The 144179-nt window shown below is 37.3% G+C and overlaps 4 protein-coding genes and 1 long non-coding RNA gene across 7 annotated transcripts; 2 read left to right on the top strand and 3 right to left on the bottom strand.

The window, feature by feature from the left end:
* Positions 1–29046: 29046 nt before the first annotated feature.
* LOC131951312 (uncharacterized) lies at positions 29047–43002 on the bottom strand. Of its 2 annotated transcripts, none has more exons than XM_059313667.1 (9): positions 42918–43002; positions 37767–37875; positions 37279–37403; positions 34819–34945; positions 32848–32975; positions 32416–32578; positions 30460–30572; positions 29864–29978; positions 29047–29325 (listed from the first exon to the last, which is right to left on the bottom strand). In XM_059313667.1, the coding sequence occupies exons 1-9, from the start codon at positions 42937–42939 to the stop codon at positions 29199–29201; spliced, it is 1029 nt and encodes a 342-aa protein (XP_059169650.1). In that variant the 5' UTR covers positions 42940–43002; the 3' UTR covers positions 29047–29198. The 2 variants fall into 2 exon arrangements, with proteins under 2 accessions (XP_059169650.1, XP_059169649.1); XM_059313666.1 differs by lacking the exon at positions 42918–43002 and adding an exon at positions 38443–38764.
* Positions 43003–46169: 3167 nt separating this feature from the next.
* LOC131951319 (uncharacterized) lies at positions 46170–61598 on the bottom strand. Its single transcript, XM_059313673.1, has 8 exons — positions 61448–61598; positions 51852–54870; positions 49814–50455; positions 49348–49533; positions 48870–49175; positions 48085–48320; positions 47450–47661; positions 46170–46943 (listed from the first exon to the last, which is right to left on the bottom strand). Exons 1-8 carry the CDS (start codon positions 61466–61468, stop codon positions 46787–46789), a joined length of 4779 nt encoding a protein of 1592 aa, XP_059169656.1. The 5' UTR covers positions 61469–61598; the 3' UTR covers positions 46170–46786.
* A 5351-nt stretch (positions 61599–66949) lies between these two features.
* On the top strand, positions 66950–91387 carry LOC131951321 (mucin-2-like). The gene is made up of 7 exons (XM_059313675.1): positions 66950–67196; positions 69818–70034; positions 83066–83187; positions 83864–83921; positions 84445–84578; positions 86257–88200; positions 90948–91387. Exons 2-7 carry the CDS (start codon positions 69963–69965, stop codon positions 91069–91071), a joined length of 2454 nt encoding a protein of 817 aa, XP_059169658.1. The 5' UTR covers positions 66950–67196; positions 69818–69962; the 3' UTR covers positions 91072–91387.
* A 4408-nt stretch (positions 91388–95795) lies between these two features.
* LOC131951313 (chitin synthase chs-1) lies at positions 95796–138591 on the bottom strand. Its single transcript, XM_059313668.1, has 24 exons — positions 138518–138591; positions 134797–136701; positions 123911–124101; positions 121300–121477; positions 119734–119871; positions 119261–119389; positions 118681–118838; positions 115332–115503; positions 115054–115208; positions 114500–114653; positions 113540–113703; positions 112861–113118; positions 112382–112461; positions 111742–111847; positions 109467–109620; positions 108291–108485; positions 106660–106807; positions 103678–103878; positions 102023–102249; positions 101054–101221; positions 99602–100516; positions 98626–98729; positions 97853–98027; positions 95796–97267 (listed from the first exon to the last, which is right to left on the bottom strand). The coding sequence occupies exons 2-24, from the start codon at positions 136699–136701 to the stop codon at positions 96974–96976; spliced, it is 6369 nt and encodes a 2122-aa protein (XP_059169651.1). The 5' UTR covers positions 138518–138591; the 3' UTR covers positions 95796–96973.
* Positions 125058–127607, top strand: LOC131951316 (uncharacterized). Of its 2 annotated transcripts, XR_009388412.1 has the most exons (5): positions 125058–125266; positions 125818–125961; positions 126431–126543; positions 126831–126888; positions 127127–127607. It is a non-coding gene; the product is annotated as an uncharacterized LOC131951316 (long non-coding RNA). The 2 variants fall into 2 exon arrangements; XR_009388411.1 differs by lacking the exon at positions 125058–125266 and having other exon boundaries at positions 125482–125961; positions 127127–127605.
* Positions 138592–144179: the final 5588 nt, after the last annotated feature.

Genomic DNA, 144179 nt, shown 5'->3' with positions numbered 1-144179 from the left:
GGTTGTTCGTGGTGTGTCAAGAGACGCGATGTAAAGAAAAAAATTCGATTCTGTTGACATTGATTTCCGTCGATTCAAATATGTCAGGAATTTAACTTTCCTGACAGAGCCAGAAGTTGTCGGCCCTTTCCGGGATGTGGACTATTGCTTTCGGCACTTTCCGATGCGTTTTCTATGGGAAGTTTCCGTTTTAAACATAAATTTATACTTCTCTAAGCCTTTTTATTTTTATTTATTTTTGTTGTAATTTACAAATTTAGTATATAGATTTATAATTTGTTACCGATTCACCAAACTAATCAAGGGGGAAAAATCTTTGTCCAGAACAATTAAGAAGGCAGATTCGTATCAAAATGTCTCCACTTGAAAGAATGAATTGCCTTTGATGACAAACACCAACCCTAGACACAGATCGTGATGAGGGATATCCTTCCCCTTCCGGGTTTGTGCATCGTGCACACACAAAAAAATCACAAGCGTGATAATCCCATCAATTGATACACGAAATATGTTCTATTTCCTTGCCTATTGTTCTGAGAGGGGAGGGGGTTGTAACAAGACTTGACCTGTTTGGTCTGGCTATTATAGAAGTCGGTGATTTTTTTCCATTTGTGTTTTTTTTTAAATATATAGACAAACCAAGGTGTTAAAGATAAAGATCTAAAATACTGATATATATATATATATATATATATATATATATATATATATATATATATATATATATATATATATATATATATATATATATGTGTGTGTGTGTGTGTGTGTGTGTGTGTGTGTGTGTGCGTGTGTGAGTGTGATTTTGTATAAGAATAATAATGAGTGTTTAAATTATATCGAGTTCTTTTGAGTACCAGAAATATAAAATACAACGTATGACAAGCATAAGTACATTAAAAACTTCGAATACATTTATTATTTTTTTTTAACAAAATTTTATTGGCAAGAAAAACGACTGGTTAAAATGACAAGAACGATATGCAGGCAACTGATAATACTGATCAAAGTTGGCATGATATGAACATTTTGATTGGTCTTCAACAACAACAAGCACCTGGCAAGTCAGTCTCTATAAATAGGTTTTAGTAAAATAAAAAGATTACATCCTATGTCAGATAGTTCTTAGCAAAAATAAATTTATTCCCCAAAGGTTTTATTTCAAGTAAACTTAGCAAACACATTTTGAAATTTGGAATTTTGAAGAAAACGAATTCCTGTTTGAATGTACAAGTTAAATTTTCATAATAAATCTAGAATAACTTTGATTGTCTTATAATACAAGTATACAAAAAATATGACTTAACTAACAATACAAGCAAAAAGCAAGATGTACAGAAACAACACAATGTGCTATCGTATAATACATTATGACAGTAAAATGGTTAATGTAATTTTGTTAAATCTTACAAAAATATAACTTATTCTTTTTGGCTAATATAGCCTGTAATGGAGCATGGTGTGGCTAATATAGCCTGTAATGGAGCATGGTGTGGCTAATATAGCCTGTAATGGAGCATGGTGTGGCTAATATAGCCAGTCAGTAAGTAGCGAGTGGCTAATATAGCCTTACTTAAATGTGTACCATCATTTATTAGTCTCTTTCGGAATATCAGATCGTTTGGATTAAAAAAAAACAAAACTAGAATCGTTCAGAGAGAAACTAAACATGAACAGGTACAAAACAAAACATTTGGCAGCATATTTACAGATCTGATTTCAAAATGATTTCTATAGTAAAGGGAAAAAAATGATTTCGTTGTATCGTGTGTGAATTTTTTAAAAATGATAATTTTTCAAAAATCTAAACTAAGCAATGTACAAAATTTTATAAAAACTTTACAAAAAAAAATTTAAAATAAATAAATAAAATGCTGCAAATACTTCTGAGCCATAACTTGGCGCTTTATAACATATGTAGACCAACCCAACAGGTCGGCACTCAAATAAATAAAATACCAGATGACTGGTTAAAAATAAAAATAAATAAATAAAATCTAAGCATATGAAATACAATTTTAACAAGGTGCTAATATCAGTAAAGTATTCTTTTAAAAAGGACAAATATAGAGAGATCTTTTGTCTGAATAAAATAAATGTAATTGGATTGCTTTCTATAATATGTAATTTTTAAATGCATAAACATGTACATCAGATCTTGCAAGTTAAATATATATATATATATATTTCTTATTACATTGAGATAGATTCTGATAATGGCGAGCCAAAGCTGAACACATTGTTTTAAATTAATCAATAAAAACTATTTTCTACTGGTTATGAAATACAGGGTAAGTAAATGTTAAAAAAAAACAAATTTGATTGAATGATTAGAAGTTGTGGCATAAATCCTAGTTCACATATTTACAGTAAATACATACATATGTACCATTAGAAAGAAAACTATTTAAGAACAAAATGTTTCTAAAGACTCAGTTCTGGTCACATGATCGGGATAATAAATGTTTGGTTTTCAAGTCCTCAAATTATAAAAATAATCAATTTAAAAAGAATTAGATTTCAAACCTATTTCTGAATTGTAATAGGTTTAAATAGCATTGAACTTTTAAAGTTCTCAAAATAATTTTAAGTTTTCTTTTAAATGAGAATTAGAATTTTAAAAAAGTGGTTTCTTATAAGATCAAACTTTGGTTATGTAGTTTCAAGAAAATGTATGGGGTTTACGGTAGGAATCATCCTAAGAAGTTTTAAGGTGCTGAAAACAGCAACATGCCATGGGCATTGCTTAAACATAAATATACAACATTTTAAAATAAATTAGTAGTCAAAAAATCTTAATAATAAATTAGAAGGATAACAGAACATTATAATAAATTAATAGATCAACAAAAAAATTAAATAAATTAGCATGTGAATTTACAGCAGATGACAAAATATAATGGTATTTAGGTGTGTGTGTGTTGGGGGGCGGTGATTTGATAAGGGGAGACAAACAGCTCTAAGGAAGACAACTCTCGCTTACATGGCCTCATTGAACTTGACGAAGATCAAGGCCTGGGACTGGGCCATGGACTTGCTCTGGGCCGTCATAGCCAGGTCACGCTTGTACCGCCTCTTGTCGTCCGTGAAGCTCTGGATCTTGACGGGCACCACGCTGGAGTCCACAAACTGGGTCATGGTGCCGTTGACGGCGCGGAGCAGCATGTCCGTCTTGCAGAGCAGGGTGCGCTGTTCGTGCAGGATGGACTGGATCTCCGTGGAGTAGCGGCCGCTGTCGTAGGCGAGCTGTTCGTTTAAGGCCATGGTCTGGTACATGATGTGGATGGAGGTGGCGTTGTATTGTTGCTTCAACAACTTAGCCATCTGAAGACAGAAATAGAAATCTCATCAAAACAAGAAGGAAATATCGCATTGATCATTTGTTTCATAATCGGATCGTTCACATTTTTTTTTCTTTCGCTTTTACGAAGATCTTTATTCGAAACTTTAGTTCTTAATTTTAAAAATATGTGTTTTAAATAATCAAAACTAAGCTTATAATTTATATTTAAAGGCAGCAGTATTTTTTTTAACTAAATCAGTAAATTTTTTACCATACCATTGATGAGCAAGCAGTTTTTTTTTTACATTTTTTTTTAAATAAAATAAATGTTAATTGTGTAAAAAACAATTATCAGTTTTAATTTAAACGTGCAGATTGTTTTATAATTGTAAAATAAATTATTTAACGAAGATGAAAATAGTGCTTGTGCTTTCAATTAAATTTCCATTTTTTAAATTTACCTTTGATGTGCATATTTTAAATAAAATCATAAGACAATTCAAACAAAATAAGCAAACGTGGGATCTTAAAATAAAAATAAAACATCCAATCACATAAGCTGGGTGTAAAAACAAAAGAAGGAAAAAAATAAGCAAGCAATTTTGTGTCAATCCATACACCAAATCTCTGTGGAAAAAAACATTGGATTGAGCAAGCAATTTTTGTTGAAATTCCTGCACCAATTAATTAAGCTGTAAAATAAAACTGCAGGGTGGGTGACCATGCGAAAAACTGAGAAATTTTGCAGGAAATTTGCTGCGGTTTTTTGGCGTGAAAATACCTAGATCGAGCGGAGGATATTTTCAATAATCTCGTTCAGGGTTCCCATGTAAGTCTTCATCACTGAAGCAACAACCAACTCTTCTAGCATGGCCGTCCATTCATCCAGCTCATCATCCGATACGTCGTTCTCGCTTCCGATTATCTCAAGCCTAAGGCTAGCAGCGGTGGCTAGAAGGGTACTTGTATCTATGCTAGCCGCAGGACCGGCCTGTGAGGAGCTTGTACTGAGGCTAGCGGCAGTACCGGCCTGCGAGTAGCTCGTACTGAGGCTAGCGGCAGTACCGGCCTGCGAGTAGCTCGTACTGGGGCTAGCGGCAGTACCGGGGCTAGTACTGGGGCTAGCGGCAGTGCTGGCCTGCGAGGAACTCCTCTCCAACGCTAACCGGAGCATGTTGGTCTTGCAGTTGGTGACCAGCATCTCGTGCTGGAGACGGCTGACGTCTTGCTGCATGCTGGGCAGGACGTTGTTGGTGATGATGTGGCGCTGTACGCGGCCGTACAGTACGGAAATGTTGTACTCACTGATACGCAGCGATCTGATAAGCGTCTGCTATATCGTCATGGTCCAGTGGAGAATAAGGCATGAGTTTATATACACGTACACGTAAACTTACACAACTTACAGTAGAATTTATGGATTAGTAAAGAACAAAAACAAACGTACAAACGTTGTTAGAAATTTAAGATAGTACTAATATAGAAAGAAATATCACATATTTTCTAGTATGGAGATGCATCTGTAATAAGTGCCAGTTAGGTTTAAAGTTAGGGTTAGTTCTAGAGTTAGGGGATGTACCTAGGTGAAGTGTAAGGCTTGAGTTAGCAAACAGCGATACCAATTAGTAGCGTAGAAATTGTTTGGCGTTTGTTTGGCGTTTCACAGAAAAGAAAGATATTTTAAAAGTATGTATAGAGGAAGAGAAACTGCATTGTAATATATTAGCCTCTGTTAATAAATATTCTAGTTTATATGTTAATGTATAAGCAAATCTAGAGCACAAAAGATTAGAGCACACTAATTGTTAAAAAAAATTCATTAATTTCTTTATGAATGACAAAACTAGCCAATCACTACAGAGAGACTAGCTACAAGCCACACTTCTAAACCAATGAGGCTGAAACAAACTATTACTTACATTGGCCTGTGTAAAATTGACGGCCTCGATGCTGGATGGTAACCCAGGCAGGGGGTAGATTGGTCCGCTGAAGTCCAGATACTCTTGGTCAGTCAACAGACGGTCAGTTTTCTGGTGAAATCAATGTTCGCACATTATAGTTACATATAACACCAGTTTAGTACATTTGTTTTCTTACATATTACACAGAGTTAGTCATTTAATCTGTTACAAAAATAATCACAAGACTGTCTACATTTCCACCAGGAGGTTGAGCGGCCGAATGGTAGAGTGCGCGACTACTAATCAGAACGTCTTGAGTTCGGTTACTCCATTGAGACCAAATAACGTCCCTGTAACCTCACAGTATTGTTGGGTGACTGACTTGAATGCAGGAAAGTAAACATGGCTGACCACATTATCCCTCGATTTTTAAAAAGTCTCAAATAGATGATCTCTTCGTCAACTACCTATTGGACCGTCTGAATTAATACTTCACTTGTTAGTACTGACACTCCACTTGAAGTGCGATTAGTGACATGGATTAGTGGACAGAAAATTACTCTGCTAGTTGGCGTTTTTATAAGAAATGCTTGGGCCTTACACATAACTCTCATTATGACTTGATTTATATAGATAACGGAGCTTAGATTTAACATAAACTCCCACAATGTCTAAAAAATAGTCTAGCGTTCGCAGGTGTAAGTTACATTTATAAAATAGACTAAGTTTTACAACAAAAACTAAAATATCAATAAAAATGTTACAAGACTAATGTTCAACAATATGAAACTTACACGTTTGAAAACTTTAAAACACTAACGTTCACGAAAATAAAACAACTTGCAATTTAAAAAACCGTTCAAGACTAACTACCCCGAAAAAAAAAAAACTTACAATTTTGTCCATGAAAGCCTGGCTAGAGGCAGCAGCTGCGTTAGCCTGTGTGTTAGCCGAGATCAGGAGGTCCCTGATGGGCGGGAGTTCGATCACCGCCGTGGGGTTGAACTGGCAGGGGTTGTCTATGGTCGGGGTGGGGTACCCGCTGACTCTGGGCGACCCCAGAGCAATCAGCACAGCGATGACGACAGATAGGGTGGAAACTGAGGACACACAAACAGACCGTGTCAACACACTGGAGAGCCATGTAATCTATGAATATAGGTCAGTGATTGCAGGAACCGAGAGTTCTCGGCCCTTGTAACAGACAGCACTTGACATAATTTCAAGGGTTAAATATAGCTGACATTTCCTGTATTGGTTTACGTCTATTTTATTAAAGGGAGATAACATGTCCGTTTCTTTAATCGCTTTGAATATTTTTTTATTACATGAAAATAAAGCAAGTACGTTTTATAATTCTGTGTTTTAGAAAGCAAAATTAGTAGCTTTTAATTTATTGTGTAGTCCTTTTACTTGTAGGTTATTTACAACAATTAAAACAAACTAAAGAATTGAATTTTTTAGTGTATGTTACACAACATATTTTTTTCATCGGTAATTTTAAAAAAAAAAAATTAATATATAATTAACGTATTAAAATTTAAAAGGTATTGTAGATTTCATCAAAATAAAATTTGTAAAACAAGTAATCCAAAGGAATAAGAATAAAAATTGTAAAAAAAAAATAATAATATAACTTTGCTAACCTAGGGAATGCATTATGTGTATAATTGCAGTCAAATATTGAAGGAATATTGAAGGATAAATCACAGAACGCAGTCAGTGGTGTTGAGTGTTGTTTAGAGCGATAATGATTGAATGGTTTCACCTGCCCTTTGATTTATAGTACCCATGGGTCTAATTAAAGTAACAGAATAAGTGCAGGGGATGGCCCTTGCTGCAGCGTTGGCTAACAACTTACCGCAACCGGGATTTTTTAGCTGGCCCGATGGTCACAGCGAGGGAGACTAATCTATTTTTGGCTCCACGCGAGGGTTACTAGGGGTTTCCCGGACGTCCTTTAAACTTTGGTTGTGTGGAAGGTTCATTCTTTTTTTCACAATTTTTAAAATTATTTTCAATTTGTGTGAATGTGAGGTTCATTTATCGAGCGTTATTTTTTTGGTAGTGGCGTTAATTTTGACGTAGTGGGTGCTGTAGTTTAACGCTCAGGACTTGGGTTTATGTTTAGGTTTATGTTTATTGGTAGCGTTGAGGGTTGGGTTTTGAACACAGATTAGAGTTTTGCTTAGAGCTTTAGTGTATGGCGTTAGGTTTAGAGTTAGTGTATCGCGACATAACTAAGGGTTTGTGCTGTATCATGGATTAGTGCTAGACTCAGATTCTTGGGTTTGTGCTAGGGTTGGGGTTAAGTTTGTTGTTAAAGCTTTTGTTTGTGTGGTGTATACTTGTATATATGTATTGGTTATGCTTTTATATATGTTTGGGTTATACTTAAATAATTGTGGTCGCTATACTTTTATATATTTGTGGATTTTACATTTATATATATGTTGATTTTACTGTTATATTTGTGTTGGTTATACTTTTATACTTGTGTGTGTTTTACTTTTTAAGAAACAATCTCCACGAATAATAAAATTAAGTGTACATACAGAATTGAGTATGGATAACACACCCACGGTAAGACCCCCTCGCCAATCCTCGCGACATACCCCGCACCTTATCATATTGTTGAATTGAACCTCACCATACGCGGATATGAAATGACGTCCATGCTACTTTTAATCAACTGGTTACGGTCGGGTCACGTGGGTATTATTAAGTTAGGACCAAAATAACTGTTTGAATGAAATGCATTTAGAAAGAATATGAAATGAGGGCAGCATAACCTTTTTTTGTTTTTATCAGATATTTTGATTTCCTCTTTTTGTCGGCTTTTTTTTTAAATATATAATATATATGGTGGTGTTAATAGGAAGCTCATTACATTGAAAATATATACTCGAAATAAGTATATTGTTCGGTAATGCAACGCAAAACAATATTTTTAATTAAATTTTTAACCCCACCTACTCACCCGGGGTCCACCCCACCCACCCGGGGTCCACCCCACTCCACCCCTTAAATACGCCTCTGCACCATAGATCACCAAACCAGCGCCACCAAACCTCAGTGCTAGTCCTACCATTTAGTTTAATGTCCTGGTAAAGCTAGGTTTTAGACCAACAGAATTCTCACGACAGATCTAAGTTCTACGGTCATGAGCTCCGACATTATGTAACCTGCTACAGCAAGATGTGTGCTAGAAGACACCATTGCATGCAGGATTTCGTGGAAATGTTATTGCTTAACACTTCCATGCAAGCCGACATTGTTTTCACCGTAGTTTAAATCCACGGGTTATAACTATCATAAAGGTTAGAATAACGACTCGAGTTAGAAGTATTAGGTTTAAAGATATTGCCAGACTCGCGAAGAAATAAAGTTATAAAATTCAGACAACGTTTGAAGTGCGATACACTCTCTGTCCACGTCAACATAAACGTGATTCACGCACTTTAGCGACAGCAGCCGAAAGAATCTCTAGAACTGGGTTAGCTATAATCGTATGTGACGTGTTCTAAGAAAAAAATGTTTTTTCACCATCAGGTTAAGCCGCGATCGGTTTCGTTAGACATGGGAACTACCGTGACCTCATTTAGGAAACTCTCTGGAATGCCAGGAGAGCCGGGGGGTATCCCGACCCGGGTTGACCTCGTTACGTAAAGCGAGATCTTATGTCACTTGGTTTCGGTATCGTCTTCTTGTTCTTGACCTAAATTGTAAATTAGGTCTAGGTCTAGATGGGACACTATTTATTGAAACAATCGCTTCGATTTTTTTTTATACTCTATGATATTTTTTTTTAAAAATGTACAAATTTGACACTGCATGTTTCGAAAGGGACTTGCGTTTATTGTATGCTGTAGACAAATGCAATGGGATTCACCTGTTACTTGTAATAAAGGTAGAATCGCGTAACTAGGTCAAGAGGTTTCCCCAATATTGAGATACATTCAAGAAAATAACTTTATCAAAACAAGATAACAGTAGTTGACAAATCAAGCTCTTGTTTCTTATCGGTAGTTTCATTGCCATATATGGTATAAATTATTTTATATTAAAAATAGGATTTTTTAAAATTTAAGATTCTTTACTTTGTTGTATAGGAACAAACTTTAAGCTCACTGACAAGCTGAAATGTAGATGATGTGTAGGGTGGAATTGGGTACGAAAGGAGGGTCAAATAATTACTAAACGATCGTACAATTTAATAGATCATGTCAAAATACATGTTAGCCCTAACCCAACACAATTAATTAAATTGATTTTAAAAATTAATGCAATGGATTTAAACATTATTTAAATAAATGTATGGTTTTTAACATTATTTGAATTAATTTAATTGCTTCAAATATTATTTGAATTAATTAACTGATTTAAAAATTATTTGCGAGGTCCAATTTGTTTCTTAAGAAATGGTAATTATAGATAAATTTATGCAAATGCAAACGATTTTTCACTTTAAATTTTTACTTTTAATGTATTCAACCCAAATAATTTATAATTATAATTAGCGCTGAAACAGAGGAAGTTTATGAAAACATGCGTGCTTTGACTTACGATTCATTTCTCTGTCCTACTGGTAGCTTTAAAAGATACTCTCCTTATTTTCTTGAATCTTGAGGACTTAAATTTTACGTTATTGTACAAGCGCTTTTTTTTAACTGAGTTGTACAAAACAACAATGAGCGTTTATAAGATTTTGTAAGATATTTGTATTTCTACTTCGGGTTTGAAACCTTTAGGTTTTCTGGTTTGAGTGAAGAGTATTTGGGGGCTTATATACCATTATAGGGACATTAACATGCAAGGGTGGTCGAAAATAGAACTCAAATTTTCGGACAAGTTCCGGTCGTATAGAACTCAGTTTCGCTCTCGTCAAATTTTTTTTTTCTTTATGCATAGGCTAGATTGGCAGAGGAAGGTGTGCTTGCTGGTTTTTCTTAGAATAGGGAATTCCCTGTGTTGAGGCGTGGAACAGAACATTTGCCTGACTATTGTTGTGTATTTTTTTTTCATTACGGTTATGGCCCTTTGAATTGACGAATTTAAAAGGTTTCATTGCACCAGCTGGATAGATTTAATTAGTTGACAAAACATGTTAGGGGAATATTTATGATTTGAAAGTGTTAGGGAAATGTAAAATTTACTCAATAATTAGTTTTAAAAAAAAGAAGAAATCCCCAGTGTAACTAGCTTAGTAACTAATCTCATAGGATTTAAAAAGGATGGTCGGAACCCGGGGAGGTCTCCAAAAGGAGGGGTGGGAGGGGGGTGGATTATAAAAAAAAATGTTATCCACTTTTGGGTGTTTACAGAAATCTACGACAAAATATATCACATAAATCATCCAGCATACAAGCTTCAAAATAGAACATCTAGCTTCAATTATCCAATATGCGAGATTGCAGAGCACTAGGCAACAAAACGTGTAAATAAATGACCAAATGTTTATGTTTTGTTAATCAACACAGAGTACTGTTTGTTATAGCCTGTATGTCTACACCCAGTGGATCATGTCTTTTTATTATTTTAGTAGGTCTTTGCCTATTAGACATAGTCCTTTTCTTAGATTACTAGGTCTTTGCCTATTAGACATGGTCCTTTTCTTAGATTATTAGGTCTTTGCCTATTGAACATGATCCTTTTCTTAGATTACTAGATCTTTCCCTATTAGACATGGTCCTTTTCATAGATTACTAGGTCTTTGCCAATTGGGCATGTAGCTTTTCAGTAGGTCTTTGTCCTTTTGACATCTAACTTTTCTTAGATTAGTAGGTCTTTGTCCTTTTGACATCTAACTTTTCTTAGATTAGTAGGTCTTTGCCCATAAGGACATGTGGGCGCGTATTTGTTTGACTATTGTGTTTAGTTATATATTGAGAAGAGGATATTATTCACTAATATGTATATATACATATATATACATATATATATATATATATATATATATATATATATATATATATATATATATATATATATATATATATATATAAACGTCAATAAATTTGAGTATAATGGTTCCAGTGTCAGTTGTGGTTTAAGTTAATGACGTCAGTGTCGTAGTTTATTTTTAACAACAAGTTAAATTAACGAAACCTCTACCATTTTCATCCCGCGTGCGTGCGCGTGTGTTTTGAGTACGCGTGTGTGTGTGCGTGTGTGCGTGTGTGCGTGAGTGCGTGTGTGCGTGTGTGTGTGCGGGGCTGCCCTTCCAGTTTTTTATCTCATGTTTTTATGTTTATTTACTTGTGTAGCCTCGGTCTCGCTTGCAGCGTGTGACGTCATGTTAGCTCACCAACATGTTCATACGTTTAGTTATTTGTTTAATGCCTGTAATGTTCCACGGAAAATAAAAATTAGACTATCATTTTCGAAAGCGCAGTCTAACGTTTTGTTTTTAAATGAAATACTTTTTTTAATTTCGTATATTCTTTCAAAACAATAGCAACATTATTTTGGAATACAATGATTTTAAGACAGACATTGTGTGTCAATGGTATTACAATACAACTGTTACATAATGTACATATAGGTTAAACTTCGTAGAATAATCTACTTTTATTAGAAAATATTATATTAAAAAATATTTTTAAAATAAAAAGTAAAACAGTATCATCCATATTATAAAAGTAGCATAAGACATCTGTATAGAAAAAGAAATCTACAGAGCATTATTTAAAAACTGTTTCGAACATACATGGTAATATATTCAAAGATTAGAACTACATTATAGACGTACATAGATATGACACATCGAGTTCATTATGTCACATGTCACATCGAGAAACGTGTGACAGGTGTAGCTAGGGGTAAACTGGCTGTGCCCAAGAGGCCCGGGTAATTCTTAAAGGGGCTCCGATTTCTTGATTAAAATTGGCATTGCGTTTTGTTTTTCTTCAATAAAACCTGAATTTTACGCCTTGATATAAAGGAATGGAAATGGTAAAATAGAGAAATGCCAACAAATTATTGTTTTAAAATCAAAACATTAATCAGATTATTACAGCAAGTTTTCCGTTGGCCCATTGAGATTTTTTCTGGGGGCCCACCGGAATTTTACCGGGTAGACTATCGGGCCTGTTCACCCTTGGGTATGACACACCGAGTAAAGTATGACAGTTATGCTGATGTACCACAGGGACGGGTCGAAACTGAAAGACACCGTCAGCGAAGTCTTCATCTCGGCCCCCCACCTGTCTATACCCACAGACCGTGTGACGTCACGGAGCCCTTAGATCCAGCAGGTGAGATAGCACAACAGCCACTCAAGTCGTTGTTTCACAGTCGAGACCGGTGCCATATCTGTGGATGTGATGAGGACTTAACAAAAGGTCAAAGTTCAAGCCTCAAGTTAATGGACTTGTAATCTGGCTAATCATAAAAAAACTAAGAGATCATGGTGGGACGCTAGATGAGCTGTCATAACCAGCATCTTGTTGGCCATATATATATATATATATATATATATATATATATATATATATATATATATATATATATATATATATATATATATATATATATATGTGTGTGTGTGTGTGTGTGTGTGTGTATATAACATATGTGTAGTCTATATATACATATAACATAAATACAACACATATAGGATATTATATATATATATAATATATATATATATATATAATATACACATAACTATTTTTAATTTTTTAATACAAATATGTATACATACATACATATATATATATATATATATATATATATATATATATATATATATATATATATATATATATATATATATATATATATATATATATATATGTGTGTGTGTTTGTGTGTATGTATCATGCATCTACATATTTAACTAATAACTTGTTAAGGTTTACATGACAGTTCGACCAGTACAGTCACATGACCAGATCTATTGACTGCATCACACCAGGAAATAAATTTTTCAACATTGTTGATGCCTGTTTAAAGTGAAGGTCATCCAGTGACCTTGAACAATAATGTCATTATTTTCCTAACCAATTAATTGACAAGATGTGAATTTTCCTCCTCCTACCCCTTGTATTACAAGTTCCCCCTCCCCACCCCCTTCGTTCGATAAATCCCCTCCCACCACCCACCTCTAATCATGCAATAAAGTAATTAATTTAAATTAGGGGAAATTAATTTTGAAGTACTTCTCACTATCAGTGAATAGATAAAACTTAAAAAGTTAAGTATCGTGAAGCTAAAACTGTTCACGTCTGAGAGGTAGAGGTCGTGTCCACACAAGTTTGGTACCAACTCATCATGAATCATTTTCGACTTTTGAACTAAAATCCATTTTCAAAAATAATTAGCAGTAGTTTTCTTTATTTTTTTCCAGTGATAAATTTAAAATAATGTTCTTTTCTTAACTTCTTTAAAAATATTTTAGTGAATTCTTAGTTAGCTAAACGTAAGTCAGTCACGTGATTTGAAGTTTAGACCTATATGGCTTGTAGTCTTCAAGAGATGAGTCAACAATTGTTGGGGTTAAGGTTTGACTTTGGGTTAGATTTTTATTAGCGCTTGACTTGAGTCGGCTTTCAGATATCTTATTTTTATTACCAAAGTGTCAATGGATTAGGGTTCGATTAATTGTTAGGATTAAAGCAAACAAGTATTAGGAGATTTAAGTGGGTTCAAATTTGACTACAAATAAGAGGAAACAAGAACAATAGTTTTAACCAAAGCACACGAATATCTGTGATTTCAGCTTTTTTTTAAAATTCAAAATCATATTAAAATATATAAAAAAATAAATCAATAAGTCATATTGAGTAAACCCCTCCCCCACTCCCTCACTACTCATCCCTCGTCCCAAATTAAAAAAAAAAAAACAGTTCCACAGACTGGAAATCTCGTCTGCTCCAGGCGTCACCTTCCTACTGTCGAGTGCCATCCCTTCCTGCACGCGCGCGACACGTTCAATATACAGCCGGCTCACGAAGTCTCGACTCATTGATTTGTTAATAACCTATGGCGGTCCAGCCTTAATCAGAACAGCTGGCACTGAGTTTTTCTTCCTGTTCCAGTAAAAAAAAAATTAAAAATCTCATTTTGGGGCCAGGAAGATTACAAACTGAAGTAATCGTAAATTCTGGAAATAAAATTCTAACAAAATATTTAACCAATCATAGAAGAAAATAAAATGGGTGTGGCTTGATAACATCAACTGAGGTTCGGGTAAATTTGTTGAAATATTGTGTTGAGTTGACATGGAAGTTGCACTCAGAAAAATACATTTATTTCTTTATTTCTTCCAGGTTTTTTTTATTTGAAATTTTAAAATATTATCTCTATGACAAGTATGGATGACAAGAGGTGTAGTTTGTTCGCGGTATCAGAAAATTAACATCATTGCAATTTTTAAAACTTTCGTCTTCAAAACAAAATGTGTTGTAGAGGAGTGGTTCTTATCGTGGGTTCGATCGAACCCCCAGGGGTGCGGTGAGTCATTCTCAAGGTTCGGGGGAGGTCAAGACACACATCTGACCCAAACAATTTACTGTCAGATTTTGTCAGTGCGGAAAATAGAATGAAACTTAAAGAAACCCAGCTGGGAGAGAGAAATGCTCAATTCCTAACCGTGTTATATCTGTAATTGCTAATGGGCAATATCTTAATTAGATTGGAAGTTTAGGTTACAAGGTGGAAACTTCGGGCTAGGTCTGGATTAGGTTTAGCCTGTCGCCCCCCCCCCCCCCCCCCGGGGACAGTCCAACCAACACACACTAGTTAACGCAAGGACTGTCCCCGGTAGTGTTCCACCCTCTTCCAGGAACACCCTCGAGATCATCCTCGATAGAGCTCAGGGTATTCCAGATGTTTGAGGTATCTTGTGTAAAGTGCTACTTCCTGGGATGTCGAGCAGCCCACTCACCGTATCTATACAGATATTTCTCCATCTGATCATTGGTTGGCTAGAACACAATTCAACCGGTCCATTCACCGTATCTATACAGATATTTCTCCATCCTTCGTATCTATACAGATAGTTCTCCATCCACCATATCTATATAGATATTTCCCCATCTCATCATTGGTTGGTTAGAACACAATGTAACCAGTCCATCCACAATATCTATACATATTTTTCTCCATCTGATCATTGGTTGGTCGAACACTGCTTGACTCGAGCTAAACTCAAACAGACGCCCAAACAAGGGGAGAACACCCAATGATCAACAAACCAGTTGCCATAGGCGACCGGGAAAAGTTATCAACATTTAAGCTCAATCTGTTTGGTTACGTGTTTATTAACCCAAGCAGGTGAAGCTTGTCGTAATCCGACTAACCGCGGTTTAAAGTTAACCTTATTTCTAACCAATCCATGCTGCGTTTACTGTACACGTCAGAAAAATCATGGTCCCAAAACCATCAAGAATTTTGTTTTTGTTTAATGACATCAGATAAGGGCTCGCTTGCTAGCGTCGTAGGTTGCCATGGTAACGTCTTGTACGGAGGGGTATGGCTTTCACCTGTATGCACGCTATGAGTTTGTTGAAAGCAAATATTTTCAATTTAGGACACTATTAAAATAGTTTGAATTTAGAAGACTATTGAAATATTTTAAATTTAGAAACCAAAGTTTGATAGTTGAAATTTGGAAAACTGTATTTAAAAAGTTTGAATTTAGAGGACTTTGCAATAGTTTAAATTTAGAAAACAGTATTTGATTCGTTTAAATTTTAGGAGACTGTATAAAAATAGTTTAAATTTAGTAGACATTTGATGACTATTAAAAAAAGATAACCCAAAAAATGCATTCCAATTTTAATTTTTAAGACGTTTGAAATATGTTGACTATTAAATTAGTATAGATTTGAAGACTGTTTTTTTTTCCCGATTCACATTTTTTTAAAAGTACCAAAGCTGACCAGCCCTGTGGAGTTTCTTCAAAGTTGGTGAGTGCACTATGTGCACTTAACCAGTGCATAAACGTTTCTTCGGTGTGCACCTAATCAGTACAGGGGTGTTACTTCACAGTTGGGGAAGTGACCTAATCCGGACAGGGGTGTTACTTCACAGCTGGGGAAGTGACCTAATCCGGAAAGGGGTGTTACTTCACAGTTGGGAAAGTGACCTAATCCGGAAAGGGGTGTTACTTCACCGTTGGGGAAGTGACCTAATCCGGACAGGGGTGTTACTTCACAGTTGGGAAAGTGACCTAATTCGGACAGGGGTGTTACTTCACAGTTGGGGAAGTGACCTAATCCGGAAAGGGGTGTTACTTCACAGTTGGGAAAGTGACCTAATTCGGACAGGGGTGTTACTTCACAGTTGGGGAAGTGATCTAATCCGGACAGGGGTGTTATTTCACCGTTGGGGAGTGCACCTAATCAAGCCAGGGGTGTTATTTCACCGTTGGGGAGTGCACCTAATCAAGCCAGGGGTGTTACTTCACAGTTGGGGAAGTGACCTAATCCGGACAGGGGTGTTACTTCACCGTTGGGGAGTGCACCTAATCAAGACAGGGAAGTTTCTTACGGATAGAATTTTTCTAAAGTTTGTTTTGCTAAAGGCGTCGAAACTCAGAAAGGCTATGTTCAACACTCCCTACAGAAAGTAAGATACTAAAATTTGCCTTTTAAAATCACTTAGCTATTTTTTTCGCTGATGAAAGTTTTTAGTAAGGTGGAGGGTGACCAATTGATTAAAACAGGAAGTAGCAATAAGCCAAGCCTGTAATGTTCTGTCAAAACCTGGTTAAGTAGTTTAGTTCCGTTTTAAACCAAGCGATCCATTAGACAGAGTAGAGTTCATGTTTCTTGACTTCGGCATATGAATGGATAGTAAAATCAGCGCTATGCCCAGCCGCCTTTACCTGCTTCAACTAAGTCAGGTACCCATTAGAGCTGGGTGGACTCTAGGACGTTCTACAGCCACAAGTCCTAACTGAGATCCCAACTCGAGAACTTCGGGCTAGCAGCCAAATGACCTGTTCATGTGCTCACTCTAAATTATAAAACATTTATTTTTAGAGAATATATCGTCGAAAAAAAAACGAATAAAAATTGATAGTGGGGAAAGTACAATGCTTGGAGCTTTTGGTTATACCGCTGACCACTTTATAAGCACGTACGTATTTCTGGTGCTTAAACTTGTTAACATTCATTTCAAAGGTCAGGTATATCGCAAATTATTTTTAATCTCAGCAAAAAATACAACAACACGACACGACACGCAACCACCAATACCACACACTACTACCACATAAAACCCCAATACCACACACCACCCTCACACAAAATACCAATACCTCACACTGCTACCACACAAAACACCAATACCACACACAACGCCCACACAAAACACCAGTAACACACACCACCGCCATAAAAAACACCAATGCCTCACACTACTAACACAAAACACCAATACCTCACACCACTATACCACAATTACATCAACCCACCACGTCCAAGCTACAACAAAAACCAACAGGGAAATACCTGGCTACTCCTAATTAACCTAACTAGCACTATCCCACTTCGTTAATGACCTGCATGAATGTCAAGGAACCCCGGAAGTGACCTCCAGTACCACTTGCCTTTTTACTGGTGCCATTCAGCCATATTTTATTTGTAATTTATTCAAATGTTGCCGAGTTTTAAACAATACACACGGAACAAACACTTGTGTGAACGCTATATGGTTAATGGACTTAATGACAGCTCTTCACATTGAAATAAGACTCGTCTGTCATTCACGCGGTATGTGCTACAATAATGTATTGATCTCCTACTGAATCGATCAATTGTTCACATTGACGCTGTGTTTTCTATAGAACCCAGTCTAGAGGTGTCAAAAGGGAAAGTTTGATGAATTCCACATTTAATGCCATTCTAGTGCCAGATCTCAGACAGCAGAGTTTGTTTAGACAAAAGTTTATTATTTATTACAAAGTGTGCAGTGGAATAAAAAGTCATTCAAATGGTGGTTTTTTGGGGGATTAGACGCAGGATTTTATGAGGGGTTGGGGCGATGGGACAATGGGGTGCGGGGGTGGGGGCTGGTCTGATGTTGAGAAAAAAACTCCCCTAAATTTATTTGCTTTCAAACACAAATTTATAGTGTAAGTTAAAATCGCCATGCAGATCTGTTTGTTAAAAAATCGCTTCTTTTTAAGATCAAAGCTCCTTGGGTGTTCTGTTAGAAAAATGTCATGAAATAATATTTTCTAACGTAATAAAACTTATTGAATAAGTTACATTTTAATTAGGTACATTATAGTAAAGTAATTACAGTAAACATGAGTAAATTTATTATTTTATTTTGCGGCATAAAATACAGGTCTATTTGAAGGAGAACGGACTAGCCAATGCAATATTTGAAATCTGACGTATACAGAGAGAAACAGAAGCAATATCTTGTAGCTTAACATTAGGGTTTGGGACGGCGTGGTCAAATAGTAGAGCATACGACTGCCAACACGAAAGTCTCGAGTTCGAATCCCGGTTTAGTTTAAGTGGAACGCCCCTGCTCGGATTACACCGAACTCTGATGCACCAGGCAGCTGGGCATATTGCTGACTACAGTATCCTTTTCTACACCGAGGTCACAAAACATGTGAACTCTACTTCACCTGCCTCGTGGACCGTTAGTTTCGGGAAAGGTACTTTTTAACATTAGGGCACATATTTATGCATCTGTATTGGTGAGAAATTAAATCCAGAGGTGTGTAATTGAAAGTAATGTTACTGGTATTGTATAGAGGTGTCCAGACTACATCTAGAGGTGGGTAATTAAATGTGGTTTTGTGGTAAGTATATTGTCCAGAATATATCTAGAGGTAGGTAATTAAAAGTGGTTTTACTGGTATTGTATAGAGGCGTCCAGACTACATCTAGAGGTGGGTAATTAAAAGTGGTATTACTGGTATTGTATAGAGGCGTCCAGACTACATCTACAGGTAGGTAATTAAAAAGTGGTTTTTGGAACTGTACAGAGGGGATCAGCGAAAAATTACATATTTATTTACACAGGTGTTTCTTACACGCAGGTATTCACTGTGTGTAAACTAGAAATGAAGTTTGCATTTAATGCATTTTTTATTTCACACTTTTGATCACGTGGAACAAAGGGAAGTGTTCTTGGGGATTCCCCTCAGGTAGTATTGGACACAAGTGAATATTTCAATGGTGAAATACTTTCGTTCAAACATTTTTTGTTTGTTTTATGTTTGGTTTTTACTTGTTGGGGATTGCCGGGGTATTTGAATAGTAATAAAAGTGGAAGATTAGCAATCAGGTATGGGTGGAGCGGCCACGACATTCTTTATTATGTATGAATGTATGTATGAATGTATATATATATATATATATATATATATATATATATATATATATATATATATATATGATGTCAAATGAATAGTAAATTAAAGAAAAACTATCCAAAATGTTTTCTTTGAATATTTGTTAAAAATACAAAGCACCTTTTTCTTTTTCTTATACGGAATATAAGGGAAGTTTTGAAATCGTGTTAATAATTGACATTTTACACATTTCTAGGTAGATTGCTAAACCGAAAGTCTCGAGTTCGAATCCGGGTTTAAATCAGTTAAACGTTCCTGAGTCAGCTCAGCTGCGATGGGTACCTAACTCACGTTAAGAAAAGTAAGAAGGGCTATGGACAAAACTATCCCCACAAACAGAAACAGGTCAACTCTGCTTTACTTGCCCAATAGACTGGAGGTTCCGGAATGGAATTTTTTTTTTAAGTAGGAGAAACATTTTTACACTCTTCCCTGTATGTCTTGGTGTGTTAGTGTGGGTGTGGGTGTTTATTGTAAACACGATAACCTGAGAACCATTTCAGTTAGGTACTTAATATTAAGTCATATACATAGGTTTCCGGTCACCGGAAAGTATTTTTTTACAAATGAATAGACTATAACTTACAGTAAAAGATCAACATGCAATATTGTTTTTAATAAAACTGTATTTCATTATTATTATTATTATTATTATTATTATTATTATTATTATTATTATTATTATTATTATTATTATTGTTATTATTATTATTATTATTATTATTATTGTTGTTGTTGTTGTAATTATTATCATATCATTTTTTTTTTAATTAATATTTCTAAATCCATTATTTGCGGGTTTTTTTTTCGGCGTCACAGTTTAATCATCTTAAATCGTGGCTACTTAAGTATTTGTTTACTCTAATCATTAATGAACAAGGTTCACCGAATTCAAATTTCTGTGATAGATTTTAAAGTGTTTATCTTGTGACGCTGATAGATTAGTCATTAATTTAAGGTTCGGTCGGTGTGTGTGTGGTTTCGGAAGATTAATTGGGATATACCTCTGAATTTTAAAAAAATATATTTTAAAATTTGAAATGCAATTTATTTTTTTTTTAAAAAAAGACAAAAGTGGGCCTAATGGTGAAATTCGTCAAACGCGAATATAGCTGGGGTTAATTGAGTTAGGGGTTCATGGTGGGGGTTAATGTGTGTGGGTATATGTGTGGGGGTAAATGTGTGGGGGTAAATGTGTGGGGGTAAGAAGGTGAAGTAGGTGTGGGTGGTGGGAGGGGGGATTCCCATCACGTGATCTCTTTTTAAAAATACGACATCGTGACGTCATACCTAGTCTATTTTGATCGCTAGAGGCTTTAAAGTGTTGTATTAGTTGGCAGAGTAACAGAAACTGTGAGGTAAGCTAATACTCATTCGGTGTTTCTTTCAAACTTTTTTCCGGGTGGGGGGGGTGAGCGGACACTTGTAAAAGTATATATTTTCTATATAAATTCTATTTCGTTGGGGGGGGGGGGGTTGACGTTTTACGGAGGCGCTGGCGAATAGATGCCTGAAAGAAGCTCTGTACTTATTAACTAAGGATCCATTAGATAACTTTTGAAACTGGCTACTGAGGTGTAACCGCTAATGAAAGCTGGAGAGCTGAATCGTACTTTGACTATTGGCAACTGTCTGAAAACGTCGTATAAACTATACCTTAGCTGTTGTATGTTAAATTTCAAGCTAAAAGTAAATGTGTCTGTTTCTTCTACACGGGTTGCATGTATTTAAACAAATCGACTTGAGATGATAGGACAGGATTATCTAACTTGATGATCTGACAGGATTATCTAACTTGATGATCTGACAGGATTATCTAACTTGATGATCTGACAGGATTATCTAACTTGATGATCTGACAGGATTATCTAACTTGACTATCTGACAGGATTATCTAACTTGATGATCTGCCCGGATTATCTTGGTGGTATGGCTAATCACACCCTACACTTGAATATGACCCTTAACCTCTCACCTACCTCTCCCTTTATGGGCTAAACAAAGCGGAACGAAGCATGGGTCACGGTTCACAGGCTTGACACCTAAGCATTACCCAAGCCCTAACGCTGAGAACTATCCTAATCCTAACCCCTAACAATGATAACTATCCTAACCCTAACACAGCGTTTACATGTATACTATACATCAGGGGGGTAGCGAGGGGGGGGGGGGGCGGGGGGGGCGGACCGCACCGGGTGACACCATTTAGGGGGGTGACACCAAGGCAAAAAAATAGCAAAATATATAGAGAAAAACTTGAGGGGGGGGGGTGCAAATCAAAAGTTTGAGGGGGGGTGCAAATCGAAAACTTGAAAGTTTGTCCCCGGGAAGGGTCGCTACGCCTCTGGGGGGTGACACCATTAAGTGCCGCACCGGGTGACACCCGACCTCGCTACGCCACTGCTATACATGTCTAAAAATAACTCGCAGCCAATAAGTATACATAATCCGTGGGGACATCGTTTTCATAAAATAATTTTTGCGATCCTTTCCCCCAGTATAACATTAAATTGTTGCGGGTTTTTTTTATATATGTACAGTATACTTGTCGCGAGTGTAAACGCGGTGTAACGCTTAAACCTAACCCAAACTTTAGCCTTGATCATTATCTTAACCCTAATACTTAAACAACCCATAAATCTGAAGAAAGAAAATCTCGAGACTATCAGCTATTTAACACGAACCAACTTAACATAAAAACTTCAAGACTATCAGCCGGAACACTCCATAGAACGTTCGGGTATTTCCGTAACTTAACATAAACATGACTTACCCCCCATCTCCTTCCCTTATCCCTACTACTAAAAGCATCTAAATTTATTGTTGACTAAACCATTTGTTATTTAAACATTGTTTTCGTTTGAGCGAAAGTGTCTTAAAATATTTGACACTTCACTCTGCTGCACCTAAGCGATCGATTTTGGGGTTTGATTACTATGATCAATACAATTGAACGTACACCCTGGGTTTTCCTGTGGCAGTTAAGATTAGAAACCGCCTCACTGTATTGGTATGTTAAGATCCTGAACACACATATCCGTATACATTGGGTTAAGGAAACATTGTCAAAAACTGGTTCTGTAAGCTTCAGGGAGTCGTTCAGTTTCCATTGATATGTAATGCATGCACATTTTTAATAACATGTTTACCCATCCGTGTGGCTGATCATGCCGACTTTAGAATCACATTCTCTACCACAGTAATTCATTCAGTTGAACATGAGGCCATTAGCCCATTTGCCAATGTGCCCACTCGGCCAGTTTCCCAGTTTCCACGTTGCCCATTAGCCCAGTAAACCATTAGTCCAGTTGCCCGTTTTCCAAGTTGCCCATTTTTCCAGTTGCGAGATTTCCCAGTTGCTCATTTGCCCTGTTGCCCATTATCCCATTCGTCCAGTTAACCATTTGTCCAGTTGCCCGATAGCGAAATTATCCAGTTGCCCATTCGACTATTCACCCATTCGACCTGTTGCCCATTAGTCCTATCCTTAATAATTTATCCTGAAGCTTTTTTTCCTCCTTCAGCCCAAAAGCTCGCCTCATACCAAATTAGAACAATAACACATTGTATGTAAACTATACTGACAAAAACAGGACAATCGTGGAGGACTGTCAAACAAAATTACCAGAGACCGGCACAATTGGAAACAGCTTTCTGTGGCGGCCCCATGTGTCTTGGGCACAAAAGGAAAAATGATGCTGTAAAATATACAAAGCCTACCGATAAGGTAAAAAAAATGATGCTGTAAAATATACAAAGCCTACCGATAAGGTAAAAAAAAATGATGCTGTAAAATATACAAAGCCTACCGATAAAGTAAAAAAAAATGATGCTGTAAAATATACAAAGCCTACCGATAAAGTAAAAAAATGATGCTGTAAAATATACAAAGCCTACCGATAAAGTAAAAAAAATGATGCTGTAAAATATACAAAGCCTACCGATAAAGTAAAAAAAAATGATGCTGTAAAATATACAAAGCCTACCGATAAAGTAAAAAAAAATGATGCTGTAAAATATACAAAGCCTACCGATAAAGTAAAAAAAATGATGCTGTAAAATATACAAAGCCTACCGATAAAGTAAAAAAAAATGATGCTGTAAAATATACAAAGCCTACCGATAAGGTAAAAAAAAAATGATGCTGTAAAATATACAAAGCCTACCGATAAAGTAAAAAAAAAAGTAATTGTCTACATCCATTTTAAAAACAACATATTCAAAAAGTGTATTTAGTACCATGTCTGGTCAAAGTGAGCATAGTTTAGGTTTAAAACACACATGGGTTAGGTTTAGAGAGCATTTTATTTAAGATGAGATTTAATTCGATAGGTCAACATTGGAGTGAGATGGTGCAAGTTAAGAAAATACATTTGCGAAGTGTAACATCATCGTTTATCGTTAACATCATCTGTTAAGCTATCGTGTTGTGTTTAAAAAAAGGAACACTGATCGCAATAATAAAACCTTTAATGCAATCGGAATTCAAATTAAAACAAAACGATGTCCCAAAATTTAACCCAAGGCAATACCCGCCTACACCATGTTTCTAGGAACTACATGGACAAAGTTTCCATGTTACAAATCTTTCTTTCGTTCTAACTCCCACGCATGCTGTTTCCCAGCGTTTACGTTCATTCATAAACTCTTTGTAGAGTTACGTACAGAGCTAAGTTGTATTTTCTTTCCTGTTTCTCTGGCGGGGGTGTTAATGGATGGGGGGGGGGGGGGGGTGTTAATGGATGGGGGGGGGTCGAGGAGGTAAGTAGTGTAAGGACCGTTTTTTTTGTTTATTTATAGCTGTTGAGGGGGTGGTGGTGGTGGTGGAGGGGTGGACAAGAATACGGTTAGGTTGAGATATGTGAAGAGGGTATACACAGGAGTTATAAACAATGAAGAAAACGAGCTCGTGCATGAATGAGAATGGTAACACTGCACATGTGTGTGTTTGTGTGCGTTGTGTGTATGTGTGTATATGTGTGTGCGTGTGTGTATGTGTGTAAGCATGCGTATGTGCGTGTATGTGTGTATGTGTGTGTATTTGTGTGCGTGTGTGTATTCGTATGTTTGTGTGTGTGCTTGTGTGTATTTGTGTGTTTGCGTGTATGCGTGTGAATGTTTGCGTGTGTGTATTTGTGTGTGTGTGTCTGCGTGTGTGTGTGTGTGTGTGTAAGCATGCGTATGTGCGTGTATGTGTGTATGTGTGTGTATTTGTGTGCGTGTGTGTATTCGTATGTTTGTGTGTGTGCTTGTGTGTATTTGTGTGTTTGCGTGTATGCGTGTGAATGTTTGCGTGTGTGTATTTGTGTGTGTGTGTCTGCGTGTGTGTGTGTGTGTGCGTGTGTGTGTAATGTATGAAGATATTCGTACAGACCCATCTATAAAAAAAACTTTGGCCCACTTGTAGCTTTATGATCATGTAGGTTCCATTTGTGTGCCTCGGATTGCTAACTTCAGCGGTCGTCCCTGGCTTGCCAGTGTTGCAATGTGCCGGTCTGGCGGTGTCTGGTTCTTTATCTCCACACAGAAATAGTTACCAGAGTGGTATGCAGAATCCACCTCTACACATAAATAGTTACCAAAGTGGTATGCAGAATCCACCTCTACACATAAATAGTTACCAAAGTGGTAGGCAGAATCCACCTCTACACATAAATAGTTACCAAAGTGGTAGGCAGAATCCACCTCTACACATAAATAGTTACCAAAGTGGTAGGCAGAATCCACCTCCACACATAAAAAGTTACCAAAGTGGTAGGCAGAATCCATCTCCACACTTAAATAGTTACCAAAGTGGTAGGCAGAATCCACCTCCACACTTAAATAGTTACCAAAGTGGTAGGCAGAATCCACCTCCACACTTAAATAGTTACCAAAGTGGTAGGCAGAATCCACCTCCACACATAAAAAGTTACCAAAGTGGTAGGCAGAATCCATCTCCACACTTAAATAGTTACCAAAGTGGTAGGCAGAATCCACCTCCACACTTAAATAGTTACCAAAGTGGTAGGCAGAATCCATCTCCACACTTAAATAGTTACCAAAGTGGTAGGCAGAATCCACCTCCACACTTAAATAGTTACCAAAGTGGTAGGCAGAATCCATCTCCACACTTAAATAGTTACCAAAGTGGTAGGCAGAATCCACCTCCACACATAAATAGTTACCAAAGTGGTAGGCAGAATCCACCTCCACACTTAAATAGTTACCAAAGTGGTAGGCAGAATCCATCTCCACACTTAAATAGTTACCAAAGTGGTAGGCAGAATCTACCTCCACACATAAATAGTTACCAAAGTGGTAGGCAGAATCCATCTCCACACTTAAATAGTTACCAAAGTGGTAGGCAGAATCCACCTCCACACATAAATAGTTACCAAAGTGGTAGGCAGAATCCACCTCCACACTTAAATAGTTACCAAAGTGGTAGGCAGAATCCACCTCCACACATAAAAAGTTACCAAAGTGGTAGGCAGAATCCACCTCTACACTTAAAAGGTTACCAAAGTGGTAGGCAGAATCCACCTCCACACATAAAAAGTTACCAAAGTGGTAGGCAGAATCCACCTCCACACTTAAATAGTTACCAAAGTGGTAGGCAGAATCCACCTCCACACATAAATAGTTACCAAAGTGGTAGGCAGAATCAATCTCCACACATAAATAGTTACCAAAGTGGTAGGCAGAATCCTTAGTCCCTCAGGATCTGTCTATACTTCTGTTCTTATAATAGAATATAGTATATATATATAGTAGAAAACACTTTAATGTATTGTAAAATAGGCTAACCAGTAAATTTAACATTAAATTTAACATTAATTTTAATATTTCACCTTACTATATTTTGAAAATTCGAAAAATTTTTTATTTCTAAAGTGTTTTCTGTTACAAAAATTAGCCAGCTGTCTCTATTAGATATAGTAAAAGAAGGTTCAATGATTTTATGACCAGTATGTATGTTAGTGTTTGAACATTGAAACCTCCATACAATTTGTTTAAAGATGGCCGCCGTTACCATGACCACCATACTTTCAGAAGATGCATGCAAATAATTTCCTATAATTTCCACATCGATAAAACATTAAAAATATGAGGCTTATTATTAAGAAGTTTTTGTTTTTTAGCCTACCCCCTTAATTACTTTAACAAATACACTTTTTGTCGTCCTTTTTTAAAAAGGCAAATATTTGCTACTGACATAGAACGTCTTGGGACCCATATTAAACACAGCATAGGCCTTACCAAGAGATCATCCATAACTAACCCCCCCCCCCCTCAAAATTGCAGTTGAATTTTTCTTAAAATACGATATTTTTTCCAAAATCTTGTCTGAACTGTGAGTATTTTAATCAATTCCTATTACGATTCATTGAAACGGTTTTCTAAAACTCGAAATAACGGCTAAAATTCGTTTTCTAACATTGCTTTTTTATAACACAAAAGTGTGACGTCACACCATCTGAACCTCCTCCCCCCTCATCACACACCGTTACAAAATTACCGACCCCCCTCCCCCTTGGAGTGTGACGTCATTTACGTATGACCCCCAAGTCTAAATCTGGTCTCGACAACCCCTATTTAATTCCTGTTTTAGGTTGGTTCCACTTGTTTACAATCTAGCCACATAGTTCTATAAATAAAGTGCGCATATAGGCTTTTGTATATTAGGATATTTTTTTTTATTCCAACGTCCATTGTTTAAAAAAAAAAATTCTTCAACATGAAATGAATAGTTACTAATATCAAATGATTTATGAATAATTTTGAATTTTTTTTTTTTTTTTGTACAGGTTGTCGTAGTTTCTGTTTCACATTTCAAGGAGTAGAACAATAAATTAACTCTCACCACTTAATTCTTATCAAGTGGAAACAACTTCACGAGACGCCAAATAAGGGGAGACAATAACAACGCTTGTAGTCAATAGTACTTGGTACACAAACTCACCACGGCGTCAACCAAATGACGTCAAAGCGATGTTTTCCTGCAGGATGTGACGTAGTCGAGGAGGGTGTGAATGAAATCGAAAGGACAACAAAACACTTGACGTGTAAGACAAAATTGGTACGAATCGTGTGTGTGTAGGATTTATTTAATCACCAGTCTACAATATTAACAGATCGATGGAAATTAGTAGCCGAATTCATTGTTCATATATATATATATATATATATATATATATATATATATATATATATATATATATTGGACCAGTGACCCTATAATTTTGACAAATTCACCCACTGCCCTTCCATTAACCCCAGAATGTGCAACAGAAATCGGGAATTCCCTCACCTCCATGTTTATAGGCAAGTGTAGATCTGTTATATTTATTGTATGGCCATTCACGTAAGGGGGGAAGCCGTATACTATGGCTTGCCTCAAGAATTTGGGTCAAGTTCAGGTCATGCAGGTAAATTATTACTTGCTGTCAGATCAGATTCAAGATCAAGGAGAGATTCCCATGGCTCATAAATAGTTCAGCAATATTTCAGTTCTAAATAGACATAGACAGGCATAGACATAGACTTGGACTTGGACATGGACATGGACATGGACATGGACATGGACGTGGACGTGGGCGTAGGCACGGGCACGGGCACTTGCACGGACACGGACACAGGCACAGACACAGGTACAGGTACAGGTACAGGTACAGGTACAGGTACAGGTACAGGTACAGGTACAGGTACAGACACAGACACAGACACAGACACAGACACAGACACAGACACAGACACAGACACAGACACAGACACAGACACAGACACAGGCACAGGCACAGGCACAGGCACAGACACAGGTACAGGTACAGGTACAGGTACAGGTACAGGTACAGGTACAGGTACAGACACAGACACAGACACAGACACAGACACAGACACAGACACAGACACAGACACAGACACAGACACAGACACAGACACAGACACAGATACAGACACAGACACAGACACAGACACAGACACAGACACAGACACAGACACAGACACAGACACAGACACAGACACAGACACAGACACAGACACAGACACAGACACAGACATAGACATAGACATAGACATAGACATAGACATAGACATAGACATAGACATAGACATAGACATAGACATAGACATAGACATAGACATAGAAGTAAAGTATGTTAATTAGTGTTGACTTTGATAGGAAGTTAAAACAATAAGTTGAATAGAGGCACGCTCTTGACCACAGCCTTCAGACGGACGTATAGGAAGGCAAGAGTCAAGTAGTCAACACTTAATCGTTAATTAGACATGATTGGAGGAGTAGGATAAAACAACGGTTCCGGGCAGCTAAGTGAGGGAATGGAATGTGCAGTAATTGACAGCGTGGAATGACGGACATTGGGCTTGACTAATTAATAAATTACAAATTGCTAATTATCAAACTGGGCAACGTTCGATCAATCTCAAAGTGGCAAATCAGCACTCAAAAATGATAAATTCAAGTTTTATTTAAAAGCAATTAAGTAGAACATATCTGTTTATAAAATCATAAAGTCTTCAAAGTGGTGTTTTTATTCTTTAATTCACAAAGATATTGAATAATAGCTTGCAACACTTCTTTCATCTATTATCTTCTTTCTTTTGTTTTTGTTTTACTACGAAATGTGAAACTAAAACAATTTGTTTTTTAAAGAGTATTATTCAATTGTGACCAGTGGTCAGTTTATCTACAGTTGTTTTTAAAGACAGAGGTTAGCATGACCAAAGCCTCGTCCACTCGTTGACCGTCAGACAGTGTTGAACACTTGGACTGTGTTGACGTCATACATTTCCTGACGTCACTCAGCTTCCTAGGAGACGGTCAAAAAATGTTCACGTTAAAAAATAAAACTTCTTCGCAATTGAATTTGTTTTGTTAAGGTAATTTTTGTTAGTCTTTTATGTTTGTAATGCGGAATTTCAGTCTATAAATAGATTAACAGGTCCATGGGTTTCATGAAGGAGAGTTCACCTGTTTGTGTAATCTATTATTAGGGTTAGTGCGGTCAGCTTTATGGCAAGCTTTCTTAACTTTCCTTAAAGAAAGTCAGGTAGTCACCAGAGCTGGGTGGACTCATGATCACACCCCATCCCCATCACAACTCTACTCCCACCATAGCAATCTACCCTCGCACCCCCCACATTCACACCACCCCCTAACCCCCCCCCCCCCCCCAGCATCACTCCCCCACCATCCACACCTCACCCCCGCCCTCACCCACACCATCACACCTCTCTCACCCCCCACCATCACACATCCCTCCTCCCCCCCTACCTTCACACCCCACCCTCACCCCCTCCAACATCACACCCCACCCTATGAGATCACGCTAAGAAAAATCCGTGTACCTGCAGTAGGTAGATTGGTCAGGCAGGTCCTCAATAGCTTCAAGGTCCTTCAGACAGAAGCTGACGACATCGTCCTGACCATCCTCTACAGTAGCTGGGCACTTCAGGGAGATGCCTGTAGATCAATACAAGGGAAACATTCACCTTTAGGTTGATATAAGTGAAACATTTACCTTTTCATTGACATCAGTGAAACAATCAATTTTACATCGACATAGGTGAAACATTCACCTTAACATCGATATAAGTGAAACATTCGCCTTTACATCGATATAAGGGAAAAATTTACTCATTGGTATAGTTCACAGAAAAAAAAATCTATTTCATTTGCCTACATTCTGGTTCACAGTTGGGGGGGGGGGGGGGACGTTGATGTAATGTCATTTTACCCGCCCCTTGGGTACACTGTCACAAAATGTCACCCCCCCCCACCCCCTAAAAATATACGTCATCTTTCAACCTGTCCCAGACAGGTCATTTGTATACGACCCAAAAAACTGAAGGAATTTCAGAATCGACATGGACTCGCTATAGTACCGCTATTGACAGGACTACCAGCTAGATGCAGTACCGCTATTGACAGGAAAACCTCTTACATAATTTGTCAAACGTTTTCTTGGCATCACTGGTAGCCTTCGTGTATTTGGCTTTAGCACTTGGGCAGTTCTTCTGGACTTTGGCCATACATTGCAGATACAGCTTTTGTGATCTGACAGATAGAATAGATTCAGATGTAACATATCTGACAGATAGAATAGATTCAGATGTAACATATCTGACAGATAGAATAGATTCAGATGTAACAGACAGATAGAATAGATTCAGATGTAACATATCTGACAGATAGAATAGATTCAGATGTCATATATCTGACAGATAGAATAGATTCAGATGTCATATATCTGACAGATAGAATAGATTCAGATGTAACATATCTGACAGATAGAATAGATTCAGATGTAATATATTTGACCGATAGAATAGATTCAGATGTAACAGACAGATAGAATAGATTCAGATGTAACATATCTGACAGATAGAATAGATTCAGATGTACCATATCTGACAGATAGAATAGATTCAGATGTAACAGACAGATAGAATAGATTCAGATGTAACATATCTGACAGATAGAATAGATTCAGATGTAATATATCTGACAGATAGAATAGATTCAGATGTAACAGACAGATAGAATAGATTCAGATGTAACATATCTGACAGATAGAATAGATTCAGATGTAACATATCTGACAGATAGAATAGATTCAGATGTAACAGACAGATAGAATAGATTCAGATGTAACATATTTGACAGATAGAATAGATTCAGATGTAACATATCTGACAGATAGAATAGATTCAGATGTAACATATCTGACCGATAGAATAGATTCAGATGTAATATATCTGACAGATAGAATAGATTCAGATGTAACATATCTGACAGATAGAATAGATTCAGATGTACCATATCTGACAGATAGGATAGATTCAGATGTAACATATCTGACGGACAGAATAGATTCATATGTAACATATCTGACAGATAGAATAGAATCAGATGTAACATATTTGACAGATAGAATAGATTCAGATGTAACATATGTGACAGATAGAATAGATTCAGATGTAACAGACGGATAGAATAGATTCAGATGTAACATATCTGACAGATAGAATAGATTCAGATGTAACATATCTGACAGATAGAATAGATTCAGATGTAACATATCTGACAGATAGAATAGATTCAGATGTAACATATCTGACAGATAGAATAGATTCAGATGTAACATATTTGACACATAGAATAGATTCAGATGTAACATATCTGACAGATAGAATAGATTCAGATGTAACATATTTGACAGATAGAATAGATTCAGATGTAACATCTCTGACAGATAGAATAGATTCAGATGTAACATATCTGATAGATAGAATAGATTCAGATGTAACATACCTGACAGATAGAATAGATTCAGATGTAACATCTCTGACAGATAGAATAGATTCAGATGTAACAGACAGATAGAATAGATTCAGATGTAACATATTTGACAGATAGAATAGATTCAGATGTAATATATCTGACAGACAGAATAGATTCAGATGTAACAGACAGATAGAATAGATTCAGATGTAACATATCAGAACGTTAGCGTAGATTCAAATGTAACTAGTATCTATGCATGAAACGTAGCATAAAACTTGAAAGAAAATCAGAACTAAAACAGTACCAAAACACAAGTTACAATTTAAAAAGAAAATTTGAAATAACGTTTGAAATCAACCAGAACACTAAACTTGGCATAAAATTTGATTAAAAACATTAACAAAAAAAAGACGTGACATTTAACGTAACAAAACAAATTAACATAAAATGGACACATAATTTCGAGCCGTTCATTACACAACCTCACTTCTGGAAAAATTCAATTAAAAATTAGGCTGTTTGTAGTTGCAACGGGTGGGGGACGGGACGGCGGGGGTGGGATACACGGACAAGAGGTGACAAATGGATATGCTGATTTAACAAGGATTAGAACCTGCATCCTGAGACAGCAGCGACTTCCGGCGGCTGCTCTAAGTGGGCATTGCATTTGTTGACCTGAGACTGGACCTTTAGGTCAGTGCAGGCCCGAGGGTTGACAGGTTTTTCTGCAGGTTTACCTGCCGTGGCGCGGGGGTCGTCGCCCTGCATGTCCTCACCTGCATGGAGCACACACGGTTACTATGGCAACGTCAGGAATCAAATACAGGAAAAAATAGTTTTATTTTCAGAAGCTTTATTTTTGAAACGATTAGAAATATTATAATAAATATTATTTAAGATAAAAAAGAATATTATATATATATATATATATATATATATATATATATATATATATATATATATATATATATATATATATATATATATATATATATATATATATATATATATATATATATGTAAGTGTGTAGAGATTTTTGCTTACAAAGCGTTTTAATGACCATCTCTGTGTTGTACATGACCTGTGGAATGTTGTGGTTCAAGAACTCCTTGTTGTTTTGTTGGCAGACTTTAGTGGCTCCCTGCAGACATTTCAAATACTTGCTGTTCAGTCTGTTTAGAGAGGCAATACATTAGTTTGATCATACTGTACCGTAGTTGAAAAAATACTAATAAAGTTGTGAATCATTGGAAATAAATAAAATAAGTTATTGATCGTTGTCAATTTGTCGTGACTATTTTAATTAATAAAAAGTGGGTTTGTTTTTAATCTATCATAGAAAGTGAAGGTTTTTTAAAAAATAAATCCCATCGTAAAGTTGATTTGAAAACTTACTGACTATTTACTGACACACCTTATTGACAAACTTACTGACATAACTGACACAACTTACTGACAAAGTTACTGACAAAGTTACTGACAAAGTTACTGACAAACGCACTGACAAAATTACTGACACAAGTGACAAACGTACTGACAACTTACTGACAAACTTACTTACAACTTACTGATACAACTAACTGACTCAACTTACTGACACTATTGACACAACTTACTGACACTACTGACACAACTGACACAACTTACTGACACTACTGACTGACACTACTGACACAACTTACTGACACTACTGACACAACTTACTGACACTACTGACACAACTGACACAACTTACTGACACTACTGACTGACACTACTGACACAACTTACTGACACTACTGACACAACTTACTGACACTACTGACACTACTGACACAACTTACTGACACTACTGACACAACTTACTGACACTACTGACACAACTTACTGACACTACTGACACTACTGACACAACTTACTGACACTACTGACTGACACTACTGACACAACTTACTGACACTACTGACACAACTTACTGACACTACTGACACAACTTACTGACACTACTGACACAACTTACTGACACTACTGACTGACACTACTGACACAACTTACTGACACTACTGACACAACTTACTGACACTACTGACACTACTGACACAACTTACTGACACTACTGACACAACTTACTGACACTACTGACACTACTGACACAACTTACTGACACAACTGACACAACTTACTGACACTACTGACTGACACTACTGACACAACTTACTGACACTACTGACACAACTTACTGACACAACTGACACAACTTACTGACACTACTGACACAACTTACTGAAAGTACTGACACAACTTACTGACACTACTGACACAACTTACTGACACTACTGACACAACTTACTGAAAGTACTGACACAACTTACTGACACTACTGACACAACTTACTGACACTACTGACACAACTTACTGACACTACTGACACAACTTACTGACACTACTGACACAACTTACTGACACAACTTACTGACACTACTGACACAACTTACTGACACTACTGACACAACTTACTGACACTACTGACACAACTTACTGACACTACTGACACAACTTACTGAAAGTACTGACACAACTTACTGACACTACTGACACAACTTACTGACACTACTGACACAACTTACTGACACTACTGACACAACTTACTGACACTACTGACACAACTTACTGAAAGTACTGACACAACTTACTGACACTACTGACACAACTTACTGACACTACTGACACAACTTACTGACACAACTTACTGACACTACTGACACAACTTACTGACACTACTGACACAACTTACTGACACTACTGACACAACTTACTGACACTACTGACTCAACTTACTGACACTACTGACACAACTTACTGACACTACTGACACAACTTACTGACACTACTGACACAACTTACTGACACAACTTACTGACACTACTGACACAATTTACTGACACTACTGACACAACTTACTGACACTACTGACACAACTTAATGACACTACTGGCACAACTTACTGACACTACTGACACCACTGACACAACTTACTGACACATCTTGTCCCTGGGTGTCTCTGACTGCACCAGGTTAATAAAACTCAAACAATGGCGAACTAGACGGGCGACAACTTCTGTCGAACAATTCGTGTTTAAATTCAATCCCTTCAAGTCTGAGCCTAAAATACAAGACCTTGTTCAGACATTTTCTTAAGTCCAACTTTTTAAACATCCCATATTTGTCATCAAATATTAAAGCTCATGTGAGTTTTGAACAATCGCGGTAGAGTGGTAGAGCACACATTGCTAAGCCGGAAGTCTTGAGTTCGGTTCCCGAGTTTGTACTTGGTAATTTGAAGCTGTAACGAGTACTTGACTGTCACCACAGAAAATCATTGCGACCTAGTACAATGCTGGTCCCACCACACTGTGTTGAGGTCTAAGACAAAACTGTAGCTCGCTGTCAGAGGTTGTCCATGAATGACGCTTTTGAATAAGTTTTGTAAAATAGTAACACAATTTATCAGAGAATCTACTTAATACCTGGCTATGCTAAAATGATCAAAGTGTTTTAACGATGTTTTCTGCTAAATAACATAAGTAGAAAAATTACACATTAATTAATATTATTGTGTTTTTAATTCCATCTAAAGGGAAAAAACTTAATATTTTCGGGAAAAAAACTTAACTTGTTTATATCCCCTTAAGAAAAGAAAAATCCTCTGAGTTATCCTAATGTATCAACTCGCTCTGCAATTTCGTGACATTTGGCAATTCTGAGAGGGTTAGAGTAAAGTAAAAGTAAAGTTTCCCTTTCAAACCTGACGGTCAATCGGGGCAGGTGAAGTAGAGTTCACTTGTTTCTGTGACCTCGGCATATGAAGAGATAGTGTGGTCAGCACTATGCCCAACCGCCTTTACTTTCCCTAACGTGAGTTAGGTACCCATCAGAGTTGGGTGGACTCAGGGACGGTTTCGAACTTGAGACTTACGGGTTAGCAGTCCAGCTCTCTACCGCTAGACCACTCCGTCCCACGGAAGGTTTAGAGGCTGATCAAAAAAGCTTAACGTGATTCACGGACGACCACATACCGTGAAAGGCACGTTCTTAGATCTGACTAGTACTATGTAAACATATCGACTTTTAAGTTTATTAAAATATTGCTCAACTGTTGCATTATTGTTTTTTAAATTTTGGTATCCAAAAATCATGGACAAATAAAAAGTACCCTTTCAGGCCAGATTGTTAGCTAGGCCGATGAAGTAGAGTTCATGTGCTTCACTGACCTCCGAATGTGATCAGCACACTATGTATAAACTGAGGTCAGCAGTGTGCCCGGCCGCCTTTACAACCCCCCTCCCCCGGCATAAGGCATGTACTCATCAGAGTTGGACGGACTATGGTACGTCTACAGACTCTAGGTTGTATCCGAACTCGAGACTTTTGGATTAGATATCGTGGACTCCATCGCTCGATTAAAACTGTTTAATTACCGTGGCATTCTTCAACCAGAGCAGTGGCGTAGCGAGGGGGGGGGGGGGGGGCGGGCGGGGGGGCGGACCGCACCGGGTGACACCATTTAGGGGGTGCCACAACGGCAAAAAATAGCAAAATATATACAGAAAAATGATAATTTCACTTAATTAAATTACTAATTAGAGTGAATTAAATAGTCTTTTAAGAACAAAGTGGACAAATCCCTACACGTGTGTGTGTTTGGGGGGGGGGGGGGGGTTGACACCATGACGTAAACCTGCTAATGATAAAGAAAACATGCAACATCCAGCTGAATTTATAACCGAAAATAGATGCAAATCGTTAGTATTATCTGAGCACAGTTTAAAGCAATCACCGTGACGACCGGGGTGGGGGAGCTACATCAACTCAACTTTGCAATATATATATGCCTGAGGAAAACGGTTTGGTTGTGAATCGTAATAAGCTATATGTTAATCCATGTATGGGGGGGGGGTAAAAAAGTTAAATACATCCAGCAGTAAACAAATATTTGAATACATATACACATGCGTATACACATACATACAAGCAGGGGCGTAGCGAGGGGGGGGGCGGGGGGGTGCGGAGCGCACCGGGTGACACCATTTAGGGGGGTGACACCAAGGCAAAAAATAGCAAAATATATAGAGAAAAACTTGAGGGGGGGTGCAAATCGAAAGTTTGAGGGGGGGGGGGGGGTGCAAATCGAAAACATGAAAGTTTGTCCCCGAGAAGTGTCGCAACGCCTCTGGGGGTGACACCATTAAGTGCCGCACCGGGTGACACCCGACCTCGCTACGCCACTGCATACAAGTGTATATAGAATATATATATATATATATATATATATATATATATATATATATATATATATATATATATATATATATATATATATATATATTTGCATACATTTTTTTACGGGGGGGTGACACCATCAGGTGCCGCACCGTGTGACACCCAACCTCGCTAAGCCACTGAACCAGTGCACCAAATTTCGTTGTGACTACTCACAATATTTGTTGAAGACCACCCGTGTGTTGTCCACTGCTTCTAGAAAAATATCGTCTCCAAATCGTGGGAGTTTCGGGCAGGTGATTTTTGTGTCTTGGAAACAGTTGAGGTAGCTGGACAGTCCACTTGAAGGAGACAGGTAAAGTACGTCATCAGAATTTGTGTAAACAAAAGTCACCATCTCAGACACCGGAAATATCAGTTGATATAATAAATGACAGTTTATGAAGAGAAAAATAATTATTTAAAAACTAAGTTTTTTTGTACAATCCTTTAGTCCTATATCAGGAGGCCAATCGCTTCAAAAGGATCCTCTTCAAAAAATAAAAACTAATGTATATTTGACGGGGTTTGTTGACAACTCTATATCATTGAAGCAAAGTTGCTTTTTGTAGTAAACATTTTAGAACTATAGTACCCTACAAGGATGAACTGGAAAAATATGAAATGATGATCTACCTGCACAGATTCTCCAGGTGGTGACTTACCTGCAGAGATGCTCTATATCATCACCTGATGCCAAATACACCTGTTCAATGCTAGATGAGCAGCCATTAAAGACTTCCTCTTGTTCTTTGCAAAATGTCTTCAAGTCAGCTGAACAAAAACAAAAAAAAAAAACATTAAAGTCAACACAATACACATGTTAAAGTCATATCTTAACCAATACGTGTATATATATATATATATATATATATATATATATATATATATATATATATATATATATATATATATATATATATATATATATATATATATATATATATATATATATATTTATATTTATATATATATTATAACAGACAATCAAATGAAAGAAAAAAAAAGATAGACCCTTCAATAAAGCAGTTGGTTCTAAATAATTCATTAATTAACTGGGCTACATATTGTTTTTTTTGTTGCGAACAGTAATACAGTTTGGTATTAAAATGCTAGTTAAAATATATCTTAAAACTGTGAAATTGAACCGGTTTGTTTTCCCAAGCACTGGTCTCCTGTCCATTTAATTTAAAATATCTTTTCAATGGGCAGGGTGGATTAAATACTATTAAATACATTTGATGAATTTTTTTTTTAAACGTGCTGTTAATGTGAAATCAATGTAAGGGAAGGAACTACAGTAACACAGTCATTTGAACACTAAAGAGTTACGTGCCTTACCAGATACTTCAAGAAAGATCAAAGCACACATTAAAATCCATATGCGATACATCTTGCAGATAGCTTAATGGGCTGCTACAGTGCGTGCATCCACTACTTCATGGAACAGCTAGAGTCAAACGTACTGTGCTTTTTGAGAAAGTAGAGTCTAATTTTTACAATCTAATTTCTAAGGTTAAATGTGTGTTTCGTTATAATCTAAATTGTCCTACTTTAATGATTTTTACAGTTTACTGTTTACGGTTAAATGTGTTAAGTCCGTGTGTAAAATGTCATGAGTCAACCGGGTAGCGTACCCTTCGTGACACGACACACTTCGTGACACGACACACTACGTCACCCCTGCCGGTGGTAGCACTGTGGTCTGACATTTACCAGGAAATTATCTCCCTTCTCCGCACTAATCATTAATTCCAGCGACCAGCCGAGCTATATAGAGCCTGGCATTAAAACATGTGCTTGATAACTGGCAAAAACTGGTCTGGAATTCGGGCAGTATCAAACACGACCTAGATACAAATTTTAAAATACAGGATACGCGAAGGACAACTCTAAGGAACACGGTAAAGGGAGATAACTAAAACAAAGACTATGGAGCCGAAAGGTAACTGAAATCTTAAAGCTGGGAAGTTCCGTAGATATGTACTACCACATTAGAGCTTTGATTAGATGGATAGGTAAAAACGTGTTGGCAAAATTCTATAAAATTTGAAGGAAGGTGGGAAGGCGCCGATATTATTTGGGGAAGCACAAAAGTTTACCAAGGAGACGTTGTAGTTTATTGGCGAAACGCTACAACTTATTAGATGAAGTTCTAAGATCCATTGGAGGGGGAGGGGCAAAGTGTGATTCGTTTTACTAGGGAGGTACAGAGACAAAATGCTTTGCATCCGCTGCTCTAGACCAATTACACTGGTGGACGTCAAATGTCAGACCACATTCAAAGTCTTAAGTTATGTTTTATCATGTTAAGCTAAAACTCTAACCTCGACTATATTAAAATTTACGCAGGAATAATTTTTTTAATTGTTATTTTTAAAATGCAATAACTGTGATGCTAGTTAAAATATGTTTTTTAAATAAAGGGAAGTAATTCTATTTTTGAAAAAATATGGGACAGAACTCGATTAAAAGTCATAAATATTTCATATATTTATTTTGTAGCTAATTTACGTAAATATTAGTATTTTAACTCAATTTTAATACAATCAAATTGTGTTTTTAAAATTGCAATGAAATAAAAAGACACTCAGTAAAGAAAATATTATTTTAAATTTAACATTTTGTACATTATTGTATAAAAGAAAACGTTAAACTTTTACAAACTTTTTTTTATTACATATAATGAAGTGGATTGAGACGTTGATGGAATACAACGGACGCAGAAGCCGCGTTGATTTAAGCATTATTTGACCCCATTCGACGGGCATAATTCCAAACCATAGAAATACCTTAGTAATTACTTTCCTGTACATTTTTTTTCTCTGTTAAGTGTGAGTTCCCAGTCTATGTCTTGGCTCTGCTTGAAAATTTCTTTTCACTCGATGTCCGTGTATTTTGTGAAAAAATATCCGACTTTATTCCTAACTAGCCGTCCCGGCCAGGCCCTGCTCTGGCTTCTGTGAAAAACCCTTCTGTTAAAGACCACTACCTGTGTGCTTAGTAATCATCATAAACCCGGCATTGCCCACCCAAACCACAACCAAACAAAACAACAAAACGCAAACATAACGCTAACACAATTACAAATACAAACGAAAACAAAAACCTAACAACAAACCCAACCACAACCACAAACACCAATACAAACACAAAGAAAAAACAAACAAAAAAGCAAACGAAAACAAACACCTAACAACAAACCCAACCACAAACACCAATACCAACAAAAAAAAAAAACAACGAAAAAGCAAACGAAAACAAACCAAATCCAAACGCAAAACCAACCAAAAACACAAATACAAACCCAAACAAAAAAACACAAACAAAAATGAAAAAAGAAAGAACAAAAACGAACCAAATCAAAACGCAACCACTAACGCAAACCCACCTAAACACAAAGAAAACACTAACGCGAACATAAACGCCCGGGGCGGAATCACCTGTTTTAGCTTAATGAACGACTATAGTACCCCAACTTATTCATAGTCTTTTGCACTCACTTAAACGAACGCGCCTGTTTCAATTTAATGAACAATTTTAATACTCCAAGCTTATCCGTAAAATACCTACAACATTTGCACTTGATCAATCCCCGCTAATTATGTAATTATTTTTTTTTCCCAACACCAAAAACAAAGTAATAAAAAGTAAATGCAATGGTTTTATAAAGGGAAGTAATTGTGTTTTCCTAATTTATCAAAGGGAAGTAAGTGCTATAGGACTAAATAAAGACATAGTTAGAATTGTTGTAAAAGATGATATTTTTTTAAAACTTGTGTTTAATGAACATGCCGACAATTATTACTATAATTTGAAAAATGAAAATTATTTCCCAACACTTTCAATAGTAATTTTTAACTCATAAATTTAGACAAATGCGCACGATGATTTTCTAACACTTAAATCCATCCAAGACCAACGACAAACATATGCGTTACATACAGAACTGAGCTTTATATATTAGATTTGCCATATAGTCGATCTATAAATAGCCGTTGCTACTAGTCTGTTTTCGTCTTTTCTTTGTCTAGTCGTGTTAATTAAATTAAGTGTGATTGCTTTATTTGTTGTAGCTGTTTGATTGGTGGTGTTTAATATTTTCGCAAGTGTTTGGTTTGCTTTCTGTACTAATATACAATCTAAATAAATGTGTTTCTCAGTTTCTTGTATATTTTGTTTACACGTTTGACATGTTATTTTAACATTTTGATTTGACTTTGTATTTCGTGAAACTGGAGTTGTATTAAAAATCAGTCTGTAAGCTACTTCCCTTTCCTTTGGTGTAATGCGTTTATTATGTAGGTTTCTAAATGTATCTTTAATGTCTATTATATTGTGTTCCCTGGCCCAACTAATTCTCGTGTATAAGGGTGTCGCTTGTTGTTTGATTAGGATGTCGTATATTTTTTTTTGTGTCTTCCCCAATAATGCTTTTGTTTCCTTTGAATGTTGCTAGCGTTTCTTTATAAAAGCTGCCTATGTCATTTCCCCCATAGTGTGGTGTTATGATGTTTAATTTTAAAATACTCTTTATGTTTAATCCAGGTGTTTTAATCGGAAGGTGTTTATTTTAGTTTGAATGTCATGTAGCCCTATACCTCCATTTAATTTATTTTGTATTAAGGTTTTGTGGCTAATGTTTCTAATCGTGTTTTTGAAAATGAACTCTCTAATGTGCTTGTTTGTTTTTTTAATAAATGAGTTGGGTATTGTAGAGTTCGTCGCTACGAAAATTATTTTTGGAATGATATATCTGCTAACTAATGCAGCTCTGGCCAAAATGGTTGTATTGCAGTATTGGTATTTTTCCAGATTGTTATTTATTTTATTTTTCAGTGTGGTCCAAGCTTCTTGGTCGTTTATTATGGGATCGCTGGTATAGGTTATTCCATAAATTCTGAGTTTGTCAGTTATTGTTATGTCTATGTGATAGTTATCTTTACCTTTCCATTTACCTATACCCATTACTTTTGATTTTTCTGCGTTTATTTTTCCCCCGCTTCCTTTCCCAAAGTTGTTGAATTTTTCTATTACAGTCTGTATTGCTTTTTCTGTTTGTACTAAGAAAGTAGTGTCGTCTGCGTATGCAAGTATTTTCTTGCCTACCGTGTTTGGAATGTACAGTCCTTTAATCGAGTTGTCCTGTCTAATGTTTTCTAGTAGGGGTTTTAAACTGAGGATGTATAGTAGGGGAGATAAAGGACAACCTTGTCTAACTGATTTCTGTATGTGAAAAGCGCTTGTAACACTGTTGTATATTAATAAATGACTATGTGCATTGTTATATATTATTTTTAAACTTTTCTTCAATATGTATACAATCTTATGGAATCAATTTTTTTTTTTTTTTTTTTTTTTGACCTCAGAAAGGGTGCGTACTTTGAAGGGGAGCCTTCTCCGAAACGCTTGTTTTTATTTTACTTTTTTGGTTTTCATCACAGGCCAAACCCCTCACCCGTCGCAACGGATAGTCTCTGATACGGACAAGACATGAAAGAAAGGGAACAAACTCATATGTACAGAGGCGAGATAAAAGGGTAATTATATACACTTTATATATATATATATATATATATATATATATATATATATATATATATATATATATATATATATATATATATATATATATATATATATATATATATATATATATATATATATATATATATATATATATACATGTTTGTTTGTTTTTTTTTTTTGTTTTTTTTTTTTTTCAAAATAATATCATACATATGTACAGTGATAAATACATGTGCCCTGAAAAAGAAAATGATTAGTGCCTATTTTACTTTTATGTACATACTTACAACCTGAATCCGTACTAATCATTAATTCCAGCGACCAGCCGAGCTATATAGAGCCTGGCATTAAAACATGTGCTTGATAACTGGCAAAAACTGGTCTGGAATTCGGGCAGTATCAAACACGACCTAGATACAAATTTTAAAATACAGGATACGCGAAGGACAACTCTAAGGAACACGGTAAAGGGAGATAACTAAAACAAAGACTATGGAGCCGAAAGGTAATTGAAATCTCAAAGCTGGGAAGTTCCGTAGATATGTACTATCATATAATAGCTTTGATTAGATGGATAGGTAAAAGCGTGTTGGCAAAATTCTATAAAATTTGAAGGAAGGTGGGAAGGCGCCGATATTAGTTGGGGAAGCACCAAAGTTTATCAAGGAGACGTTGTAGTTTATTGGCGAAACGCTACAACTTATTAGATGAAGTTCTAAGATCCATTGGAGGGGGAGGGGCAAAGTGTGATTCGTTTTACTAGGGAGGTACAGAGACAAAATGCTTTGCATCCGCTGCTCTAGACCAATTACACTGGTGGACATCATATGTCAGACCACATTCAACCTCTTAATTTATGTTTTATCATAATAAGCTAAAACTCTAACCACGACTATGATATTAAAATTTACGCTGGAATAATTTTTTTTAATTGTTATTTATTAAAATGAAATAACGGTGATGCTATTTAAAAAAATGTTTTTTAATAAAGGGAAGTAATTCTATTTTTGAAAAAATATGGGACAGAACTCTATTACAAGTTATAAATACTTTATATATTTATTTGTAGCTAATTTACTTCAATAATATTACTTTAAACCTAATTTTAATAAAACAAAATTATGTGTTTATAATTGCAATGAAACAAAAAGATACTCAGTAAAGAAAATATTATTTAAAATTTAATATCTTGTACATTATTGTATAAAAGAAAACGCTACAATTATACAAACTTTTTTTATTATATATAATGTTAGGTTTATGATACAACAACAAAATTTCGCGTTCATTTATACTTTATGAATTATTTGACCCCATTTGATGGGCAATAAAAAAAATAAAAGGTTGGCATATTTCCAAACCAAGTAAGAGGCATACGACAAAAGGGATTCAGAAACCAAAGACAAAAGTTATTAAATAATGCATTGAGTTCAGAAAAGATAGCTTGATAATAATAATATATAACAAAATTAATTTTTAAATTATACTTGAAAAATATTATAATTACGAAGTAATTTTTAAAGGATAATTAATAGACCCTAGATTTATTATCAAAGTTTTAAAAATACTAATTCTGTACAGTTATTTGTTAAATATATTTATTAACTAACTTAACATGCAGCTGTCTCACAAGTTTGCATATAAATAATAATATCCTTTTTAAATAATTTGAAAGCCCATCCTTATAGGCATGGGTTCCACTTATGTTTGCTACAAGATGCTGTCAATTGATAACCTTATGTGTGTGGCCGAATATATTTAAATAATTAAATTAAAATATTTCAAGAAATTATTATAGGGGGATGTAAATAAAAAATAAAATTTTCATTAAAAGCTGATAATAATTAAAACACACAAATGAGGAAATCAATCATAAGCTTTATAGCTGAGCCTTTAAAGTTAAAGTGTTTGGTGTTTTAAGGCTTTAAGGAATACTTTTCAATATAGTTCAGCAACAAATGTGTTTACTCAGTGGCGTAGCGAGGTCGCGTGTCACCCGGTGCGCCACTTAATGGTGTCACCCCCCAGAGGTGTAGCGACCCCCCCCCCCCCACAAACTTTTGATTTGCACCTCTTAAAACACTATTTAACACTCGAATTAATCACTTAATTAAGTGGAATTATCATTTTTCTCTATATATTTTGCTATTTTTTTGCCTTGGTGTCACCCCCCTAAATGGTGTCACCCGGTGCGGTCTGCACCCCCTACCCCCCCCCCTTCCTACGCCTCTGTGTTTACTATTGTAAACAAAAACAATTAGGTTTCTTTTTTAATATAGGAATTATAATAATAGAAATATTTAATTTACAATTTAAAGATTATTGGATAATGTAGAATGCAATGTTTTCCCTGTCTATTCAGTATCATGATCAATCTTAGTAATTCAATTAACACATCAAAAAGCATAGGGCTGATGATATAGCTCACCAGATTATCTATAGATTATCTATGCCTTCAAATTAATTATCTTTCCTGGGATGAAGCCTGCCATCATCAATCACTTCACTCAATTATTCTCTAGATATCTAGAAGCATCAGTGGATATTAAATTTTCAACATTAAAGATGTTTTATTTATTATTCATCCATCAATGCCCTTGTGGTGAATCTTTTAACATATTGAGCCAAAATTAAAGTTGTCCTAAAAAAATGTCCTAACCCAGGAAATACTTTGAGGGCTTGAAAGTCAAATAGCATTACAATGTTCCAAATGTGACTATGAAATTATTTTTAAAATTTCTAAAGAGAAAGTAAATCTGTGATCTCATATTGTCACAGTTTAGCTTCAGGCAGGTGCCATCAAGGAGAAAGGAAGAGGCTTTTGGACAGAGGGAAATTTGAACAACCTGGTGAATGTTGTTATTCTCAGCACTTCAGTTGATTAACACATACATTCAGCACATCAGCTAAACAACACATACATTCAGTACATAAGCTAAACAACACATACATTCAGCACATCAGCTAAACAACACATACATTCAGCACATCAGCTGAACAACACATACATTCAGCACATAAGCTAAACAACACATACATTCAGCACATCAGCTCAACAGCACATACATTCAGCACATCAGTTGAGTAGCACATACATTCAGCACATCAGCTAAACAACACATACATTCAGTACATAAGCTAAACAACACATACATTCAGCAGATCAGCTGGACAATACATACATTCAGCTAATCAGTTGAACAAAACATACATTTTTCCTAGATATGGATGGTATACATATTACAAGTAGTAGCTGTAAAAGAAACTTAAACCACTTAAGCTGACATGTTGTTTCTTCCATCTTAATTTCTTTTTCATTTTTCTATAGAAATCTTGTATACTTTTATAGATTTGTTTCGACATGTTTTAGTTTCTATTACTTTTTGTGTGGTATTTTCTAAAATTAGCATTGGAAGCGTTTTTAGACCTATTAACATGTGTTAATTACAATTTAGTATTTTTATCACTTGGGATGAAAAGTTTGGTCTTATCCTTTATAAAATATAACAAAATATAACAAAACAAACTGTAGATTAAAACAGTGACTCATACTTTATTTCAAGTCACAAGATAGAAAGAAGAGCTACAATAATAAATGAAAATATAACTTTTAAAAATGTTCACAAAAGACACTAAGTTTGGTTTAAAAGAGGGTTTTATGAAAAACAAACAGGTAAGGAGAATAATGTACTAATATAGATAATCAATCCCTTAAATAATGCAAAGTTCAAGACCAGTTAGAAATGCAGCAAAATGTGCTGCACAAATAAAACAAAAAGCATTAAAAATGTACAAAAATCTTAGAAAATTTTAAATAAGAGATTTGAAATGAATAAATACAATTTGATTTGAAAATAATTAATCATTTGCCAATCCCATATTTCAATATATTTTAAATAGCATTCAATTTCAAAGTTAGTAATATATTATTTTTATTAATTTAATCTTTTTTTTAATATATATATGTATAAATACAAAGGATACTAAAAATTCTATTTCATGTAGCAATTTTTAATATTATTCTTTTATACATTTCTTAACATATCTTTTGATCATAATAATTTAAAATTTGTAAAAATTAAATAAATAACTGAGCCCTGTATTGTAAGAAAAACAGCAGTAGTCATATAGAGCAGGATAGGCTTACTTGATTGAGTTAAACACTATCAGTAAATCTCTGGTTTGTTTTAAGACTATTAGAAAATGTATCTATGTCCTGTCTCTCATCTGCAGACATGCTGTCTGTAGTAACTCCTTTGTTAGATAACTCTTGGTTGACTCGTTCCAAGTATGTGGGATCTGGATAGCCATATCTGAGGAATTTAAAAACATTAACTTTATTTTTTACATAAAAATTAATCTAAAGTCGCAAAAAAAAATTTCCCCTTGAATAACTGTCATTGAGATACTAGTTAAAAAATGTATTTTTTTTCAAATGTTGCTTTACTACTCACATTTTTTATATTTAAAAAAAAACATTGAGCTTAATAGCAGTGAATACAATATTCAAAGATTAGTTAGAAAATTATGCGATGTTATTTATTTCTTTGACAATTTTTATTTCTTTGATAATATTTTTAATTGTGCAACCTCATTTCTTGAGGAAAAATGCATAAAATAATTTAACGTATTATTAAGGGAAGAAACAGTTTTGTGTCAATAGGGCTGGTAAGTAGGTCACCAATCAGTTCTACTGCTCAGTAAAACCTGCATGAGCCATAGAACTGGTTGGTGACCTACTTACCAGCCCTATAGTCATGAATCTTATTGATGAATGAAACTTTAGTACATAATGTTTATGATCCAATGTAATACGTACGTTCCTGCCACCGGACTTGTTTTGTGATGGATGTCATTCCATGTGATCATATCATCTTTGTTCATCATCAAGGATTTGCCAATAGTAAAGGTCAAGCGTCTTTTAAATGCAAGCCGCAATAACAACAATGTCTCGAAGCCCTCTTCGGTTGAAGGGATGTAAGCTGTTCTTGTTGTGCCGATGTATAGCTTTCCTGGATGAGGGTGGTGGGCCTTGATTTGATCAAAGTAATAGTAAGCTTTAATCTATATGCCATTGTGTAGATTTGTAATTAAGTTAATTATAATTAATTACATTAATATCCAACACTATTTATTATTATTATATACTTATCAAGTTCCCTATCTCCCTATCCATATAATGTATAGGATCAATAGTAGTGAACTGGAGGGGGGGGGGGGGGGGGGTTAATGTCACACTTCCCAAAAGACTCTTTCAGAAAATTCTAATGAAAAAGGTATCTAAAACAGAAAACTATTCCAGGATATTTTTAGTATAGTTTTGATGTTAACGGTTAAGTGGATAAGTTTCTGTGGAATATGCTTACATTTCTTTTTTATCTAAAATAAGACAAATGTAAATGGACTAAAACATACTTGTGGTAAAAAGAATATCAAATAACATAAAAAGGCTACCTTTTGAAAGCCAGGTGGGAAACGATATGTAATTTTCCAATATTTATCTCCTTCACATAAATCCACATCCATATTGCCATCTGGCTGGACGCCAGTTAGTATTTCCAAGGATTTTCGACAAAAGGGACATAACTGTACTTTAGTCTTACATGATGAACAAATCCTGGCTTTACAGCATGGCAAAATGATGGAAGTGTCTTTCTCATAACAAATTACACAGGCATTGTCCAGCCCAGCTAATAACACAGAAGGAAAGAGAAGGTTTATTATTCTAGATATGTTATAAGATATCACACACTTATGTCAGTTAGGGTTCTAAATGAAGTTGTTTAGAATAACTTTAAAAGGTTTTCATTTCATTAGAATTTTTATTGTAGGAAGAGGTGTTTGGAACATGGTGATGTTAAGATAAGTTTTGGCATTTGTTCTTGATGTGTAAGACTAGGGAGTGGATGGGGGAGTGTGTGTGTGTGGGGGGGGGCGGATTTTAATCTGCCACATTATATAAGGGTAATAGTAATACTAAAATGTATGACCTACATTTTGGCTTTTCTGCCAGGAATTTCCTAATTTTTCAGCAGATAACAATGACTTGGGTAAAAAAAATTATTTAAACATGGGTAGAAAATTAATATTAATAGATGGCTGTATGCAGTTTAATCTTATGAAAAAATGAACAATGTAGACCCAAATTAAAAGATGTATATGTTACAATAATAAAATGTATATTATTTTAAAATGCACTATAAATAACCAAATTCTTAGATTTGTACTGTATAACAAACCTGAATCTTTCAGTTCTTTCTCTTGTTCATCTTTTTCATTTTTTTGACCATTCTTGACTGGGGGGATTTTTTTCTCTTCTCTGTCTTTATCTTTTCTATTTTTTTCAGACGAACTTGTTCCAACTAGGCGGCTTAAGTGGTCGTAAAGGGAAGATAAATACCATGCCCTTGGTGGGGAATCCCCACCACAGGCGCCCTGTATACCACCCAGACTCTCAGGAAATGTGGCTGATAAAAGGTTTCCAGAAGAATTAAGTAGCTCGTCTAAATATCCAGCTTCATCTTGCGGCAAATAATCTTGGAGACCTTTTATGAATAAAAAATATGATATGGTCACTATACAAAAAAAGGAAAGGATAATTTAAAACTAAAGTTAATATGTAAAGTCACTGAAAAAGATATAAAAAAAATTTCTTGCAGGTTTACAAAAACATTCCCAGACAAAATAGAATCTAACATTCTGATCAATGAATGATACCTCTATCAACTTTTCTTTCAATCCTATGTGAATCAAATTCTTTGGTCAAACTTGTGGCGGTCATCTCATTAGCAGCCACCAGTGCAGTCTTCAGCGAGGAATCATGGTCAAAATCCATCTCCTCAACAAACTCAACGACAAGATGGACAAACCTTTCCAATAATGACTGCTTGATCAGTGTTTTCTCTAAGGGAAATTAAAAAGATGAAAATACATTAAGTTATTGTAAGAAAAAAAAAATTATAAAGAAAACCTTGTTGAGCCATACAGTAATGTACTAAGTGATTTTGTGCTCAAGTATCAATGACTGTTAGGTTAGGGCTAATAATACCAGTAAAATAAATAAGTAATTCCAATCATCAGATAGATAATGACAGAACTAACATACACAAAGAGAGATGTAAATTATAATGAAGTTTGGTCAATGAATGATCATAATGAAGTAATCTAAGAGAGTTAATCTTACCCAAATAAAATAACTTGGATGTAAAAGTTAAACTCCTTATTCCAGCGCTATTAAACTGATCCGTTGCCAATTTTAAATTTTCAAAGCAGACATCAATGTCTCTCAAACTTTGAGGCTGTGGTGACACAACACAGAGAGTGCCCATTTCAGACCCGCCTGGTCTGTTTAATTTAACAAATTTCAAACGGTCTTTTATCTTGGGTAAGTGTTTCACGTCCCTGACTTGTTCCTTAGCCTTGAAACCTGGTCTATTACTCAATGCATCAAACACGTCACCAAAGACTACAGTCATTTCTGAACTTAAACTCAATGCTGGGTCTGTTGTTACTACCAGACTTATATCCCCGACAATAAATTCAACATTTTTAAAACCATTTGCACCTTGAGATGTAACAGATTTTGATACTTTCTTTAAATGTTTTCTGGAAAATTCCAAATCCATCTGTACCAGCCTCCTGTCAGGAGGTTGGTGCCAGTGTTTGAGGAAATATTCTTGCGTTGTGTTCACCATGTTGGTATCCACATCAACAAATTGAACTTTTTTGACCGGCTGAAGGTTGAGTTCATGGATAAAATAATCGTAGTGTTTTACCGCCTCCATATAGCACTGGGCACATTTTTCTTCATGAGTTTTAAACACAGCTGGAAAAGATTGAAAGAATGAAGAAGAGACTTAGAAAATGTATATTAGGTAATTAAAAAAAAAAATTTTGTTAAAGTTTCATGAAACAATCAATTAAAAGCTTCGAACTTGTCCTCAGAAAAAATGAAGAGACGGCTAAAAATAGTAATCCAATAGGGACTAAAACATAAATTGTTCTTACATGAGGTCTATTTTTAAGCTTGTCATATTTTTGGGGAATAAATACCAATTTTCTAAAAAAAATTGTGCTAAAATGTTTTTGGTAAAAAAAAACTCATTTATTCAGATATATAGGGCCTACATGGATTATGTAACAAGCATGGGTATAGTCACTGTAGGTGTATGTCCAGTGTTTACTTCAACAGCCCATACACATATCTGCATGCTATAGAAGGTTTGGATTAAGGTCTGTGTATGTAGTATAAATAACACCTCGAGTATACCTTTAACATATATGACATGTCAAATTGTGATTAGGTCGATTAAATGAAGTTCTGTACTAGATAAAGAGACGGACTGACAGAACTGTAGGCTATTGAATTACCTGCACTAGGCTATTGAATTACCTGCACTTGGCCATTGAATTACCTGCACTTGGCTATTGAATTACCTGCACTAGGCTATTGAATTACCTGCACTAGGCTATTGAATTACCTGCACTTGGCTATTGAATTACCTGCAATAGGCTATTGAATTACCTGCACTAGGCTACTGAATTACCTGCACTAGGCTATTTAATTACCTGCACTAGGCTACTGAATTACCTGCACTAGGCTAATTGAATTACCTGCACTAGGCTACTGAATTACCTGCACTAGACTACTGAATTATAGGCTATTGAATTGCCTGCACTAGGCTGTTGAATTACCTGCACTAGACTATTGAATTACCTGCACTAGGTTATTGAATTACCTGCACTAGACTATTGAATTACCTGCACTAGGCTATTGAATTACCTGCACTTGGCTATTGAATTACCTGCACTAGACTATTGAATTACCTGCACTAGGTTATTGAATTACCTGCACTAGACTATTGAATTACCTGCACTAGGCTATTGAATTACCTGCACTTGGCTATTGAATTACCTGCACTAGGCTATTGAATTACCTGCACTTGGCTATTGAATTACCTGCACTAGGCTTAGAATAACCTGCACTAGGCTATTGAATTACCTGCACTAGGCTATTGAATTACCTGCACTAGGCTATTGAATTACCTGCACTAGGCTATTGAATTACCTGCACTAGGCTATAGAATAACCTGCACTTGGCTATTGAATAACCTGCACTAGGGTATTGAATTAACTGCACTAGGCTATTGAATTACCTGCACTAGGCTATTGAATTACCTGCACTTGGCTATTGAATTACCTGCACTAGGCTATTGAATTACCTGCACTGACTGACGGTAAAGCAATGGAAGACATCCCAAGTCTGGAAGCTTCCACCAGGCACCTGAGCACCGTCTGCCTTAGGTCGGTCACACACTTGACCTTGTCGACGTACATCTTGTACACCGGTGCCACGGCATGTATGACCTTTGACACCTGGAGTCTCCCTGCACCGGAAACAAACACATCAGTGACGTCAAGCTGGCCGTGTTGACCAATGAACGTGTCGCACTCTTGAGTCATATCCGGACCGGCCGCTGCTGCTATAGCCTTAGCCACGCCTCCATGATGTTTTAATTTGGTGTTGGCGGCACTTACTATAACATCTACCGACATCTGGGTGATATCTGCATTAGCTACATACACTGAAAGACTTGGATTGTTATGGCCCATATAAACCTTAGGTTGATCTCTAAAGCTACGTGAACTTTGAAAATCTGATAGACTATGCCCGGCAATGGCGTGTTCATGAAACACTTGTAAGCTGCCGTAAGGATCACCTTGGCGAGAACCATGCTCTGCTGTGTTAGAATTGTCTAGGGAGAAGAAATGTCTGTCGTCTGCTGCGTGTTTGACCAAACGTGTAGCAGACGGCTCTATGTTACTGGTTCCCATCTGTTGACTGTCACTGGTCTTGTCCGGAAACTCACATTTTGATAGAATTTTTCTTTTGGCTTCCAGAACTTTCTCGGCGGGTCCCATAAGTACTACGTCATTCACAAAAACCTTCACCTTGACCTTGTCACTTGGGGATCTCACAAACTCCTCCAGCATCTCTTCAAGATCGCCCTGGCTGAGTCCCGTGACTGGAACTCGAATAACTTTAAACCTCGCAAGTTTTTCTGCCAGTTCTGCATCCGTTTTTTCCTTCAAATTGAGATCGACAGCTTGTGAAGTTAAACGTGATGAGAATTCGGTGTTCTTAAAGTAGTACTTTGCTGCGTTGAATTCGTCTTTTTTTAAAACAATTGTTTTTTCTTCCAAATCTGTGCTGTCGCCATCACTAGACGAATCATCGTCGGAGTCAGTCAGTATTTCAGTTAAATTCTGCTGTGATGTTTCAGGCAGTTTTTCAGTTAAATTCTGTTGAGATGTTTCAGGCAGTCTTTCAGTTAAATTCTGCTGGGTTGTGTTCCCTTCAATGTCTACCTCACCTCCAACATTGTTTGCTTCTAAACGTGCAATTGTTTTGTTATCTTGTATATTATCTTTCTTGTCCTTCACCATTGTACAATTTGCCTTGTCTCTCGTAACGTCCCAGTTTTCCTCCAACACTTTAGTTTTGTCCGTGTGTTCGCCATCAGTTTCTGTTTCCTTCATACCAGCCAAAGTCGAGGATTTTGTGCCCTCTTCATCACTCAAAGTATTGTAAGGTTCGACAACTTCTTTACGAAAAGTTGCCTTAGTTATTTCCCCTCCATTTTCTTCTTCCGTTGTATTATCACTGACAAATCCTCTATGGTCCCCATTCTGCTCTGGGGGTAGATTTTCATCGCCGTTGTCATCGCTTTCAGAGTCATGGAGGCCGTTGGAGTGTATTGTATCCAATGTGTGTTCGCCGTTGTCATCGCTTTCAGAGTCATGAAGGCCGTTGGAGTGTATTGTATCCAATGTGTGTTCGCCGTTGTCATCGCTTTCAGAGTCATGAAGGCCGTTGGAGTGTATTGTATCCAATGTGTGTTCGCCGTTGTCATCGCTTTCAGAGTCATGAAGGCCGTTGGAGTGTATTGTATCCAATGTGTGTTCGCCGTTGTCATCGCTTTCAGAGTCATGAAGGCCGTTGGAGTGTATTGTATCCAATGTGTGTGTTTGTGCACCCTGTTCCTCAGAATATCCAAACCCTTTAGACCTGCCTGCCCCTGGTCCCGTATGTTTCATCTCTCCCCTACTTGACCTACTGTGTGTGTCTAAACTGGCTTGCCTCTTCTCAACCCCGCCTACAAATGCATCTCTTCCAGTTGGTATCTTGTCTCTGTCTTCATCAACCTCATCGCTTGCTCCTTCACTGACGACGGTGCTAGTGCCTGGGTTTAACGCTAAAATTCTTTGTTCTTCAGGCTCATTGTCAGGATCAGAGAAACAATCTGTATTCGAAGTACCAACGGCAACTGACGTTTCTAAATCGCTGTTTGTTTTCGAGTTGTTTCCTGGATCATTGTGTGTACCTGACTGATGTTCCTCTGAGTGGCAGATAGGTGTGTTGTCATGCAAGCTTTCAATGCCACCAGCTACCCCAGTGGGAGACTGTTGCTTGTTGACGCTCACCAAGCTATTCTCATGTCCTGTTGAAGTCCGAATTCTTTTCTCTTGTGTTTTGTTTTGTATGCTATTGCCGGAAGTTCTGTTTGTATTTTTGTGAATCCCAAATTCGTCACGTGACTTGTCAATAAAAGATGTGACGTCATGGAAGTCGAGTGTGCCTTTGATACCAGAAGGGCGAGAATGATTATCTACGTCACTGTTTAACATGCTAGCTTCAGCCAGACTTAGCAGACATGGCTGTGTTGATGTGTCTCGTCTTTGAGAGACCACAGATCTCCTATCTGACGATGCGTCTCTTCCGTGTGAAACAATAGACCTCCTATCTGACGATGTGTCTCGTCCGTGTAAAACAATAGACCTCCTATCTGACGATGTGTCTCGTCCATGTGAAACAATAGACCTCCTATCTGACGATGTGTCTCGTCCGTGTGAAACAATAGACCTCCTATCTGACGATGTGTCTCGTCCATGTGAAACAATAGACCTCCTATCTGACGATGTGTCTCGTCCGTGTGAAACAATAGACCTCCTATCTGACGATGTGTCTCGACTCTCTGAGACCACAGATCTCGCGTTATCCGAAGACTGGAACCGGTCTTTTAGCAGCTTGGCAATCGAGAGGATATCGTTGTATGAGACGTGTTCTTTTTCTACGACCAGCCTCGGCTCTACCTCAACAATCTTAAACTTCATGTCCGTCACACGTTTACACAGAGCCATATCCACGTCCGTGTTCAGCACTAGTGTGGCTCTCTCTATCTGTAACAAGATGGTGGCATATAGTCAAATATTTTACCTAAACTTTCATGTGGCACACAGTCAAATATTTTACTTAAACTTTTATGTGGCATACAGTCAAATATTTTACTTAAACTTTTATGTGGCACACAAATATTTTACCTAAACTTTCACGTGGCACACAGTCAAATATTTTACCTAAACTTTCATGTGGCACACAGTCAAATATTTTACCTAAACTTTCACGTGGCACACGGTCAAATATTTTACCTAAACTTTCACGTGGCACACGGTCAAATATTTTACCTATACTTTCATGTGGCACACAGTCAAATATTTTACCTAAACTTTCACGTGGCACACAGTCAAATATTTTACCTAAACTTTCACGTGGCATACGATAACTACAAATAAAGGTAACAGAATTGCGTTGCGTAATGCTTTAAAATTTCCCTAATTAGTTAATTTAATGAGCTCAATGTCTAGACCATGTAACTATCAGACGTCAATAATGTTATCTCTTTTTGACACCACTTCCCAATCCGCCACTGCCAATAAGCTAAATAAACCAAGGTTCGGTGTTAAATAGAGGTCGATTGGCTATCTATACCAACACACATGAGGGTCTACACGTTTTAAAAGTTTCTCTGATATTCGATAAAACAATCCGTCTAGCTATAATTTTTACTTTATAAAAACACAAGAAAAACCCGAGCTCATAAAAATCTATTCACTTTGTTGACCTCATAGAATAGCTTACACGAATAATCTCAAAATGTCGAATCGTAAACAATTGTCCTTGGGAGAAACTTGTCTGAGTGGAATGTATTGAATGTATTCTTTAAGTGTTAACCAGAGGCGTCGCGAGGGGGGGGGGAATACATATCTCCCCGGGCGCCGACCTTAGGGGGGGGGGCACCAAATTGAAAGTTTGAGGGGGGGGGGTGCAAATCGAAAGTTTGAAAGTTTGAGGGGGGGGGGGGGGGGCAAATCGAAAGTTTGTCCCCGGGCGCCGGGAAGGGTCGCTACGCATCTGGTGTTAACACTCACTTTCAGTACAAGTATTCGTCTACTATACTATAAAGTATGATGTTACCAATAATCAGCTGATATTTAATAAAGTAAAGTAAAGTATGGGGCAAGTGAAGTAGAGTTCACTTGTTTCTGTGACCTCGGCATATGAAGAGATAGTGTGGTCAGCACCCATCAGAGTTGGGTGGACTCAGGGACGGTCTACTGACTTCAACTCGGATTCGAACTCGAAAATATTCTACCGCCCCCCCCCCCCCCCGAACGAAATGAAATTTATATAATTTATATAGAGAATATATACTTTTAACAGTGTCCCAGTGTCCCCCCCCCCCCCCGAAGAAAGTCTACTGCCCCCCCCCCCCCGAAAATTTCAAGTGCCCCCCCTCCCCCCCCGGAGAAAAAAAAGTCTGGAAGAAACTGGTCCAGCTCTCTACCGCTAAATCACGAAACCACTCCGTCCCCAGCTGATATTTAACTAGATCAAATTATGAAAACAAAATAGATCTAGTAGGCGTATAACTTTTTATTATTCTATTTGGTAATCTACCGTTTTAGGTACGTAAAATCGCCCGCGACTAGTAATGTGAAAAACAGGTGACTCCTTAAAATTGAACAATCATTTCAAATTTTTAGGAGGATTTCATGTTTTGAAAAATACAAAAATGTTTCCTTGTTTCATTATGTACCTGTTTTTTAAAAATTGAATTAAAACTTTTCAGCAATAAATTAAGACTAGCGATGTTTCCAACAGATGCAACCATGCTCATTTATTGTAGCAGCCATCTTCTTTATTATTTTTTACGAGCCGGCCCGCAGCGTATCATACGCCGCTATTTAGTTGTTTTATTTTCTACTTTTCAGTAATTCATAATTTGTAAATTCGGCAGTACCAATGCTGCCACTGAAAATATTTGCTTTAAAACACTAACCCCCCCCCCCCCCCACTTTCCCCTAACCCCGACCCTCCCCCCCCCCCCCCTCCCCCGTGAAAGCAACCTCCTCTTAGTTATTTCTCTTAGTTACCTCCTGTAAGTTTAAAATCGAACTAAATTATCTGCCCCTAATAGTAACCCGGCTGTACGGCTCTTCGATTTGTAAACATTTAGCTTTGTAAAAATTTAGAGTGAACACCGCTCACCAGACAATGTTGGGGTGGGGTGGGGGGTGGTAGTGATAGTGATAGAGAGAAAGAGAGGGGACTGCAAGGAGGCACTTGCAGCTTGTTTTCTAACTGATCCCAGAAGAGAATCTATATAAGCGGGTTGTGTCTGTCCTTCCTTCCTTCCTTCCGTCCGTCCGTCCGTCCGTCATCGCTATAGATTTTGGGACTATAAAAGTAAACTACGCACCATGCTGTGCTTTTCAGTGCACCGCAGTGTCTTATTATAAGTGTTAGAGTAGGGTTTGTTTATATAGCGGCATAGAGCTATTTTATAAACGACACTGTGTTTACTTTTTTGCATAACGTTATGAAAATATTAAATATTCGCACATTGCTAAAACATATTAAAAAGATCAATGTCAAATATCATTTTAGTTTATATTCCTAGAAAAAATGGATACATTTCCATAAAAGTAGGTCGAAAAAACTAATTAATTCAACTTTTTTTTGTGGTAATTTTTTTCAAGGGAGGTAATTTGAAAATATATTTATCTCAATAATTTAAGTTAATCTTTTTTGTATTACTACCGCATTGATTAGTATATGTTAATGTTCATAATTAAAAGAGAAAAATGTTAAGATTATTTATATTATTTATTATTTTTTTCTAATTAGTCTATGATTTCTCTAAAATCACTATCTTTTTGCTTTTGTTTTTCGGTGTTATGAAAACAGATGGTGAAATTAGACTTTTTGAGAATAATGGAAAGGCTCTCTCTGAGCGCGGACGTATGGGAAAATGTTTTTTTTTAAATATTCAACTCACTCTCAATAAATTAAGTTAATTTTTTTTATTACTTCCACATTGATTATTATATGTTAAGTAAAATAGAAAAAATGTTAAGATTATTTACATTATTTTCTAATTAGACTATGATCTCTCAAAATCACTATTTTTTTGTTTTTGTTTTTCGGTGTTAACAGATGGTGAAAATTTAGAATTATAGTATAGAGAATGCTGGAAAGGCTCTCTCTGGGCGCGGATGCCTAAGAAAAGCGTGTTGTTCGTTGGTGATTCTATTGTTGTGGTTGTGTTGTGGTTGTGTTGTGTTGTGGTTGTGTTGTGGTTGTGTTGTGGTTGTGGTTGTGTTGTGGTTGTGTTGTGGTTGTGTTGTGTTGTGGTTGTATTGTGGTTGTGTTGTGGTTGTGTTGTGTTGTGGTTGTGTTGTGGTTGTGTTGTGTTGTGGTTATGTTGTGGTTGTGTTGTGGTTGTGTTGTGGTTGTGTTTGTGGTTGTGTTGTGTTGTGGTTATGTTGTGGTTGTGTTGTCGTTGTGGTTGTGGTTGTGTTGTGGTTGTGTTGTGTTGTGATTGTGTTTTGTTTGTGTTTGTGTTATGTTTTTGTTTGTTTTGTTGTGTTGTGTTGTGGTTGTGTTGTGGTTGTGTTTTGTTTGTGTTTGTGTTATGTTTTTGTTTGTTTTGTTCTGTTCCAAAGTTGGTACATTTAAAAAAGATTTACCGTGGCGGAGCACGGGATGCAGCTAGTCTATAATATAAGCGGGCAGAGCGTGTCCTTCCTTCCTTCCTTCCGTCCGTCATCGCTATAGATTTTGGGACTATAAAAGTAAACTGCGCACCACGCTGTGCTTTTCAGTGCACCGCAGTGTCTTATTATAAGTATTAGAGTAGGGTTTGTTTATATAGCGGCATAGAGCTATTTTATAATTGCCACGGTTTTTACTCTTTCGCATAACGTCAAGAAAATATTAAATACACGCAAACTGCTAAAACGTATTAAAAAGATTAATGTCAAATATCATTTTAGTTTATATTCCTAGAAAAAATGGATACATTTCCATAAAAGTAGGTCGAAAAGGCTAATTAATTCCACTTTTTTTTTTGTGGTAATTGTTTCAAGGGAGGTAATTTAAAAATATATTTAACTCAACAATAATTTAAGTTAATCTTTTTTTTATTACTACCGCATTGATTAGTCTATGTTAAGGTTCATAATTAAAAGAGAAAAATGTTAAGATTATTTATATTATTTTCTAATTAGTCTATGATTTCTCAAAATCACTATTTTTTGTTTTTGTTTTTTGGTGCTAACAGATGGTGAAGTTTTATAATTATAATATAGAGAATGGTGGAAAGACTCTCTCTGGGCGCGGACGCCTGGGAAAAGCGTGATTTTCGGTGGTAATTCTAATTACATTGCCAATGTGTTTTCTTAGAACCATAAAAGTAAACACCACTTGCCGTACATTCATTTGCATCGCATTGTTTTATTGTAAGTTATGGAGTAGGATCTATTTATGTGACTTAAATTTTTAATGTTGGAAAGGGTCTCTTTGGGCGCGGACGCCTAAAAAGCGTGTTGTTTGGTGGTGATTCTAATGTTGTGGTTGTGTTGTTTTTTTTTTTTGGTTGTGTTGTGGTTGTGTTGTGGTTGTATTGTGGTTGTTTTTTGGTTGTGTTGTGGTTGTGTTGTGGCTGTGTTGTGGTTGTGTTTTTGTTGTGGTTGTGTTTTTGTTGTGGTTGTGTTGTAGTTGTGTTGTGTTGTGTTGTGTTTGTGTTGTGGTTGTGTTGTGGTTGTGTTGTGGTTGTGTTGTGTTTGTGGTTGTGTTTTTTGTGTTTGTGTTGTTTTTGTTTGGTTTGTTCTGTTCCAAAGTTGGTACATTTAAAAAAGATTTACCGTGGCGGAGCACGGGATGCAGCTAGTCTATAATATAAGCGGGCTGTGTCTGTCCTTCCTTCCTTCCGTCCGTCCGTCCGTCCGTCATCGCTATAGATTTTGGGACTATAAAAGTAAACTACGCACCATGCTGTGCTTTTCAGTGCACCGCAGTGTCTTATTATAAGTGTTAGAGTAGGGTTTGTTTATATAGCGGCATAGAGCTATTTTATAAATGACACTGTGTTTACTTTTTTGCATAACGTTATGAAAATATTAAATATTCACACATTGCTAAAACATATTAAAAAGATCAATGTCAAATATCATTTTAGTTTATATTCCTAGAAAAAATGGATACATTTCCATAAAAGTAGGTCGAAAAAACTAATTAATTCAACTTTTTTTTGTGGTAATTTTTTTCAAGGGAGGTAATTTGAAAATATATTTATCTCAACAATAATTTAAGTTAATCTTTTTTGTATTACTACCGCATTGATTAGTATATGTTAATGTTCATAATTAAAAGAGAAAAATGTTAAGATTATTTATATTATTTATTATTTTTTTCTAATTAGTCTATGATTTCTCTAAAATCACTATCTTTTTGCTTTTGTTTTTCGGTGTTATGAAAACAGATGGTGAAATTAGACTTTTTGAGAATAATGGAAAGGCTCTCTCTAAGCGCGGACGTATGGGAAAATGTTTTTTTTTTAAATATTCAACTCACTCTCAATAAATTAAGTTAATTTTTTTTATTACTTCCACATTGATTATTATATGTTAAGTAAAATAGAAAAAATGTTAAGATTATTTACATTATTTTCTAATTAGACTATGATCTCTCAAAATCACTATTTTTTTGTTTTTGTTTTTCGGTGTTAACAGATGGTGAAAATTTAGAATTATAGTATAGAGAATGCTGGAAAGGCTCTCTCTGGGCGCGGATGCCTAAGAAAAGCGTGTTGTTCGTTGGTGATTCTATTGTTGTGGTTGTGTTGTGGTTGTGTTGTGTTGTGGTTGTGTTGTGGTTGTGTTGTGGTTGTGGTTGTGTTGTGGTTGTGTTGTGGTTGTGTTGTGTTGTGGTTGTATTGTGGTTGTGTTGTGGTTGTGTTGTGTTGTGGTTGTGTTGTGGTTGTGTTGTGTTGTGGTTATGTTGTGGTTGTGTTGTGGTTGTGTTGTGGTTGTGGTTGTGTTGTGTTGTGGTTATGTTGTGGTTGTGTTGTCGTTGTGGTTGTGGTTGTGTTGTGGTTGTGGTTGTGGTTGTGATTGTGTTTTGTTTGTGTTTGTGTTATGTTTTTGTTTGTTTTGTTGTGTTGTGTTGTGGTTGTGTTGTGTTGTGGTTGTGTTTTGTTTGTGTTTGTGTTATGTTTTTGTTTGTTTTGTTCTGTTCCAAAGTTGGTACATTTAAAAAAGATTTACCGTGGCGGAGCACGGGATGCAGCTAGTTATATATATAGAAGATTGTAAACTTATAGCGCAAGATTCAGGGGAAGCCACTCTAACTTACAGATGGCCGCTTTTTATATAGCAAATCCTGCTCGCAAACACTGCAGTTTAAAGTTAATTTCTGGCCTATATTGATATATTTAGCCATTGATTTAAGTTTATTATTCATTTATCTATAATATTTGACACAAATATATCACAATACACTTCTATTAACGCCTTGACAATAAGGTAACTTTTTCGTACATTACTAGCCGCGGACGATTTTACGTACCTAAAACGATAGATTACCTTATGTATTTATAACAGTGAGAGTGGTTGGGAAGAAATGAAATCTGCTTACTATTGGTGGGTGTGTGTCCATTGTTCAACGCCTTGTTGCCACTCGTTGTTACCATTTAGGCATTAAATTATTACTGCAGTAATATTAAGCTAACAACTGATTTTACAAAATTAACCATCTTTGAGTTGATACATATAGGCTACTACCTAAAACTATGCAGAGTAGATCTAGGTCTAAAAGAGAAAACGATATGACTTTCCAGAAAAACAAATGTTTTTGGAAAATCGGAAAAATCCTTTCTTATATTACTTATGTGTTATACATATTGATAATATGCATTTAATATGGACGTTTCTATGACATTGTTATTGTTACAATTGTGGAAAAAGTTGTTTAGTTTACAAATGTATAAACATGTAGATTCTAGGTTCCAAAAAATAACAAACACATAATAATATTTCTTAAAACAATTTATCCAGCAAAGTATTAATAACATATTTGATCGGGATTTCCCAAAAATGTAAATGTTGATGAAAACATTAAAAATATCGACTTCCGTCTTTCTGTTAAAGACTGTTTAACGAAATAATATAAAATCTCGATATATTTATACATTTTGCTGTTAGATTACAATGTTATTTACATTCAACGTACGCAAAAGAAAATTGAATTTTCACATCTTGGAATCTACGCGCATTGAATTGTACCTCTATTCTACCGTGCGCGAACGATGAAGAAAAGAGTGTTACGAGTCAATAACCAAATGTAGCCTTAAGATTTATAAAAATGCTGCTTACTACTAGAACAAGGAAAAATTATACTTTTAAAACTTTTCTTGCCATAAAAATTAAATTTAAAATATAGTGTATGTAACACTGCTTAAAACAAAACTAGCGTTCATTGTATAGGCCTATATTTTAAAACGCGTGTCAAAGTGGAGTGGGGGAACGGATGAGGTGGCTCAAATTTAAATTTTTGTGTATACATTCTTCTATATATTTTTTCTTTGTGGACGTATTTTAATGCATGAATGACCATGGTCAATTGGTTTAATTTTTGTACAATTTTAAAGGTTTTAATCAAGGGAAGCTATTCCGGTTTCTCCTATCAGATGTAATAATTTTTGGGTTATGTCCCATAGACCACAATTTTCGTTACGTTAGAATTAGAAGCATGATGTGACTTCAAACATTAAGAATAACTATTTTGTGTTGCAGTGATTATTACCACCTCTACACCTAGACCATCTACATCCCCTCTATAATGACACCTACCCCAACACCCTCTTCACCCCCCTCCTGCACACGCCCAATCCACACTTTTCCACACACTTCCCTCACGCAAAATTTCGCCACACTCCCTGCAAGTTGCTACTATGTCAAGCACTTTGACTCTTGAAAAAAATAATTAAATAATTAATAATCAAGCTTCCAATCAACGTCATTTAAGTATTGATGTTAAAACAAATTTATTGTTAGCATTGATTGATAAATATTTCTCGAGTAGACTAGATGTACTTAAGTCGTATGACGTCAGTGAGGCCACCCAGCGCTTATGGGTACCTATCACGGGTTAGGAAAATAATGGCGGCTGGACATGGAACTGGCCGCAGGATCTCATAACTAAATTACTTTATAGGCCTTCGGTACATGCGAACTGTAGATATAATGTAAGGTCATGGTAACCGTTCTAGATGTGAATGTTAAGGACATTGACTGTGTCAATACATCTTGCTGGCATATTAAGTCAATAAGGAGATAAAAAAAATCTGGGAAAATTTTGGATACACTTTATGACGCAGTTTGTAGGGAGTGTGTGCATGTGTGTGTGTCTGTCTGTCTGTGTGTGTGTATCTGTATGTCTGTGTGTCTGTGTATGTGTGTCTGTATGTCTGTCTGTCTGTGTGTGTATGTCTGTGTGTATGTGTGTGTGTGTGCGTGCGTGTCTGTGTGTGTGCGCCTGTATGTCTGTGTATCTGTCTGTCTGTGTGTCTGCCTGTGTGTCTGGCTGTCTGTCTGTCTGTCTGTCTGTCTTTCTGTCTTTCTGTCTTTCTGTCTTTCTGTCTTTCTGTCTTTCTGTCTTTCTGTCTTTCTGTCTTTCTGTCTTTCTGTCTTTCTGTCTTTCTGTCTTTCTGTCTTTCTGTCTTTCTGTCTTTCTGTCTTTCTGCCTCCTTGCCTGCATGCCTGTCTGCCTGCCTGCCTGCCAAGTAAAACGGTCCAAGTGAAACGGTCCAAGTAAAACTGTCCAGGTAAAACAAGTTTTTAAGTAGTTCAAGTGGTACGACAGGAAGTTGGAACAGTTTACCTGGAAAATATGACGTTAGTTTGTTTGATGTGGTGCTACTATTGGTTCATGCGGGAATCATTCGATGTAAAAACATTTTTAAAAACTGTTATAAAATTAAACATTTAACCAACCCATAACTAAAGCTTTCTATTTTAAAACTGTACTCTACCGGTTTTCAATACCCCTTAATCAAACAGGTATACCCCCCCCCCTCTTTATCTCACCTTTAAGTCATAAAGACACCTGTCCCTGATCTCTTAAGTGCAGGTTCTCCATTTCCCCCCCCCCCACTTAAGTATGTTTTATTTGATGTACCTTATGTTACATTCAGGGCCTTACCAGATTTTGTTTCGGTTAAGTTTCTAGCACACATGTGATGTAACGTTAGCCAACTGGTTGGGAGTGACATCAGTTGTAGTTATAGATACATCAGTTGTAGTGATAGATACATCAGTTGTAGTGTTAGACTGAGACATCAGTTGTAGTGTTAGACTGAGACATCAGTTGTAGTGTTAGACGCCTGACTGAAGTCAACTTTTAATCGTATGACTGATACATCAACCAATTGATACGATGTATTTATTTTATGACTGACACCAAACCTACATGACTGACACCAAACCTATATGACTGACACCAAACCTATATGACTGACACCAAACCTATATGACTGACACCAAACCAACATGACTGACGTAGAGACGGAGAGGTTGTGTAAGTAAGCGTGTGATCGCTTACTCCAGTAACCCGCCTATGAGTGTAAACCAAAGCATCAAACAACTGCTGCCTTGTTGACAAAGGCTGTGGAAGCAAAGCTAGAAAGAAAAGCTGGATGAGCCGCTGAAATCTGCTTAGATCTATATGGCGCATAACAAGATGAATCGTGATGTAAAATTGTGTTGGGAGAAACCCCTTACAACATTACAATTGATATCGAATAAGAAGAATGACTGGCGTCAAATGTTAACTTTATAATTGGTGTCAAATGTTAACGCTATGACTGACCCCCAAATATTAACTTTACGCTTGACGTCAAATTTTAACTTTTTGACTAACTATAAAGTTAACGTTATGCCTGATTTCAAATAATAATCTTTATGATTAACGACAAATACTAACTTTATGGCTGACGTCAAATGCTAACAGGCAGATTCGTGATGTCGTGTGCATTTACCCACATCCGTGTACACAGCTGGTACACCAAAGTGTACAAAACCGTACATCATCAAACTCTTCCTTCTTATCTCCCATACCGAGTATTTTTTTCTGTATCGATTACTTTGTTGTTAATGCCTGTACGAATCTTTTGTTTATAATGTCTTCTTTCGATTACTTTATTTTTAAATTTGTTGTTTTATTTTAATATTTTAATATTTTCGCTTTGTCCTGAATCGATCTGTATCAATTACTTTCAAATTAATTATCTGTATCGATTTCATCGAATTAATGCCACAGAGGCGTAGCGACCCTTCCCGGCGCCCGGGGACATACTTTCAATTTGGCGCCCCCCTTGGGAGCAAATTTTCGATTTGCACCCCCCCCCCTCGAACTTTTCATTTGCACCCCCCCCCTCAAACTTTCGATTTGCACCCCCCCCTCGAACTTTTCATTTGCACCCCCCCCCTCAAACTTTCAATTTGGCGCCCCCCCTAAGGTCGGCGCCCGGGGACATATGTCCCCCCAGCCCCCCCCCCCCCTCGCTACGCCTCTGTAATGCCATGTACCGATTAGTTTTCAATCATTTACATTCCAACGAATTGTCAACGAGAAATACGTAGGTCTCTACGTGTAATTTGGCTGAGTTATTTTAAGACTCGAATCACTAAGTCAATACTTGGTCATATTTCTGACATGACTCAAGAATTTCGTGTGGAAAAGTCTTGGTTACATTTTTCCTGATACACGGGACATGACGTTTGTTGTAGTCTAAGGATTGGCAAACTTTTGGATGGGTAACATCCGTTTTACCAACTTTGTGTATGTTATACATAAGGAGTCACGGGGAAAACGGACGTTAGTACTGACTCAGAACTCTTCCTCTTCTTCTTCCTCGTCCTTAGTTGTATTTGGGACGTGATTTCCTGCTACACAATTGAGTGTAACACGCAAACTTGTTATGCAACATATAGGCCGTTGACTCCTATTTCAGCTTGCATTTCTTTTTGTATTTTACTTCCAAAGCCTTTACCCCCCCCCCCCCCAAGAACAAACTACAAGGCAGCAGTTGTTTGGTTTCGGAGCTATTTTTGCTAGATGGGTTGCTGTGCCCAGTTATTTCTGCTAGATGAGTTTCTGTCGCGTTATCGAACCTTTTGTATCCGGGTACTAAGGGTGGTTTGTTTCAGACATTTTTCTCCAGGGGTGGGGGGGTGGGGCGACAGAGATTCTTGAAAGCTACGAGGGAGAGGAGAGGGCACTGGATATATATATATATATATATATATATATATATATATATATATATATATATATATATATATATATATATATATATATATATAAATTTTGAGGTTGCTGTTTAGTCCGGGGGGGGGGTCGGTGGAATGTCTATCGTTACTGCCTTCTCCCCACCCCGATTGGGTGCCTGAAAGAAACACATTAGTACCTACAGGTATGTGTAATGACAGGCATAGATACTTACAGGTATTTTTAATGATAGGTAAATGTGCTTATAGGTTTTTATTTGTAATGACAGGTATTGGTGTTTACAGGTATGCGTAATGACAGGTATTGGTGCTTAAGGTATTTTAAATTACATGTATAGGTACTTACAAGTACCGAAACCGCCATATATGTGTAGGCCTACTAACAGGTATTAGAACTGACAGGCTACAGCAGATAGTTGTGTAAACGGGCAGGACATTGGAAAATGTAGCTTTGGCATCAGGCATTGTTTCAATTATTTAATGGAGTTCATCCCAGGGTCATGATTTGTCATAGAATATTAACTGCCGATAAGTAGGTCAGTATTTCCGTGTGTAAAACGAGGCCCCCTCGTGATGTGACGCAAACAATAGAAGCTCCCAGAATGCTGAGCGTGGGATCATATCGAAGGGTGGCTGTTCAAACAGACAGCCATTCAAAGGATGCAGACGACGGTGAAATCCTTCTGTTCAAACATCGATGCTGTATTCGTCAGGCTAGTCGGAAAATGGCGGGAATTCCCAACCAGGTAGCTGTCGTCTGCTTTCATTGGCCAGGTGAAACAGCGGTTTGTGGGGGAGGGTGAAGCTGTTGTGACGGTGGGCAGACGGCTAGTTTTGTCCAGGTGGGGTGACGTGGTGTCTGACCTGGTACATAATTTTAAAGGTGACATGGGTCAGTGGCTCTCGTGAAATTATGGGATATGTGATAACACATTTGTAGCAGACGACATATATATTTTAACAAGATCGCTGTTTTGTTGTGTTAATTTTTAGCTTAGCTAAGAAAAAAAGATTAGTCAAGATTTTCAATTTTCGGAAGTTGGGATTTTTTCATCGTCAAAAATATCAACAAAGTGATAATACTTCGATTTTATGAGGTGAATACTTTTATTTTCAAATTATATTCATTAGCAAGAATTATTTATAACTTCAGTATTTTTTTTCTAACAACTTACTACAGTTTGAATATTAAAAGCCTTAACATATAAATAGTGGTCTTGTTATGTATTATAATTTCTTTAAGCCTCTTTAAAACACCAAATGCATGTTTAATAAATACCAATAGTTTTCACTATAGCTATTCTGATCTGTTTTTCAACGTGTAATAAATATTAGGCTAAAGACATCTTAACTTTCCAAAATTAGTATTCCTTATACTGAATAATGTAATCCTAAAACTATTAATAAATAGATAGATAATAGCCGTTTATAAAATGTGAATATATGTATTCCTTACATTGATAGAAATTAACCATTTTAAATTCTCTTTACAATCTTTATAAAATTAAAGTGATTGAGAAAATTAAGGGTCAACTTTAAAAATTCTTACCATACTGTCTCAAGCAACTTGCCACGGCCGTCCATCCATTACTTAAAGTTTTACCCAAATACGTAACCCAGATACTACCTTACCACACACTAACCTTAACCTGATGTTACATACTTTTACTAGAAGTACTTAATAAATTGTGTAAGGTTTTTAACCTCAGAAGTGTGAAAATATTTTAATAACCGCATAGATCGAAATAAATAAACGCTAAACTCGCAAATATGTGGGTTTTTTGTTTAACTAGACTTCACAAACGCAGTTAATGGACATACAATACTTTTCCCCTTTTAAACTAATTGGAGATCTAGTTTCTCAAGGGTACAGTCTATTAATGACGAATTAATTCAAAATAACGATGGATCTTACATAATATAGAAAAAGGTTTTTTTAAATATTGACGACCTCCCTCACCAAGCAGTAGGAAGAACAGATAGTTCTATCAATGATGGTGGCGATAAACAGTATCTCTCAGCAACGAAAGTAATATTTAAATGCATATTTGAAACCAGAGGTACTGAGCCCCACCAGTTGAATATTCGCATTCACCGATCCCTTCTGTATAGTTCAATCGTGAATCATATGAGTCGGGTGTTTGTCTTGATCTCAGCCGAACCCCTGAGACTGGGTCACCGAACCCCTAGAGTTCGGTCGAACCCTGGTTAAGAACCACTGTTTTAAAAGGTTGTCCTTAGTCACAGCTCATCAGAAGTTCAATAAACATATTTCAACCTATCAGTTAATTAAGAAACTCAAAATGTTTTTAAATCAAGTTTCTTTAAAAGTTAACTCGCAAGAAACGAGAAAGGAACAAAAAGAAGACTATAAATTGGAAATTTTAAAAGTTCAAAATTGAAGAGATATATCGATTGCTGTTTGATATTAATAGTTATAGAACATCTTCATCCATGTTTAGTCTTGTTCTTTTATCAGTCTTTAATTTATTAATTCTAAAAAAATTATCAATCCCTTATAAATAAAGCGTGTATATTTTAAGACATCCACCTTACAAAACGTCTATTTGAGTACCATTGATTTATATATTGTTGCAGCATTATTTAATACTGTAAAATTAACCTTTCCACCCAACTGTACTTATTCCCCCCCACCCCATGTCCATCCCGAACCTCACACTCCCGTGTTATCGACCACGCCCTGATTCTGCCCGCCCCTCGCCCCACACACCGGGGCCCTTCTCCAACCCCGACTAGTCGGCAAACTGAGCCTTTGTTTATCTTCCTTTGCTGCAGCACATCTAAAGTAATCTCCCCTTCTATACCCTCAAACATGACATGCACACGTCAACTTCACCCCATACAGACAGAAACTTTCAGATATCGTTTCCTCTCACTTCTTCCTTTATGATATGTTCCTGTATCAACTCTTCCTGTATATGTCCGACTTTCTTATAGTACATTTTCATGTATATGTCCGTCTTTTCTATATCATCTGTTCCTGTATACGTCCGTCTTTCCTATATTACCCTTTCTGTATCAAGGGGTCACCTCTCCCCCTCCCCTCCGTCACACACCGTCACAAAAAGCCAGCCATCCCCCTAAAATGACGTCACACGTCAGCCTACACCCCCCCCCCTCCAAAAAAATTGCAGTTGAATTGTTCTTAAAACATCGATATTTTTTTCCAAAATTGTGTCTGAACTATGTCTACACAGAATGTTTTAATCAATTCCTATTACAATTTATTAAAACAGTTTTCTAAAACGCGAAATAACGGCTAAAATTCGTTTTCTAAAATTGCTTTCTTATAATGCAAAAGTCTAACGTCACACCATCTGAACACCCCCCTCCCCCTCATCACACATCGTCACAAAATTACGGACACCCCCCCCCCCCCTACGAGTGTGACGTCATTTATGGACGACCCCAAACTGTTCCTATATATGTCCGTCGTTTCTGTATCGTCTTTCCTTTAAGGCCTTTTGATGTATTACTATCTGCCTTTTGTTTTATCATGTTCAGTAAAAAAGTTATTTAAAATCTACCCAATCTATTCCGTCTATTACTTCCCTATTTGTGACATCTGTTCATCCATTGTGTACCCCAGTTTTTATCAAACCTCAAGTTCCAATAATTTACTGAACATTAAAGTTATTTCATTTAATACGCGATTGCTCTACTAAAATACCACCTTTTTAATTCCTTTTTCCCCCAGAAGTATCCGGATACGATGATACGGATTCTAGGGTTAACTGGGAGATGACATGCGCAGACGCCCTCTTGGAGCAAGTGATAAAACGTCACTTCCTGTTGTTCTCGCTCTACTTGTTTGCACCACGTGATTTAAAAAGAGCCAATCCATGGCCAGCTACGCCTGGAGCGTATTGTTATTGTTGCCTTTTGTTTTAATAGCAGAACTGATACCACGTGTGGTAAGTACTGTTTCATTTACCAGAAGTACTGTTTCATCTACCAAAAGTACTGTTTCATTTACCAAAAGTACTGTTTCATCTACCAAAAGTACTGTTTCATCTACCAAAAGTACTGTTTCATTTACCAAAAGTACTGTTTCATTTACCAAAAGTACTGTTTCATCTACTACAAGTACTGTTTCATCTACTATAAGTACTGTTTCATCTACCACAAGTAATGTTTCATCTACCACAAGTAATGTTTCATCTACCACAAGTACTGTTTCATCTACCACAAGTACTGTTTCATCTACCGTTAGTATTGTTCATCTACCATAAGTACTGTTCCATCTACCACAAGTACTGTTTCATCTACTATAAGTACTGTTTCATCTACCACAAGTAATGTTTCATCTGTTAGTACTGTTTCATCTACCACAAGTATTGTTTCATCTACCACAAGTACTGTTTTATCTACCATAAGCAATGTTTCATCTACCACAAGTAATGTTTCATCTACCGTTAGTACTGTTTTATCTACCATAAGTACTGTTTCATCTACCACAAGTAATGTTTCATCTACCGTTAGTACTGTTTTATCTACCATAAGTACTGTTTCATCTACCACAAGTAATGTTTCATCTACCGTTAGTACTGTTGTATCTACCATAAGCAATGTTTCATCTACCACAAGTACTGTTTCATCTACCACAAGTACTGTTTCATCTACCGTTAGTACTGTTTTATCTACCATAGTACTGTTTAATCTATTGTGTCTTCCTCCCCAAATGCTGAATATCTATAAGCACATAGTTCTGTAGATATCTATGTTGCTCTCTGTAGAGAAATGACTTAGTCCATCTCCCATATATTACAAAACCAGGCTTTCTATAGAGTGCTTAGCCAAAGTATACAATCGCTGGCGTTTTCAGGCAAAGCATTAAATATCGAAGTTGTTATATACTTTCGTAGACATTATATAAAATGTCTAGGCATTATATAGAACTGCACGAGCTGCTCAGGTAAAATATGAAGTGCCCATATTGTAAAAGTCTTTATAACAAATAGTCCAAAAACTTAACCCTAAAGCTAACCTTAACCTATCAATGGTGGTTGAATGCTCTGGCGAGAAACGTATTCCACGCTCTGTCTGTTTGTTTTGGGCATTCTATATGCTGACTAGGTATTGTATGAAATACTGATGTATTTTATACTTCGACGACCCATTTAAAAATAAGTCACTATACACATTTCCTAGGTATTCTATAGAATGGCGGATTTTAGACTTTTCCGGTAACACACACACACACACACACACACACACACACACATATATATATATGTATATATATATATATATATATATATATATATATATATATATATATATATATATATATATATATATATATATATATATATATATATATATATATGTATGTATATATATATACCGCCTTTCCTAAGTCAAATAAAATCACCTTCAGCTGTACCTTTAAAAATAGTATTATTTATTAAAAGACATTAACCAATTATATATTCTTTATTGATAGACATTAACCAATAAGAATGTAAAAGCATAGCTAGTTAGGGAGGCTCTATGTATAATTAACCTCATTACCCTAAAAAATTTCCATGTAAAAAAAATGTGTATCAACGTGAATCTCTGCCTAGCCGCACCAGCTAGACAGCTACCAACCCGATAGGTCAGGTCACCCAAATGGCGGCCCAGAATTCCATAGCTCTGGTGCTATTCAGCGGCTGTTTGCTGAAGAAATCGTCACGCAAACACCCACCACCCAAGTACAATGTTTGAACGCATGTCAACTCTATTGGACGTCTTGCGCGGGGAGTGGAGTGTATTCGGGGTCAGTGTGACCGCACGGGACCCACCCTACGGGCGCTGTGGGCCCCTGCACTTTTCGAGGTGGGTTAAGGGTGGGGGTCACTGGACATGCATCACCCCCACTCTCCAGCTTTGAATTACTCAAGAAATATTGGGGGTGGAGGAGTATTTAGAACTTATAAACTAATTTTCCCTTATGAAAATATTAGATTATTTAACTATACCATGTACTTTTAATAATGAGTATCAACTTTTTATGCGAGCCACATTCAATATATAATATCACCTGATCCAATATACTTTTATAGTTGGTCTATTTGAAACAAGGCCTCAAAAAATATAATTCGAAGAAAAAAAAACAACTGAAAATTGTTCTAATTCTATAATTTTTCAAGCTTTTTAAACCATTTTCTCCATTTACAAAAGAAATATCTTAAGTTTTGTATTTAAAAGTGTCGCGTAGAAAATGTGAACAATAGAAATAATGTTTTCTGGTTCGATGGTGAAACATTCAGACTCGGCCATAAATACATAGGTTTTTTTTTTAGGTCTTTTCGCTAACAACTCTAATTCGACCTAATATTTAATCCTACTTTTCAACATTATCGACGTCTATAACTTAATCCTAACCTAACACTAATTATAAAATAAGTATGCGGGGGGTATTCGATAATTTTCTCAACTAATATGTTCAAGTTCTTTCAGAGAAGCGAGTATAAAAATAGCAAAATTTGCAGTATTTTAAAGTTGCGCAATACGCCACTATATCAATAAGCTTTTGTCATTCAATAACGAACCCCTTAAGCCTACCTGTAGTTCAATCCCCTAAAAACGAAAAGGGTCATTCTAGCAAACACCAGTTGTTAAATTTCGCAGGTTGAAATTTCATTGTTTAACTACTACAAAAGAATTGAGCCTAGTTAAAACAAAATGTATATTTTAAAAAATAGAATTAGCCTGTGGGTGTTTACTATTCGTGTCCATGACGTATTTGGATATTTGTTGAAAGTTTTGAAACGACAAAACTCCACAGCGCTTAAATTGTAGCTAATTTTAGTTGTATGTACGGTCGGTAAATATGTGAAGTTTAGCAGGGAATTCCATCTGGTTCATAGGATTGTAGACACTGATGCCCAGTTGGGAGTAGTCGCCCCTGGTGTGGTGGGTATGGGCATCTCTCATGTGTGTTAAACGTGCTAATAGACGGGTGATGTTCCGTGTATGCGGAGGGCGGGGCGGTGGTCACGTGGTGACCGTACAAGTACAGCTTACATTGGGGGAGAGGGTGGATATATATTTTAGAAGCTAAGTTTGATGAGGTAGTTCTGTGATTCGATCCTAGGCCCCAATAAGTGATGACATAACATTGTTAAGTGGTCATCATTGGAAGTGGAATCGGACAGTATAGATGTAAAACTAAGTTGTTATAGGAGAGGGGTTGCTGGGTATTATGATGGGGTGGTTGACTGATATGATGGGGTGGTTGGGTGTAATGATGGCTGGGTTTTATGATGGAATGGTTGGGTTTTATGATAGGCCATGCTGATATGGCTGAGATTTATAATGAGATGGCTGAGTGACTACTATTGAGTGATGTAATAGCTGCATTTTAGCTGATGTAGCGGCAGCTCTGGTATACACTGGCGTGGATACCATAGAGACCATAATTCTTAATATATTTTTTTTAACTTTTGACGTAAACAGCTCCCACATTGTCAGCCCCCCTCCCCCTTTACTTTCACTCAAAGTTCGACATTACTGGTTCTATAGTGTAGTGTTGGAGGCATCGAGTTCTTCCTACTGCTCCGGGATATTCTCCAGTACCGAAATTTGCATTGAACAAAACACCAGCCCCCAAATATTGAATGTAACACGTGATCGCGTGCTGACTGCTGACGTCACTGACCCACATGCCGAGCAGTAAAAAAAACAAGTTGAAACTGTGTTGAACAAGCGTTGACCAGCCGTGGTCAGCTGTGAGCAAACACGCAGGGGTCAGTAGCACCGACCCCATCAAAGGGCCCCTGGTCGTGGTGGTCGCCCGAGTCAACAGGGCGGGAACCAGAAAACGTTTGTCTGCTAATGTCGTAAAACAGGGGAGCTAACTGTCACTTTTCAGACAGGGTTACGTTCCTTGAGTACATTGTTGTTGTCGCAAATGCTGGGGTCAAAAGGTCAGGTATAGAGTTCACCAGTACGGGTCATTGAAAGGGGTCAGTTTTTTTTTATATGCACCAGTATAAGAAGTTTAGCAACCAAAATATGCATTTTGTTTTTTTACAATTCGGGTAAAATGTTTTTAGATATCAGTGATTTGGAATTTGTAAAAATACACAAACACATTTTTGTAAAGATATTTAGCCGCTCTACTAGTACTATAGTACTAGTCATACCGTGTTCTTTCTCTTTTTAAAATACTCACTTTTTACAAGCTATTACTTAACTTGCTTCCTCGCCATTGGTCTAAAAGGGCGAGCAAAATTTTACCACTTCTATGGCACGTGGATCAAGACCCCATGACAATGAAATCCGACATCAAATTTGACTGAATTTCCTGCCTAGTTAATTTTTAAAGAATTAATTAAAATTTCATATACAAAGTACTATTTACCGCGCTATTACACGCACATTTTTTATGTTTATTTGGTGCACAATAGTTTTTAGTCATGCAACTCTATTGTATTAAAAATTTTAAAGTACCGAAAAAGTAGTGCATAAAAACGTTTTAATAACAAGATTTTATGTAACTGTGACCTACTTAGGTCGAGTCATTTTTATTTTGACATTGTATAATTCCTTATATGGAATGATGGTGTAACACCTGGGGTTTTTCCACTGACTTATTAAGGTGTTTGAGACATAGAAATTTTCCATTAAAATCTGATTGAATGATTCTGATCAGATGATTATCCCAACCAATGGCGACATGAGTTGAGGATAACCTCCCCTGTCACAGAAGTCTTTAATTGCACTGCACACTCGCAACACGAGGCAGTTTATCTTGACCTGGCAGTCTACGAGGCAGTTTTACCTTGATCAGGCAGCCGTCCATATTGTCCGGCTATAGACTCTGACCATTTGAACGTGAGAGTACTTAAGACCTGTGTGTGCCTTGCTTTCTTCAGTTGATTTAGTCTTCGAGTTTAATATTACTTGTCGCTAAGTAAGTCTTGAAGCTACAGCAGTGTTGTGTGGCCTGTGGCTATTTTTAGACAGTGTAGAAATCTGTGATAGTGATTTTTCCTACATTTTGTAAGTTGGATTTTGATATTTTATACATTAAATATTTTAACTAGTTTAACCTTGTGTTCGGCCACATCTGTGTTCGCTGATTAAAAGGTCGTATGTAGATTGGATGAGTGTTAATTACAATAGTATCACTAGCTTCCCTAGACATTGAATTCGAGCCCTAGTGGTCGTTGTGTTAAGTGTTCATCCACTTAGGCCGTAAGGTATTTGCATATGACCCCGAAAAAAGAATCCGGGGACGTTCTCCTTCTATTTGGCTGATAGATAGGTTAACGTTACAAAGTGGGAGCTCGCCGAGATTTAATCTGTCGTTCCAGTTGTTGGTTATATCAGTTGAATACTAAGGTTAGTTGGATTTAGTTGTTTTTATATCCAGTAGCGCAGTGTTCTTACAACGCGCGCTCAGGCTAGAGTATCTAGGTCAAATAAGCAGACGTGTCACGTCCTACATTTAGAGGTCAAGTACACGGCCCAACGCTGTGTATTAATTTAAAGGATCTAGGCTTGTTGTGATTTTCAAGTTAGTGTTATGGAGTCTTTTTTGGCTAATCCTACTGTTGAAGATGTAGAAAAGTTGAGCAGAAAAGTTTTGGTTAGTGTTGTTAAGGAATTGAAATTGGATTATTCTGTTACGCAGAAGTCAGAGGTGTTAAGAGATAAAATTGTTGTTCATTTCATTAATGAAGGAGTATTTGATGAAAGTTTGTTGGCTGGTGTGTTGCTCCGCGAGGAGAAAACTCTAGAGAAGGTAGAATTAGAAGCTAGAATTGCTTTAGAGAAGGAGAAAGTTGCTCTAGAGAGACAGGAGTTAGAGGCCAAAATTGCTTTAGATAAGAGGAGGTTGGAATTAGAGTTTGGTCAAGTTAGTGATGTCACTTCTCCGGTAGATCCAAAAAAGTTGTCGGTAGGGCAAGTGATTGCCAAATTTGGGAAATTAGTTCCTAAATTTGATGAAACAGATTTGGTCGTTTTCTTTAACTCATTTGAGAGTTTAGCGAAGACCTGTGAATGGCCCGAAACTTCCATTACTGCTTTATTGAGCTCGGTCCTTACTGGGAAAGCTGCAAAAACATACCAGGCACTCTCTCACGACGTTCAAAATAACTATAGTTTGGTCAAGACTGCCATTTTAAAGGCCTACGCACTGACGCCCGAGGCCTATCGGACAAAATTCCGAACACTCCGCAAGTTACCCACACAATCATATGTGGAATTTCTCTTTGAAAAGGAGAAAATATTCTCAAGGTGGCTACACTCTGAGGAAGTTTCTGAGTTTGAGAAGCTCAGGTCACTTATCCTAAGGGAAGAATTCCTATCGTCCCTGCCTGAAGAGATACGACTACACATACTGGATAACAAGATAACTGACATCCAGAAGGCTGCTGAGTCGGCTGACACATATATGTTGGTGCATAAGAAACCACCAGTGTCAGGAAACCGCCTCAACCCCGTGCTTCCCCTTTTTGGCAGCAATCCTCCTGTTGGCCAACATTTGAAGACATCACAGTCCAGGGAGAAACCAAGATCAACTCTCAATCGTCGAGCAGTATGCCAGTTCTGCAAAAGGCCTGGTCACCATGTCAAGGACTGTTACAAACGTCTTCAGAATAACAGAGAGGTGGTGCGTACTTCTGCGCACTATGCTCTATCCCCTCAAGCAGCCAGTTCAACTATGAACTCTAGAATTCTAAAGGACTCTAACCCTAAAGGTCCGCAAGAAGGTAGTCAAGTCTCCACACATTATGTGCAGTCACATTTTGACTGTTCTCGCCACCATCCAGTTTCTTCCGAGTCTACCGATCTCGAAGGATCGAGAAAAGTTGACTTTTCATCTTTTATTGCCGAAGCCATCATTAGCAAACCAGGTGATCCGTTGTCTCAGAAGAATATCACCGTTCTAAGAGACACAGGAGCGTCACAATCACTCCTTTTGAAAAGTTCAATGGACATTTCACCAGAGACGAACACCGGAAGGATTTCCATTATCCAGGGAGTGGGGACAAAATCTACTGTCGTCCCTCTACACAAGTTTGCCCTGAAACATCATCTCGTCGAAGGTGAGATCATTTTAGGTGTGATAGATAGTATTCCTGTCCCAGGAGTACACCTACTTCTAGGGAATGACCTTGCGGGAAGCAAAGTATACCCCTGTACGGTTTCAGACCCTTTGTCAACAGTTCCAGATAATGATAATGAACTGTATCCTGCATGTGCGGTGACAAGAAGCCAGACCAAACAATTAGCTGACCCAACGCCTGAACCACACCCGCCATCATCGTCAAGAAATTCGACTCCCAAACTGGAGTCTATGCTTCCAGAAAACACAAGCCTGGGCTTACCCCTGAGGATATCTCAGGAAGACATCATTAAAGCTCAACAAGTCGACGCGGAACTCAAAGCAACGGTCGAAAAATCTCTATCATCTGACGATGGAGAATATTTCTCCGAGAACGGCCCCTTCTTTCGTCGCGCTATACCAGTGATTGCCTCACCAGCCGTACCATGGTTGGGTAAAAACCAGCTGTGGATCCCTCCACCTTATCGGCATGAAATACTTAAGCTGGCACATGACCATCCAATGTCAGCGCACCCAGGAGTCACTAAAACGACGGCGAAGATCAAAGAACTGTTCTTTTGGCCCAAAATGAGAAAAGATGTGTCGCGTTACTGTAGAAGTTGCACGAACTGTCAGTTGGCCGGAAAGCCAAACCAGACAATTCCTAAGGCCCCTTTGAGTCCGATTCCTGTATTAGAAGAACCTTTTTCTAAAATCGTCATGGACTGTGTAGGTCCCTTGCCTAAAACCAAGGCGGGCAACGAGTACCTACTTACCTTTATGTGTTCAAGTACCCGTTTTCCCGAGGCGATTCCCTTACGGAACATTAAGGCGAAGACTGTAGTCAGAGCCATGACCCGGTTCTTCACTACCTTTGGATTACCTAGAATCGTGCAAACAGATCAAGGCAGCAACTTCACCAGTCGCCATTTTCAGGAAGCGCTAGCCAAGCTAGGCGTTACCCACATCACCAGCTCAGCCTACCACCCTCAGTCTCAAGGCGTACTTGAGAGGTTTCACCAAACCCTCAAAACCATGCTAAGGACATTCGCTAATAGTAACACCCAATGGGATGAGTCTGTTCCTTGGATTATTTTCGCCGCGAGGGACTGTGTCCAGGACTCTTTAGGCTACTCGCCTTTTCAACTTGTGTTTGGACATTCTGTCCGTGGCCCCCTGAAGCTGATACACGAACGTTGGACAGGTACCAGTGATCATCTAGTGGAAAACTTCGACGATTTTCACGTTCGACTGAAAGCCGTGTGCGAAATGGCTCACAAGAACTTAAGAAAGGCCCAAGTGAGAATGAAAGAACTGTATGATAAGAGTTCTTGTAAACGAACATTCAATCCAGGCGACAAAGTTCTTGTGTTAGTGCCTAATCTGAACAATGCGTTATCCTTGAGATATTGTGGACCCTTTACAGTGCATTCAAAATTAAGTGATTTGAACTATGTTGTCAATACGCCCGACAGAAGAAAGAAACAGACAGTGTATCATGTTAACTCACTGAAAAAGTATTATGATAATTGTAACAATTTTCAATCCACAGCTAAAATTACTTTACCTGTATGTTCAAATGTTTCTGATGATGTGATACATGATAAATTGAAACCCCCGAAATTGGTAAATTCTTCCTTTTTAGATAATTTGAATGTCCACCTTATGCATTTGTCCACAGAGGAAAGCCATAGGTTGTCTCAGTTATTTGAGACATTTCCCTCTATTTTTGGGGATGTCCCCAAAGAAGCGAAAGTACCACCTCATGATGTAGTCGTAGGTGACGCAAAACCCATTAAACAACACCCCTATAGAGTTAACCCGGAAAAAGCTGCTTTGATAAAAGATGAAATTGATTATATGCTCAAGAATGATATCATTGAGCCCAGTTTTAGCAACTGGAGTTCCCCATGTCTCCTAGTACCGAAAGACGGTGGATCTTTCAGGTTTGTGACCGACTTTAGGAAGGTGAATGCGCTCACCAAAGCTGATTCCTATCCATTACCTCGGATAGAAGACGTTATTGATAAAGTTGGGCAGGCTAAGATAATTTCCAAAATTGATTTACTTTCAGGATACTGGCAAATCCCCTTATCTGACCGTGCAAAAGAAATATCTGCTTTTGTAACCCCTAATGGTTTTTATAGATACAAACGCATGCCCTTTGGTATGCGAAATGCTGGTCAAACTTTCCAGAGGGTCATTAACTCTGTCATTGCTGACATAGACCAATGTGAGGCCTACATAGATGATATAGTTGTATTTTCTAATACTTTTGAAGAACATATTGTTCAGTTGACTAACCTTTTTAGAAAATTGTCTGAAGTGAATTTTACTGTAAACTTACATAAAAGTGATTTCTGTAAAGCTTCAATTACCTATTTGGGTTATCAAGTGGGAACGAACCAAGTTCGACCCATTGAAGCTAAAGTAGATGCTATTGTAAAGTTGCCACCTCCCAAAAATTGTAAAGAGATCAAAAAGTTCCTTGGGATGGCTGGTTACTATAGGCGGTTCTGTCAAAACTTTTCAGCTATTGCTGAACCTCTTACTGCATTATTGAAAAAGGGTGTTAAGTTTGAATGGTCAAATAAATGTCAAGAAGCCTTTTTAACCATTAAGTCATTTTTATCAAATGCTCCTGTTATGGCCGCACCAAATTTTAGCAAACCCTTTAAACTTGCCATTGATGCTAGCAACTTAGCCATTGGCTCAGTCCTATTTCAAGAAGACAACATGGGAATTGACCATCCCATTGCCTTTTTTTTCCAGGAAGTTAAATGAGAACCAAAAGAATTATTCTACTATTGAAAAAGAAGCTTTAGCTTTGGTTTTATCATTACAACATTTTGAAGTCTATGTCTCTTCTTCAACCAATCCAGTCAGAGTGTTTTCTGACCATGATCCCCTGAAATTTACCTCTAAGTTAGGACAGACAAATCAAAGAATATTGAGATGGTGCTTATATTTCCAAAATTTTAATCTGGAAATTTCACACATTAAGGGTAGTGATAATGTTGTGGCTGATTGTTTGTCAAGGATGTAAAATCTTGGTGTACACATTGATCATGTGACATGCTTTGTGGTTCATTAGGACCATAAACAGGTTTTGTTTGAGTGTCACTCATATGAAAATGAGTGGTGTGAGTTTTGATTTTTTTCAAAATTCCAATCCTGTTGAATATTTTGTTTATTTTCAGGTGAACCTTAATTAAAGGTGGGTTTTGATTATATGTAATCTTTTATAATAATATGTCTCATATGACTCAATTGATATTGTAGCTAGTCATCGAAATAAAGGTCTTACCCTGGCGGGTTTACCACTTTTAATATCCACATGGAAATATTGTAATACCCTTTTCTGAGGGATTTTGATGTATAATTACCTTTTGAAGGGTTACTCCCCTTTCACCAATTGTAAAAGTTGGAGTTACTTCCCTTTTATGTTCAGGGATATTTTCATCTGGTGTTATGATTTTGATTGCCTACATTTGTAAAACATTTTTGTTATTTCATTGCCAGATTGGTTCCTTATGTATGTTTTTTGTGGAACCTATCTGTCACTTCCAAAAAGGGAGGGGATGTGACCTACTTAGGTCGAGTCATTTTTATTTTGACATTGTATAATTCCTTATATGGAATGATGGTGTAACACCTGGGGTTTTTCCACTGACTTATTAAGGTGTTTGAGACATAGAAATTTTCCATTAAAATCTGATTGAATGATTCTGATCAGATGATTATCCCAACCAATGGCGACATGAGTTGAGGATAACCTCCCCTGTCACAGAAGTCTTTAATTGCACTGCACACTCGCAACACGAGGCAGTTTATCTTGACCTGGCAGTCTACGAGGCAGTTTTACCTTGATCAGGCAGCCGTCCATATTGTCCGGCTATAGACTCTGACCATTTGAACGTGAGAGTACTTAAGACCTGTGTGTGCCTTGCTTTCTTCAGTTGATTTAGTCTTCTAGTTTAATATTACTTGTCGCTAAGTAAGTCTTGAAGCTACAGCAGTGTTGTGTGGCCTGTGGCTATTTTTAGACAGTGTAGAAATCTGTGATAGTGATTTTTCCTACATTTTGTAAGTTGGATTTTGATATTTTATACATTAAATATTTTAACTAGTTTAACCTTGTGTTCGGCCACATCTGTGTTCGCTGATTAAAAGGTCGTATGTAGATTGGATGAGTGTTAATTACAATAGTATCACTAGCTTCCCTAGACATTGAATTCGAGCCCTAGTGGTCGTTGTGTTAAGTGTTCATCCACTTAGGCCGTAAGGTATTTGCATATGACCCCGAAAAAAGAATCCGGGGACGTTCTCCTTCTATTTGGCTGATAGATAGGTTAACGTTACAGTAACAATGAACTAAAAAAAAAGAGAAAGCAAATTATTTTCTGTAAATATATAATAATGAAAAACTATTTACATAACTAAAAATATAATTTTAAGAAATTAAAAATCTAACTAAACATTTTTTTGCAGCTAGATGCATTATAAATATTGTATACATGAAAATATCTTGTATTGATGTTATTATTTGTGTGTATTCAAAAAAGGTCATTAAAAATTTAATGACATTTCCCTACTTTTTAAACCAAATACGTGTAGACAGCAAACAAAGTTCATCGTATTGAAAGAAGAAGAAAACAAACTCTTTTGTTGAAGAACAGAGTATGCGTTACTAAACATTGTCTCATAATGGCCCGTGTTTGTTTGTGTTCGGAATGTTGCGCATTATTTCGGATTTTCCCGTTGTTTGCTGACCATGAGTTCACCTTAGTGTCTGACAAGTTGACGATTACCCCAGCTGGCTGACCGAGCCGTATGACTTAGCAGTCTGACTTAGCGGCGACTCTTGACTGAGATATAAAGCCTAAATGACGCTATTGACAGGGGTGTGTTGTTACACTTGTGGATGGGGAAGAAACAATGGACTATATAAAATCACGCACAAAACTATTGTGTGTATAGAAAGCTTTAAAAATTGGTCTACCACGGAAGACCAGTTATTCATTGTGCGGTGTTTCTTTCAGACATTTTTCTTCGGGAGACGGGAGGGGGTGACTTGAAACCAGTTATTCTTTCTAGCTCTATTAGATACAGTTTCAGCGATAGATTGCTTTAAGAGTTGAAGTTAAATTAGCGCTTAACAAAAGCAATCTATTAATTGATGTATTGAAGGCTAGTGTAATAAATATTTTAGTCACATTAGTGATGTGCATTGTAAAGTTTTAAGTTTCCTCATCTAGCATCTAGTAATCCCAGAATATTTTTTCTTTGAGATTTGCGTGACTCTCTGTCAGAAAAATTGTTTGGATGTGTGCGTGTGTGTGTGGGTGTGTGTGTGGGGGAGGTGGGGGTGGGTTGAGCTCTGTCGCTGTTGTCAGAGCTATAGCCAGACGACCCATTGTTAGGGCTTGGGTCTGATCCATAGTCAGGGGTATGGTCAGGGCTATCTGACAGTGAGTGAGTCTTACAGACAGATACCTGGGTAGTCACTCGTCGACCACTGGGCACCAGACACGGTCAAATATGGCCGCCCATGCCCTACCATAGGGCACCAGACACGGTCAAATATGGCCGCCCATGCCCTACCATAGGGCACCAGACACGGTCAAATATGGCCGCCCATGCCCTACCATAGGGCACCAGACACGGTCAAATATGGCCGCCCATGCCCTACCATAGGGCACCAGACACGGTCAAATATGGCCGCCCATGCCCTACCATAGGGCACCAGACACGTCAAATATGGCCGCCCATGCTCCAACTAAACTCAAACTTTTGTCTTTTTTTTCTGGTTGTCCATGCTTCATCCTTCTCTATGTTTGTACTGTTAATTTATTTCCTTATCAAAGTCCATTGACATTTTATTTCAATCTTCTGTTACAGGCGGCCGCGTGTAATGTCACACTGACGTCTGTCAAGGTAGAACTGCCACCTGTCTCTGTCAGTGGCATCTGTCATGACGGCTCCGGGGTGGCACTTGTCATCGCCTGCGGAGATGTCATCTGGTAAGTATGTCAAGGACACTTGGCGTACACCTGACGGTTTACTACAGATGCACACACACACACACACACACACACACACATTACTACAGATACACACACATACACACACATGCACACACACAGTTACTACAGATACACACAAATGTACACACAGACACAAACATACACCCACACACATTACTACATATACACACACATACACACACATGCACACACACACAATTACTACAGATACACACACACGTACACACAAACACACACATGAAATGTCCTACATTAGGGAGCAAGATATCACTCACTAAAGTCTCGAGATCCGTTCATGGACTCGAGTCCCGAACGACGTCTCTGAGTTCAACCAGCTGTAATGGATACCTGAACAAAACAGGTTAACTCTACTTCATCTGCTCCATTTTGGATCTGGTCTGAAAGGAAACTTCCCGTTCTGACATCGAGAATTAACTTCCAGATTTTCTGATATTAATTGACGTTTTTAACTGTAGAATTCAATCAAAATTTAAATGTAGGGAATCATTCAAAATAACTAAAAAGTCCACGGTGTTGTAAAAAAGAAAAAAAAAAGGGGGGGGGGGCGAGTTAAAAGAATGGCTACCTAGATATTTCTCGCCCCTCAGTGAAACAAAATGTCCCAGCACTAAACTGTTTTCTCTTCCACCAGGGTAGAGAAGGTTCCAGATTTATGTAGGCGTGGCCAGAATCATGGAGCAGCTCAAATGGTGAGGGCGTTGTTTTATTTATACAAAGATTTGTAAGACAAAATGTCAGTGGTTTAGTTATATATATATATATATATATATATATATATATATATATATATATATATATATATATATATATATATATATGCTGTGGATCAGATTCTGTGAATTAGTGGCTTAAAGTATTGACTTAGAAATAAAACCTGTCAATAATGTTAACGCTCAGTCATACATTCCTAGTTTCAAACTAGATTCCATCTTGGCTTAGAAGGGAAAAAAAGTTATCTCATTAAATATTTACATAGGCTCGCTACAGATCTAAGTATAAGCCTTGACTCACAGCACACTAAAAACGCGGATTAGATTAGCGGGATTAGTCGTGGAATTTTACTTATATTTCAATTTTTAAAACAAATTTACCACTTATTTTTTAAAAGCCGTTAAAAAAACGATAACTCTTATTAACGTGCTATGCTAGTTGATTAATGTTACAGTAGCCGTACACGACAAGGTTATTGTTTCTACTTTCGATTTGTTCCAGCGTCGCGCCCTGCCCGCCCCCACCGTCACCATACAGCTGGTCCAGGGTGACGCGGTGCTGGACGCCGCCAGGGTCAACGTGACCCAGACCTCCAGACAGTACAACATACTGGTGGTGGGCCAGCAAAATACCAGGTAAAAATACGGTTGCTAATTAGTTTAATTAATTCGGTAGCTTCAGGTATTGCTTTGATGGGGACGTGTACCTGTACAGGGTAAAAATGTGAAAGTATTACTTGAAACCAGTGGAGCCACCAGATCAGGTGACACTTGGTGCGGTAACCGAGGATGTCATTCCTCCGCCTATATATATATATATATATATATATATATATATATATATATATATATATATATATATATATATATATATATATATATATATATATATATATATATACAGAGAGAGAGAGAGAGAGAGAGATTAAAACCGTAAGGAAAAAAACCATCCCCGATGGTAACACCTATGCTTAATGATGTAGATAACCATAATAAGTTTTTAAAATAATTCAAAGTAGCTATATTTCATTTTGGTGTTATCCCCTTCGATGATGTCACTATGTGCGGTCCACCCCCCTCTCCCCACCCACCCTGCCTTCTGGCGTTACTACTTAAATTATTTTGACTACTATGAAATGCTACAAGGAGAATCATAAACATTTCAAAATACTAAGCTGAATATGTCACAAACCAATCAGAACGCAATTGGAATAGTTTAAATAAAACATACTTAATTAAACACGAGAAAAATGGTCCAAAATCACCATCTTAATTCAATTTAACCGGAAACAAAAAATGACATAGAAAACGGATTTTTATCCAGAATTGGTACTTTAATTTATACAAAATATAGTCATAGGCATATCCCTAAACCATGCATCTAATCTCATTCAAGACAAAAGTCACATTTAGAGTTTCTTTCCGGCAACTCTACTTGGGAGGAGGGGGCTCCGCCTCCCCCCCCCCCCCCCACACACACCCCAAAACATGTCTACCGTCCCATTCAACGAAATATAATTATATACTTTTTCCAGTGCCCGCCCCCTCCCAGAAAATTCTACCCCCGCCCCCCAAAAAAATTCAACTACCCCCACCCCTCGCCGGGGAGGAAAAAGTCTGAAAGAAACACTGGTCGCATTTGTAGATCATACAAACTAAAGGAAGAACCTGGGCGGGGCTTCGCCCCTACCGTAAGAGATGCATTGAAAAAACTGTGCACGAAAAACACTTTTTAGATTAGAAAAAGTTCCCTCCTCCGGGGAGGAAAATGTCTGAAAGAAACACTGGTGTCGCGCTTAGCCACTACCCGAAGAATTGCATGAAAGAAACTGCAAGCAAACCACTGTTTAGATTAGACACATTAATTAGGCGGTAATTTTATTATAGAGTATCGATGAAGATATTTCTTTTGAGTTGGGGAGGGGGGGGGGGGCTCAGACGTTCTTACGCGGGGGTGGGGCTTCGCCCCTACCCGAATAATTGTATGAAAGAAACTCTTCACGCAAACCACTTAGATTAGACAAAATTGGCTTTTTAATTCAATGTTTACTCGAGAATCAATGACGTCATATTACTGTGTGCACTCTCCGGCTTGATATTATTTTCTACTATATACTCCAATGTGACGTCATATTTCTTTTTTGTTTAACTATGCATGTTTTTAATTTGCTTGTGTTTTCTCTACAGCGTTCTTGTCAGATAGATACACAGACAGATAGATAGACAGACAGCGAAACTATTAGTATTAATGCATAGAAGCGACATTTAATTTACGACAATATTTGAATTGTTAATTCTTCGTTTCATGTTCCAGGTTTGTGTTGAGCCTAGAGAGCCAGTGTATAGCCCCGCACACTGAAGACAGCAGCCCCAACAGTGGTGAGGCGAGCTCCGACTTTTTACCCAGCACAATCAACATGGCCGCCAGCGGGGACTCCAAGATCCGACTCCCCAGCCGACTTCCGGAATTCGTGCATAAAAATAAACTCCTACGACCTAATGACAGTGTAGCTCCCGTGTCAAGGCCGACGACCAAAAGGTCGCAAACTGTAACAACAAGTAAAAAATCACAAACTGTTACAACAAGTAATAGGTCACAAAGTGTAACATCAAGCAAAAGGTCACAAACTGTAACAAGTAGAAAGTCGCAAAGCGTAACAAGCAAAGACAAAAATAGATTCGCCACGACTTTTCCGGGCGACGTCACGACGTCACCGACACGTGAACGTGCAACCCAGGTGACGTCGCCGGACAATCCTGCGAGTCTGGAACTGGACAAGCTCAAGTGGATGGAGGACCAGCGTCAGCTGTTCGAGCTGCGCAGAGAGACGGTGCGCAGGTTGTACCCCGGGGACGGGGACTACAACGACTACAGCCCGGGGGGCGATGACGTCACTTCCACACACACGACTCATGTTCCTGTCACCCCACCACAGGACCCTCCCCACCTCCGGTCTACAACTCCAGCAACAATTTTACTCAAACCGGAAGTGAAGCAAGTAATTAATCTAAAGACAAAAAATCAATTAAAATCTCAATTAGATGCCGCCATATCCGCTCAAGTGATTAAGCCAGCACATATATCCTTTCGTACACTTAATAACCCAAGTGGTGAGGCTTTCATACCACGTGATATCACCACGTGGTTACCCCAAGAAGACAGCCGAATTTCCGTTTCTAAAAATGAAACGGCGGACTTTGTGTTTCTTAACGCTCCGCAGTCGACAGATGGTACAGCATTATCCCAACGCGGTGTGACGTCATCCCCACTCAACAACGAAGACGCCGGTGTTGTGACGTCATCGCCGCTCACCAACGAAGATACTGATGTTATGACGTTATCACCGCTCACTAAAAAAGACGGTGGCGTCATGAAGTCATTACCACTCACCAACGAAGCTCTGACAGAAGCTGACTCCAACAACGTCGCTTTGTTTTTTTCTGGGCTGCTGGCCAATTCCGAAAATGTTTCGTCGGTCGCCGCGGAGATCGTTCCGGAACCAACTTCCGGTTCGTCCAATCCCGGAAGTGGAACAGAAGTATTAATCACGGGCACCACTGGGGAAGTGACGTCACCCGTGTCAAACCTGCCTACGTCATCGCACCCACAAACAACAGTCAGCGACTCGGACACTTCGCCACTAGAGGTCACCACGACCCTCCCAACGCCATCGACAACACAAGTGACGTCAACAACGAGACTACAGGATCCTGTTACGTCAGCGGGAACCTCTACAACCACACAGACGACTCATACTACTCCTACGACTACGATACCTACTACTGTTACACGAACGACTACGATACCGACTACTGTTACACGAACGACTACGATACCGACTACTGTGACATCAACTACTACAACACCGACTACCAGGACGTCCATTACAAGCGCGCAGACGACATATATATCCTCGACATTGTCCGGGACACGTCAATCTTCAACAACTTCCGCAGTCACCACATCCACACCATCACCACAAGCGGAACCTTCGACATCACCATCCCAGACCTCGTCGCCTCTAGAACCCATCTCCCCCACACTCCCCCACACAGACCCCACAACCCCACCCTTCCCATTCTTCACCCTCCCCTTCCCCACCAACCTCCCCAGCGGCGTATCCACCAACACCAACACTTCCAGCAGCGACGACGCCATCAACGACGACGCGGTCTGGCCTGTAGTTGCCGCCCTAGTCGTGGGGATTCCTGCGGTCATCGTCATCGGAATTGCCGTCGTCGTCATCCAGCGCAGAAGGTTGGCCCAGCCTGTCCGAATAGCCCGTCTTCCGCCCGCCACGCCCTCCCCACCACGCTTGTATCCTTCGCTTTAACGCTAACCCTAACCTGCTTCTCTAACTCCGTTTCTCTCACAAGGTAGACCACAACTATCTTAGATTTCTATTCATTTTCTATTAGATTTTACTTACACCTTTTTAGCGCAATTTCCATTCTGGAGAATGGAGGCGAGCGAGTTGACGAGATTCCGTCCCCAATGTTGTTGACATGGAATAAAAACGTGCTTTTTAAGATTTAGACCGTAAAAAAAAAATAAAAAATAAAAACTTAAGCCTAAAATTAATTTAGAAATTTTATATTTTTAGAATAAATGCTATAAAAGTTGCAAATCCAGAGAACTTGAAAATAATTTGTTGAGTTTAAGGCTACATTTCTATTTATTTTCATCAAGCCTAAGTTATAACCGGATGTTTCACTTTCGTAAGACAAATATTGATTGGCTGTACAGTAACTTAGTGATCGATAACTATTTGTTTACAAAACTTTGCAGATCAAGTTTTTAAATAACAATGCAAATTTAAAACCCCATGACCTAGTTTTCTATTTTTAGCTTACAATGTGTACAATAAAATCTATGGCAGCCTATCCAATAGCAGGATGCCATGTTTATGTCGCCATTACACGTGAAAACCAAATTGTTTTTGCTTTTTTTTTAATTTTTATTTAGTTACCGAAAATATTATAAACATCAAATACATCCAATCTTTAGTAAAGTCCGAAAAAAACCAGACAGGCAGGATTTTATAACCATATTAATTGTAAATACGCTGTGCATGATTTTTTAATGAATTTATACACCTCTCAAATACCTTTGAGACTTTTCTCGCTGGTGTCCATTGCGTTTATTAACCCGTCATTTCTGGATGTATGAATGTATGGATGGATGGATGTGTGTCCGCAGCTTTAAGTCGTATCTCCTCCTAAACGAAGCAATATCAATGACTAGTTCCAAAAGCAATTATGTTAAGCAAGTTACGAGGATGAACATAGGCCATAAAAATTACGGTTTTCTTTCATGGATTTCCCGGAAAAGCCAAAAAACCTCGAAAAAAAGCAGTTTTTGGCCAATATCTCGGCAACTAGACCACTAAGCGACATGAAACATGTACCAATCGATTCCTGCCATAATTTAGAACAATATTGCCAGAGAAAGTTTTCAAAAATATCCTTTCGTTCGGTCACAAAAAATTTTTTGAATTAATTAAAATTTGGACCGAATTAGTAGGCATTTTTTCCAACCACACCACACGCGTCATCACGTTCAATAGCTGCGCCATCGCGTTCCATGGCTGCGCCATCACGTTCAGTAGGCGCGCAATGGTTTTTAGTCATGTAACTCTATTGTAAATAAAACATGTAAAATACTGAAAAAAATTAATAAAAAACGTTTTAATAACTAACCAATGGTTTTACTAACCCTGCTCTTGATTTACGCTACGACAGAGCTATTTTTAGATAACATAAGGAAATTGCGCTAAAATTGTCACTAGACTTTTTAATTACCTTGTTTTTAATCGGCTTAGATTTTACTTACAATTTTCATAGTCTTCCTTTAATTATTTTCTCTTAGATTTTAGTTACAATTTTCATAGATTTCCTTTAATTATTTTCTCTTAGATTTTTACTTACACTTTTTTTTTAGAATCTTCTTAGATTTTACTTACAATTTTTTTTTAATCGTCTTAGATTTTAGTTACAATTTTCATAGATTTCCTTTAATTATTTTCTTTTACATTTTTACTTACTTACACTTTTTTAAAGAATCTTCTTAGATTTTACTTACAATTTTCTTAGATCTGATCTAGAACTCTCTATTGTTTTATTTTTAGCACTCATTTAGATTTCTCTTACAATTCTCTTAAATTTTTTTTCTAGAATTCTCTTAAATTTTCTAAGGATTATCTAGGTTTTCGTTCGTATTTAGTAGATGCATTTTAAAGTTAGTAGATCTCGTTATTCACTTTGTATTTTGCACCTAATTATTTCATTTAATTAGCGCACTTAACTCTGTGCTTTCTAAATTTAGTCTTATGTTTATAATTTAATCATTTGAAAAATAGCACATCTTTACAGAATCATAATTGATGAAATTTTCTTAAAATCATCTTTGTTAACAAAATTGTCGGATACACAAAACAGATTTAATATTAGTTCATCGAAAAACAAAACTTGTAGGAACTATTTTTAAAATGACATAATAAGTTTTAATACACGATATAGATCCACATATGTTGGGGGGGGGGGGGGAGTTTAGGACTAGGAGGGCGTGTTTAGATTTTAAAACTGTTTTTAAGAATGAATCACTTTCTGAACCTTTCATTTTTTTTTTTTACACTAGCTCGTTTTTTTTTTTACTTAATGTAATCTCTGCTTAGTTTTAGCTCTACTCAGTTTTATTTTATTTAAACGTAAGCTATTTTTTACTTTATTTCTAAACTTCAGCTCACCAAATTACTAGATCACTGCTTTATAATATGTATTCTTATTTTAACTTTTGGGTGACGTTTATTTTTAAGTAAATATTTGAGTGGGTATTAGGTGCTGGGGAATTATATCAAATAACTAATGCACAATGTTTGTAACTTGACAATCAAAGTGTTTTTTAAATATATTTTTTTAAATATGCATAATTTTATTTATGTTTTGATATAAGTGTACTACGTTGCTTATGTATCGTGCTTATATCGTTAACATTTTGTTTTCCAGTCAACCCACTCTAGGCAGGTCTTTCCAAATGAGGAAGTTACCAAACAACAGCACGCCAAAATTATCGGTCAGCAGTGACACCATTAGGTCCACCATGATGCATTCTACGTCCATCGATGTATGAGGTTCGATCATTTAGACCCTAAAACATTTTCAGCACCATTGCGTTTGTCTGCAGTATAAAAACTAAACTGGATTCTAAAGTTTCTGAGATTTAGTATAGACACGAAAAATGGACTGAGACTTGAGGTAAAGCTCAGTTAAATTGGTTGCCTTCCTAAAGGTCTTCAACGGCATAAAAGAGATTTTAATTTTATAAAAGCAATGGCTGTAGTGGTTCTGCAGAAGAAAGAAAATAGACATCAACAAATTCATATTAAGTAAAATGTGAGGATTTTTACAAACTGTGATTTTTAAAAGTGTGATATGAAAAACCAAGATATGGTGCGGAGGATAGCAGATATATGTTATGCAAATTTATTTTTCTTTGTGAACTTTTTTTTAATTTAAAAAATGTTTAATTAGAGAAGTGTAAGTATTAGAATCTGCTTCTCTAGCGATCTTATGTTTAGGTTTTGAGTGTCCCTAATGTTTAGAATGTGAGTGGTCTCTAATGTTTAGATTTTGGTCTCTAATGTTTAGATTTTGGGGGTCTCTAATATTTAGATTGTAAGTGTCGTGTAGCTAAACTCGAAGCTCACTGAATGTATGAATGTTTTAACCTGTACCTAATGTACCACTGATAGGCTCACCTTTAAACGTTCTCACCTGTGTAACGGTTATCTAGGGTTCTAAAAGGCTGAATATTGTTGACGTCCAGGTAGACGTCATGAAATCTCCGCTGTTTAGGAAAAAAATATTTAACTTCAAAGGAAAACATTTTAAATGATCGTTTCTGATAGCTTCTACGCAGAGGGTGCAACGGCTAGGAGGGGATGCTGAAAGATCAAGAAAATTTTGTTTCTAATTTACACATGCATTTTCATGGGTGAGAGATTATTTACTTACGTGTGTGGTGTGTTCGATGATGTGTTTTTGAGAGCTGGGTTTATATAACGGCTGAATGTCATGACAATAAGAGCGAATGTGCTGATGTTGCATACAATGATCTTTAACTTATGGGGTAGGGAGTTATGTAGTTAATTTTTGTGCTGGTCACGTGATCTATCGTCACGTGATTTTTGTTTGTTTTGCTTTTGCTGTTTATAAAAATTTGGACCTATAATAGTGAAATGTGTTTGTGACGAGTATAGAAGTCGGTCGTCGATGAATTCCAATCTTAAAATAAACTGTTTGCTTTCTATTCACTATGCAGTTTAGGCACGCACTGTTGTATGTAAACTCTCACTAAGCTTAAAGTACTGCAGATTATGTGGTAAACAAAAACTTGACAGGTTCAATGATCAGGACAATACAAAGTTTACCTGAGTAACCGTTGGAACAACATTCATTTACCTGTGTAATCATTACGACAGTAAAAATGTAATCGTTGAAATAACACAAATTTACCTGTGTAATCATTACGACAGTAAAAATGTGCACGTGTAATCTGTGAAACAATACAAATTTACCTGTGTAATCGTTACGACCTAAAAAGTCGCAACAACATCACCTGCGATTAACAACGACGTGTGACAGAAATAAAATCGAGGGAATGATCTCAGTTGTCTGAAATGTTGCCATTTGTTCGCGCTCTACTCGACGCTAGTATAATGTGCCTGTTTGTGCAGTCGAACAAACTAACTTTCAAAGACGCTTCCAAAAATGTTTTTAAAAAATTTCGCGAAATTACCGTCATATTTTTGGTAGAAAGATGCACACGATTAGAAAATTACCCTTTGCTCCAAAGAGCAAGAAAAGTTTTTTTTTTAAATTATAATCCTTCATGTAGACGAACGCCTCCCCCCCCCCCCCACTCTAAAGCTTCCCAGCCCGTTCATGTATATGAGACGTACACTTTTCATATTTCTCGAAATCAGCTTTGAAAACGGTTTCATTGATCAAACACAAAATCCCGATCGCCTTATTCAACCATTCCGTTTGTTTTTGTAAAGAAACATTGGCACTGAATATAACGATTCCTCTTATTTATTATTTTAGTATTTATATATGTTCCGGTGTTATAGCTTGATACATCACAGATGCAAGATACCATGTGTATGTGTACAACACAGATGTATGTACAATATGTACACAACACGAATTGTACTAGATTTAAACACAATGACATATTTTGTAATGTGTTACTAATGAATAACTGTAAATTTAAAACGTATCGTTTTCGATGGAATAACACCACTTTGCTGCTATAATTAAATGTCTTCCTAATTAACACATCCAATCCAGATCTATATTAGTTTATACGTTTAAAATGGATGTTTTAATACATGTATTAGTTATGTTTTCTTAAGTTATAGATCTATACAAAGATAATTTTAATGAGCTGGAAGCAAAGATGCCTTTACATTGTTAAGATTCCTTTGCGGAAGTTGTTTTTGTACGATGCTACTCAACGATTAAATTTTTTTTTCTAGTTTTTAAAAATAAGAAATTTTTTTAATTTGTAACAAATAATTTTTAAAGCAAGACTTTTGTATTGTAAAATGACTAATATTTCAAACACAGTTACCAAACAATGGTGCTTATTGCATTGAGTGCTGAAATATTTTTGGGTTTTGTTTTGCGTCTGAAATATCGTGTGATAGTAAACTTACAATTATTATTTTAAAGGAGTATACCATTTGTTTACAAAAGATCAAATGTTTGCAGTAGGCACATTATTATTATTCAAGATAAAATGTTTTGTATGCAGAAAATAAAACTGTGAAATATTTTTATTGATGGTGTTGCTTTTTAATAGATTTTTAAATATTTTCGCTTTTTGCCAATCCCCATCATCGCACATCGTCACAAAAAAAGTCTAGACCCCCTCCCCCTCCCCTACAAAATTACGTCACACTTTACAATACACTCTCCAACCCACTCCCACCCACGTGAATTAATTTAGTTTTTGAAACAGCAATTTTTGTTTATAACATTAACTTTGTTTTTTAAAAACTCTATGGAAATAAACCGGGAGTGATCTCCCCTAAACCTTCTCGAATATTCTTATATAAAATAACAGGGGATGGGAACTCGGGCTATAGACATGACTTTTAATCCATTTTAAATACTTAAAGTTTTAAAAATAGAATAAAATCTCGTAGACAAATTAATTGCACACCAAGTGAACGCCAAATAAAAAAGCGCATAATAGTGCGCAATATTATTAGTACTTTTAAAATTTACATTAGTTTTTTGAGAAATCGGAAGTAGCGTAAAGTACTACTTCCAGTCAACGGAAATTACTCAAAATTTAACAGAAGGTAGAGAATTAGATCTTTTACTTACACGTGAAATTTCATTTATCTATCTGAAATAGTACTCAAGTTATAGGCTTTTGAAAAATTCAAAGTAGGAAAAGTACCACTTCCGGTTATCGGAAATCGCTCAAAAGTTGATACGGATCTACGATTTTGATAAAATACTTATATATGAAATTTCATCCACCTAGCTGTAACGGTACTCAAGTTATCGTGTTTACACACGGACAGACACACAGACACACACACACACACACAGACATACGGACAAGATTGCAAAATTATGTTTTTCCGTATCAGTGAGGTGTAAAACGTCGAGATTTGTAAAAAAATCTCGATTTTTTTTTTGCACAATTACAATACTTTCTCTATACTTCGTATATACGAGAAAGTAAAAAGCATGAAAAACAAACTTTCATGTTGATCTAATAATGCAATAAAAATGAGAAAATAAATGATTTTTTTTTAAATTTTAAACAATGAACAACTATTGAAATATCGAAAATGAAAAGCTTTTGTCAATATGTTATATATTGAATATCTTTACTCTAATTTAAATGGCTTTTAGTTTTTATTTAGGATATTTGTTCTCAGATAAAACTTCGCACACTCAAAACAAAATTTCTGTACATAACAAAGTAACACAATATTTAATAACGCTTTTTATTTTACGTTCAGTGTTTAATCTATCTACGTACTTTAGCCATCAGCATTCACCAACATTGTAAGTTGTTTTAGATTAAAAATGACGAGCCGACCCGCTGCGTATCATACGCCGCTATTTAGTTGTTTTTTTTTCTACTTTTCAGTCTTTTATAATTTGTGAATTCGACAGTACCAATGCTGCCACTGAAAAAAATTGCTTAAAAACACTAAACCCCCCTTCCCCACCCCCGCCCCCCCCCCCCCCCACGTGAAAGCAGCCTCCTCTTAGTTACCTCCTCTAATTTTAAAATCGTTTCAAACTAAATTATCTGCCCCTAATAGCCGTCACCAAACCCGTCTAGAGAGGAAGAGAGAGGACTGCAAGGAGGCGTTTGCAGCTTGTTTTCTAAAGGCTCCCAGAAGAGAATTATATATATAGATAACTGTGTTAAAACACTCCCAACAAAAAAAAGTATTTAGAAGAATTTATTTTTAAATAATTATTCAATAGCTTTAAAATATTTTTAAATTAATGAATAAAAATTTGAGTAACCAATACAGCAGTGTTTAGTTTGACTTGAAGTATGCGACAAGCTAAACTGTTTCATCGCATGTCATAGTAGAAAGTTTATGTCTGAGTTTCTGTTTCATGTCATTTCTCAAAATAATATTTAATGTCATGTCTGAAGGTTTGTCAAATGTCATTAAATGTTTATATATATATGTCATATGTCATTTCCAAATCGTAATGGTACACTTCATGTTATAAATACTATGCAATTTTCCTTGGATCTAGTAAGAATTCAAGTTTTATGACAAAAAAAAAACTAAACCCATGCAATTAAACAAAAACAATATTTTTATTCATATGTCTACATTTAAAACAAAAAACAAATAAATTTAAATGTCAATCTAAGTTGCAGACTAAATAAAAGTACTTAAATTATACGGTAAAATGCATGGTAAAACTTGTACTATTTTTAGGTCTAACTACCAGCCAAAGAATTCAAAACTAAATCAGACCTTGTTAAATAAAGTATTGTACGTGAAAAATGTAATTAGAATAAAATAAAGACTAGAGAATCTTATAGAGATAAACGATTTAATTACCGAAAACCGCTAATAATTACCAGAAAGTGGGGTAATAATCTCGACCCACATGCGGTACTGATATAGATCATGTTTATTACACCATATTTTATAGATCAATAAATAAACGGTTTATTATTTACAGAAATATTACTGGATACATCTAACATATCACATACATGGCTTATATATTCCAGACAACACTAACACATCATATGCAGATAAATTATCACAAGCATGATTTATATATTGGATACAAAGAGCAAACACAACATATACAGAGAACATGCTTAACCAACATACAAACACAGCTAACATTGCAGTTACAGGTAAAGTATCTCATAAGAAGATACCGCATACAGAGGGATGAGAAAATCACCATATAATGTATGTGTTGCACAGCGTTGTGACACAGCACTCATATCAAACATGTGTATATTAATTCCATATACGTATAATATTACAAATTTATGGATATTGATGGGTTTTTTTTGTTTATTAAATGATAAATAATCATTCATAATCATTTAATAAGCTCGTGGTTTGAACAGTTAATCATTTTTTTTGTTTTAAAAAGGTGAAATAATAATTAAAATAATAATTAAAGTTGAAAAAAATGTATGTTAGTGTACCTGTGTGTGTATGTTAAAAGATTATGTATGTGGATGTGTATAAAGCTTAAGTTTATAATCCTAAGTGTAATGAAGAAATCACTTGCTAATATCATTGTTTTAAAAAGATAAAAACAAAAACTCTTAGATTTATATACATCTTTATATTACATTCATGAGAAAATTCGTTCACAAGATTACATGGCTGTTGTTATTCAAATTATGTTTCATTCATTTTAAATCAAAACAATAATTAAACCAAGTAACCGGTATAACAATATGCTAAAACTGAAACGACCAATGAGCTTTGAGATACAGGTCACATGACCGACACCCGGGTTAGTCTGTCCTGTCCTGAATGCTGAGGAAACTGGAAATTCTGCTGTAAAAATTTCTGACGCATGGTGGCGTCACGATGACTCCAGCCCCCGAACCCGCGCGCGTCACGCTTGCTGAACTGACGCGACACCGCGTTGGTGTGGCCTCGTTGTGACCTGCCCACGTGACTCAGCTGCTGCTGCAGACGGCCGAGCTTGTGGTCGAGGATGTTCTCCAGGCGAGGGAAGTGGCCCGGGTGGGATGGCCGGTGGTTCCAGTTCCTCGGCCACACCATCTAAAAATAGCATCGGACAATGGTTCACGATAGTACATTTATAAAATCCTGTATTTCGTCTTTAATTTTTTAGTACTTAAATTTCTAATTCAATCTTGCCTCTACAGCCCCTATTGATTGTCGAACCCTGTCTGTTGTTTCTAAATTAGCTAATTAAATGAATCCCCCCAAAGGAGTGTGTTCTTTTAACTTTATTTTTATTAGACAAACTACGAGTTAACCAAAACTACTTTTGGGTTGATGGAGATGGGATTGTCTTCGATCGATGGTAGTTAATGTTAATCATTTTGAAAAGATGGGACGTAAGGTTTATATTGAGCCCATGGTTCCAGGTATGCATTGAACTAAGTTTCATTTTGCTTAGTACAATTAACAATATTAACAACATCATCATCATCGTCATCATTACCAGCATTTTCATCCTCGTCAACGTAACCCATATCATTACATCGTTTTCATAAAATAACGATACTTGTCATCATTATCCTAATTGTATAATTACTATAATCATGTCATCATTACTACCAACGCCATTTTTATCTACTTACCATCACTAGACTACACTGTACACGAATGTCGACTCACCTGGTTGTTGTAGCTAGTGCGTGTGCTGGCGCCCATGGACAGCTCATCATCCAGGTCGTAGTCAGGTGTATTGGCCACGTCCGTGGTCAGACTGCTCATGTCCTCGTCCTCAGACTCTCCATAGTCTGGCACTGGCTCCAGGTTTTGGTGCTTCTGTATCTCCTGCACAACAAACCTGCGGAGACATTTAATACATTAGCCGGAACTTTACACCATGGTTCTTACATTAGCCTGAACGTTACTCTCTAATTCTTACAATAGTTAGAACTTTACACTATAATTCTTTACCAGAGCTTTACTGTAATTCTTAAAATAGCTAGAACTTGAGTCTTTATTCTTATATTAGCCAGAATTGTGTTTCCACTTTTCTTCCTTTAAGGAATAGCGTGGTCTAGCTGTAGAACTCGCGCTTGCTAGTCATTAGTTCGGGACCCGGGCTAGACATTATAGTTCTTCCCAAGACTGAGTTACCCCCACCCCCCCCCCCTTCCTCCCCACCACCAGTAACCAGGTAAATGCACCAGGAATTAAAAGCCAGACCAAACTCTCACAGATCTAGCTGCTGGTAACGTGGGTGAGTGAAATGTCGATTCCATAATGTAGCTGCGGTCTGTCTGGCTTCACAACATAGCTGGAGCCAGTTATAGGGTATATAGGAAGAGACAGAGTGAGATAGAGGGAAGAAGAGAAAGCGAGCGACGAGTCAGAGAGTCAGGTTGTAAAACCGTAACACGTGTGTACTACCAATGCGCGTGAGGCCAGCAGAAGTTTACCTGGCGAAGTCCTCCTCTGAGTGAGCACCGCTGAACCAGTCGATGCGCGTGCTAGACATGAGGTGCAGGAACGTGCCCCACCTGTGCATGATCATCCCCACAAACTGGAACAAAAAGGTGGCTCCGTCAACAACAAAGACCCATGAATTCAGCACAAACTCTAACGAACTGTTTCGTTAGTCAATATTTATAAGGATTAATGCCCTGATAGAATAAATGTTTTTCTACACAAACAATTACAAAAGGATAGACCCAAACATTAACACAAACTCTAACTAACTGATCTGTTAGTAATCATTTCAAACAAGAAGGATCAATGCGCTTGAATAATAACTAATAGCTGTTTTTCTACTCAAAATGTGTTAGCAATTACAAAAGGATGGACGTAAATACTAACACAAAGTCTAAGAACCTGATTTGTTGGTAAACATTTAAAATAAGAAGGATTCATGCACTAAAACGAGAACAATCATCCAACTAAAATAACTCTTACCCAAAACAAATACACTGTCAAAACAGTTATAATTGTTTCATTAACAAATTAACTTTCATTATTTCCAAAACTTAAGAGCCTACTAGTTATATATCGGTCGACAGACTATCACGAAAACACACGGTACAACAAGCAAACTGTTATTTCATTTTATCAGATTCGATAAATTACCTGACCATGCATGGGTAATTACTATTTAAATCAATCAAAAGTATCCCCATTTTGTAAGGTTGATTGATTTTGCTTGTGTTGTTTTTTCGGTTAGTAATAAATAACAGGACTTTTTCCTTTGCATAACTGCATGAAATGGTTGTAAAGGATCTAAATATTTGCTTTAACTTCAACAATTATATAAATATAATCAATACACATGTTGACATTTACATTAATAAAATTGTCAAATGTATACACAAAGCAACTTAATGATGTAGCTATATATATATTTGATACAACACCAGATAGCAATAATCAGGAAAAGCCTACCTGTATAACCATGACAATAGCGAACACAGCCAAGAACACCAAGGACATTGGCTCGTATTTCTTGATGATGTAATAGTCCTTAAGGACGTCCTCTGAGGACTGAAGCTGCAGGGAGATAACTGTCCAGAGAAAGTTGAGCATGATGAAAATAAACACAACATTGTTCCGTGCCTCTAGCAGGTCGCTCGCTATTTTTTGTTTCTCTTCCTTATTCTCCTCGATTGGGTGCAGGTATTTTTTAATCAAAAACTTCCAGAAATCGATTTCCGAATCCGGAAGACATTCAACCGGACCGTTTCCGATTCCTTCAAGCTGTAACCAATACGGATTATCCGGATCCGGTTCATAACCGGTAATTTCTTTCTCAACTTTTTTAGGCTTGACAGGCTCGGAATTTGTTTCTTTTGGATCGCTTCTCATCTGGTTTTGTAGGTCGGTTTGGTTCGGTGCATTCTGGGAGTTCTGCAACTCGTTCCTTAACCCCCACACGCTTCGTAACACATCCCTGAGTTCAGTGACGACATTCATTAACCCTATGGTGGTGAAAATATTCCACGATTTTTTCTTCTTCCGTTTTTCTTCCTCCGCTTGTTTTAAAGCTTCTTCTTCCTCCTTCGTCATTTTCTTAGGCACCTCTCTGGTTCCCCAGGAAACGTTGTTCAGGTTACACAGGTAGAATATCGTCAGGAGAATGAACGTGGAGGGCACCACCAGGAAGTAAATGGCACCAAAGACCAGACAGTAAATCTCCTGCGGGTGGAGAACGGCGGCCATGATGAAAATGATACCGAGGCCGCTGAGAAAGACGACGTTGGGGCTGCTGAAGTTTTCGGTGGCGATGGAGATGATGGTGCCGACTGTGGCAATCATCATCACCACCGTGTAGATGGCGGTCAGCACCGCGCCAACCTTCACCTACAGAGACAAAGAATCGCTGTTTAGTTAAACTCATGGGGTATAGCGCAGAATTAGATTCAACTGCTACATCAAATTCAATGTTAATTAGTACATTCATTCCCCACAATACAAATCGAAACATTGGATTAGTTAAATAATGTTACATAACAAAACATATAGATCTGCTCATGAAAGAAAAAAAAGATGTTACGTAGAAAGAACCTACTCCATTAAATATAACAATGCTAGCTAAGAAAATGTAATTCTGTAATTCTTGCAATACAAAGACGTTACATAAAAGACGTCTTCATCGTCTAACACACCAGTAACTGTGAGATCTTGTAAGATCTTTCATGGCTATATATGCATTAAAACAAGATATGTTTACATTGTGGATTGTGTGGATATTCTTAAGTCGAAATGTCGGGTGAATATTCAAATAAATTATCAACGCAATTTAAATTTTTTAAAAAACTACTATAAATGATGTTATCTAGATGTAAAACATTGCCAACAACCTAAACCACCATCGATGAAATTATCTCGCTGAATTACCTGAATGTCTGTCTTCTGTGTGAGGCAGACGGCCACGTAGATAGCCACAGGTATGACAGACAGCACATAGGACCACCAGTTGCTGAGTCCCAGTACAGTGTGGTAGGAGCTGGTGATCATCAGGATTACAGTGGACGGTGCCAGGATAGAGGACGCCATTAGGGTGAACTGTGGGGGAAATGTGTTCAGTCAGTTGGTGCTACTTTCTTAGTGGGATTGTGAAGTCAGTCGGTGCTATTTTCTTAGTGGGATTGTGAAGTCAGTCGCTGCTACTTTCTTAGTGGGATTGTGAAGTCAGTCGCTGCTACTTCTTAGTGGGGTTGTGAAGTCAGTCGGTGCTACTTCTTAGTGGGATTGTGAAGTCAGTCGCTGCTACTTCTTAGTGGGATTGTGAAGTCAGTCGCTGCTACTTCTTAGTGGGGTTGTGAAGTCAGTCGGTGCTACTTCTTAGTGGGGTTGTGAAGCAGAGGATTTGAGATTTGGGGGTTGAAATTTATGTTTTAATAACTAAGAATTGTCACCTAGCTGTTACAGAACGTATATCTTACTGATGTTGTCAGCAGAGTTCCTTCCAGGCATCTCTTCGAGGGTCTCCGCCCCCCCCCCCAAATTTCTACCGTCTCCCCTTCCTCCACCCCACCCCATCCCCCCCCCCAAATTTCTACCGTCTCCCCTTTCCCCCACCCCACCCCATCCCCCCCCCCCCGAACGAGAAAAGATATATACTTTTACCAGTGTCTACCCTCCTCCCCATTTCCCGGAAAATGTCGTCGTCGCACCCTCCTGAAAATTTCAAGCACCTCCCCCCCCCCCCGAGAAAAAAGTCTGGAAGAAACACTGGTTTTAACCTACCTGATACAGAACGTATATCCTACTGATGTTGTCACCTACCTGATACAGAACGTATATCCTACTGATGTTGTCACCTACCTGATACAGAACGTATATCCTACTGATGTTGTCACCTACCTGATACAGAACGTATATCCTACTGATGTTGTCGTTGACTCGAACCGTGTCCCTCCACGACGCCAGCAGGTCCATCATGTTGGCCAGTGTGGACGGTGACCACCGACGTCTTTGGTTGAAGAATTCGTTGAAGGTTTCAGGGGCAAAGGTCAAGGCATCTGCTCCGGCGCTGTAGTCGATTCGGTGACCTTGTTGGAGAAGTAGCGTGCAGAGCCAGCGATCTTCGCCTAGGTATAGACAACAAGGATCAAACCTTTAGATATTGGAGGTATAGACAACAAGGATCAAACCTTTAGATATTGGAGGTATAGACAACAAGGATCAAACCTTTAGATATTGGAGGGATAGACAACAAGGATCAAACCTTTAGATATTGGAGGTATAGACAACAAGGATCAAACCTTTAGATATTGGAGGTATAGACAACAAGGATCAAACCTTTAGATATTGGAGGTATAGACAACAAGGATCAAACCTTTAGATATTGGAGGTATAGACAACAAGGATCAAACCTTTAGATATTGGAGGTATAGACAACAAGGATCAAACCTTTAGATATTGGAGGTATAGACAACAAGGATCAAACCTTTAGATATTGGAGGTATAGACAACAAGGATCAAACCTTTAGATATTGGAGGTATAGACAACAAGGATCAAACCTTTAGATATTGGAGGTATAGACAACAAGGATCAAACCTTTAGATATTGGAGGTATAGACAACAAGGATCAAACCTTTAGATATTGGAGGTATAGACAACAAGGATCAAACCTTTAGATATTGGAGGTATAGACAACAAGGATCAAACCTTTAGATATTGGAGGTATAGACAACAAGGATCAAACCTTTAGATATTGGAGGTATAGACAACAAGGATCAAACCTTTAGATATTGGAGGTATAGACAACAAGGATCAAACCTTTAGATATTGGAGGTATAGACATCAAGGATCAAACCTTTAGATATTGGAGGTATAGACAACAAGGATCAAACCTTTAGATATTGGAGGTATAGACAACAAGGATCAAACCTTTAGATATTGGAGGTATAGACAACAAGGATCAAACCTTTAGATATTGGAGGTATAGACAACAAGGATCAAACCTTTAGATATTGGAGGTATAGACAACAAGGATCAAACCTTTAGATATTGGACTCTAGATAGAAGGATTTAGATGTCATTCAAGTTTATAAAAGTTGTTTTAAGAATTAGTTTTATACTTAGATTGAAAGTGTGTATGTTAACAAACTTAATTTATTATTGAGGTCAACTGTTTTTTTTTAAATTCCTGAAATAACCGGGACGACAACAATCGAGCATAATTCAGTGAGAATAGTCTCATGTATCTCAACTCAGTAACCGTGGTATCACTAAGTCAGCTGTCATTTAATACCATAATCCCCCCTTCCGTTCTCTAGCGGAATTTGTAATGTCATGTTAGTGTTGTATTTATTCGTTTTCAATTTTAAATTAGTTAATCCCCCACCCCCTTTTTTATATTACTCCCTAGCCTAAATGGTGTCAACCTTTGTGATCTCGGTAACCCTCGCCTTGTGACGCAAGTGTTTGTAATCTAGCTCCATGTTTTGATATTGGGGGGAGGGGAGATTGTAGTGTCAGGTCAGTGAGGTGCAGGTGAGTAGTGAAGCCGCACCTTGCTCGAACTGGATGAAGTGCCGGGCCTCTGTAGGTTTGGTCGTGTACATCTTCATGACGTTGTCGTCCATGATGGCCGACCCCCGGAACAGACTGAAGCATCCGGGGCAGCACAGGACACACCCAAACACGTGCTCCGCGGCTTTCTGCAGCCAGTGACCAATGGCGTACTCGAACTGTTGGTACCACACCATGGGACCTGCGGACAGGAGATTTCTGAAAATTAAAATGTCATTATTCCAAGGGACGTTACTCGAACTGCTGGTACCAGCCGGGGGACAGGAGATTTCTGAAAATTAATGTCATTATTCCAAGGGACGTTACTCGAACTGTTGGTACCAGCCGGGGGACAGGAGATTTCTGAAAATTAATGTCATTATTCCAAGGGACGTAAACAAATCTGACATTCTAAATGTCACAACGACTTAGAACCAAATGAAAACGGTTGGTTTTGCTTTAATTCATATCTTCACACCAAGGGAAATAAACATTTTTTGTTAAATGTTAACACACCAAGGGACATAAACATTACACGATAAATGGCAACACAACAATGGACCTAAACATCATATTTTAAATGTCACAATATCAAAAAACCTAAAAACAATGACTTTAAAAACATTAATGTCATCACAACAGCGAACAAGGATGAATATAATTGAATTGTTTATTTTTTTTATGCTGAAGGAATCTAAGGAAACTTTTGTTTTTCACCACGACTTAAGATCTTAAAAAAACACATTTCTAAGCATATGCTAATCATGATGTTTGGTTGGTTTCTTTTTACTTTCTCGTATATACGAAATATAGAGAAAGTATTGTAATCGTGCAAAAAAAAATCGAGATTTTTTTCAAATCTCGTCGTTTTACTTCTCACTGATACGGAAAAACAACATTTTGCAATCTTGTCCGTATGTCTGTCTGTCTGTCTGTCCGTGTGTAAACACGATTACTTGAGTACCGTTACAGCTAGGTTGATGAAATTTCATATATAAGTATTTTATCAAAATCGTAGATCCGTATCAACTTTTGAGCGATTTCCGATAACCGGAAGTGGTACTTTTCCTACTTTGAATTTTTCAAAAGCCTACAACTTGAGTACTATTTCAGATAGATTAATGAAATTACACATGTAAGTAAAAGATCTAATTCTCTACCTTCTGTTAAATTTTGAGTAATTTCCGTTGACCGGAAGTAGTAATTTACGCTTCTTCCGATTTCTCAAAAAACGAATGTAAATTTTTAAAGTACTAATAATATTGCGCACTATTATGAACTTTTTTATTTGGCGTTCAATTGGTGTGCAATTCTTTTGTCTACGAGATTTTATTCTATTTTTAAAACTTTAAGTATTTAAAATGGATTAAAAATCATGACTATAGCCCGAGTTCCCATCCCATGTTATTTTATATAAGAATATTCGAGAAAGTTTTAGGGAGATCACTCCCGGTTTATTTATTTATAATTTTACAGATCATATGACATAAACCAGGGGTCGGCAACCTTTTGAGACGGAAGAGCCAAAAGTTACAATTTACAAAATGTCCCAGTTTTATAGAGCCACTAATATTTTTATTTCAATATTATGATATTTGATTAGGATTTTACAGACGTATATATATATATATATATATATATATATATATATATATATATATATATATATATATATATAAAATTTAAAATAAATAGCTTTCAATATGAAATAATATTTATTCAAATAAAAACATACACATGTTTCGATCAAAAAATATTACGGTATTTTAACTGGCCCTGCAAGAATGATAAAATCATTAATCTTATTATATAACTATAATTATTTTATAATATTTACAATAGTTTGGCCTTGCATGCCCTTTAAAAGTTTGTTTAAACCTGGCTCATAAGTTGTTTTCAGTTTCTTCAAGCACGCCTCTAGATTTTTATTTGTTAGTTGGCTTCTTTACTTCATGCAAGAAAACGCTTGCTCGCATGAATATGTGGACCCGAAGATCGTCAGCACTTCAAATGCCAACTTCTTTACCTCATTGTAGTATCCTGGAAGACTATTCCATGCGTCACATAATAGTGCCTCAACTCGCGGCATTTCTTTTAGAGCTGACTACTTGTGCAGCGAAACGTGCATGTTTTACTGGACCTCAAACTCTCCTAACTTGCTCTTAATATCTGTGAATTTACCACTCCAAAAAATGTTTGGTTTTTCAAATCCAGCAATTGCAATTGAAGCGAGCCAGCATCAATTCCAAATAGCTCAAACTCAAAGTTAATCTCATTTGTTTTTGTGTTGAGAGAATCTACTATGAACGTCAGAGTGCTTGCATTTGTTTTGAATTGATCAAATCTTTGAGTGAATCCATCCTTCATTGTGTTTATTGTAATGCTGAAGTAATTCATGTTAATAGTGGCATTGGTTACATCGTGATATTTTTTTCAGATTTTTCAAAATTAAATAATTTATTAATAATTTATTACTCTCCGTGTCTTCCGACAAAAAAAAAGATTTTTTTTAACAATCCACTTCTTCAAGCAAGGCATAGGCTGGATTTTCCTTTCCTTGCAGTTTTACATTTAGCACGTTTAGCTTCTTTGTGATATATCCACCTTGAATTTGAATGTTTCAATTTGGGATGGACAAGTACATTGAAAATAGGGAGTAACTAAACATTCTAAACAAATATCGAGCATTTATTGTTTATATTTATCATTATACGTTCAACACCAGAGTGTTGCAAAAAAATAATTATTAGTTTTAAAAAAAATATAAAAAATTATTAATATTAGTGCATGGAGCTGAAGAGCCGCATCTTGACATCAAAAGAGCCGCATAAACCGCAGGTTGCCGACCCCTGACATAAAATAAAGATATAAAAACAAATCTTCATTGTCCCCCTTTCCGCCGAATTCTTAAAGTGTTTTTTTTTTTTAAACAGAAAGTAAACACATTAACATTTTATGAAAGAAACGTTTCTATTGGACGCACCTGAACCAATGGGATGAATCCTACCACAGACGGCCCCGACTTTTTTGTTCTTCTTCATGCGGTCAATCAACAGCTTGACGGAGTCCGGCTTGAAGTCTACGTCACCGTCCAGCGTTAGGATAAAGGTGTTCTCGGAGGTTTCGATAATCTGGGGGAGTTCAATTCAAGGTCATGGATAGCAACAGAAAAATTAACCACATCTACCTGTTCATTTTTTTTTTCAGTTGTGACATCAATAGTATTCTTCTATCTGTTCATGTTGTTCTGATGTAAAATTAATAAACCGGGAGTGATCTCCCCTAAACTTTCTCGAATATTCTTATATAAAATAACAGGGGATGGGAACTCGGGCTATAGACATGATTTTTAATCCAATTTAAATACTTAAAGTTTTAAAAATAGAATAAAATCTCGTAGACAAATTAATTGCACACCAAGTGAACGCCAAATAAAAAAGCGCATAATAGTGCGCAATATTATTAGTACTTTTAAAATTTACATTAGTTTTTTGAGAAATCGGAAGTAGCGTAAATTACTACTTCCAGTCAACGGAAATTACTCAAAATTTAACAGAAGGTAGAGAATTAGATCTTTTACTTACATGTGAAATTTCATTTATCTATCTGAAATAGTACTCAAGTTATAGGCTTTTGAAAAATTCAAAGTAGGAAAAGTACCACTTCCGGTTATCGGAAATCGCTCAAAAGTTGAAACGGATCTACGATTTTGATAAAATACTTATATATAAAATTTCATCAACCTAGCTGTAACGGTACTCAAGTTATCGTGTTTACACACGGACAGACAGACAGACAGACAGACAGACAGACAGACACACAGACATACGGACAAGATTGCAAAATTATGTTTTTCCGTATCAGTGAGGTGTAAAACGATTACAAGACTTTCTCTATACTTCGTATATACGAGAAAGTAAAAATTAACCCTCTCTTCAGTTTTCATGTTCTTAGTCCTGGATTATAAATTAACCCACTTTACCTGTTTATATTCTTCTATTATTGCTTTATAAATTCACCCCCTCTACTTTTTTTATTTTCACCTAATACGACAGTATAAATTAATCCCCTCTACCTGCTCATTATACATGAACCCCCTCTACCCTCTACTACCCCCCTCTACCTTTTCGTTATAAATGAACCCCCTCTACCTCTTCATCAAAAACTAACTCCTCTACCTGCTCATCATAAACTAACCCCTTTACCTCTTCATCATAAACTAACCCCCCTGTACCTGCTCATCATAAACTAACCCCTCTACCTGCTCATCATAAACTAACCCCCCTCTACCTGCCCATTATAAACTAACCCCTCTACCTGCTCATCATAAACTAACCCCTCTACCTGCTCATCATAAACTAACCCCCCCCCTCTACCTGCTCATCATAAACTAACCCCTCTACCTGCCCATTATAAACTAACCCCTCTACCTCTTCATCATAAATTAACCCCCTCTACCTCCATTATAAACTAACCCCTCTACCTCTTCATCATAAATGAACCCCCTCTACATCCATTATAAACTAACCCCTCTACCTCTTCATCATAAATGAACCCCCTCTACCTCCATTATAAACTAACCCCTTTACCTCCATTATAAACTAACCCCCCTACCTGCTCATACTCCTCAGGTGGGACCCTCATCAGCAAGTTTTTGAGCGGCATGTTCTTCCTCTTCTTCTTGTCCCTCCTGGGTTTCTTGCGGTGCCTGACACTTGACCCATGACCCCTGGGGTGCTCCTCCGGCACGTCGCTGCCGTCCCCGACCCCCAGAAGTCTGAAGCCCAGCAGGTAGTACAGGTACATGACCTAGGTGAGACATGACCTTGTTTAACTATAATGTGCAGGTGAGACATGACCTAGGTGAGACATGACCTTGTTAACTTACAATGTGCAGGTGAGACATGACCTAGGTGAGACATGACCTTGTTAACTTACAATGTGCAGGTGAGACATGACCTTGGTGAGACATGACCTAGGTGAGGCATGACCTAGGTGAGGCATGACCCTAGTTAACTTACAATGTGCAGATCAGACATCACCTGTGTTAATTAAGCACGGGGTTTCTTTCATAAATTTGGCTCAGGTGGGGCACGACCGAGGAATGGGAAACTGACAATGGTTAAGTTATATATTTTTCTGTTTAAATTTAATATTCTCTCTATTTCGTCCGAGGGAGGGAGAGGCGTGGTCAATTTTCCCAAATCCCTCTACCTGCCCTCTCAGAGAAATGCGTGAGAGAAGCTCTGTAGGTAGGCTACCTGTTTTTTAGAACACGTCAAGCAATGACGGGTTTTTATAATAAAGCTTCATCTATCGTGTTGTTTGACTTTGTATAGACATTGTATAGATATTGTATAGACATTGTGTACACTTTTGTATACACTTTTTGTCTACATTGTATACATTTTGTGTACACATTATGTACACATTGTATACACATCTGACCGTATATCGCCTCGGCTATTTTGGACAGCGTGAAGATAAGTGTTCCCATAAATTATATACATGTAAAAATAAACGAGCTTTGACACATAATAACTTATTTTTTGTTCCGTTTCCTCATATTTGCCAGTCGTAATTTATAATTTATACTAACCCTGTTGCTTTTTCAGAAAGGTGTTAGGCTCGCATTATGCAAGAGCCAAAGTTTAAGGACAATCTATTGTGGTCTGATGCACAGGACGGATGGAAATTCCCCATTTTCTTGAGATTGTAAATGACAAGACTTACTGCATGAAGTATTAATTAAAACGGACGGGGGGGGGGGGGGGGGGGGTCCCCATTTACCTGTGACCATCTTTTCCTGTGTCTGATTTTCATTTTGTCCTTCAGGTGAACCACCATCTTTGTTTGTCCAGGCATAGTCCAGATCAGGCGACCTCCATACGGGGTCACGACCTTGACAGGAGACGGGATGATGATGTAACCTTTAACCACTGACCTAAAGTGTAGCGGAAGTTGACACAAATATTAATTCTGATTATTTTTAATCAAACCTGTATGGAATCGTTGTTCTAAATATAGGTTCGTCCATAAATTTCGTTAACCTCCAGAGGTGGAGGAAGGGTTCAGAATGGTGTGACATTGTGTGACGAGGGGGAGGAAGGGTTCAGAATGGTGTGACATTGTGTGACGAGGAGTAGGAAGGGTTCAGAATGGTGTGACATTGTGTGACGAGGGGTAGGAAGGGTTCAGAATGGTGTGACATTGTGTGACGAGGGGTAGGAAGGGTTCAGAATGGTGTGACATTGTGTGACGAGGTGGAGGAAGGGTTCAGAATGGTGTGACATTGTGTGACGAGGGGTAGGAAGGGTTCAGAATGGTGTGACATTGTGTGACGAGGTGGAGGAAGGGTTCAGAATGGTGTGACATTGTGTGACGAGGGGTAGGAAGGGTTCAGAATGGTGTGACATTGTGTGACGAGGTGGAGGAAGGGTTCAGAATGGTGTGACATTGTGTGACGAGGTGGAGGAAGGGTTCAGTTTTGTGATCATGTGTGACAAGACAAGGGAGAAGGTCTCAGAAAGTGTGACGTCACACTTTTGCATTTATTTATTTATTTATTTTTAAACTTAATTTTGCTGTTATTTTTACTTTATTAAAGAGACATCTATAAATTCTTGACTCTAAAGATCGACCAATATGAGACCTATTTAATGCTGAGACAACATAATTAGTATTTTACAAAGAAAAAAGTGTCTCAGTTACTTTTTAAAATTTATTTTAATTATTTAACGATCGTTAATGTAAAGTTCATTAAAGAGACTTTGGAAAACAGTCATTAAAACTATCTGGCCAGGTACGTCCTAGTTGAACTTCCATAAAATTCTGAATTGACATTCAGAGACAATGAATCGACTGAATACGTCATTTCCGGCCTGTCAATCAACCCGCGACTAAATTTAGACTTTGTTTACAAATTAACAATTCCCTCTCCCAACACTTGGGCTAATCCCATTTTTGTAATGTATTGCAACTTAACGCTAGAAAGGTTTCTTTGTCGCCAATTCTTCAATGGCAATGTTTACTCAAAGAGTTGAGTAAAATGTGTATTTGAAATGTTTTCTATTTTCGTTTAATTTAATTAATGTGTAATGTTCAGACTGTCGTATATAAATGCTTTATTTCCTGTCTTAACTTTATTAATCGCAAACGCCATCTCTCATTTCAGGTGGTTTATAAATAGATATTTTAAAAATACTGATTTGTTGATAAACGGTCAGAGATTTATTGTTATTTAAATCGCCCTCTAAAATCTAGAATATTAATGGAATAATTATTCATGTTACTCGTACATGTTATAGGCTTACACTCCCTTACCATTCAATCTACTTTATCTAGCAGTTTCAGTAGCACACACACACACACATATATACACATACATACATACACACACATATACACACACAAACACCTCTGAAGTAGTCCTCTCCCTTACCTTGGACGTAAGCATAACATTAACCCCCACAGAAAGCCCCCCCCCTACTTCCCCTTTAGTCAAGCCTCTATCAAAACCCCTCCTAGTCTTGAGTTAAAGGCCTTTAGTTTCATCCCATGCATGATTAATTGTACACGGCGTATTGACGCAGGCAAGCGGTCGTCAGGGATTAAAAGATAATCTCTCACACATTTAATCTCTCATACATTGATCTTACCCTACCTAGGATGGTCAGGCCTGAACAGGTAAAAATTTACCTGCCAGGTAACAATTTACCTGCCATGTAACAATTTACCTACCATGTAACAATTTACCTTCAATGTAACAATTTACATGCCATGTAACAATTTACATGACATATAATAATTTACATACCAGGTAACAATTTACCTTCCGTGTAACAATTTACGAGAGATGTAACAATGTACCTGCCATGTAACAATTTACCTGCCTTGTAACAATTTACGAGAGATGTAACAATGTCCCTGCCAGTTAACCTTTTACTTGCCTTAACTTAGACGACTAGTAAGTGTATTGGATTAATTCTTAAATCTTAAATGACAACACATTCAACTGATGTATACAGTCATTAGGGGGTTAAGTAAACAAAGGTTAATGAGTCACCTGGCGGCGTCTTCCATACAGTCGACAAACTGTTTGACAAACTGGTTGATCACAAACTTGTTTTTATCCAGGTCGATATCAAAGGCGTCGTCAAATATTATGTGAACTGGGGGGAAATCAAATGGAATGTGAATTAGGGGGGCGGGGGGAATCAAATATAATGTGGTCTAGAGGAGGTCAAATATAATGTGAGTTGGGGGAAATCAAATATAATATGAACTGGGGGAAATCAAATATAATGTGAACTGGCGGGGGGGGGGGGGGATAAAATATAATGTGAACCTGGGGGGGGGGGGTCAAATAGAATGTGAACTGGGGGGAAATCAGATATAATGTGAACTTTTGGAAAATCAAACATGTGAACTGGGGGGGGGGGGATCAGATATAATGTGAAATGGGAATTGTTTACCATGCAGATAATATTAAGCAAAAAACTATTTGCAAACGTTGTACAAACTAAACGATGACAATTGTTTTTAGCTGAGTCTTTGGTGTAATACCAGAGTGATTACTGAGACAGAACAAGACATAAATCCCCCATTTGAGTACTAAGACACAATAAGACTTTCTCTCATGTAAGTACTGAGTCAAAGCAGGACATAAACCCCCCATGTAAGTACTGAGATATAGTAAGACTTACTCTCCATATCGAAGTAGTCAGGGTCCCGGATGTTGAACTTGGCCTGGGCGAGTTTACTGGCACAGTGGCTGTAGTCCAGCCTGGTGTGGGAGAGAAATTAAAACTCTTTAAACTAATTACAGGCCGTCTTTTATTTTATCCAGACAGTTATTTTGATAATTAAATCGCTATTAATTATTTTAGTAATTTTTAAATCATGGGATATACAAAGCCATACGTGAGTGGGTTCCAGAGTTTCTTCCTGGCATTTTTTCGCCCCCCCCCCCCCCCCGAATGAAACTGTATATAGAAAACATATACTTTTACCAGTGTCCGCCGCCCCCCCCCCCTCTCCGGAAAATTTAGTCCGCCCCCCTCCCCCGAAAATATCATGTGCAACCCCCCACCCCCCGGGGAAGAAACACTGTTGGGTTCTATCCACCACCCATCACCCCAACACACACCCCCTTGTAACGCCCATTTTGACGGTAAAGACTGACCTGAAGAGAGACTTCAACAACTGGGTCATCTCTCGCTTCGTCTCGTGCCACATGGTGGCGCACACGTAGATGGTCGGCGTGACGTTGTTGTCCTCGGGTAGGACGTAGCCCTCGGGCGTCACGTGGTCGCCGGCGTCGTCGCCCATGTAGGTGAAGTGTTCGAACCTGGTGGCGCGCAGTTCCTGGTCGTTGCGGCGTCGGCGTAGGGTTAGGTTGAAGTCGGTGAAGATGGCGTTAAAATGGGGCGTTAAAAACAACCTGGGTAGACAATAGTGTACGGTCGGGTTAAAGTCGTTAAAAACAACATGCGTTTAAATGTGACGTTAAACACTGTGTTTCCTAAGAGATAATTTTCAATCTCAGCTTTACTTTTCTATTATATAATAACTTTTCTATTTAGGCCTTAATTGTGTTGCCTTCCTTTTCAATCGTATCTTTTCATTTTTATCATCTCCCTAATTATAATTTTTACCTATCTTGGTGTTACTTTTCTATTTTGGCCTTACTTTTCTATTTTGGCCTTTATTTTTCTTTTTTGGCCTTTACTTTTCTATTTTGGCCTTACTTTTCTATTTTGGCCTTACTTTTCTATTTTGGCCTTACTTTTCTATTTTGGCCTTACTTTTCTATTTTGGCCTTACTTTTCTAACTTGGCCTTACTCTTCTATTTTGGCCTTACTTTTCTATTTTGGCCATCCGCTCACTCTTCGGGAACCAGATGTGAGAGACGATGATACAGTAAGAGAGCCAGAGAGCGCCGGCAACTGCGATTGGTTGGATTAAGTTCTCTATCTGCATGTTGGGGCAGTACCAGACTCCAGTGTGCCAGGTGACAGGTAGAAACTGGGGATTAAAGTAAATTATTGATGTGCCAGTTTACGGGCAGAAACTGGGGATTAAAGTAAATTATTGATGGGCCAGTTTACATGCAGAAACTGGGGATTAAAGTAAATTATTGATGTGTCAGTTTACAGGTAGAAACTGGGGATTAAAGTAAATTATTGATGTGTCAGTTTACAGGTAGAAACTGGGGATTAAAGTAAATTATTGATGTGTCAGTTTACAGGTAGAAACTGGGGATTAAAGTAAATTATTGATGTGTCAGTTTACAGGTAGAAACTGGGGATTAAAATAAATTATTGAGGTGTCAGATAGTGGGAGTAATGTGTTGTAAAAATAATTAAACACATGGACAAAGTTGTAACCTACACATGGACACAGACGTTACCTACAAATTAACAAAGATGTGACTTGCATATTAACATAGACGTGATCTAGACAAGAACACATCTGAGTAACATAAGAACACATGATTCCTTATAGAAAGACGCTAGTACAATGTATAATATTATCGAGGTATTTCTCATAACATCGGTGTTTTAAAATCTTGGTGCCTGTAGATGGCTGGTTTAGACGACCAATACGATCAGATAAGGTTAGCATACGAGACCAGCTTTAAAGTTTTGATTAGTTGGGTGATGTCTAGAAAAGTGATACAAATTAAAATAGTTCAGATCCGCCCCACCAAATTTTCAAATTGAAAAAGTGTAAATTTACGCAAGAATAATGTTTACGTGAAAAATTTAACCAATATTCTGTCCTAAAATAAAATTAAAATTGTAAGAAGAGCTTAAGTTACCTCGTATCGGCACTGGAGGTAGACCAGTACTAGAGAGGCGGGTGGGGACAGGATCAAAGGAAAAGCGAATGCCGCCTTCTGCATGTGTAGCTTACAGGCCAGTCCAGACAGGTAGGTGCAAAATATGGCCGAGCCAATGGTGATGTACATCAAGCTGTTCAAATTAAAGTAATGTCATTCTGTTTAAGGTACATTTAAAGTAAAGAATATACAAATTACGCTTATCAAAAACATTTTGACAGGTTGAACAATACGAGAGTAGCATGACGATTTATATAGAAATTTAACTAAAAGTGTGTATGGGGGGGAAAGGTTTCTGTGTTTGTGTTCGATTTTTATGTCCTTTTTTGTGTGTATTTGTACGATGTGTATGAGTTTATGTGTATTTTTGTGCCTGTGTATTTAGTGCGGTTTTTTTTGTTGCTACGTGCATGGGTTGTTGTATTCTCATTATGTGTGTTTGTATAATTGTATGTGAATGTGTGCTATTTTCTAATGTGCATTTTTGTTTGTATTTCTGTCATGTAGTTATGTGTGTATTGTCTGAGTTGTACCTGTAGTTGATGGCGTGGAACTCCGCTTCCGTTTTCTTTGTACTTTTGCTCCAAGACGGCAGAGAAAAGTCTGCATCAGCCAAATACTTGCCCAGAAGTACCACCAAGGCTATTTTAAACGGGCCAATCAGAAAGTAGCTTGTTTCCCGAGTTTGCTAGACCACAACGACAATAAAATCAAATATTAACATTTTGAATTAAATAAATATTTTTTGTAAAAACATTTCACGATGAGATACGGTAAATGGACTATACGTTCGTCACTATGGCAACCATACCTGCAGCAGGTGTCGCCAGTGCTTGAAGGAGATGTTGACCCGGCCGAAGAGTGACCAGTCGCTGGACACGTAGTTCTCCCACCAACCCAGGGAGACCAGAATTAAGGCCACGGGGAATTCCCAAACAAAATTGTGCAGGAGGGTCTGTTCAACTTGGTGCTCGTTGGAGTAGCTGAAAGGTTGGTTAGAAAAAATAACTGTGTTGTGGTAGCTGAAATGTTGGTTAGATAGAAAAAATAACTGTGTTGGGGTAGCTGAAATGTTGGTTAGATAGAAAAAAATAACTGTGTTGTGGTAGCTGAAATGTTGGTTAGATAGAAAAAATAACTGTGTTGGGGTAGCTGAAATGTTGGTTAGATAGAAAAAATAACTGTGTTGGGGTAGCTGAAATGTTGGTTAGATAGAAAAAATAACTGTGTTGGGGTAGCTGAAATGTTGGTTAGATAGAAAAAAATAACTGTGTTGGGGTAGCTGAAATGTTGGTTAGATAGAAAAAATAACTGTATTGGGGTAGCTGAAATGTTGGTTAGATAGAAAAAATAACTGTGTTGGGGTAGCTGAAATGTTGGTTAGATAGAAAAAATAACTGTGTTGGGGTAGCTGAAATGTTGGTTAGATAGAAAAAATAACTGTGTTGGGGTAGCTGAAATGTTGGTTAGATAGAAAAAATAACTGTGTTGGGGTAGCTGAAATGTTGGTTAGATAGAAAAAAATAACTGTGTTGGGGTAGCTGAAATGTTGGTTAGATAGAAAAAATAACTGTATTGGGGTAGCTGAAATGTTGGTTAGATAGAAAAAATAACTGTGTTGGGGTAGCTGAAATGTTGGTTAGATAGAAAAAATAACTGTGTTGGGGTAGCTGAAATGTTGGTTAGATAGAAAAAATAACTGTGTTGGGGTAGCTGAAATGTTGGTTAGATAGAAAAAATAACTGTGTTGGGGTAGCTGAAATGTTGGTTAGATAGAAAAAATAACTGTGTTGGGGTAGCTGAAATGTTGGTTAGATAGAAAAAATAACTGTGTTGGGGTAGCTGAAATGTTGGTTAGATAGAAAAAAATAACTGTGTTGGGGTAGCTGGAATGTTGGTTAGATAGAAAACATAACTGTGTTGGGGTAGCTGAAATGTTGGTTAGATAGAAAAAATAACTGTGTTGGGGTAGCTGAAATGTTGGTTAGATAGAAAAAATAACTGTGTTGGGGTAGCTGAAATGTTGGTTAGATAGAAAAAATAACTGTGTTGGGGTAGCTGAAATGTTGGTTAGATAGAAAAAATAACTGTGTTGGGGTAGCTGAAATGTTGGTTAGATAGAAAAAATAACTGTGTTGGGGTAGCTGAAATGTTGGTTAGATAGAAAAAAATAACTGTGTTGGGGTAGCTGGAATGTTGGTTAGATAGAAAAAATAACTGTGTTGGGGTAGCTGAAATGTTGGTTAGATAGAAAAAATAACTGTGTTGGGGTAGCTGAAATGTTGGTTAGATAGAAAAAATAACTGTGTTGGGGTAGCTGAAATGTTGGTTAGATAGAAAAAAATAACTGTGTTGGGGTAGCTGGAATGTTGGTTAGATAGAAAAAAATAACTGTGTTGTGGTAGCTGAAATGTTGGTTAGATAGAAAAAATAACTGTGTTGGGGTAGCTGAAATGTTGGTTAGATAGAAAAAATAACTGTGTTGGGGTAGCTGAAATGTTGGTTAGATAGAAAAAAATAACTGTGTTGGGGTAGCTGGAATGTTGGTTAGATAGAAAACATAACTGTGTTGGGGTAGCTGAAATGTTGGTTAGATAGAAAAAATAACTGTGTTGGGGTAGCTGAAATGTTGGTTAGATAGAAAAAATAACTGTGTTGGGGTAGCTGAAATGTTGGTTAGATAGAAAAAATAACTGTGTTGGGGTAGCTGAAATGTTGGTTAGATAGAAAAAAATAACTGTGTTGGGGTAGCTGGAATGTTGGTTAGATAGAAAAAATAACTGTGTTGGGGTAGCTGAAATGTTGGTTAGATAGAAAAAATAACTGTGTTGGGGTAGCTGAAATGTTGGTTAGATAGAAAAAATAACTGTGTTGGGGTAGCTGAAATGTTGGTTAGATAGAAAAAATAACTGTGTTGGGGTAGCTGAAATGTTGGTTAGATAGAAAAAATAACTGTGTTGGGGTAGCTGAAATGTTGGTAAGATAAAAAAAAATAACTGTGTTGGGGTAGCTGAAATGTTGGTAAGATAAAAAAAAATAACTGTGTTGGGGTAGCTGAAATGTTGGTTAGATAGAAAAAAATAACTGTGTTGGGGTAGCTGGAATGTTGGTTAGATAGAAAAAATAACTGTGTTGGGGTAGCTGAAATGTTGGTTAGATAGAAAAAATAACTGTGTTGGGGTAGCTGAAATGTTGGTTAGATAGAAAAAATAACTGTGTTGGGGTAGCTGAAATGTTGGTTAGATAGAAAAAATAACTGTGTTGGGGTAGCTGAAATGTTGGTTAGATAGAAAAAATAACTGTGTTGGGGTAGCTGAAATGTTGGTTAGATAGAAAAAATAACTGTGTTGGGGTAGCTGAAATGTTGGTTAGATAGAAAAAATAACTGTGTTGGGGTAGCTGAAATGTTGGTTAGATAGAAAAAATAACTGAGTTGGGGTAGCTGAAATGTTGGTAAGATAAAAAAAAATAACTGTGTTGGGGTAGCTGAAATGTTGGTTAGATAGAAAAAAATAACTGTGTTGGGGTAGCTGGAATGTTGGTTAGATAGAAAAAATAACTGTGTTGGGGTAGCTGAAATGTTGGTTAGATAGAAAAAATAACTGTGTTGGGGTAGCTGAAATGTTGGTAAGATAAAAAAAAATAACTGTGTTGGGGTAGCTGAAATGTTGGTTAGATAGAAAAAATAACTGTGTTGGGGTAGCTGAAATGTTGGTTAGATAGAAAAAATAACTGTGTTGGGGTAGCTGAAATGTTGGTAAGATAAAAAAAAATAACTGTGTTGGGGTAGCTGAAATGTTGGTTAGATAGAAAAAAATAACTGTGTTGGGGAGCTGGAATGTTGGTTATAAAAGATTTTAGGTAGAGGTAGACTTATTAAGCTCATACACTTATGAATCTAACAGAGCTATGAGGCTCAGAGAGTGTATTAAGCGCATGCTCTTTTGAAACTCATAGACTGTAGGCCTATATAGTATATGCTGTGTTAAGTTCATTGACTGATGAAGTTCAAAATTTTATGGAGCACAAAGACTTTATATACCTGATAGACTTCATAAAGCTGACAGACTGTATGTAGATAATATACTGTATACAGCTGACAGACTGTATCTAGATAATATACTGTATAAAGCTGACTGACAGTATCTATCTCGACTTACTCATGCCCTGACATTGTCTTGCCGTACTTCTCCGTAGAGAAGTCCATCAGCATGAAGTAGACCAGGGCCCCCACCTGCATCAACATGGCCAGGACGGAGCAGATCATCTTGACCATAGACTTAAAGCCACAGGTCAGTTTCTTGTCCATCATCATCACCTAGGCAAGAACGTACAGGCTTGTAAGAATGGTAGTCAAGTAAATATAAGAATTTTTTAGTTCGCTTCAAATATAGATTTTAAAATTAGTTTCATATATAGATTCCAGCGATGCGTAAGTTCTATAACCAGCTTTTAAAAGTCATTCCTTTTTTTAAATACTGAATAATTCTAGGTCTATAAAATGTAGTTATCTGTTAACTAATGGTAATGGGTTTATGAAAAAAGTAGTTTATGTGTTATGATATAAAAAATTGTTTCTAAAAACTTAGTTCCTGTGTTATGTAGCAGGGTAGAATAATGGGAGAGAAATAATCCACCTGATATGTATCAAGAAAAAAAGTAGTTCCTCAATTTAAAAAATAGTTCCTCGATGAAAAAGAAAAAGTAGTTCCTTTATAAAAAAAAAAGTTCTTGTTTTACCTGGAGGATGCTGGGTATCTGGAACATGGCAAAGGTCACGGTGATGCCCCGGAAGAAATCGACAGACGGCAGGATCTTAAAGACCAGCAGACACATCCCAAAGGTCGTGACCAGCTCAAAGAACAGCATCTGGAAGCCAATGTCAAGGTCACTGTTAAGGTACAGGTAACTGTAAAGCCGTAAATCCTTAAAGCCCTACCTTTATTCTTGTACAACCCAATGCTACGGAAACTTTAATTAATAAATTATATTAATTAATTTTTGTAAATTATATCTGTAAGGCTTCTTAAGAATCATATATTTTGTCTTTTTGTGTAGTTTTTAACCACAATGTTGTGTGTTGACGAAGACCTTGGGTCGAAACGTCCATTGTACTTGTAATTGTATTTAATTTGAGAGGATACTAACATCACCTATTTTATTACTATATTTTGGGAATAAAAAACAAAACAGTCTCTAAATGGAATAGTTACCACAGCAAATGTTTTGATGGACGGCCATTCTTTCCCGCCAAAAAGTATTTTCATGAAGGCATTCAACCAGTTGAAGACAATGGGAGCACAAATACAGAACATGATGAGGACCACGCTCTTTCCTCGAGATTCTTTGGTCTGGTGGGGAATAATTTGGGTGAGTAAGTCAATGGTCGAGTGGGTAGTCGTAAGTCAATGGTCGAGTGGGTAGTCGTAAGTCAATGGTCGAGTGGGTAGTCGTAAGTCAATGGTCGAGTGGGTAGTCGTAAGTCAATGGTCGAGTGGGTAGTCGTAAGTCAATGGTCGAGTGGGTAGTCGTAAGTCAATGGTCGAGTGGGTAGTCGTAAGTCAATGGTCGAGTGGGTAGTCGTAAGTCAATGGTCGAGTGGGTAGTCGTAAGTCAATGGTCGAGTGGGTAGTTGTAAGTCAATGGTCGAGTGGGTAGTCGTAAGTCAATGGTCGAGTGGGTAGTCGTAAGTCAATGGTCGAGTGGGTAGTCGTAAGTCAATGGTCGAGTGGGTAGTCGTAAGTCAATGGTCGAGTGGGTAGTCGTAAGTCAATGGTCGAGTGGGTAGTCGTAAGTCAATGGTCGAGTGGGTAGTCGTAAGTCAATGGTCGAGTGGGTAGTCGTAAGTCAATGGTCGAGTGGGTAGTTGTAAGTCAATGGTCGAGTGGGTAGTCGTAAGTCAATGGTCGAGTGGGTAGTCGTAAGTCAATGGTCGAGTGGGTAGTCGTAAGTCAATGGTCGAGTGGGTAGTCGTAAGTCAGTGGTATCGTTCACGTAAAGCAGAAGTGGAACAAAAGCAACACTAAACTAACAATAACAATAAAGTAATAGTAAATTTACATTAACGTAACATACATAAAGGTAACGTAACAGTACAATTTTATATTGAAGTAAGTTAATACTAGAGTAGTAATAAACTTTAAGAAGGACAACATTAATGTAACAGAAAAGTAACACTAAATTAACAGTAAAATAATAGTATTACAAAAATAGTTAAAGCAAAAATAACGAATAATAGGTTAACTGTAAAATAACAATATAGTAACAGTATAGTAAATGTAAAATAACTGTAAAATAACAGTAAATGTATAGTAATTATAAAATTAAATATAAAGTAACTGTAAAGTAGTAGCAATGTCAAATTGTGCTAAATAGGATTCAAACTGGCTTATAATCGCCAATGTTACTTTTGTCTTTGCTAAATTAAAATATCAAATATTTAAAAATGTAAAAGCGTCAACGTTTTATTTAGTTCCCATGGTAACTAAGCAAGTCTACACAAAGACAAGCAGTCAGAGTTTCTTCCAGGCAACCCCCCCCCCTCCCTTCCCCCTGAGGAAAGTCTGCCGCCCCCTCCCCCCCCCCCCCCCCCCCCCCCGAACGAAATGGAATTTATATAGAAAACATACACTTTTACCAGTGTCCGCCCCTCCCCATTCGGAATATGTCCTCTCCCCCCCCCCCCCCCCCCAAAAAATATCAAGCCCCCCCCCCCCCCCCCCCCGGAGAAAAAGTCTGGAAGCAACACTGCCAGCAGTAAACTAGAGCTAGAGCCTGACCTGACTGATATCACTAGCCAGCAGGAAGAGCGAGACACGGCTGGACACGGTCCCCACCAGCATGATTAGGACGATGAGGATGTACAGTGACCCCCTGATGACCTTGAGAATTTCCTTAAACACCTTGTTGTCGTCTTCGGCCTCTCGTTCGGACACCGTGAAGATGTCGTACGGTCGCCTGCACGGTCAAGAGAATGTTAGTGATTACATGGGGGTTTGTGGACAATTTGTAATCACATGGGGGTTTGTGGACAACTTGTTGATACATGACATTACAACATTTGGTATGGTTGCGGCTGATGTTAGTCACCGCTAAATAAAATCTCCGCAATGGCTTAGTTTTGCTATAGTGTTTGGTTGTCTATGACAAGTCATGAGCTTACTCACCATTTTATCCCCTACACAACTAGAGTCACTCACCATTTTATCCCCTACACAACTAGAGTCACTCACCATTTTATCCCCTACACAACTAGAGTCACTCACCATCCCCTACACAACTAGAGTCTTTCACCATTTTATCCCCTACACAACTAGAGTCACTCACCATCCCCTACACAACTAGAGTCACTCACCATTTTATCCCCTACACAACTAGAGTCACTCACCATTTTATCCCCTACACAACTAGAGTCACTCACCATTTTATCCCCTACACACCTAGAGTCACTCACCATTTTATCCCCTACACACCTAGAGTCTTTCACCATTTTATCCCCTACACACCTAGAGTCACTCACCATTTTATCCCCTACACAACTAGAGTCACTCACCATTTTATTCCCTACACAACTAGAGTCACTCACCATCTCCTACACAACTAGAATCACTCACCATTTTATCCCCTACACAACTAGAGTAACTCACCATTTTATCCCCTACACAACTAGAGTCACTCACCATTTTATTCCCTTCACAACTAGAGTCACTCACCATTTTATCTCCTACACAACTAGAGTCACTCACCATTTTATCCCCTACACAACTAGAGTCACTCACCATTTTGTCCCCTACACAACTAGAGTCACCATTTAATCCCCTACACAACTAGAGTCACTCACCATTTTATCCCCTACACAACAGGAGTCACTCACCATCTCATACACAACTAGAGTCACTCACCATTTTATCCCCTACACATCTAGAGTCGCCATTTTATCCCCTACACAACTAGAGTCACTCACCATTTTATCCCCTACACAACTAGAGTCACTCACCATTTTATCCCCTACACAACTAGAGTCACTCACCATCCCCTACACAACTAGAGTCACTCACCATCCCCTACACAACTAGAGTCACTCACCATTTTATCCCCTACACAAATAGAGTCACTCACCATTTTATCCCCTACACAACTAGAGTCACTCACCATTTTATCCCCTACACAACTAGAGTCACTCACCATCCCCTACACAACTAGAGTCACTCACCATCCCCTACACAACTAGAGTCACTCACCATTTTATCCCCTACACAACTAGAGTCACTCACCATCCCCTACACAACTAGAGTCACTCACCATTTTATCCCCTACACAACTAGAGTCACTCACCATTTTATCCCCTACACAACTAGAGTCACTCACCATTTTATCCCCTACACAACTACAGTCACTCACCATTTTATCACCTACACAACTAGAGTCACTCACCATCCCCTACACAACTAGAGTCACCATTTTATCCCCTACACAACTAGAGTCACTCACCATCCCCTACACAACTAGAGTCACTCACCATTTCCTACACAACTAGAGTCACTCACCATCCCCTACACAACTAGAGTCACTCACCATCCCCTACACAACTAGAGTCACTCACCATTTTATCCCCTACACAAATAGAGTCACTCACCATTTTATCCCCTACACAACTAGAGTCACTCACCATCCCCTACACAACTAGAGTCACTCACCATCCCCTACACAACTAGAGTCACTCACCATCCCCTACACAACTAGAGTCACTCACCATTTTATCCCCTACACAACTAGAGTCACTCACCATCCCCTACACAACTAGAGTCACTCACCATCCCCTACACAACTAGAGTCACTCACCATTTTATCCCCTACACAACTAGAGTCACTCACCATTTTATCCCCTACACAACTACAGTCACTCACCATTTTATCACCTACACAACTAGAGTCACTCACCATCCCCTACACAACTAGAGTCACTCACCATTTTATCCCTTACACAACTAGAGTCACTCACCATTTAATCCCCTACACACCTAGAGTCACTCACCATCCCCTACACAACTAGAGTCACTCACCATTTTATCCCTTACACAACTAGAGTCACTCACCATTTTATCCCTTACACAACTAGAGTCACTCACCATTTTATCCCCTACACAACTAGAGTCACTCACCATCCCCTACACAACTAGAGTCACTCACCATCCCCTACACAACTAGAGTCACTCACCATTTAATCCCCTACACAACTAGAGTCACTCACCATCCCCTACACAACTAGAGTCACTCACCATCCCCTACACAACTAGAGTCACTCACCATCCCCTACACAACTAGAGTCACTCACCATCCCCTACACAACTAGAGTCACTCACCATCCCCTACACAACTAGAGTCACTCACCAGGTGGGGTCGTCCTCCTCCTCATGCTCCTCAACATTTTCGTCATCAGTCTTGGCCACTGACTCGGCGTCATCCTTGTTTTTCTTCAGGAAGTTGCTGGACATGTCGTATGATATGCCTGACTCGGAGTCAGAGTAATCTGGGTCAGGATCATCGGAGTCTTTGCTGGCCCCATGCTTAGTGGGTCGTGTCTATGAGGGGGGGGGGTGGAATATAAGTAAAAACGCCTCTGACTTTGTAAACAGGAACCTATTTTTAAACTTATATTTTTATTTTTTATCACGTGCCTTTAAAAATATGTTAATGTTAGTTTGAGATATTGGTGTGCGAATTTCAGGGTGTTTAACGTTTGTGATAGTTGCATGTGTTGAGTCATTACCACGTTAATTATTTTAATGTTTTTTAAGGTTTTGTAAAGTATAATTTTTGTTTCTCTTTCTTATAAACACAGATTAAATTACATTTTAAAGAATTTTCAAATTTTAAAAGAAAAACAGAAATATTGTATTATTTACAGGGCTTGATTAAATATCTTGATTAGACACACCAATTAGAGACCTTAATAAAACAAACAGTTTAGAACATAAACTTTACTTTACAATGTAACCAATGCAAAAATTAGTCAGCTTTTTCAACCCTCAAATCCTTTAACCATAAAAAAAACACTCCTAAAACGTATTGAGTTCTAGATAGTTCGCCGAGTACACTCGTCAAAAAAAAAAAGTTAAAAATAGTTTTGTCTACATGGCGGGGAGATTTGATCAGCCAATGGTTGATCTGATATAAGTGGCGGTTAGAGCTGGCGGCAGTGGCAAATACTTTTCCTGGTTAGTTGTCGATACACACAATATAACCATCATAGTGTATAGATAGTCTCTCTCTCTCTCTCTCTCTCTCTCTATATATATATATATATATATATATATATATATATATATCACCCCATGCGAATGGCTATCTCTGTTTTTGTCAATGATCAGATCACTGAGTAACAAATAGATATACACGCACTTCCTGTGTGGATCAGACGACTAACTCAATGATAATTGCTCCGTCTCTAAGCAGTTTGAATCTATAAATAGAATAACAAAAGGAAGGAAACGAAATTTTAAACTGATTTCCGCCATTAAAAAAATAACATGAAACCTACAGTTCGCGACACATCGCATAGGAATTTAAAATAAATATTAGGCCTATAGGTTTAATACATATTGCTTAGAATATAGAAATTTAGATCTAGTGTTCTGGTTAGTAGTTATTTCATGTTTATTAGAATATAGTCTAGAATCTAATCATACGGCTGCATAAAAAGAAAGTTTGAAGGAAATAGAATAGGAATCATCTAGAGAAGCGGAGGTAAGAAGGTTAAATTAGTAATTTACATGATTTTTATTGTAGTTTCACTGTTTGTTAGGCCCAATTATTAAATCTTTAGATCAGAGGTCCAGCTTGATCATGTGTGGTATCTATTGTGGTGCATTGGAATGAAAAGCCCACATACTTAAATATAGAATCTAGTAGGCCTATACTATAACTGTACTGCCCTATGCCTATACTTTAAATTTGTTGCCACAAGAAAAAAGCCTATTTACTATTAGGCCTATTAGTTATAATTTAATTAAATTGAAATATTTGATTATCTTTATAGTTTATAGTGAATGCATGCTAATGAGCATTATTCAAGCTGCTGTTATATTTAGGCTCATAGGCCTGTATACTCTATAGCTTAGGCTATATACTATAGACTATATATTATACCAATATTGTGCATAAAACTTAAAGCATGTAAGCATACACAATAATAATTATCATTAGACCTATTGTAACTTAGACTCGTACTATTTAGTACTACTTTAATACGACCTTTAAACTATTAGGCATAATGAAATAATGATTAATGATTTCAGTGTTTTCCGCACTCGAGAGGAAAGAGGTTGCAGGGAACTTAGAGACTAATCTTTGCCAACATACTGGATTTCTGGTGATGACAATAGCAGCAGATAGTATGCGGCTCAGTTAATACTAAAAACAATTGATTTTAGTAATTAGTGGTAAGCTCTTTAAAATAATATATTATAACATGGTATCGCAAAGGTTCAGGTTGTCCAATAAATGGTAATTAGAGTCAGGTTTAGGACTATAGTTTAATGCTTGGTTAGTAATATGCATCAAGTTGGGAAAGACATAGAAATGGAAATACATAGAATTTAATGTGTTCATTCGCAAACGTTACTATTTAATTTTTTTTAGGCCTGCTATTTATTGCTGAATAATAAAATCACTATACTTATCCACTATATTATGTTTAAATAAAGTGAGTTTAGATCAGTCGAGTAAATAAATTTAATAGCAAGACATAGCTAAAATAGCAATCATATACAGACCAAACATTACTTTGTATTGTGTCTACAACTTAACGAAAAATGCTACTACTTTGATGGATTGCACTAAATAGGGGTTAGCTTTAATTCAATAATTTGTGAGATATTCTTGCTAATCTATGTGTAAATTGCTTTTCAGGACTATGAGTGTGTGTTTGGCCATCCAGATTTCATAACTACAACTGATGTTCAATTACAAGGGATATTAATCAGTCTCCCTGGAATATACACTGTGCCTAGTTTCATCCTCAGGTAACTGTACTATAGGCATAACCCATTTTTTAAAGTAATTATTATAGCAAGAGATAGCATTGTATGTTATTATAAATATAATGGATTTTAATCCAAAATATTTTATTAATTATTGTCTTTTTTTAAATTCTAATAAATCAGTGAGTTGTACAACATAGAGGGTATTATATTTGAATGATAATTGAAACACATATTGTTATAGAGCTCAAAACTATGTACTTATCTAATATAATTAATATACTGAAACAGTTTTATTGAAGCATATTATTTCATATTTTACCACACAGAGACTGATGTGTAAGCTTAAAGTAAAGACATCAAATCAAAGTATCAGCCATCAAGAGGGTAAATATTGATAGTCTACTTCATTAATCTTCAATATGAATGAACACAATTTTAAATCTATAATCTTTGCTGATAATGTTTGTTTCTTGTTATTCATCATGTTCAGTGCTTTATCTTTTCAAAGTAATTAGTTATAGTAAAGAAATATTAGAGATAGTAATATAAATTTGTAATGTATTTTGCTTGCAAGTTCCACAAAAGAAAGTATCAAAATATTTTGCCTTTATTTCATTTACAGAAAAACATTCAAAATCATATTGTGATACACAAGTCAAGCAAGTCTGACCAGCATTTTGATACAGGCCAAGAAAAAGCTGGATACTTGATTGGAAGGGTCGCACAAAAAACATGGGTTATCACTAGGGAAACAAGCTCGCAATACAGTTCACTGTTAGGACAGCAAGCCAAATACTTCTAAACTTATTTGAATCATTTTTGCTGTTTATTATAATTCATCCAATTGTCTTATTAAATATATACATTTATATATATACACAATTCCTAATATAGAATTTCTAAAAATGTTTTATTATAATATTTAAAATGAAACAAACATGTTCCCAGAACACAGCCACATAATGTCAACATGTTCCCAGAACACAGCCACATAATGTCAACATGTTCCCAGAACACAGCCACATAATGTCAACATGTTCCCAGAACACAGCCACATAATGTCAACATGTTCCCAGAACACACAAAATGGCAACATGTGCCGAGAACACAATGACAACATGTGCCGAGAACAATGCCCCTTACAGATGACATGTTCCCAGAACACAGCCCGTAGTTAACAATACTTTACTTTTTCCTTAACAATTTTGCAAGCAGGTAATAAAGCCATACATCTTTACTGTGGATATAGCCAATAAATAGGGTAACCTTCACTATATGCAATTTGTAGTTTTCAATGCCTGTCCCATGCATATTATTTAGCCTATTGTTTTGGGTCTTGCTTCATTTACTCAATAAATTATATAGGCATGAGAATTTTCATTTTAATCTGCAAAAGCTACATTCTGTACATTATTATTTCCAAACTACATCATATATTTTTCTCTTCTCTGATAAAAAATATTCCTCATATTGTTTGTGTCAAGTATTTTATTTTTATCTATGCAATGCTGTATTCTTATTTTATAATAATTACTTTTATACAAATTCTTTTGAAAACTGTTCTTTATTGATTTGTATCATTTTCTTTATTTCTGAAAAATAAAACTTTGTTTGGGAATCCTTTTTTTGTTTCTGTACAAATTAATAAACATAAATACCTACCAGGCTTAATATCCAGCAACATTAAACAATTAAGTAGGGCCTATTGTTAGTAATGGTAAATTATATACTAATTAATGTGATTTCTCCTGGCCACCTTGTTCTGAATACCTTCAACTGTGTCAATGTTGCTACCAACTCCAATAATTAAAACTGAAGCCATTTACTATGAAGTAAAACTTGGGTGTAATCCAAATCCACCCAGTTGCCGGGGGCAAGGTACCAAACATGATGTCCAGTAGAGGGTTAAGAAAGTATCATTATTAAATCACTATTAAACCCCTCCTCGCCTACGCCATTGCTTGTATGCATATGGACGTTATCGGAATTTACTGTATTGCTTATAAGTCGAAAATGCGAAAAAGACACGTTTAACATTACTAGTTTGAAGAATAACATTCATGTTAGCCGAAACAGGTGTATTCTAAAGTTGTTTAAATTCATTTTATTGTTCATTACGATTATGATGTCGTAAAATATAGGCCTATTTAAAAAAAGCATAACTAAAAAGTGTTTAAACGCATTTTCTTCTTAGAAAAGCCGCACATGCATGATATCATTAACATTACGGCAAATCAAACCCTTGAAGAAGCCCCATCAACCATTCAATTATTACGATGGGCAACAAATAAAACGCCCGCATCAAGGTACAGTCCTTATGCTATCGACATTAGCTCAACCCCGGCAACTAACGTGTCCCAAAACCAAGAATTGAAATCTTGACCCATTATTCTGATTAATTAGTGGTTAAACATCTTTAGGCATCTGAAAACGTTAGTTTTTAATCTAGTGTACTCAAAAAGGAACAACATAAAGCTTTAAAAACCCAATCCCATGTTACGCAAGGCGTCGATAGAGAAAGAATAAGGCTTTGAGTCAGAACAGGCAAGGGCTTAGATAACTGCCAAAATACCTAATCTGTAGACCTCACAAGTCTAGACGATATATTTGTGCCTCTGTTTTTAGACTTTCAGAACAAATGCATGTGATGTGGTCAGTAGGTACATAAAAGAGAAAAGTAGTTTTAATCTAGAGACTTCAAACATTTCTGAAGGACCGAATTTGAACTTGTAGGCCGTGGTGTCGATGCCAAAGTTTAGCGTTGTCCGCAAAGATAAGCTATCGTTATATCATCTCTATGCCCATATTGTGACAGATATTTACCAATGTGTCTAATATAGGACAGAATACATAGCTACTCAACAGAGATAAGCGCAATCACTTGTCCACGACTTAAGAAACCACTGCACTGCAAAACCCACCTAAATGGAAAATGTCTTAGATGTGTGTTTTAATACAAATGTGTACCTCGTCGCGAGTTAGGACCTGTAGGTAGTCTGTTACTACTCTATATCTAAAAACAATAAAAAGATAACGTGAATTTTATTTATTCAATTTCTTGGTTAACTGTATTTGTTGCATCTTGTTCAATTTTGTTAATATTGATTAACCTAAAGGGTTCAAATGTAACAAAGAAAATTGTGACTAAGTTTCCGGGTGCGGGTATGCTGACACTAGTTAAAGTAGGCCCTATATATCTATTTATATTTATAGAAATGAAAGTATGTTTATCTGTTTGTCCTATATGAATTACTACATCTTTTTCATCGGATCGCCATAAAACTTTGTGAACAGAGTTTTTTCCAGGAATCTATTCGGAGGGGGGGGGGGGGGGAAGCAGAGCCCCCCACCCCCCGAAGAAAGTCTATCGACCCCCCCCACCCCCGAACGAAACGGAATTTATATAGAAAAAAATACTTTTAACAGTGTCCGCACGCCCCCCCCCCCCCCCCGGAAAGATTTCGCCAGGGCGGCACCCTAGCAGGAAGCAGAAGCGTAGCAACCTATTCCGGCAGCCGGGGCGAACTATCAATTATGTGCCAACCCTATTCAAACGCTGGCAAAAAGGCGCCCATCCCTACATACACTCCCCTATATAAAATAATTGAGGATATCAGCCATGTATAAATCTGTTTTCTTAAATTAAACTGAAGAATGAGGATTTTTTAAAAAATTGTCTACCCCTTTTGGCGCCCCATTCGATCTGGGGTCTCTGACAGGAAGCAATGCAATTTTTCTCCATAAAAATAAAAGCCAGATGCAATTTGACACTGTTCGTACGAGAGTCATAAAATTTTGGGTAGTTGGTGAAAAGGGTTTCGAGAAAGAAAAAAATTCTTAAGTGTGACACCCTGGGAGGGTTCGATTTTTTCTAATTATACGATTATGAGCTCAGAATCCAGAGGGGAATCCAGAGGGGCTATCTCATCAATTGCGGTCATAGGTAATACTAGATTCAGCAGAGGCGCAGCGAGGGGGGCGGGGGGTACATATGTCCCCGGGCGCCAACCCTAGGGGCGCCAAAATGGTTGGAAAAATTTAAAAGCTAATTTTAGCTATAGTTTTGCATTATAAATATTTAAAAAATACGGGGATGGGGCACCAAATTGAAAGTTTGTCTCCGGCGGGAGTGGGGGGGGGCGCCAAATTGAAAATTTGTCCCCAGGCGCCAGGAATGGTGCTACGCCTCTGAGATTCAGTGATAAAACTACACCAGGTTCATCCGCCAGCTCCCCGGCGGTTGAGTGGCCCAGAGCAGCCAATACCCATCTCGGGCGACACTACGGTTTAGATGGGCTACTATAAATGTTCACTAAGTAGAATAATGAGCGCCCGCCGGCGCCCTGGCAGTTGGCGACAGCGAGCGCCCCGGGCTCTACAGAGAGTGCCTCCTTAAAGAGCACCCTACAATAGGGACACGGTGGCACACGACATTTTATAATTAAACCGAATTAGGGGCGCCCCTGCGGAAATATAACCAGTGGCTCCCTGGAGCGCCAAGGGACGCGTCTCTAACACACGGGCGGTCGCCAATGTGTTTTCTACCTCACTATTACAGAGGTTGATTAACGTACACTCAATGCTTTCATACAGTGAGCCTTGGTGCGTCTAGGCGGCAGTGTGGACAAACCCGCGCCCCAAAAACGAATATGTTTGTTTAAGCATTATCAAAGATTTCATTCGTTTGTCATTCAAATTTGAGAAGTTAATGCTAATACCCCTGTGGTGGTTTCTACGAAAAAAAATTCGATTTGGTGGCGCCCTGGCAGGGTTCCATTTAGCTCCCCGGGTTTTCCCGTGAGTACTATGGTACCTTTGTTCGTTTTAATAATTGCGAAACGCTATGAATATGATGGGCTACTATAATCGCTCACTATACCGAGTGAGGCGCCTTCCTACCTAGGCCCACCTACCTACATACCTAACTCCCTGCCTACGTACCTACCTATCTACTAACCTGCCTGCGCTGCTGCCTGCCTACCTACTTTCCTACCTACCGTTATTCCTGCCAAACTGCTTTCCTTCCACCCCGCCTGTCTACACACCTCACATCCTACTTACACACACACATATCTTCGTATGTATATATGTATGTGTTAGTGTGCTCTAGGACTATGTATTTTTACATTTTTGTTGTTACGTAGAACTATTCAGTATAAAGGAGTTTCCTTTTTTTTGACGTTGTAACTGCCGCTAAAATATTCTTTTTTGTATGTGTGCATAAAATAGTGTAGGTTTATTAACAAATGTAAATTTTAGTGTGTATTTAAGTGTATATAATCATTTTCGTCAAGCCAATGTGTTCATAATCTTAAATTTAAAAACCCATGAAACTCGATAGCCAAAGATTTAGAATGAGAATAATTGCTATTTAACCAGTAACACCTATTCTAATTATTGTAATAATATTTTTTTTTAAATAAATATACACAGAGATAGATTGTTTTCTTATATAATTTATTTAAAAAGTCAACTGTATTTCATAACGAAAATTAACACAAAATACATTCGAATAGAAACTGTCAAGGGAGACTACTCTAATATTTGTAGGAATAATAGCTTTTATTTTGAGTTTTTTTTAATTATTAGAAGAAAAGTTAATCATGTAGGTTCTATAAAAGATTACCTTGCATTTAAAAAAAAAGATATTCGATAGGTTTAGAATGAGAAATAGTCAAAATTATTTATTATATTCATTAGTTGTTTTTTTTAATAATATAGTACAAAGACCTGTTTTAATTTTTTTTTAAAAATCTTATTTTAATTAATAAATTATAAATGAAAATCGAGGATCTATATTTTTAAAAAAATAGTTTAACTGTCCCTAAACAATTGTATCAATCGCTGAGAAATTAAGGATTAATAATTACGTTTAACGCTTTATTAATTAAACGAGTTGAATTATTTCCGTTTTGATAAACTCTCTCTCTCTTTATAACTACTAACGCTTGATCATTGAGTTTCTTAAGAGAAAAATACAGGAGAGCGGTAGTTATCATTGACTCTGTCATTGATAATTTCATTGAGTCTTTCATAGAAAATAGTGTTTGATCGGCTGATATATATATATATATATATATATATATATATATATATATATATATATATATATATATATATATATATATATACATATACATATATATATATATATATATATATATATATATATATATATATATATATATATTATTCGTTTTATTTAAAAAACAGAGAAAAAAAATTTTATAAGAGAAAAATGAGTGTCATACGTAAGTTTACAAGCCGGTTACCGGAACTAATTCTAAAAACATTCGCAAATAGCTGGCCTGTCAAAAAAACTATTTTTAAACATTTTGTCATTCCCGGCATGAGTTGTATCACAACAGTATGCACATAACCGTATCCAATGTAAGTTGTACCCAACTGTATTTTACCCAACTGCATTGTACCCAACTGCATTGTACCCAACTGCAATGTACCCAACTGCATGCATTGTACCCACCTGCATTGTACCCACCTGCATTGTACCCACCTGCATTGTACCCTATTACAATGTACCCAATCACAGTGCACTATAATAGACAATACACTAGCACTTAGTACTTTAATATAGTGTACCCTAATATGTTGTACCCGAATACATTGTATCATATACTTAGTTCAATACTTCCCTACGATATTGTACCCTAATACATTATGCCATAATAAATGGTACTTTAACACTTTGTACATTAATACTTTGAATTTAGTCACTCCTCACACTTTCAATATAAAACACACTACACACAGCAACTACAACAACAAACATTGAATCCTAAATTTTTAGCGAACATCTAAGTTAATGATATTAAAGCAACAAAACTTAAAACTAAATAAAAAAACATTAATAACTATGAGTATGTACACTAATAAGTGATCCGATTTAGAATTCTATATTTTATCAATAACCATTCTCCTTTCTGTGTCTGATTGGGCGACGCAATGTGTGACTGAGTCGCCTCCCATATTGAAACTTATAGAGACGAACAGTTAATTTGTAATTTTTTTTTAAACAACGTTAAAAATAAGTTACCATAGAAAGCTGTTTAAGAACTGTGTGTTCCTGTATCTAGTGTTTTATTGAGGTGTGTTCTAAAAAAAACAGGTTTCTAATATAGATCCATTTAGTGAGATCACCCGCACCCGACCCATCCCATATAAAGACTTAAATGTTTGACGGTTGATTTATTTTTATCCGTCTAACAGTCTGATTAGTTCTTCCTGAGCACGTCTATGACTTCTCTCTCAGACGATTAAGTTACACTTTATGACCTCACAAAAATGTCCCCAATTCTGCACTAGACTTGCTCAAGACAAGTTTTACTCGTGGACTTTTTAAATTCTCTACACATATTCTACACTATTATCCTGTGTAGACACGTGAAATAGATTCTTCTAAAATAATATCGTACGTGTAGTTCTCTTACCCAAATACAAAGTACCCAAATACATTGTATCCTTATTCGTGTTAAATACAATGTACCTTAATAAGCGTAACCTGATAAATCGTACCTTAATACATAATACTGTTCAGAGGCATAGCGAGGGGGGGGGGGGTACATATGTCCCCGGGCGCCGACCCTAGGGGGCTCCAAAATGGGTTTGAAAAAAAAATCAAAAGCTCATTTTAGCTGCAGTTGTGTATTATAATTATATAAAATATATGGGGGGCGCCAAATTGAAAGTTTGTCCCGGGGGGGGGGGGGGGGGTGCGCCAAATTGAAAGTTTGTCCCAGGTCGCCGGGAAGATTCGCTACGCTACGTTTCCGAAATAACAACTCTCATAGCCCTTGATTTTGTTGTTGGGTTAAAAAAAACTGTTATGATTATTCTCTTGTACATATAATAACTTTTATTACAGCTGAACTTGAGAAGTGTGTATTCTTTATGTTATTCTATAAAATTTGGAAAACATATCCGATTCGATTTTTTTAAAACTAACTCGTTTAAAAATCGCGACCTCTGCACGTTAAAATCTTTAGTCACACGTACTTTAGAATTTGTTACATAAGTTAATTGTCTTGCGTTATGTAACTAGACCTAATTAGGGAGACGTTTAAAAGATCTTATTTTCTGTGCATATTCCAGAAACTCTTGTTGGTATTTTAAAAAATAATATCAGTCTCTAACTTTAAAAATCTGTAGATTGACAAGCGTAGTCTACTACATGGCCTACCTCTAGGTTAAACCTATATCAAATAACACCAAAATGGACTATGACATCACTTAAACCTACATCTGTATCACCTGGCTAACTTAAGGTTTACTGACCTCTTTGGTGACGTTGATGACCGGTACAGTCCTGGAGATGTCGTTCATGGACACGGCCTTGGTCATGGTGAGCGGCACCTGCAGCTCATTGTTGTACACACTGCTCAAAGTCTGCTGGGACGAACGCAGGTCAGAGTTCACGGAAATATTTGGAGCAGTGAGGCCGGGGACGTTAAACGCCGGAGCCGGATGATTGGGGACGTTAAACACAGGATCTGTGTTGCCGGGGACGTTAAACGCCGGAGCTGTGTTGCCGGAGACGTTAAACGCCGGAGCTGTGTTGCCGGGGACGTTAAACGCCGGAGCCGGATGACCGGGGACGTTAAACGCCGGAGCTGTGTTGCCGGGGACGTTATACGCCGGATCTGTGTTGCCGGAGACGTTATACGCCGGAGCCGAATGACCGGGGACGTTAAACGCCGGAGCTGTGTTGCCGGGGACGTTATACGCCGGAGCCGGATGACCGGTGACGTTATACGCCGGAGCCGGATGACCGGGGACGTTAAACGCTGAAGCCGTTTGGTCGGATACGTTAAACGCTGGGCCCGTATGTTCGGGGACGTGAAATCCTGGTACCGTTTGACTGGGTATGTTAAACGCGCTGTGTTCACTGTGTCCTATGGCCTGATGGCCCCTTGAAGTGGGCGTGTCTTGCAGATCCAACGCCGCCAGTGATGATATCCGTGACGCGGCTGAGACTTTTGGCTTCTCTGGAACTGCCGGCGCCTTGCCGTGTCCGGTGTTCCCGAGCTGCCTGGAGAATAAATTGTTCAGCTTGTTCCGGATGTCGCTGACTGACGACGCGCTCTCTGGCTCCATCCTGCGGCCCGGCGGGGTTTCCTCGTGACTCGGCGTCACGGCAGCGTCGTGACTCGGCGTCACCACAGGCGCGTGGCTCGGCGTCACGTAGCCAGAGCTTGTCTTTGAACTAGGGTTTGAAATCCGGTTGCCCCCGCCCACAACATCCTCAGCTGTTTGGTGTAGAGTTGTAGAATCGTCTGCAGTGTGACGTAGAGAATCCTCGGCGACGCCCGGGCGTGTAGGCACGGCTGAGTTGACGGAGCGCCTGGTCGGGTCGTTCCTGTGGTCTGTGTGTGTAGAGGCGTGTCGCGTTCGAACATCGCCTTCGTTATCGGTTAAATCTTGGAGATGATCCAAAATGGGCATTGAGCTGTATTTGGCCACGGGCTTTTTAACCTGTGGTGTGGAGAGAATATTCTGATGCGCGATAGGGCTTGTGCGCATCGAGTGAAGTGAATTCACCCGAATACGAGGCAAATCATACCCCGCTGGATTATCACGTGGTGCTCTGGCGTGATCCAAATCCCTGTTGTCATGGTAATCGGATGGAGGGTTTCTTGAAGCGGCGCCTGTGTAGAACTCTATGGTGGGGGCTGGGGTCACTCTACCGGATGTTCTTCCAGAGGAGGGTCCGTACAGTCTTGGGGGTGGGGACATGGAATCTCGGGAGTTCAACGTGCTGATGACAATACCAAAATCCCCGTGAGAGCCGTTGGACGCTGGGTAGTTGCGTGATCCTTCGTCCCTGGACGGGGGGTAGTGGCGTGATCCTTCGTCCCTGGACGGGGGGTAGATATCACGTGATGCATCCACTCTGCCTTGATTGGGTGTTAAGTTATCCTTATAATATCCACCAAACTGTCTCTCCATGTCTCGTCTGCGCTTATTTATCTCCGCTTGGGATATCTTCGCGGCTAAAAGTTCCAAATTGGGACCGAAACTTTTCTGTAGAACGTCTCCATTTCCGGAATTACTCACTGAAACCGGTTCGTGGTTTAAAATATTCACACTGGACGCTGACCGCTGTCTGCTATCCTGACCGGTCTCCGTTGAAGTCAGATCTGCAAGCGACCGTACCTGACGCAAGCCTAAACCTGAATTCATCTATCGAGAAAAAAAACAAAGATAAAAATATTAGAGGGATTATCCCCCCGTTTCTGATGAACGCGATAAAGGTATTGGCCTTAAAATATAGGGATGATTTGTTCCCTCCCCTTATTTTTTATGGGCGTTGAATTGCTTGAGGGTTGAATATTGATGCTGTTGTCTTGGTCCCTTGTTTGAATTTTTTTAGTTTTTGGATAGTGCGTTCGTCAAGGCGAAATAACAAAGCTTAAAGAGATGAATTAGAGCACTTGATGTGATGTAACATAATTCACTGCCTCATTAGTCTATAGTATAATATTTAAAATATTTTAGAGTAATTGTTTTATTGTTAATTACTGTTGTTTGGAAGAGTAGACAGAAATGGGGAGGGGAAGAATGGGTATTTATTTATATTTATTTGTTTACTTTTATTTTCTTTGTTTAATGTTTAATATTCGTTTAAACTCAATGTCATTAGACTTTCTACTAAGAGAATTAAAATAATTTACCCCGTTAAGCCCACAGCTAACTAAGACATGAGTAATGAGGATTAAAGTCCATCTGGTAATTAATTATTTAATGTTAATTCTTTTCTTGGGCGGCCCTGGTTAAGACCTAAGTGTAGTCTACACCTGGTTTTATAAAACTCATTAATTACTCCTGTCCTGAGTGTTTTAACTTGTTTACCTAAACTTAAGATCGCAGCTCTTGTGTAGTCGAGGTTTTAAGCTGCTATTTCAGGACCAATCCTAGTCGTACCCACCATTACAACCGTAAACATTCCATCCTTTTAAACAACACTTTCTTCTAGGAATTGGATATTTTTTTTTATCCCTCGTATTGTATGTTTGGTATTTGATCCCGTTTGAATAGAAATCTGAGACGAAATTCTATCAGACACGGCAATTTTGGGATGGGGGTTTGACTTCATTGTGTAATTTAAGGAGGGGGTGACCGGTGTTTTGTACAGAGTTATCACAGCACCAGGAAGTCACGTGTCTGTACTTCAACAGTGAACTATCAGCCAGTAGAAGCCAACACTATCACTGGTCATGCAAGGTTGGGTGTAGGCTTATTGTGGTCACGTGGTAAATACACATCGTACACATGGTCTTTTTTAACTTTTAATATAGATCTAATTATAGCACTGGGAATTACCGCTCTTTCATCCTTGTTTGGGCTTATGTATTGAAATACTGTAATCATAATTTTCATTGAGATGGGATTTTTTTTTTTGCTGCGTTTGACCGTCGGTATGGTACCAGACAAGTGAGAGATATGCCCTACCAATATGCCCGTATAAAACACAATCAGTTACAGGTGATTATGTAATAGAGATTATAATAAGTGAAATAATATCAGCGTGATGTTTGGAATATCGATCTTTGTCAAGGGAAACTAAGTTAATAATCTAAACTTGTCGTAAAACAATACTTGTCGAAATGAACCATACTTGTCTAATGAACGATAGTTATTGTTATGAAGATACTTGTCGTAATGAAAGATACTTGCTTTATGAAGATACTTGTCTAATGAGCAATTCTTGTCATAATCAACGATTCCTGTCACATTAAACAAGTCAACACACACAAATGAATACAAAATCATGAAATTAATAGTCCTATCATCCTGTAACATTGTATGCTAGTTATTGATTTATTCTTAAAAGAAAATCCTTGCTTTAATATCTTTTTTGTACTAAACTTTTTTTACCCAAACTTAGAACCTTAACTAGACCATATTAAAATAGTTTTCTTTAAAGATAATTTTTAAAACGGCGACCGAAAATAATTAACAATACAGTAATTCGAAGAAGAAAAAAAAATTCATTTACCTTACTTTAATGTATTTTCACAACACACGTAAAACTATTTTTTTTTTTGTAATAGCCACCAGAATATTAGTTTTTAGATTCTGGTGCTAAAATGTTTATGTATAACTTAATTCACTAGAACACTTTGTCTATCTTCCATTTTTACTGTAACGTTTTGGTTCGGTGCTTAGACCAAACCTTGCCACATTTAAAATGTCTCGCAAAACAAGGAAATTAAAGTTTATATTGTTTTTTTGTTGACTGGCGTGCTCGTTAGAGTGATGACGTCACTGCAGGTTGACAGGAATATGGAAATTTTTGGAGAGGACACGAAATGGATGAGGACACGACAGGGAGTGGGGGAGGAGGTGTGGGGGAGGGTGTGTGGGACGGAGGATGTGTGGGACGGAGGCTTCTTTCTTTATGTAGGTGACATCTAGTTCTGAGACACGGCTAGATAATGAACGACGTGTCAAAAATGTGACGATGTTTTTAAAAAGTGAAACAACGTAAAGAGTTTTGCCGTGGTTGTGGTGTGGTCTGGTGTTAAAACTGTGGGTGGCGAGTGGGCAGGTTTTTCGTTAATTAATCAATATCTTGATTAGGGTAATTGTTGTTAGTGCTACAAAACATTGCCACCGGACTTGCAATGCTGAACAAAACTACAATAGTAAATTATAATTGCTTGTATTAGAATAAATTTAAAACGAAAATGTTGTAAACATGGGTACAAGTGGGGTTTTTTTTTGGAAGCTTTATATAACTGCGTAACATTTTTATAGTTCAGAACAGAGTTTTTTAGGCATCTCTTCGGGGCGGGGGGGGGGGGGGGAAGACCCCCCCCCCCCACGAACAAAATATAGTCCCCCCCCCCTCACTCCACAATCCCCCCCCCCAAACCTAGTCTGTTACAGAAGCATCGTAAGCAAGCTGGAAGCAGAAGACACACATGCTACAATATAGAAAGCAACATTTTTTTTTTCCACCAGCCAAATACTCAAATGACGTGTAATGTACATTTCTATTTTTATCAAACTAAAACGGGCTTGAATATTTATTTATTTTCTAGCAATAATTAAAAACCAGCATGTAAAATCCAACTATTAAAGAAAACACGCCATGCCCCTAAAACGAAAGAACTGGTTTGTCAGAATTGGATGTAGGCCACTATACTACGCTTCAAGGATATGGGAGAAAAATAGAATCATCTGCTGAATTACAATTTACATTTTGTAAAACTTGTAAATCATGAAAAAAAAATGTGTCGTGGAAACTCCGGTTACAGTTCTTGGAAACCCGAGATAATTTACATTACAACTGGTCATCAGGTTTTAATCTCACTGAGTCACTACGGGATAAGGTAAGACGGAACACAGGATTACTCAACACGTGTTGGCAGTAAATGTCACTCAGAATTTTTTTTTTTAAATTAACACAGTCATGCAAGTTTTTTTATGAAAGAATGAATGCTACGGCCCATTAAACCCCACAAACGCTTAAAAAACGTTATCGCTGAGTTACCTACAGTTACCTACCTATATATATATATATATATATATATATATATATATATATATATATATATATATATATATATATATATATATATATATATATATATATATATATATATATATATATATATATATATATATATATATATATATATATATATATATATATATATATATATATATAAAGCTCAGATCTGTATGTAATGCATTTGTATGTCGTTGGAATTGTACGAATTTAAGTGTTAGAAAATTAGCGTGCGCATTTGTCTAAATTTATGAGCTAAAAAATTACCATTGAAAGTGTTGGGAAATCATTTTCATTTTTCAAATTACAGTAATAATTGTCGGCATGTTCATTAAACACAAGTTTAAAAAAAATATCATCTTTTACAAAAATTCTAATTATGTCTTTATTTAGTCCTATAGCACTTACTTCCCTTTGATAAATTAGGAAAACAAAATTACTTCCCTTTATAAAACCATTGCATTAGTCGAAAATAATTTACTTTTTAATTACTTTGTTTTGGTGTTGGGAAAAAAAAAATTACATAATTAGCGGGGATTGATCAAGTGCAAATGTTGTAGGTATTTTACGGATAAGCTTGGAGTATTAAAATTGTTCATCAAATTGAAACAGGCGCGTTCGTTTAAGTGAGTGCAAAAGACTATGAATAAGTTGGGGTACTATAGTCGTTCAGTAAGCTAAAACAGGTGATTCCGCCCCGGGCGTTTATGTTCGCGTTAGTGTTTTCTTTGTGTTTAGGTGGGTTTGCGTTAGTGGTTGCGTTTTGATTTGGTTCGTTTTTGTTCTTTCTTTTTTCGTTTTTGTTTGTTTTTTGTTTTTTTTGGGTTTGTATTTGTGTTTTTGGTTGGTTTTGCGTTTGGATTTGGTTTGTTTTCGTTTGCTTTTTCGTTGTTTTTTTTTTGTGTTGGTATTGGTGTTTGTGGTTGGGTTTGTTGTTAGGTTTTTGTTTTCGTTTGCTTTTTTGTTTGTTTTTTCTTTGTGTTTGTATTGGTGTTTGTGGTTGTGGTTGGGTTTGTTGTTAGGTTTTTGTTTTCGTTTGTATTTGTAATTGTGTTAGCGTTATGTTTGCGTTTTGTTGTTTTGGTTGGTTGTGGTTTGGGTGGGCAATGCCGGGTTTATGATGATTACTAAACACACACGTAATGGTCTTTAACAGAAAGGTTTTTCACAGAAGCCAGAGCAGGGCCTGGCCGGGACGGCTAGTATATATATATTCTTAATATTTGTTTACATTGATGGAATCATACAATCCCAAAATACGTAGATGAACTGCATTGTTGGGTATTTTGGGTCTAGAGTCTAGATCGTGTTTGTTTGTATATGCTGCAGTCTTGAAGGACATGTTTTGTGTTGGACATGTCACTAGGGCATGTTTCCCTTTTAACAAATTTTCGTTTTTTAAACATGTGCTGTTCCATCATATGGTGGTCTCTTCTAAGTTTGAAAATTATTGGAGGCTTCTGGGTTCTTCGGAGTCTGCAAGAAAGATCTGGTATCTGTTGAAAAGACTGGAAAGATCTGGTGTCTGTTGAAAAGACTGGACAGATCTAGTATCTGTTGAAAAGACTGTCTATTTGGGGTTCAGGGTGACCTGACAGAAGGTTAGTTGAATGTTCTATATCAGTGGTTCATTATCTAGTTTCAATCGAACCCCAGGGGTTCGTTGAGAGTCTCATAGGTTCGGCGGAGGTCAAGACACACTCCCAACTCATGTGATTCGGAATTTGCCAGTGCGGGCAATAGAAATATACGGAAGGGTTCGGTGAATGTGCGTATGAAACTTGTGGGGTTCGATACCTCCAGAAGGTTGAAAACAACCGTGCTATGTAGTCGACTTTTCTAAGCTTTCCCCATTTGGGCATTCAATAAGAATTCCAGCCCTACCATTTTTGGTGGCACCATCAGCTGAGCCATCTGTGTATACTCTAATCCAAGAGTTTTTCTTGTTTAGTTTGTTCTTTCACTAGTTTAAAACAATAAATAGGTTCTAGATGGGATTTAAAGTTTCCGTACTAAAGTAACCCCTGCACGTGGTCTCTTGAAGAGATAGATGCGCATTGCAGAGGCGTAGCGACCCTTCCCGGCGCCCGGGGACAAACTTTTCGATTTGCATCCCCCCCCCCCCCCTCAAGATTTCGATTTGCACCCCCCCCCCCTCAAACTTTCGATTTGCACCCCCCCCCCCTCTCAAACTTTCAATTTTCACCCCCCTCAACCTTTCAATTTATTTTTCCTACCCATTTTGGCGCCCATTAAGGTCGGCGCCCGGGGACATATGTACCCCCCCCCCCCCCCTCGCTACTGGCGCATTGCCCAGGAGTTTCATCTTAACAAAACATCTTATTACCAATTTTGTAATACGGATGATTGTAGCAGTTAAGCCAATTTCTTTTAGGAAAAAAAACAGCTAAAATATTCATGAAATGTTAGTAGCTCCGTCAGACTTAGCCTCACCCAGCAAAGACTTTGGTACAAGTGCAATTGAAATCATTCCCGAGTTTTATTTAAACTACAACAATACAGTTTTTAAATCTCACACCTTGCCACATTTAATACAGTTTCCACAAAAAAGTAGATCCTATAAGTTTAACTTTTTTTTTTAAATAATCTTGCACGCGTATTCAATATGGCATTTTTTGTTTCGTTTCCCCGCTGCTCCGTGTTTTGTATAACTAACAGAGGTAAACTTTTGAACTGTTTAACGAATTACTCTCGAAGCGTCAGAGCGTAGGACATCAGTTCCTGTTGCTACATTGTTAACCTGATATTTCTCTGTCTCTCCTTACTTCTGCCCTTTCCTAATCCCTGGTCACACATCATAGCACCAGAAGAAAGCCGGCGTCTGATAATGACGTCACGAACCTCATGACGTATAATGTATGTGTGGGAATGGGGGGGGGGGGAATGCTGTTATTTATTTTCATAGAAGTTGTCTAAACATAAGTAACATGATACATTTATGTCTAGATCTAGTACCAAACCAAATTTGTTGCTATTTTTGCTGCTCATATGGTTTAGCCGCACCCACTTTACACGGAACCGGTATCGCAAACTACGATACTTCAACTCGTAAATTGGATGGGCGAGTACTACGGGTTAATGTATTATGACTTGGCTTGAATGATGTCAGTTTTAATGTTGGGTTCAGGGTTGAAGTATCGTTCGTTAACTGCGAATTCTTAAAACCTGGGCCGGAATATTTAAACAAACAAATTTCTTTTTTGAATGTGAGTGGCGACCCTTGCTTTCCCCCAAGCACGCCCTTATATTCCTTAATGGCTGAGTTTCTTTCAGGCTACCGCTTTCCCCCCCCCCCCCCCCCCCTCCCACCGGAGAAAAATAGTGTGTAAGAAACACTGCTTAATGTTTATTTCAGTCGTGCTTTAATCTCGTGTCTAGATATACACTTGTCTGATATAGGATACACAAGTAAAATAAAATGTATTCTAGTGTAAAATTACACGAATGTCATCGCTCCACTTAGGGACTAAGCTGTAATGCCTCCATTGTTGTATTTGGTGTCCACGTTAGTAAACAGAACAAGATACTTTTTAAAAATATTTACAGTAGAATTCTGGACTTAAGAAATTATGATAGCTATTATAAAGAAGCATTTTTTTTTAAATACAACTAATGAAATTATGCGGGATCAAAATAGTTAATAAAATTTAGCCTTATGATTGGCTAAGCCAATCCTACCACACCAATACACAATGAGCCTTCTTATTTGTTTCAGGATCCGGCGAATGTTCCTTAAAATGGAGCGTTTCTAGGAAACCGGTTCACTTTGGTGGAGTTTATATGTCAAGCTTAGGTGGTGTGAATGTTAAGCCCCGATTTTTATGGCTACCGAGTTTGTAGTTGTATAGAGTTAATCCCCCTGAGCTACTGGTATGAAATAAAAGTGTCGTGTTTCTTCCCCCCCCCCCCCCCCCCATTAATACCAACTTACTATAATTTCACCTGAAGCAGCACGTGATTTACTTTGCTCGAAAGTAAGGGGGGGGGGGGGTCAGGATTTGTTTACTGGCGTGACGTAACTATTGGTGCCAGCCGATTATCAGGCCCTGCTATAGGGCTAGTAAGTACTTCACAAACCAGTTCTAAGGCTCAATAAAACCTGCATGAGCCATAGAACTGTTTA

Source organism: Physella acuta, unplaced genomic scaffold (assembly GCF_028476545.2).
Source record: "Physella acuta isolate Inbredline_101_S28 unplaced genomic scaffold, ASM2847654v3 ptg000807l, whole genome shotgun sequence".
Lineage (NCBI taxonomy): Eukaryota > Metazoa > Mollusca > Gastropoda > Physidae > Physella > Physella acuta.
The sequence above is the reverse complement of the archived record's forward strand: the minus strand, read 5'-3'. Positions and strand labels throughout refer to the sequence as shown.

Bases quoted from the DNA above. Each gene is read 5' to 3' on its own strand.
- LOC131951312 (XM_059313666.1), bottom strand. From the start codon at position 38,494: ATGTATCGCATATGGATTTTAATGTGTGCTTTGATCTTTCTTGAAGTA. The intron at 37,404-37,766 runs GTAAGTCACCAC...GTCTCCTTCAAG, and splicing joins GATATAGAGCATCTCTGCAG to TGGACTGTCCAGCTACCTCA. The intron at 32,976-34,818 runs GTAAGTTGTGTC...CTCTCTAAACAG, and splicing joins CCCAGGGACAAGATGTGTCA to ACTGAACAGCAAGTATTTGA.
- LOC131951319 (XM_059313673.1), bottom strand. From the start codon at position 61,468: ATGGACACACACCCACCAATA. The intron at 54,871-61,447 runs GTAAGCAGATTT...ATCTTGTTACAG, and splicing joins TGGACACACACCCACCAATA to ATAGAGAGAGCCACACTAGT. The intron at 49,534-49,813 runs GTAAGATTAACT...AATTTCCCTTAG, and splicing joins ATCCAAGTTATTTTATTTGG to AGAAAACACTGATCAAGCAG.
- LOC131951321 (XM_059313675.1), top strand. From the start codon at position 69,963: ATGGCCAGCTACGCCTGGAGCGTATTGTTATTGTTGCCTTTTGTTTTA. The intron at 70,035-83,065 runs GTAAGTACTGTT...CTTCTGTTACAG, and splicing joins CAGAACTGATACCACGTGTG to GCGGCCGCGTGTAATGTCAC. The intron at 83,188-83,863 runs GTAAGTATGTCA...CTCTTCCACCAG, and splicing joins GCCTGCGGAGATGTCATCTG to GGTAGAGAAGGTTCCAGATT.
- LOC131951313 (XM_059313668.1), bottom strand. From the start codon at position 136,701: ATGAATTCAGGTTTAGGCTTGCGTCAGGTACGGTCGCTTGCAGATCTG. The intron at 112,462-112,860 runs GTCAGTCTTTAC...CTCCCACACCAG, and splicing joins TTGTTGAAGTCTCTCTTCAG to GCTGGACTACAGCCACTGTG. The intron at 109,621-111,741 runs GTGACTCATTAA...GCTACACTTTAG, and splicing joins TGTATGGAAGACGCCGCCAG to GTCAGTGGTTAAAGGTTACA.